Below are 144,179 nucleotides of genomic sequence, written 5' to 3'. Positions count from 1 at the left end.
CCAAAACAACTAGTACAGAGTGATGTACCCTACCAAGTCTGTCTCTGTGTGCAGCGCAAGTACACCGCGTGCTGCGCAGGAGCTTTGCATGCCGCGCAGAGGATTAAGCGCATTTTTTTCTAATTTGGGGGTGCACATGCACCCCCATGCCCCTAGCTGGCTCTGCCACTGAGTCACGGTACAATATGAGGTAAGCAAGCATTGATGTAGTTGTAAGTCAATATATATCTGTTCAGCAACTTATGTCATTAAGGTACTCTCGCAATCCAAGTGAATTTCATACTTCAAAAAGTTTCTGACTGGTTGATGCATAACCAAATGGTATGAATTCATTACAGCTATGGGATCGAACCAAGCATTGACCTTAAATGAAGCTATTGAACATCAAGAGAGGAGAGGCAGCAACACAAAGACCGACAGCATTTTACTTAAAATGACTAGCAAGCTTATTCAAAACACGGCACTAACATTAAAATTAACCAAAGACAGCTTTCACGAAGAGAAATCGAATGATTTATATGCCACAATACAGGCAGAATTAGCGCTCTTAAATGAAAATGTGCTGATCACCAAGCTCATCAAATACAAAAGTCTTTCAAATTAAGAGTCAGAACTTGTATGTTGCGTCTCAAAAATCAGCAGAACGAATTCTCTAAAATTTCTAGTATCTGTAATATAAGCGATCTGAGACTAGTAAAAGGAGGTAGTGTCATACAAATAAAGCCTACTACACTATGAACTTAATAGATGAGGGATATTATCCAGCATACCTCACGCATAGCACTTGGACGTATTTTCATTCTGGCCCTTTCAAAATCTTCAAAAGTTATATTCAACATATGTTCTTCTGTTGTGGAAGAGCCTCCATAACTGTTTGAAACAATTCTTTCCCCAGAGACAGGAAATGGTACAGAATTAGTTGAGACAGTCAAATCTGAAGTTTCTGAGCACGAAGAACCCTCATGATCCTCTGGAAACAATCCCCTACCATCTCTCCCATAAGAACAACCTCCTGTCATCCCCTTAGAGCCATCATGAGTAGAGCAATTAGAATATAAATCACTTATAGATTTCTGTGAATGAATACAACGCCTTAAGCAGACCATTGCTGCCTCATTTAAAAGGGCAACCAGATCAGCTCCGACAAATCCGTGTGTTACCACTGCAAGCTGCTGGATTTCAGCAAATGAAAGAGAATGCTCCATTTTACCAAGAAGAGTAGTCAATATATCAAGTCGTTGATCAGGAGATGGTACTCCTGCACATGTGAATCCATTTAATAATAAGCAACTCACAGGATAACAGCTTATACTGATATCATATCTCATAGTTTAGCATCATTATCTAGTACAATGAATAAAGAACTCCGCATGTTAAGCATTGGCAACGCACATCTCATCATGCCATATGAATTTCTTAATATTGTAGCATAAGAATAGAGGTTATGCATGCTGGTATATAACTTACCTATTTCAATTTCTCTATCCAGTCTTCCAGGGCGTCTGAGAGCAGGTTCAATACACTCGAGCCTGTTGGTAGCAGCAATTACGAGAACACCATTTGTTATGCTTATTCCATCCATCAAATTCAGTAAAGTTGCAACCATCCTTTGAGATAAGCCTTCACCACCTTCATTCCTTGCTGGTGCTATAGCATCCAGCTCATCAATGAAAACCTTTGCAAAGACAAGAGTTGGGAAACAGATCAGCTAACTTGAAAAGCTTTACAAACACTCAAACCTTTCTCTGCATATTAAAATCTCCATGAAAAAACAAAACAGTTGGGAAATAGATCTAACCACAGAGGGGGCAGCTTCGCTAGCTGACTTGAAGACATCATGGAGTGCCTGTTCACTTTCCCCATGATATTGACTGATAATTTCAGGCCCGTTCACTGTAAAGAGGTTAACCCCAGCATCATGAGCACAGAGTTGAGCCAAAGACGTCTTCCCAGTGCCTGATGGCCCATAAAGCAGCACTCCTTTTGTAGTTCGCAAACCCAGACTAAAATAGTTAAATGCTAATCAAGATACAAGATTTACTATTGAAAACGTGATCAAAATGAAGGTCTTATAGACTAGTGTAGACAAATATGACTAAATGAGGATGCAGCATCAAAGAACAAAATTTAAACAATATATTCATTATGATAACAGCTAAGGTTACAGGATGGTGATCACCAGTAAGTTGAGCATGTGCACGAGGAAAAGATGCATACAGTATACAGATCGAAAAATCATACTTTCATAATGTAGACCTATAAAAGATGATTTCATCAGCCAAAAGAAAATACACAACAAAAAATCAGCCGCCTTTTTTAAGTCCAGGTTTTTGAAGTAAAGCCATTCAGACTCAGTTCAATGTCACTAATTTTACATTATCTTTAGCCTCCAACATATTTCACAGACATGCCCCCAAACGCTTTCAAAATTCAAACTCTATCAATACTGATGACACTACTTTGGATCAAGTGCTCCCAAAACACAATTTGCTACAGAAAGATGAACTGTGTTAAAAACTGATGAGAGCAAAAGTTGTGAGTTTCACTATACGAAAATTAGTAACAGAAATTTACAAGACGGGTAATTGGGTACTGTCATCATAAGTAAAGTAAAAACAGAATTTCAGACTTAGAATTAACATCTAACCTTGACAAAGCATTCTTCACTGATGCAGAAATAATATCTCGCAGAAGTGTGTATTCCTTCCATAATCCTCCCAACTTTTCATCTGCCATGTTTACATTGGATTTCTTAGAGTCCATTTTCCCAGGAGTCGATATTCCTTTCTCTGAAGTATCTGGTGGTAAATCTGATGGCAAATAGATTTTTACTTTTGTTGCACGATCTATGATGAACACCTCATCATTACTATGAACTAAAGAAGTTTGGGTAGGATCCCTGTCAGTACTATCATATGACAAACTTTTCAGACCTACCACTTCAAAAAGACAGAGTCTGGAGAGAATAGGTACTGCCACAAGATTTCCACAAAGTAAAGCACGAGAATATAACCAGGAAACAGCAGTACGCTGCAGAAGAGTATTTGCACTTTTATCTCCCAAGATTTCTTGCATCTCTACAGTGTCAAAATAAGATCTCTTAATGCCATTCACATGAGAAAGTAAATCTTCAGATGCCAACGAACTCAACTTGCCAGGACTTGGAGAGCATGGCCTTGAGCGTCCCAAAGAGGGTGTTCTAGGAGAAGAAGTGCTGCCATTTTCATACAGGTTCAGGGTTTTGTCTGTACCATTTTTAGATGGGGAAGAAGCATCCATACTTAAGGCTGAAGCACTTCTAAAGGGTAGCAGTCTTATGTACAATTCCTTGCAGTAATCCACAGGAGAGCGATGAAGCTCCCCATTGCCAGGTACCAGCTTAGTCAATGATCCACCATAAATAGGCTGCACGAACACAACTCTACCAGAAGCAGGAAAACCCAATGAGTACAGCAGGTTAGAAGAGATTCTAACTTCGTTCTTTACAAGCTGCAAGGAACAACCAATCAAATCTATGAGCAAATTTAACCAGCTTGTGCCTAAGCGAAACAAAATTTTCCTACAGCATAAACATTGCACCTAAAAGTTTTCGTTTGTTTGCCTACACTTGATTGATGTCATTAAAAGCAATACTCTTTAATGCTCCTCCATCAATTAAAATCCAGAAAACTAAAAACTCAAAGAAGCAAATTTCTGGCGCAGACCTTACTAGAAGGCAATGCTGTTGCGAGGGCAAAATAGTTCCCTGCTTTTTCATCCACCTTCCCATCCCAATCAACTCCAAACTGTCCACTGCATTCTACGGTCAATGCGCTCAAAGGGAAAGCAATCGTCGAACTTTGATCTACCGGAACAAGTGATACCTGCCAAATGGAAGCCAAAACCTATGTATTATTAACACAAAACCTACACAGACATAAACAGTAATTACAATCAACCGCAAACTACATGAATTTAACAACACGTCCACACCTATCCACAACCCGCCCCCTCCACATACACACAAAAGGAGAACTACAATTGCCACAAGAAGCTTTCACAGCCATTAGATAAACACGCCTCATGTAATACATACAACACTAAATTTAAAAGATAATAGTAAAGGTATGCAAAAGTGCACAATAAATCGACACTAGATAATCAAAAACAAAAACCACAAGTAAGACATATCATACTCCCCTCCACACTCATTATAATGATGGCGACTGATGAGAGCAATATAGTGTCTCCCCTAAGTCCAAGCTTGGAATAAGAGAAATAAATTAGGGGACAAGAAGTATCAGCTAAGGGCTTAAAAAAGGGAGTGGTGGCTTTTAGAACTAAATGGAAGAACTTATCACCTCCATTCCGAAGTAAATCTTCACTCTAAGAGAGACAGAGGAACCTATTACCCCAATCAGAAGTCACCTATTACCCCCATTTGCTATATAAATAATAAATTTAACTCCAATATCAGACCCTACAGTAGATATTATCCCCTCTTCCCTCATTGATTGATCCAACCACTTAAGCATCTTCTATTTTTTAAGGAAAATCCATCCAAGACTCCCAATTTCTCCGCGTCCTTCCTCTAAAATAACTCACACCTTCTACACACATTTTCCTTCAAAACTTCAAGTCATACATCTCGTCTATGTGAGAATTTGGCCGGAGATAATAGTCGCATGTACTATGTTAAAATGTCCGACAAAAATTGTCACGTTTCCTAAAATTAAAATCGTCATCCCAAAAATCCTGACTTCAAATTGAATTACAAGAGTTTGTGAATATCCCAGCTAGTACTATGAAGAGTTCATGATAAAATTGTGTCATATCCTTCACAAAAATCAATTCATAGTGGAGTGATTAGAATATAGTACATACTTACGAAACATATAATATCACCAAAGCCAACGCGCACATGTACATGGCTAACAAGCCAAATTTACATGACTAATAAGCCAAATTTAAATGGCTAACAAGCCAAATGAACATATGGACATCTCCGTTGGTACATGTTCATCGGTATTGGTCTTTGTTTTCGTAATCTAGTCCTTCGTGTTCATTGTGTGTATGGTTTTCATCTTACTAACTTGTGTATGTGCTAATTTGGGCCAAAAAAACAAAGATGAATATCTAATGCAATTAACATGAAGAAAAAACTCTCCAAATAAACCAAACCCACAAAAATAAGAACAATAAATACCCAAAAAAAGTAGCAGCAATAAAATTACCGAAACAAGGGAGGCAGGAGAGATGGAAGAAGAGAGCATAGAAGACTCAGAAAGCCAAATTTTGCAACCCTTTTGCTGGGAAGAGGATTCGAACTCGGATATTTGAGCAATGAGAGCAGATTTGCTGATGAAAGTAGGGAACTTTCTGGAAGCTTCATCAAGGGTATTGTGGAGCTCAAGTTCTGAGAATTGGGAAGAAGAAGATTGAGAAGAAGGTGATGAAGGAGGGTTGTCTAGTTGTGGTGATTGAAGCTTTGATAATGGAGTTTTTGATGATTTTTTCTTTGATTTTGAAGACATGTTTTTTACTCTTCTATTTGTCTGCTACTTATTTCTGTGCTTGTTTGTGGAAGGGGAGGTTGCTTTTGCTACTGGGTTGGAGAAGAGCAAGGGACTCAAGAAGAGATTTCTGAGTTAAACCCTCCAAGGGTTTAGTATATAGACTACAGTCGTGTAGAGATGACAAATTGACAATACGTCGGCTTGGATCGGGTTCGTGACGATAAAATCCGATGTAATTATTTAACCTAATACATTAATATATTTTCATAGGTCGACTTAAAATTGATGTCGATAGGGATGTTAATTCAAGTTATATAATTTTAGTCTGACTTGATTTAAAGCATATAATCCGAGCTAAATTTCAAAATGAATTTTTTTTTGCTCCGAATACGATTCATAATATTTTGAGCAAAATGAAGACCGAAGGTGGATTAGTGGATCTCGCATAAAATTCGACGGACTCTGACGTCAACCAGATGCAATATCCCACTCTGACCCAGTAGCATATGCTATCCAACCCAATTGTACGTTTATGTTCTTTAGCTATGAGTACCTCATACATTTTCTTTTTGTTCTACCATTTTGACTTTTATCACTATCCACGTAGTCTATATTGACCATTTTGTACTATCTATACGTGAGAAGAAAAAAAAATCATGTGGGCGTCTTATTGAATTCATCTAGACACATATTTTTAAAGTTTTCTATAATTTTTACTTATACCTAATTAAATATATTAATGTTCAAAGTTGTGACGAACATATATGTAAAGTTATTACCTAATTTGGCCATTATGATCTTGGTAAATTACACCAAGTCCTTTGCTAGCAATATTGATTGGTAAATTACACCAAGTCCTTTGCTAGCAATATTGATTGGTAAATTACACCAAGTCCATGTAAGTAAAGAAGATTAATGCATTTACCCAATGTCCAAAAAAAAAAGTAAAGAAGATAAATGATGTGCTGATGTCTTAGGCATAATTTCTTTCTAAATTGAGGAGGATATTTTTGGAATAATACTCTCGTGTTGATTGACATAAATTTGCCAAAAGGGACCTTAGAATTTTTTATTTTTGCGAGAAGGGACCTTTAAAAAAAAAAGTTGGCATTTAAAGGCCAAACAACAAAAAATATTGTGACGAAGGACCTTACCACCGGTTTCCGACGTTGACCAATCTTTTCAGACATTGACTTGCCTCAATTTCTAAATGGCACTCCTATTCTAATTTTTCCCTCTTTTTTTGCCCTACTTTGACAAATTTTTCCCTCCTAATTTCCCTTACTTATATCTGCTTCTTTGTACCCCAAATACCATTTCTGCCTCATCTCCCATTTCTTATCTCAATTTTGGCTCTTTCAATCAAAGGTTAATTAGGATTTTGCAAGCTTTTGTTCAAACCCTTTTCATTTTTGGATTATTTTGTAGTTGGGAATCCTCCTTCTTGCTCTGCTACGCTGCTTTGCTCTGCTTTTCCCCATTTTCGAAAAGTTTTGTGTTAGTGCAATGAAGAGATTAAAGATGAAAACTTTAATAAAGGATAGTACAGTGAACTTACCTTTTTGCAATTAATCAGTTGGATGTCTTTCAATATTCAGCAGCACACCATCATTAATGGTGGTTTTCAAATTTTGGAGAGAGAAAGAGAGACGGAGAAATAAAGGAGTTCAAGTGACAGGGAGTTGGGTCTGTTTTTGGTATTTAGATGGAGTGCAGTTATAAAGTTAGGGAGTGTCATTTAGCAATTGAGGCAAGTCAATGCCTGAAAAGATTGGTCAACGTCGGAAACCGGTGGTAAGGTCCTTCGTCACAATATTTTTTGCTGTTTGGCCTTTAAATGCCAAGTTTTTTTTAAGGTCCCTTCTCGCAAAAACAAAAAATTCTAAGGTCCCTTTTGGCAAATTATCCCTATTATTTTTATTATTGATTAGAGAGGTTTTTTTCAAATTGAACTTGGAGAGACATTGGTTAAAAGTTGAAAATTAGTTTTTGTGTTTCAAGAGCACTTAAAACTAAGTGCTCCCTCTAACATTTTTTGCAAATTTTATATTTGATCATTAGTTTTGAATGGTATATGAGATAATTATGCAAAAAATTGTGCTTAGAAGCACATATATGAGTGCTTTCAAGAGCACCTGGAACTAAGTGTTCCCTCTAACATTTTTTGCACATTTTTATATTTGATAATCAGTTTTGAATAGTATATGAGATAATTATGCAAACAAATGTGCTTAGAAGCACATATACGAGTGCTTTCGAGAGCACCTGGAACTAAGTGCTCCCCCTAACATTTTTTGCACATTTTATATTTGATCATCAGTTTTGAATGGTATATGAGATAATTATGCAAACAATTGTGCTTAGAAGCACATATACGAGTGTTTTCGAGAGCACCTGGAACTAAGTGTTCCTCCTAACATTTTTTTGCACATTTTATATTTGATAATCAGTTTTGAATGGTATATGAGATAATTATGCAAAAAATTGTGCTTAGAAGCACATATGGGGTGGGTTTACCCTTTGCACCTTGAATACATTGGGAAGAACCTTTATATTTGATCATCAGTTTTGAATGGTATATGAGATGATTATGCAAAAAATTGTGCTTAGAAGCACATATGGGGTGGGTGGGTTTGCCGTTTGCACCTTGAATGCATTGGGGAGAACCTTTATATTTGATCATCAGTTTTGAATGGTATATGAGATGATTATGCAAAAAATTGTGCTTAGAAGCACATATGGGGTGGGTTTGCCGTTTGCACCTTGAATGCATTAGGAAGAACCTTTATATTTTCAGATTAGGGACATTTTTCAAGCACATCATCATCATTAACATGTTCTATAGAAAACTAACTGCTTACTCAGAACAGATAATCACAAAAACTGAATTAGAGATCTGATGACTACTATATATTGATTTATGAGTTACACACATTCATCAACATAAAGAAAAAATGAAACTAGATAAATTTCTAAGCTGTCATCAGCAATGACAAACTACAATTGGAAGATTCATAACCAAATCATCAACTACGTTGAAGCCAAAAGAGACTTGGGTGGTGAACACATAGCCACAGCACATTTTTCAGGCTTAGAGTATTTCTTGAAGACAGTCTGCAACCGATGTCCTGGGGCTACTGAGTGCATATTGACCAGCATCTTTGCACATTCTCTGTTCAAAAGAATCAACAACCCCAAAAAAGAATCAAGTCAGCTAAATAAAACAGACACAACAATGATATAATTAAAATGATGTCATTTTTGCACAAGACATTACATGAGTTGTGCTTCTGAAAACCCGGTATAGCTCTCCAGTGTCTCTGTCCAAACAGGTGTCTTGAACAAGGTGTGCCGAGCAACATAGACTGCCGAGGCAGCAACCATGGAAGGACAAAAGGTGATGCATCCATAATGCATTAGAGCAAGCTCAGCTAAAAAATACACCAAATGCTCCATCTGCCATATATAGCACAACAACTGTTATTATACTTCAGATTAAGCAAGTATATTGTACAAGAATATTAAGAAAAGTTGATCCTGGATACTCACTTCGTTATTAGGAACCGAAGCCTTGATGTAGCGCGACAGGAAAACATAAGGTGTAGGAACAGTTATATACCATTCAAGCTTGCCTAGTATGGCTTTCTCCATCTTCAGAATCTGATCATTGCTGTAAGCACTTTCTGATATGGCCACAAAGTCTTTGACCTGAAAATTTACAAGATCTAATGAATTCACAGGCTTTTAACTTTGCTGAAGTGTACTTAAAAAGTTATACTATATGATTTCACAGTACCTCAGGAGCCCAAATTTCCTCATACTTGCAGGCAATTAACATAGCACCAATTCCCACAAGTTGCAGCTCTCTCCTTGGGACAGCTTTCAGCGAAAGGAACCGATCAACCAAATTGATGGTGAGATAAAGGGTCTCAGGCATAAGATCAAATCGGTTGTGTACTTCAATCAACCAATCAACTAGGATAGCCCTCATTTTTTCGTTGATTTCGGGTTGCGATTCCATATAGTCATGAGGCCTACACTCATTCTAAAGGGAACAAAAGCATATTACATTGATCAGTCCCTTTTTATACTTGTCTTAAGAATCATGATCGAGGTTTATAGAAGATTTAATTTGATGATATACCTCTGCTAGCTTATAGAACATGTAGATATCTTCAACATATTCAACCACAGCCAACTCATCATCAACATCACAAGCATCAATGTCAACTGCTGCCTTCTTTGGCTTGTTAGATAGACCACAAGCAGCCTAACTCATCAAAAACACTTAAGGTCAGAATCCAGAATCACATTTACTACTAATCAGAGTATTAACTAATGTTACTCGAACTCATGAACATGGGTACATGTCCAAGTATTCGACTCCCTATTTATGAAAAATTTCCATGATTTTGGCCCAAATCAAGCGTCAAAATGTCCATACCCATGTCAGGGTGTCGAGGATAAATCACAGGTACTTAAAATATCCAAGTAACATTGATTACATATATGCATATACACTTAATACACCATCAACGTTGAAAGAAGATACGCCCAACTACCACCATTTATAACCAACTACCAAAGGGCCGTGAATATCAGAAAATATCAGAAAGACAGTCCATATTTACCTTGCTCCTAGCAGTGAGTAAAGCAGTCATAGTAGGAACCTTCTTCTTCTTCTTAGAACCAGCTGATTTTTCAATTTGGGGAACCAATTTCTCATGTTTCACCTCCTCTGTATCAGGACTTATCTCAATCACTTCCACAGGTTTCGGTTTCGAGAGGACCACCCTCTTCGCGGGTGGCTTTGGCACTGCCACCGCCTTTCCCACCGCCACCCCATGGACAGCCTGCATCTATATCAACATCAATATTGATAGAATATAAAATATATTAGGATTATATTTTGTATTTAGATATAGTTTATAGAATTAAACTTCCACGACAGTTATTCTTGGAATTTAAGTCTAGACGTTCGTCCTCCTCCCGCTATGACTGTGGGGTGCGATAGAATAGAAAATATATTAGGATTATATTTTGTATTTGGATATAGTTTATAGAATTAAACTTCTCGTCTTGTTAGGATTCCTAATATTGTTAGGACTTAGGATTACCTTTATCGTGTAACCTATATATCGAAATCAATGGCTTCACTCCAATCAAGGGAGTTTTACCAAAACTAACAAATACTACCCCACCAAAAAACCCACCAATAAAATTAACGATCAATCTATTGAAAATAACCCAAATCATCAAAAAAAATTGTTTTTAGAACCTTCTTGTTATCTCCTGGAGCTTGTGCATTAGCAAGTAATTTGGCACCAAAACTCCTGAAAACAAAGAACAACATTAAGCATTAAACAAACATCACAAAAATGAGATATTCAATATAAATCAGAAAACAATAAATTTTCAAGATTACAAAAAAAAAAAAAAAAGACCTTGTGATAGGTCGTTGCACTTTTGCTTCAACATCTCTAATTGTAACTAAATTGCCAATATCATTCAAAGCTTTCCTGTTTCTTCCTTGCCCTTCTGCTGCATTCTTTTGTTTAATTCCACCATTACCTTCAACTGCAAAATTACATATCAAATTATCACATTTCACATAGTTTAATTCCACTAAAATAAAAAGATTCTTGATTATCTCTTCAAAATACCCATTAAAGCACAGAAATCAAAGGGAAGAACTAGTATAAATTCAGAAACTAATTAACACCCAGTAAATATAATGGTCAAATTGATTGAACCCAAATAATCTTTTCAACGTAAAACAATTTTTCCAAATCAAATTTATGAAACCCAGATCCCCAAAAACAAAAATTATTACTTAGTAATCATTAAAGAATCAAACTTGAAATTAAGAAAGACAAGTTTTAAAATGAAATTGCATTAAATGAAATGGGAGGAGAGAGAAACCTCTATCATGTTGAGGGATGATTACTCTTGAAGCCATGGAATTCAATCGAACGAAAAAAAAAAGAGGATCAAACCCAGTAAAAGAGAGAATCGAAAGATTAGGGTTTTTCTCTCTCTTCTTCAGTTATCTGGTAATGAAAGTGCCGTATTTTGTAAGATAGAAGGAAGGGTTCTTCTTTCTAACGGTCTTATTTTTTTGAATAAGCAACCGTTGGAGGGAATCCTTGAGATGTCCAAACGAGGGCAGAAAAAAAAAGGGAAAATACAGTGAGTAAGTGACCAAATTAGGGCAATATCATATTCTACCTTGTAGAATGAATAGAGATTAATCAAATGCAAAATTACATCTACACTAGTAACAGGATTTTCTAATGTATAATTGTAGGCAAGCAATAACCATGGTGAATAATCTTATTTGATCGTTAATTCATTCTTCAAATGTCACATATACATATACATATCAATCTACACAAATTTCGTAATATTCTCGTTATAATTACCGAAATTGTAATTGGTAAATTTCATTTCTGATGAAGATAATTTAAGTAAAGCAATCAAAATTACAATTTTCGAAATCTAATTCATTTAGGTTAATTTCACGTTTTGTCGTCTTTTGAATTTTTTTTATTAAATTCACTTTTGGCATATGTCAACTAGCAATTTATGCATGCGAAGCGTAGCATGTCTTACTTTTTTAGAACACAATTTATACTTTTTGGGGCATAAGCAAAGGTAAAATTTGAACATTGGACATGTTTTTTGGGCTAGCTAATTTTATTGATTAAGCTTATATCACTTAACCAAACATGTCTTTTATATTTATTTTATTTATATTTTTTTTAAAAAAATTAAAATTAAAATTGATGAGCGATAAAAGAATGTTACGCAGATTTATTAAGGATTTCTTATATTTTTATCAACAAAGTATTTTGTCTTAATTAAATCATTTCACTTTGTTAATTGATTGTATTTACCTTTTTTATTTACTACTTGATTGTGTATTGATTGATCAAATATTTGATTTATATTATTTTCTTTGTTAATTTATTTATGCTATATTTAGGTTTGATTTTCTTTCATCTTTTTTTTGGTAGAGTAGTTGATTTACTAAGGAGTAATTAAGTAAATTAATTGGAGGACACCATAACTCCCCCTTCACTTATATAATAGAGATATTACATCAATATGGAAAGAAATATCAATAATTAATAATGGTAATGAATTGTATATAATTGGCACCTAAAATGATGTGATTTTAGGAGTAATTAGAGAAATGAAAATAAAAACTCAGTGTTCTTAGTCTACTTTATGATAGGTCATTGTAAACTGTTATTTTTTTTTATATATATCAACTAAACTTATTACAAGGAAACTTTATTCGCTCTCTCTTTTCTCTCTAAAACCCTACCTTCCTCTACTCCTTCTTCAACAGTTTAGGGGTTGTCATGGATGATTTCATCCATGGTAAGCCTCCTTTTCCCCCTTTATCTTCAGTTTTTAGTTCATTTTTTTGTTTTCTTGAATAAATTAGTATTCTTTATGAGATTTCTTCAAATCGTATTATGGGTTTTTTAGTCTCTATTGTGGAGATCTCTTTCTCGCGCACGAGAGTTGTGAGTAGGGTTTTTTATTTTTAGATATGAGAATTGTTCTCATTGGTTGAAAATTGAGACTCGATATGAAGGTATTGGAATCTCGGGTGCGGTTAACATGGCTCGATCAAGAATGCTCTTCCGAAATTATGCCAGAATGATAGCCTTACTCATCAATAGCTGATTGATTCAGCAAATACAAGGGGACTGCATTATATTACTCGATCTGGTTCATTGTATCTTGTTTTTCTTTAATATCTATTATAGATGTCGTTTGACATTTATTTAATAAATTTCTCTTTTAAAAAATAATATAATAGGTCATAGAAGATCATTACAACACTACCTCCTTACTTCTCTAAGGGTCCGTTTGGTTGGAAATATTTTAGGCTTGGAAACGGATTGAGGTAACACACTCCCTTATTTTATGTTTGGTTGGGTTATCCATTTTTTCCACTCCCTTACTAGCCCGATTTTGATTCCCCCATCTTGAAACCCTCCTCACACCACATGAAACAAAAAGTAAGGGAGTCATTAGGCCAATGATTCAATTCCTACATCAAAACAAACAAGTGTCTAAAGTAACACATTCCATTTCCATTCCATCTTTTCATCCCATTCCATTCCCTTTTCATTCCTTATTTTGAACCAAACGGCCCCTAAAACCTATTGATCAATATTGTGATGGCACCCAATGTCATCAAGTCCTCTGATAATTCAAGCATCCATTTGTCACATAATCTTCCTTTTCGTTTCTAATCATCCGGTGTAGTAATTACATGTCAGTTTCAACTTCCATAACCAGAATATTTCTAATTAGTTTTCACATTTTGCTTTGATATCAAAGGGAAGAAGAATTGTTCATTGTTGCTCTTCCCAAGATTCACACATGCTTACAAAGACAAATAATGTCCTCACCATCTATGCTCTTACTTGCTAGATGGCAAAGGGTTGGACTTGAACTGTATTATGCATAATCCGACTTTACAAGAACGGATTTTAGATCTGACTCCGAATCCGACATTTGACTCCGTAAATTCAAATCCGACTTAAAATCCGAACATCCGACTTTGAATCTGATACGATTTAAAATTCGAACATTCGACTTCGAATCCGATCTGACTTATTTATCTCCCCATTATTTATAATAGAATAGTCTTCTATAATACAATAATCTAATCATTACAATTATTCTAATAATCATATGGAGATCTTATATACTTCCTCCGTGTTGAATTACTTGCTACACTTTGAAAATTCCACTATTCATCAATGAGGTTTGACCATGCATTATTTACTATTAGATAAAATCAAATGTTATAATTTAATATATTGTTCGATTCGTACGTCTCAATGTATATTTTCAGAATATCAAATTTTTATACTTTACTCTAATACATAATTAAATATATTACTAGTCAAAGTAGTGCATCAGCAAGCGTGAAAGTCAAAGTGTAGCGAGTAATTTGAAATGGAGGAAGTAGTACAAATAATCTAAATATTACTATTATTTTTAACAATTATTTTTTCAATGGGAAAATCCTATATAATACAATTGGCCAAAAGTCGAAGTCAAGTTTACATAAATAATACATTAACATAATTAAGAAAAAAGGATTTATTGATTCAAAGTCAGAGTCGGATTATTTTATGAGATCCGACTCCGACCCTCATTCGACTCGAAGTCGGACTTTTTAAACGGAGTCGAATCGAACAGATTTTTTCCTTCGCATCGGAGCGGACTATGGTCGGATCTGAAATGGGTTGTACCCCTAGCTGCAAGGGTATTCATTTAATGTCTTGGAAGGAAATATTGTCAGTGAGCAAAACTGCAACCAAACCACTATATGAGTAGCGATTTACCTAACTAAACCACTAATTGGGACATCAATTTTGTCTACAAGAAATAAAAAATAATAATTTCTTACATACAATCCTACATGACGATAAGCAGGAAATTATTCCACACTTTGATGCAAATTGGAAAATATTTCTTGCTTTTGCAATATCGAGGCCCGATCCTGACCTTTTTGGGCCCTAGGCAAAATAGGAGATTGGGGCCCTTAAAAAATGCAATTTATAATAAAAGAAATTAAAAACATATGACGGTAGTTCTATTAAAATAAACCCGTTATTTAAGCGAATGCAATTTTATTACCAAAAAATTTGTTTAAGCAACTCATATACATCACTTATGGTAACTGTTCAGCAAATTTTCCCTTTTTTTTGCGCTTCCAGATAATTGTTGTTCAAGCAACACATTTGCACATAAGAAAACAAATTAAAACCTCAAGGGATATTCTATTTGGTACCATTGAATTTTTGGCTTTTCCATTTGGTACCACTTTAATTTAAAATTTCACATAATACCACTCTAATTTAATATTAATCTTTATCATACCATTTTTTAAGTAAAATGTTAGTTAATGGTTGAACAAGAATACGATTTTGTTTGGGTTTGCATGCTTCTATTTGCAGTTGCAAAAATTTAATAAATTAAGATTTTAGGGTATCGTTTTAACCCTTAAAGCTCTAATTTTCAATCAAAATTTTCATAACAATGGTCATAATATTCCATGTCTTTTTATTGTCAAATATGACCTCAACATTGACATTAACGACTAAAACATTACTAAAACCTTAACGCAAATTAAAACATGTAAATCGAAGTAAAACTCTAGCCCATTCTAACTTAAATTAACATTTTACTTAGTTGAATGCTACAATAGAGAATAAAATAAAATTATAGTGGTACCATGTAGAATATTTGAAAATTAATGATACCAAATAGAAAAGCCAAAAGTACAATGGTACCAAATGGAATATCCCAAACCTCAATCATATTACTAGAAAATTAGAGAATGAAATGATAACATGACCTCGTCCAAAGAAATCCGGCGGAGACACTGAGGCAGCAATAACGAACCACGAGTCCACGACCACCGTCGGAACGCCGGAGCAGGACCGAACCACCGTCATGAATCGTGAGGCAGAAATACCGGAACAGGATGTTGAGAAACATTGATTAACATTTCAGAGTTTCTCTCAATGCTCAGCCTTCATTTCATTCATTCTGTCTTAAACATTACAAGGGAAAATAAGCTCCTATATATCCTACAACCTCCCTGTAGGAAGTTTCCTAGGAAACAACAATAAAACGGCTAGAATGCCAGCTGTAACACACAGCTTTTTAGGAGCTAACAGACAAAATGTAGGACATCATTTCTACTGATCCCTAGGATGATTCTCCTAGTATTCTTTCTTGACTGCTGAGGGCACTCACTTAGTGCCAGAGTGACATCACAATGAGTGACATCATACTGATAAGGACCTTAGTCCTGAACACTCCCCCTCAAGATGAGAGTGAGGTAGGAGACAGAACTCCCATCTTGGACAACAACAACTGATGTTGATCAACATTAAGGACCTTGGTAAGAACATCTGCAACTTGATTGGAACTGGAAACATAGGTAGGACAAATAGACCCAGCAGTGACTTGTTCTCTAATGAAATGACAGTCGATTTCAACATGTTTAGTTTTTTCGTGATGAACTGGATTAGCTGCTATAGCCAGTGCAGCCTGATTATCACACATGATAGGAGTAGCTTCAAGTTGTTTGAGCCCTAGTTCTCTTAACAGTTGCTTCACCCATAGGACCTCACATACAGTCATAGCCATAGATCTGTATTCAGCCTCAGCTGTAGACCTAGCTACTACAGTTTGTTTTTTAGATTTCCAGGTAATTGGAGAGTTGCCAAGAAGTAGACAAAACCCAGTAGTTGATCTTCTGGTATTAGGGCACCCTGCCCAATCACTGTCACAGTAAGCCTGAAGCTTGGCTGCTGACTGTGATGCAAGGAGAATTCCTTGAGCTGGAGACCCAGCAAGATACCTGAGCACTCTTTTGGCTGCTTGGAAATGTACACAGGTAGGTGAGTGCATGAACTGACTCAGAACATGGACAGTATATGCAATGTCTGGTCTAGTGAGTGTGAGATAAATTAACTTTCCCACAAGTCTCTGATATATTTCTGGATGTGTAAGAGGCTCCCAGAGGTATTCAAGAGTTTTACATGAGAATCCATGGGAAGTCTCAAGGGTCTGCACTTCTTCATATCATATTGATGTAGCAAATCATTGGTGTATTTCTTTTGAGACAGAAATATTCCCTGTGAACTTCTATCCACCTCAATTCCAAGAAAGTACCTAAGTTCTCCTAGGTCTTTCATCTTGAATTCATGATTCAACATGAGTTTAGCAGCTTGTATAACTTGCATATTGTTGCCTGTGAGAATTAGGTCATCCACATATGCAAGTATTGCAATGAACCCTTCTTGACTGTCCTTGGTAAAGAGTGAATAATCAGCCTTTGATTGAGTGAATCCATGCTTCTTGAGAACAGTACTGAGTTTGGCAAACCATTGCCTTGGTGCCTGCTTGAGTCCATATAAGGACTTAAGTAGTTTACACACCTTGGTAGATGATGATGAATCTGCTATGTGCTCCCCCTCACCTATAGCCCTGAACCTGAAACCTTCTCTTAGATACCCTGGAGGCATCTTCATGTACACTGTTTCTTCAAGTTCTCCATGAAGGAATGCGTTTTTCACATCCATTTGATGTGTAAACCATCCTTGTATAGCTGCAACAGCTAGAAGGGCTCTTACAGATGTGAGTTTGGCTACTGGTGCAAATGTTTCACCATAGTCAATCCCTTCTTTTTGCTTATTTCCCAACACTACTAGCCTTGACTTGTATCTTGTGGTGTTTCTCTGAGGATCATACTTAGTAGTGTATAGCCATTTACAGCCTATTGTATGTTTTCCTGGTGGGAGCTCAGTTATAATCCAGGTTTTGTTTTCTTCAAGAGCAGTGAGCTCTTCATTCATTGCCTCCAGCCAGTGAGAATACCTTGCAGCTTCCTTAAATGACCTTGGGTCAGGTCTTGGATCAACAGTGCTCATGAAGCAAGTGAACTTGTGAGTTATTGGAGTAGTACTCACTCTTTGTACACAGTTAGCACTAATCTGATAATCAGAGTGCCAGGTGGGAGTTCTCATAGTTCTGGTAGATCTCCTTGGTTCTCTGTCACTGTGAGTAACATCTTCATTTTCTTGATTATTTATGTTACTCACTACTGTCCTGGCTTCATCTATCCACTGATGTGAGGTGATGATAGGCACATCTTGTTCAATATCTTCTTGAGATGTGACAGAGTGAAACAAATGTTGTGGATAAATCTCTTCATAGAATTTCACATGTCTGGAAACAAATGTTGTTCCATTCATGAGATTGTGTAATCTGTATCCCTTCTGACTTGTAGGATATCCAATAAAGATGCATGGAACACCTCTCGCTTGGAATTTGTCCCTCTTCCTCTCTGGGTTATATGCAAAAGCAAGGCACCCAAAGCACCTCAGATGATTATATTCAGGTGGCTTCTTATGCAATATCTCATAGGGTGACTTATTCTTTAAGATCACACTAGGTAATCTATTGGTGATGTGTGTTGCTGCTAACACACAGTCACCCCAGAATTGTAAAGGTAGACCAGCACTAAATCTTAGTGCTCTTGCCATTTCAAGCACATTCCTGTGCTTCCTCTCAGCTCTTTCATTTTGCTGAGGGGTGTCTGGGCATGAAGTCTGATGAAGAATGCCTAATTATTCAAAGAATGGCTTACACTTGCTGTCATCAAACTCAAGTGCATTATCAGATCTTATTACCTTCACATGCTTTCCAAACTGATTCTTAGCCATCTGAACAAATGTCTGTATAGCATCAAATGCATCAGACTTTAGTTTTAGTAAATGAACCCAGGTTACCCTAGAGTAATCATCTACTAAAGTAAGGAAATATTTAAATTTTCCTTTATAGCTTACCTTGTATGGCCCCCATGTGTCAATGTGAATTAGATCAAAGAGATCTTCAGCTCTGGCTTCACTTTGACTGAAAGGAAGCTTGGTGAACTTTGCTAAAGGACAGGTGAGACAGACATCATTCCCTTCATTTTTCACACTGAGTTCTTTAATCAGTGCTACCTTCTTCAGAGGGGCATGACCCAACCTGTGGTGCCATAGAGTTTCCTTGCTCATCTTCTTAACTCCCTTCACAGTGCTAGGAAATTGTTTGTAGCCATTTGCATTCATAGCTACTTTTCCTTTCATATACTCTTTCTTCTGAAGAGTTTCATTCTTGATATTCATCAAGATTTTTCCAATTTCTTCATTCATAAGGTAGTAGAGGCCATGTTCTCCTTTTGCTACACCTATAACTTCATTAGTATTGCAATCTTGAATGAGGCAATACTTGTCACAAAACACAGCTTTACAGTTTCTTTCTTGACATAATTTGTTTACAGACAATAAATTATGCTTGAATGAAGGAATACACAGAACATTTTTCAATTCCAGGTTGTTTTTAAGTAAGACATTTCCTGTGTGAGTGATTCTAGATGTCTCACCAGTAGGAAGGTTTATCAGAGAGTTACCTTTACTTGCACAAGTACTACTCAACAATTCAAGCCTTCCTGTCATGTGGTCTGATGCACCAGAATCCACAATCCATTCACCATTTTTCATTGAATCAGCATAATAACAGGAAACCATACCTGAGTAGTTCACATCCATTTCTTCATCAGTATCACACCCCTTGGAAGGTGTTGGAAGGAGACTCAGAAGTTGCTCCAACTGTTGAGCAGTTATAGTTGTTGCATTACTTCCAAAAGTTGAGTTGTCATTGTGAGCTTGATTTCCTTGAACATTTGCAGCTACTTGCACACCACCTCCTCCAGGTTTCCCTTTGTTCCATCTCTGATTCACATTACTCTTTCCTTTGCCCTTATATTGAGATGATGACCCAGCTTGGCTCTTGTACTTAGGATTCTTAGTTGGAAATCCTATTACAAACCAGCACTTGTCTTGTGTGTGACCACTTTTCCCACACACAGTACATTGAAGAGAAGTGTAATTACTCCCAGATTCTCCCCCTGTGCCCTTACTATACATAGCAAGAGTGTTGTGTTCTTCTTTTATCTTCCCAAGTATTTCTCTCTGAGCTTCCTCCTGGTCCAAGTAACTACATGCTACTTCAACACTTGGCAGTGGTGTCATCATAAGTATTTGGCTTCTTTGAGTAGCATATGACTCATCTAAGCCATTTAAAAACTGAAATAGCTTCTGTTCTTCCTGTTGAAGATTCAGAGCTTGAATAAATGCATTTATTTCAGTGGTCATACTGGTGAGAGGTGGGAGATTGTTCAAGGATTCAAGTTCTTCCCATGTACATCTCATGGATGTATAATACTCACTGATGCTTTTTTCTTGTTGTTTTATTTCATACAACTCTTTATTGAGTTTGTATTTTCTAGTGCCATTAGTGAGAGAGAAACGTTGCTCAAGCTGCTTCCAGATGACACTAGCATTGTTAACAAACATAATTGATTTCTTTATGGATTCAGACACAGAGCTTAGGATCCAGGATATTATCATGCTATTACATGTCTCCCATGCTTCTCCTTTTACTGCATCTGTGCTCTTTTTTTCTGATCCAGTAACAAATCCAAGCTTTCTCTTAGAAGCTAGGGCAATTTCCATGGATCTCTTCCAGGATCTGTAGTTTCCAGATCCCTGAAGTTTTTCAATGACCATGAAATTGTTTCCATCAGATGGATGCAAGTACAAGGGACTTGTTACCTCAATGGTAGTCATCTGTTTTTTCTTTCTAGCTATTTTGAGATTTTTCAGGAAGAAAGATTAAAATTTTTGGTTTTGAAAGAACACACAGTCACTCAGGACTGATCTCTACTAAACAGAAATTAATTTGTGGAGAAGAAATAGTGAGCAGAATGATGATTTACTAACCGTAGCTCTGATACCATGTTGAGAAACATTGATTAACATTTCAGAGTTTCTCTCAATGCTCAGCCTTCATTTCATTCATTCTGTCTTAAACATTACAAGGGAAAATAAGCTCCTATATATCCTACAACCTCCCTGTAGGAAGTTTCCTAGGAAACAACAATAAAACGGCTAGAATGCCAGCTGTACACACACAGCTTTTTAGGAGCTAACAGACAAAATGTAGGACATCATTTCTACTGATCCCTAGGATGATTTTCCTAGTATTCTTTCTTGACTGCTGAGGGCACTCACTTAGTGCCAGAGTGACATCACAATGAGTGACATCATACTGATAAGGACCTTAATCCTGAACACAGGACTCGACAGAACCCGACAATTTTTAATCGACAGTCGGCTAAAATTCCCAAAAACAATTCTAGAGATGAAATTCAACTAAAATGTTTGATTATCCATTGTAATGTGAGTGGGATTATTTTCATGGGATAAGAGATGTACTAACATAATCTATAGAAAAAGGATCAAATAACTGCTCTTTCATAGTATCAATTATCTACGATTGATGATTACACACTTTTATCAACATAGATTAAAAATGGAACTTGATAAACTGTACATAAAAACTATCAAATAATTGCTCTCATACCAAATAATAACCAAATTGAACCAGATATCTTATTATAAATCGATTTATGAGTTACACACTTTCATCAACATATATAAAAAATTGGAAGTTGTTAAAATTCTAAGTTGTCATCAGCAATGACAAACTACAATTAGAAAATTCATAGCCAATCAACAAACTACTATGTTGAAGCCAAGAGAGACTTGGGTGGTGAACACAAAGCCACAGCACACTTTTCAGGCTTAGAGTATTTCTTGTACACAGTCTGCAACTTATGTCCTGGAGCTACTGATTGCAGATTCACCAGCATCTTTGCACATTCTCTGTTCAAAAGAACCAACAAAAAAATGAAGTCAATTGATCAATCCAGACACAATTATATGTACAAGCAAAATGTTATGTTTGGTAAAGGAAATTACATGAGTTGTGACTCTGAGAACCCGGTATGACTCTCGAGTGTCTCGGTCCAAACAGGTGTCTTGAACAAAGTGTGGCGAGCAACGTAGACTGCCGAGGCAGCAACCATGGATGGACAAAAGGATATGCATCCATAATGCATTAGAGCAAGCTCAGCTAGAAAATTAACCAAGTTCTCCATCTGCCATAATTAGCACAACATTTTTGTTATAATTAGCAATTTAGCATAACATTTGTGCAAGAATTTTAAGCATTTGATCTTGTATACTCACTTCATTATCATGACCCGAAGCCTTGATGTAGCGCGAGAGGAAAACGCAAGGTGTAGGAACAGTTATATACCATTCAAGCTTGCCTAGGATGGCCTTCTCCATCTTCAGAACCTGATCATTGCTGTAAGCCTTATCTGATATGGCTACAAAGTCATTAACCTGGAAATTTTACAAAGATTTCAATTAATGAAGGGCTTTAAACTTTGCTATGAAGTACTACAAAACTAATACTATATGGTTTTGGTGTACCTCAGGAGCCCAGATTTCCTCATACTTGCAAGCAATTAACATTGCACCAAGGCCAACAAGCTGCAGTTCTCTCCTTGGGACGGCTTGCAGCGAAAGAAATCGATCAACCAAATTAATGGTTAGATAAAGGGTCTCTGGCATAAGATCAAATCTCTTGTGTACTTCAATCAACCAATCAACTAGGATAGCCCTCATTTTCTCATTAATTTCAGGTTGCGAGTTCATGTAGTCACGAGGCCTGCACTCATTCTACCACCCAGACGAAACAACATAGAGAATTGATCAGTCCATCTTACTTTCTCAAGAATTATGGTTAAGTAAAATTGGATTTAGTTTGAAGATATACCTCTGCTAGCTTATAGAACATGTAGATATCTTCAACATACTCAACCACAGCTAACTCGTTATTAACATCAGAAGCATCAATGTCAACTACTGCTTCCTTTGGCTTGTTAGACAGACCACAAGCAGCCTAACCCAAAAATCACATTCAATAGATTAATTCCACATCACGAAGAACCACATCTAATACAGTACACACTAATCAAAGTATTAGATCAATTGAATACTCAAAGGAGATGGGTACGTGTCCAAGTGTCCGGCTATATTATCATAATGACGAATGTCCAAAATTTGGCCCTAAATGAACTCTCAAAGGGTTCAGACTTAGTGTCGAGGATCCCACGTGGGTAATTGAGTTAAAATGAAGAGTCCGAGTAAGTATCAACCTTGATACATATATTCATTTAAAGTTCTACACATCACCAACATTGAAATAGGTAATCTTAATGACCATAAAGCAGTCTAGATTTACCTTGCTCCTAGCAGTGAGTAGAGCAGTCATAGTAGGAGCCTTCTTTTTATTCTTCTTAGAAGCACCTGATTTTTCATTCTGAGACACCACCTTCTCTTGTCTCTCCTGTTTCACCTCCTCAATCACTTCCACTGGTTTCGGTTTCGTTAGGACCGGCTTCTTTACCTGTGGCTTTGCCACTGCCACTGCCTTTCTCGCCACCCCTTGCGCCGCCTGCTATATTATACATCAATATCAATATCAATTTCAATTTCATCCCAATAATATAACAAATCAAATTATAAATTTATCAAAGAATTGTTTCTAGGACTAACCTTCTCCTGTGCATTTGCAAGTAATTTTGCACCAAAACTCCTGTAAACAAAGAACAAATTAAGTATCACAAAAAATGGGAAAAATCAACATAAATCAACAAAATAAAATGAAATTCCAAGATTACAAATAATAATAAGAAAAAAACCTTGTGATGGGTCGTTGCACCTTGCCTTCAACATCTGGAATTGTTACTAGATTCCCAATATCATTTAGAGCTTTCCTGTTTCTTCCCTTTCCTTCTGCTACATCTTTTTGTTTAATTCCACCTTTACCTTCAACTGCAAATTTACATGTCAATTTTTAGTACATTAAAGATTCTTGATTATCTCTAAATGAATCTAGAAGCTACTTGACACCCAACAATGACAGCAAAAAAAAGTATTAGTCCCAAGATGATCTGGGATCGGCTAACATGAATCGTCATAAGAAATCGTTTCGATGGCGAATTAAACAATAACTTCAATCAAAGTTAAAGAGCCATGAGATACTAACTACCCAACAAAAAAGAATAAACATACAAAAAAATGGGCAAATTAATGGAAACCCAGAAAACCTTTTCAAAGCAAAACTATTTGAAGATCAATAGAAGTTCCATCATAATCAGAAAAAAGGGGTGTGATTTGAATCATGAAATTGTGAAATCATGAAAGAATGAAACTTTAAGTTGTAACAAATGAAAGAATGAAAAATTGGGGGAGGAGAGAAAAACCTCTATGGTGTAATTGAGGGATAACTACTCTTGAAGCCATTGATTTCAATCGAAAGAGAAAGAAAAAGAGGGTTGAATCAGTAATTAGGGTTTATCTCTCTACTTCTGTTGTATGTTGTCACCAATTACCTGGTAATGACTAATGAGAGTGCTCTATTTTGTAAGATGGAAAGAAAGGAGCCTTTCTATCCAACGGTCTTATTTTTTGAATTTCTAACCGTTGGGTGCCTCCTTTTTATTTTTTTTATTTTTTATGTTGAGGTGATCAGGAATAAATTTTTAGAAAAAAATGTTTTTTGAGGGGTGCAATCATTTTCTACCTTCTTTGTACAAATATCATTATATGCAAATTGCACCTGAGCAAAATGTTACACATTTTTTTTTTGGGGAAATAGCAAGCTAGTATTAATTCGAGGACAAAGTGTCCATAAGTACATAGGGCACCACTTCCACTGGAGCATGATTTTCCCAAATTTGTTTAGTACCAAAAGGAACTAGCTTACCTAAGTGATGAGCTACGAAATTCCCGTCACGTAATACATGAGACCAAATGATAGAAGAAAAGGAAGTACATGAAGAAAGGATATTGTGAAGGATAGCATCCAAATCCGAGTTAGATTTAGATATAAATAAAAAAAAAAACACTATATTTTTGTTATGGGTATTAAACAATTTCATTTTTTTGTTTTTTTTTGGGAAAAATCCTATAAACTAGGAGTTATTATTCATGAGGCAAAATTCCGAAGCTATTACATCATCTACTATACTTGGACAATCACTTACCACACTCTTCTACTAAACTCAAGAGGAGTAATATGAGCCATAGCATGAGGCCATGAGCTACTACATTAGCCTTCCTAAAAATATAATTAAAAATAACTTCATCAAACCATCTAGAAATAGCTTGAATCTCATGAACCATCACTCTTCTTTCCATTTATCAACTTAACCACCTTAGATTATCACACTCAACCACTACACTTCTAGCATCACATTGAATCGCCATTTTTAATCCCCTAATCGTCATTCTTTGTTGTATATTTAATTATAGCGTCTGAGGTGAGATGGATCATTATTAAATGGAAGCATGACTACTCTCACCAGAGTTATGATAAATCAATAATAGATCATATTTTGTCTCTATTCTTTTCTTTTATATTTTTTCTTTTTAAGTGTGTGTTTTGCTTAGGTGGTACAAAGACGAATTAAAGCGATTTAACTAGGGTGTAGTTGCTAATTAGGGGTGTTAAGCATGCCAAGAGGTCTTCTTCTTTTTAACTCTTATGCATGCCCAACATACACTAGGGGAAAAAACATAAAGGACTGCGCAGGAAGGGCTGCGCTTTTTTAAAAAAGCGCAGCCCTACTAAGCAGAAGGGCTGCGCTTTTTAAAAAAGCGCAGCCCTACTAAGTGAAGGGCTGCGTTTTTTTAAAAAGCGCAGCCCTTCTGCTTAGTAGGGCTGCGCTTTTTTAAAAAAGCGCAGCCCTTCCTGAAAAAATTTGAAATTTCGGAATCGCGGGCTTTGAAATATTGAGCGGGGATTCGTCAAATATATTATCTCTCATTCTCTCTCCTCTCTCACGTCCCTCATTATTCCTTTCCTCCTTCTCTCTCATCCTCTCTTCTCTCTCATCCTCTCTTCTCTCTCAAAATCTCCCATAAACATTTGCGACAAAAAGCTTGAAATGATTTGCACTAAACATGGCGACGGAGTCCGATTGCCTATTGTGATACCTTTTCGGAAGCGGAACGAGCCAACGAGTCAAACACACCGCTACGCCGTGACGTTTAGGCTTTTTAAGCCATCCGAGTTCGTTTAAGCCTCCAAATAGCCATTTTTTTTTCCTTAAATTATGTATTTGGGTTTTGTTTTATGTATTTAAACATTATTAGGTTGTAGTTCTTGTATTTTCAGATCTATAATGTTCTTGTATACTTCTCTTTGTTTATATGTTTTGATTAATGTTCTTCTATATACTTCTCTTTGTTTATATGTTTTGATTAATGTTCTTGTATACTTCTCTTTGTTTATATGTTTGATTAATGTTCTTGTATACTTCTCTTTGTTTATTTTGATTAATGTTATTCTTGTATGCTTCTCTTTGTTTATTTTGATTAATGTTCTTGTATACTTCTCTTTCTATATAATTTCTTGTATTTTCATCTTTGTTTTGATTAATGTTCTTGTATACTTCTCTTTGTATATTAGTTTTTGTTCCTTTTTTTCATTTTCGTTTCATTCTTTTTATTGTTTTGGGTTTAGTATTTTCGTTTCGTTTCTCTTCTCTTCTGTTTAATTTCAGAAAATGTGAGATTATGAGTAAAAAAATGACAAAAAAATTTTTTTTTTTTATTTTTTTTTTGGTAGGAAGGGCTGCGCTAGTTAGGAAAAAGCGCAGCCCTTTAGCCCAGAAGGGCTGCGCTTTTTCTTAACTAGCGCAGCCCTTCTGGGCTAGAAGGGCTGCGCTTTTTCCTAACTAGCGCAGCCCTTCTAGCTTAAGGGCTGCGCTTTTCTAGCGCAGCCCTACTTAAAAAGTGAAGGGCTGCTACTGAAAGGGCTGCTGTCAAAAAGCGCAGCCCTACATGCCTTTTTTAGCGTAGCCCTTCTTCATTTTTCCACTAGTGATATGATCTTTCTCTCCTCTATTTTTATGTGGTAAGAAGAAAAATCTAACCAGCATCAATCTCATATTTTCTTAGTGTGATATTTGCAAGTCAGGTGCTTAAAAGTTAGGGAAAAAAGTACGAGGATCTCTATCCCAGATAATTACAAGAGTACAAACCAATGGCAAGCTGCAATAGCGTGGAAAAATGTAAACAATGATCCTAACGAGGAAGCAGCAACAAAGATCTTCGCTAACTCAGCGGAACAGGATAACAATTCTGAAACAGTTTGCTAACGAGGATAACTCAGCAGCAACAAAAATGTAAACAATTCTGAAAGCAATTTCTGATATGGAATGGAGAAGTGTTGGTCTTATAATAAAGATAGATAACACAGAGGTCATCTCAACATTAAAGAGCAACAAAGGCACTAATAAGAATCTTGACAATATAATAAGAGATATAAAGAGGCTAGCAAACAGTTTTATGTTCATTTCTTGTATTAAGGTAAGTAGAGAAGAGGTTATATTAGCACATAATCTTGCTACTAAAGCAAGGGAAAGCTAATCCCCTCTCTTTATCTTGTTTTGCCCTTTGTCAAAAAAAAAAAAAAAAATCCAAGACATCTTCGATCCAAGCTAAAAATTTGTCAAGTGAATCAAACCTTATCTAGTACATAAGATATTTCTCTTAATTTGAAATGTACTTCTTGCAGCAATCTTCATACGATGAAACTGCAACATATTGCAAATTTGCAATGTCTCAACTCTCAATACATATGAGAACTATGTGCTCGTTTTTACTTTTGCAAAAGGTACTAAATCTGCCTTCTTCTCTTTACTCCTTGTTATAACATTTTGGAAAACTGGTAGATATTTGGAGTTATAAGTATGAGTGTATGACACTGGCAAAATTAGAGGAAAATGTTGGTACCTTTTATACGTCATGATTACCAAATAAAAAATGTATCGAGTAAAAAAAGACGTTCATGTATGAAAAATGTAGCAAGTAAAAAAGACAAAGGGAGTATAATAAAAGGGTTCTCGTGTGAGATCCGAGTTGCCGCATGTTCTTACAACAAAGCTTATTTTACCATTAACTATTGATTATGGAATGAAGCCCATATGATCTATGAAAATTTTCCATGACAAGAAGAAAAAAGACTGATTCTCAGCCAATTGTGAAACAAATTGAATTCACGGTATACGCCACTTTGTGAAAAGCACATGATTATATCTATATCAACAAGAAAGGTTACAACCAAGAATTAGGCAAACAAAAATAACCAATGCCTAAGGAAGGATTGTAACTAAATTAGTGAACCAATACAAGCCATTATTCTATATATATCATCTAAAACCACACAAATATACAACCAAAATCAACACACCAAGAAAGCCATAACAAAAATAACAAAAAAAATCAAGGGAAACTCTTTTATCAAGGTTAATCTCGCATTCAATTCGATAGAGGCTCCAAAATTTGGTTAGGCTTGATATTAGCTTCCGTCGTCACTCGTTAGGTCCAATGAGTTCGACCTGTCGTAAATAAATTTCACCAAAAAAAAAGGATAAGAAAATGTCAAAGTTCTTTTGCTTACACACTTTCATGAACTCTCCTTAAAGGTCATTAGCTTTGTAAGTTATCCCTCATAAATAAACAAGTCAGGGTAGTTAATTGATTTATCAGATAAATGAAATACTTACATGGCAATCAAGAGCATATTTTCTTGCAATCATAATGGCCGCATTTCTGTCTCTTTCGGATTCGAATGTCAAAACATAGGAAAGTCCCTTCCTTACTTGCCAAAACAATGATTTCGAAGCAGCATTACCTCCTCCTCTTACACCACATAGCTGGATTATTGAAGAGAACAGGAAAGAATAAGTACATGTCACATACAGTATATATCAGAGAAATTTTTAGCAAGCATCTAAAAAACGGTTTTCCACTGATTTGTGCTAGTTGGAGATAAAAGACAGCACATTCCGACCTCTCTAGATCTATCTTTTTAGATGTAAGATTAATTGGTCGCATTAGCCTATGCACAGGGGTTCTATCTTTTATTCTTCTTTATGAGTCCATGGAATATGTAAGACAGTAAGAGTAACTAGTAAAATAGGTATTTTCCACACTAGAGGGTGTTTTGTTTTACTATGTGGACTCTAGAATCCGTACTGTGTTGGGCTAGACCTTTCTTTCCTTCCGGTGGCATCAATATTGAGTTGATGCAACCATGGGTATTTGGAGATGTCCGCCATACTCCAATTCTTGTAAGAGCATAAAAGCTTGTATACAACAAGGTTTAGTCACCCAAAATTATAGAAAAACAAACTTCTGTACAAAGTTGACTTTTATGTGGTGACTACACCCGATGTACTCAAAACCTTCTGTAAGATAGATTCTCTGGAATCTCCATATGATTTTTGCATGTCGGCTGGGCTGTGATACTATCATTCAAGAAGGATTTAGAGGAACTCCTATAAACTGGTTTATTATGCATGGCCATAAACAACTAAGAGTCCTGATTCTACCAAGTCGTAATAATACGTCAATGTGAAGTCATTACCAGCAAGCATTGTGGCTGTAAATAGCAAAGACCAGTGTGCATGGGGAATTATATACCTGCATTGATGTAGAATATGACTCCCTGGTTTTATTTATCCATCCTCTGCTGAGTTTTAGTCTTGATCTTCCCACATGAAATACATGGATAGAATGTGATGGATAATCATGTCCATTCATCTGTGATATTACAACCTGCATGAATGTGTAAAATGTCACCAAATAGTACAGTGATGAAGTTGCAACTTGCACATACCAGGAAAGATAGAGATATTAACACCATTATAGTCATGAATCCTGAGATGCCCATAATTTAAGGAATTAGAAACTATTTTTGTAGCAAAAATACTTCTATCAACTATGAACCAACTCTGTGTGACTCGGACTTGGGTACTCATGTCTGACTTGGCTATTTAATGCAAAGCTTCCATTTTTTTGGCCCAATATAAGTGTCAAAGTATTAATATAATACCCATGTCGGAGTGTTGAGGATCACGCGTATAGTTAAGATAATATGAAGAGTCCGAATAGCATCGCATCAAATAGGGGAAAGGAATAACATACATGGAATTCTGCATTGGACCTCCGCTGAAGTGATTGCACATAGCTTGTCAATCCAGGAGCTGTCACAAAAGTGATGAAAATCTTATCGATGGGAGACTAAGCGCTCATGTGTGTAGTTAAGTGTCTGTGCTATATATTGTGTGAGAGAGAGTCAGAAAGGGAGGGACAGAATACAAACCAGGGTCAATGGCTGCAACAGTTGTCACTGAAATCGTCTGAGTATCAGAAACAACATCAGCTCGTAAAATTTTGCCCACATCTAAGGGTTCTGGTGCATAAATAGGTTTGTTGGCACCTAGAAATGAGAGAAGTAGATAACTAAGCAAAGTGACCTACAAGATAGAGAGTTCAGATGAAGGCTGAATTGCCAAATTATGAGCAGCAGAAATTATGAGCAACAGTTGTCACAAACAGAATGGTGTCCTCTGTAAGTACACCATTAGTAAACAGGTGAGAACAAAAATCCTCTGATAAGATTGTTTGATAAATAGTAAACCAAAATGATATACGAGTGATATGTTACTCGGACTCTTAATTTACCTCACACACCCGTGTTGGATGCTCGACATTCTGCCAAAGATATGGATACTTCAACACTTCATTTTAGGCCAAAATTATGGAAACTTTCCATAATAGCTGAGTCGGACACTTGGGCACATACACATGTCCAATACAAGTACACGAGTCCGAGTAACATTTAGACAAGATAGATTAATAAAGTAGAAGGTATTCAGTTTGAACAAGCTGAAAAGGAATGACCTATAAACCCCAAAAACAAAAGCTTAGAACAAATTGATACAAACACAAGAAGGAATATGGTAAATAGTCACCTGATATAATTTCTTTAAGGTCACCCTCAGATGATACACGATACCACTGAATTGAGCATTTTGAAAGATCAGGAGCATTATTGGCACGAGGCCTGATTCTAAGACATGAACCTAAGGTTTGAACACCCTCTAACTGGTACACACATAATCTACTCTCTTCCGCTCTCTTGCTCATTGCCAGCTGAAAAGCATTGATAAGGACAAGTAAGCCATGCAAACCCAGTACTTCTATAATAGCACAAAGGAAACAATGTAGCAAAGAGATGCTTTAAGGGTGAAGTGTATGAGCAAAGAGACAATACGGAAAAGCTGAATGTCCACTCAGAGAATTTGAGAAAAGGAACAATATATACCTCTTTTTGAAGCTTAGCCGAGAATATAGACTTCTCTCGAAGCTGGAGTCTTAGAGCACGAAGTTCATGTTCCATGTCCATCACCTATGGAAGAAAAGCACACATTAGAATACGAATTCAGTCTCATAACAGAGGAGGGGGGGGGGGGGCTACCACAGCGTAAATGTCTTGTACTGGTCAATCAAGCTTGACAATGAGATTACATTTAATTAATCTTATCTCAAGAAACAAGTCCAATAGGACAGATTACAGAATGTGGCAGCATCTTAGTACCAAAACTATGGCAGTGTCTTGTTACATGATTATTACCACCACATCACTCCTATGAACTTAATATAACATCAAACATCCTGTAAAGAAGGCTGAACAAGAAAAAACGCATGAAAATATTGAAACTGAACAAGCAAACCGTGGTCCATACATGATATATACTTTAAGGTGCCATTAAGTACCGCAGGAAAAAAAATTCATGTATATTTACTTGATGACACTAATATAGTCAAGGAACACTAGATCTGAAGAATACAGAAAATCATATACAATAACTGCATGAGTTGCACCACAAACTGTTTACAAGAGCAGTGTCTTCATCGAAAAGATAGCACAAATTATAAAGACAATTTAAGGTATCGTAGCATTATTGCCATTATAGGAGGCAATTCTATATACGGTACAGGTGACATAAGCATAAATCACTGAAAGAACAGAATTGCATTTTGCACACCTTGCACGGCTGATGCATCATTTTGATTCGTCGAGCTTCCTGGACCTCCTCCACCAATGTCTCAACATCCTAACATTATTCAAGATCAGAAAGACATGTACACAAGTTAAACACTAAAGACTAAAGCCAATCGCACAATCTATTAAATGTCAAATATTATATTCCACCGTTTTGTGTGAATATCCGTATTCAGTATATTATAATTTCCATTTGCAGCCATCGTATAACAATTCAAGGTAGAAAGGCTAAATGATGTACTTTTTCACATTTAAATTAGACCACGATACAGAGATTAAGATAGGGTCTAATTAGAACATCAATTCCATTTGAGGTGTTAGCACCAAAAATAGTTCCATTCAGGAATATCAACGCTATATCTATGTGGATGACCCCCGTATAATATTTACTCATGCACCTGACCCCATCCTATTGCAAATAAGGTTTTAGCATTGTTTATCTCCACGAAGTCAGGAAAGTACTCTAATACATGCAACCTTTACAAACCTGCTTTCCGGATGTTTGAGCTAGTTTTTCTTCTTCTTCAAGAGCCTCCCCAAATCTCTGGACTACAGCTCTAGCACTCTCAATTTCTGCGCAAGCAAAGGATCTTTCCTGATTTACCAATCTTTTTGCATCTTCAGAAGCCTGGAAATGCAAGGAACAGTAAATAAGAGTCAATTCAACAAACCACAGACTGCATCCCTTCTGCTGAATGCCTGAGACCACTCTCTTCTTGAACAAAGCTGGAAAGAGAGATATACGTCTTGCAGGATGGTGTAAGACGTACAACTAATAACCAAGTACTTTGATTTCTCTCAATTTAAATAGAAGACTCTTACAGTTATACTTTTGCTTTCTAAAACTTATCCTATTGACCAACCAGGACAAAAGGAAAAACTATCCCTCGTTATCACATATTGGCAATACAATGCATTAAATATTGCATCCCACCAATAAAATGCACAACAATGTAACCCAGCATTAATCTTGTTAGAGGTCCATGGAGTTCCAGATAAGCGCAAATCTTACCCTTAATCAGACAAAGACACTCTAGGAAACTAAAATCGACAAATTTCATACCACAAGTAAAATGGATGTTTTAACAACTCTTGAGTGGGACAGATTGATGCATGAACATATCAGGAAACAGTGACGAAGTATTCCAAAATCATCAAAATTTGTAGAGGATGATCAAATCCAGTATATATACAGCTTTTAACAGTCCATCACCTGCTTAAGAAAGTTTGCCAGCTTCTTGACTTCGAACTTCTCTTGAATTAGCTCTCCTTCTTCCTGAGTCAGTTTAACTGCCAAAGCTTCCACCTGTAGAAATGAAGCGTAATCAGTGTAGGAAAATGGTGATCTTAATACAGCGATATGTTTGCTTAATGGATCATATGTGCAACTCGCAAGATTATAAAGATCTTCTCTAATATGTTTTCTTGATGGATTACTCCATCAGAATCAAGCACAAAACAAGAGCTATAGCTTCTTTACAGTCTTACAAAAGAGTGAGCGATTTAACCAAATGCAACATAAGCCACATTGTCGAAGTAGAAGTCTTCTAACACTATTCCCAAAGCACAAGGAGATGCACCCACTGTTCTTCTTATTACAAAAGCAAAAATCTCGAGATACATTACCACCATAAGTAGCCAGGTCAACACATGAAGTTTAACCGTTTCAAATTCGAAAATAAGGTCACTAATAAGTATCCTAATGATACCCCACAGCTACCATAGGATTTGGGGTGTCAAGTTCCCATATAATTGCTGATGGAAAAATTTATAGCAATAGCATTACGCAATTCCACTATTCTACCAAGTTGAAGAGTTCTTTAGTAGCTGTGGTCTGTGGAAACCAGAATCTTATAAAGCTCTCCAAAAGCTTATCCTCTATCGACGAATATGAAGCCAAAAATGGACTCCATTAACTTATGACATCCAAACTCTCAAGATGCAAAACCTACATTTAGTGAAGGGTCTAATATTGTATAATATTGCAGATTCAGAAAAGGGCAAACCAGCATATCAGACTCCATTTTTTCCTTGTTTCATAACTCACGCCCTTCCATTTACTGTAGCTAGATAATATCAATGAAGGTTACCTAATTCTCTAAACCATGCTGCAAACTGTGGTCTGTAAAAAGGGGAATTGGTACATGCAAGTGGTATGCTTTTGGGCTAATCAGATAGCCACATTGCATACCCTTTACCCATTCTTGTACCACAAAATGGCGAATTAGTAACACTGAGACAGGTAACAAGACAATAACAGCCCAGTTAGAGGTCAGGAAAGAACTACTGAAAACAAAGAAGGTACAAAAGACTAACCATGGAGATAGCTTTCTCTACATCCTCCTTATTTCTACCGGCCATGCAGCCTTTAAATAATTCCAGAGCATCTCTGAGTTTCTTCAAAAGAACATGTCCTTCCAATGAAGCCGTCTCCCTTATTTTAGCCTGAAAATCAAACAAGAGATATGTAAACATGCAATGCCTTAATTTCCCTCAAGGGAGCTGCACCCCATGAGGTACCAGACAAAATAACATAAGTCAGCTATAATGTAACCTGATCTGATAGCTTAGCAGCAGCAGACAAATTCTTATCAAATTTAGTGGCAAGATCTCTAACGGAGAGACGTTTGTTTTGCTCGGCTAGTTGCTTGGTTTCTTGTGTAACAACCTCCTTGAGGGGCGGGGAATCGGGATGAGGCTTAGGCTCTTCCACTATCTCATTATTGGGTCCAATTTTGTACTTTGGAAATCCATTAGAAGGAAAGCTAACATCAGCAGAAACTGATAGAACTGCATCACTATGCACCTCATAATCAAGCTCAGGACTCACCCTTGTCATTGTATATCAGGGTTCTGCACACAATTAAAGTTCATTAGACTAAGCATCTGCAAAATCATGACTTATTCACACAAAATCTACTTAATTATAGGTGTCATGATCTAAACCCTTGCTTGTTTCTATGCTAAATTACACATGAAAAAGGGTACCAGAATTGATTACTTGACATCTGAGTATGAACTAGTACACAAATTACTTTTGCAAAAAAAAAAAAAAAAAAAAAAAAAATCATAACAAGGTCCTATGAATATTTTGGTTCCTAAAATGTAGATTCACCAGTTTGAGTTCTTGACACTTTATTTAATTATTAAAATTCATTTGTGCATAAAGCATGACATCAAGTTATACAAGTGGATAAAATAAGTGCACTAACCACAGAAAAAGAGGAAATACAACAAACAAGACTTAAGATGTGAATGTGTCCAAATGTGTTTCTCATCCAAATCCAATGCTTACAAATTGCAAGATCATCATGGCAGAACTCCAACACAATTTGTAAGCTAAAACAGGATATTTTCCAGTTAGATTTTTCTAGAAACAATTAAAACCCACTTTCATAAAACTAAGCACTTTTATAAATAATAATAAAAACAAAAAAAAAAAAGTACTAAAGTTGGCTACTTGCAAGTGGAAAACTTGGTAACTTATTAAACCCCTTTTTTCTTTTGCCAAATTAGTCTGTTGATCTTAATGCAAAAGAAGATCATGTACCAAAATTGAAACTCCAGTCAATTAAAGCTGGATTATTTCCATAAAATAGAACTTGACAAATCATGGCATCCTCTCCACAAAAAGAAAAGATATAATTCATACATCAACATGCATACACATACAAATCATACATCCACATAAAAACAAATACCCAGAATAAGCAGAAGTAAAGAATATTAAGCATACAGCCAAACTCCCATAAATTTCAACAGAAAATCAACCACCCCACAATTATCTAATACAATAAGCAAGAAAAGCCATATCAGAAACCAACCCAAAAACATAAAAAGACTCAAACTTTGGATTGAAAAAAAAAAGGAAGAAATAGTATAAGAACACACACAAAAAAAAAAAAAAAAAAAAAAAAAAAAAAAAAAAAAAAAAACTTACAATATAAAACAATAATAAGCATGAATGATGAAACCCATATCATGATATCAGAAACTAACCCAAATACACAAAAAGACTCAAACTTTGGATTGAAAAAAAAAGGAAGCATATAATACAATAAGAACAATAAGAAATAGTATAAGAACACACACACACACACACACACACACAAAAAAAGCTTACAATATAACACAATAAGAAGCATGAAACCCATATCATGATATCAGAAACTAACCCAAAAACACAAAAAGACTCAAACTTTGGATTAAAAAATGGAAAAAATATTATATAAAAACCTTATAAAATCCCAAGAAAAACAAATATATACTTACTTGTAATTAGCTTAACTCCACAATGTAGGAAGATGATATTAATGCATGAAAGATTATGTCATAATATTATTTGGAAGAATGATGAATATTAAAAAGAAAATGAAGAGAGAGAAAGAAAAAAAAAAAAAGTGAAGAACTTAACAAAGAAGAAGAAGGAGAATGAGAATAAGAAGAGAATGGGTAATGTTTACTGTTATAATGTTGTTATGCTTTTTACAAAGAAAAGTGATGGTGGGAAAAAAAAGGAAAAGGTAAAAAATGTAAAAAAGTGTGAAATTGCAGGTTTTTGTGTAACGACTAAAACTATGAAAACAACATTTCTTTCACTTTCATTCCTTTGTTGGAGGATGAGGGACTGAAGAAAAAGAGAGGGCATTAAAGAGAACGAATTAATAATACAAAAGGCTGCTGTGTTTTCACGCGCTGTACTATTAAGTAGGACCCACTGTTTTTTGTGGGACCAGTGGCCTTCTCAGCAGCGTGACTGCCGTCAGCTGTTAAATAGGGGATTGTTTGGTAAAGTTTGAGGGAACTTCACTGACAAGAGCAAGATGGTTTGAGCGCCACATGTGATACATCAGATTTCGGATTCGAAACTTACTGTTATAGGCTGATAGCAATGTATTCATGTGGTAGTTGTTCCTTCCTTACCTTCTAGATTGACATGGTTACATGGATGTGGCCATGTGGGTTTCATTTATGTAGTTCAGGGTTTATTATTCACTAAGTGGATGGGTCCTCGTTACCAAAAGAAAGAAAAAAAATTTGAGGGGAAAAAAAGAATTTTGGGGGTGGGGGGGAGAAAAGATGTAATGAATGAAGGATAGTCCTTCCTTTCTACTAAGAGTTGCTATAGATATAGAAAAAAAGTTAAAAATATATATAAAAAAAAAGTTTAAGTAATATGTACATATGACTAGAAAAGCTTAATGGTTAGATAAAAATTATCCAAAAAAAGTTAATTGATTTGAACATGACATTTTACCTTACTAGATGGATACGGAGTATTTTTTTTTCATGTACAATAGTTTTAGAAAGGAAGTTGGAGTGAAAATTAAACTGATCAAAATATAATTACAAATGTAATTATTACATAAATGTCTAAGGTTCATATCTTGTTTCGTAAATATAGATAAAAAGTTAAAAAAAATATATAAAAAGTTTAAGTAATATGTACATATGACTAGAAAAACTTAATGGTTAAATAAAAATTATCCAAAAAAAGTTAATTGATTTGAACATGACATTTTACCTTACTAGATGGATACGGAGTATTTTTTTTCCATGTACAATGTAATTTAGTTGTTGCATTACTTCTACTAGCTAGCTAGTTTAATTTAGCTAGTGTCACATAAATGATTCATGTGCACTTTGGGAAAGGGGACGAATATTATTTATTTTTTTATCAATATTTTTCTTAGTAATTATTTATTTGTTTTTACATACAAAAAAGAAAGGGGGTATTCGAACCTATAACATATCGTTCACAGCACCTCAATTTAAACCATTAGGCCAAGATATCCTTAGAAGTAATCATTTATTTGTAATTGCAACAAACAAATTAAACTTAATTAATTAGTATTGTGTACACATCTAGGAACTAGTGTACAAGCTAACTAACTTTGGATACATATTACATATGAAAGCTATCTATGAAGTGACCTGTTGGCGGAAGATGAAGCTTCGTTCCCCTAGAATATGATTAGCGATGGATATTAGCATTCTCCATCCTGTAATCATTAAAATGTTCGTGACATGTAATTAGTCAGTTTTGAGTTAGCAGAATTTATAGGATAAAATAGTTGAGTAAGCACAAAGTATAATGATGCTAGCTAATTAGTTTAATATTAAAATCATTTTTCCTAGTATATATGTTTTCTCATCATTGACTAAGTTACAACTCAAACGAATGCTGGGAAGAAGAGATCATAAACAGTAGTCCTCCATCACATTCACATAGACAATGTGTAGATCCCATTTTAATAGCAGAGGTGATCATAGGTAGGATCTAGTCGGACTTTGACCCAAAAAAATTAGCCCGTTTTGGGCCAAAGTTGCGGGTTGGGCCGAGGTTTGTGCCAACAAATTCGCACCGAAACAGTTATTTCGGACCGGGCCGAAATTTGACTTGTTTTCCAAATCTAGGTTTCCCGTGGCCCGAATTTTGTGTCCGAAAAATCGGGACAGGTGCAATCGTGGGCCAAAAATTGTGCCCAAAGTCCACCCATTTTCGAGTCGGGCCGGACTCAACTTGATCACCTCTACATTTTAACTATAACCTTTATTCTAAAGATTGAGAAAATTGGGACGATATTATATGTCTAATGTTTAGTCAATAAAGCACTTGATCCTTAATTAAGGGTTATACTATATGCAGCCCTTAGGGTTGCATATAAGACATAAATGCACTACTTAAAATGGAAATAAGTTGTGAATTTATGGAAAGTTTTTGCATCAACCAATGTAATAAATGATCAATTAATGCAACTTATTTCCATTTTTAGCTTCATATATACAGCCCTTAGGACTACATATAGCTTTTTCCCTTAATTAAATAAGTGTGTTAGTTATTACTTAAAGCTAATAAAATTCTTTAACTTTTTAGCTATATAACAATTTACATGTTAGTTGAGCTCATTATATAATACACATTCAAAAAGATATTAACAACTTTTGTTGTCACGGGTCACATGGTTTTTTTTCTATTAAACGCTAATATAAGTGCTTACTTTGTTATGTGATCACAATCTTAGAATATAATACATACATACTTGATTAAGACTCTAAGTTAAGACAACGATTGATTTGGACTGATTATAATTTGATCATAGATTATAAAATTATATAATGTATTAGTAGTACTAAGATATATGGTTGAATTCTTATGATTATTAGCCAATGGGAAAAGCATTAGTTTGGCCAATGCCTTGTTATAGCTTCCTTTCTTATCTATTTATTTTCATTATCTTGGACGACTTTTATTGCGCGCCGTCTATGGCGTTAAAAGATCAAAGTTTTGGCTTCCTTTTCTTTGTTTTTTTGGTGGAAAAGATCATCCAAGTTGGACGAGAACAGCATGAAACTCACGGTCTTATAGCCTGTTAAACTTTGGTGACTCGCCCGTGAAATTATTAATGTTAGTAAATTAGGGTTAGGGCCTCCATCCCATATATGAGTGGGATGCCTACCATATATATAGGGGATAAAACTACCAATTGGGGTTGGCGTGAGTGGTTGAGGGTCTCTCGCTCTTTAATTAACGTCCGGGTTCGAGCCTTTGGTATATGGAAAAATTTTCAACTGGAAGGAATGTTGCCCTTTGAGATACCCATGCATGCAAACTCCTGTAAGAGATTAATCCACTTGCCAAGGGCGGTGGGAAACTCCTCGTAGTAGGACCAAAAAAATATATAGGGGATAACCTTAGTTTATTCCGTTGGTTTATCAACTGCTAATAAAATTTAATGTATGGTGAATTTTAACTCACGATGAACAATTATTTTTTTAATTGTCTAACAAAAAAGCGGGTAATCTATTCAAATGAGTAGATATAGTTATGTGTCGACGTGAATGTGTATCTTAATTCTTTAGCATGTGTTGATGATTAATTATGGGAATGATATTCTATACATTCCACATAACAATACGTTATAGATACTTACCTATATGCCAAGTAGTATTTAGTTTAGTGGTTTGATTTGTATCTCATAAAGTCATAACCTTGAAGTTGTGGGATCAAACCCCACTGTAGGCACTTTGGGAGTGGGGATTTCCTCTTACCATTTCACTTATTCCCAGTAGACCTTGCCTGCAAACCCGGGCCGGATTGACCTGCAAATCCGATTACGGCCCCTTCTCCTTGCCTTAAAAATAATATATATATATATATATATATATATATATATATAATATTATAATATAATATATATATATATATATATATATATATATATATATATTATATATATATATATATATATATATATAACCTATGTATTAAATTTAATTATTAATCTGTTTTGTGTTATGTGGTGACACTAGAATTACAAACAATAATTATAATAAGAAGTTTTACTTGTTTCATTATACAAATAGTAATCCATTGAGTAATTATATATCTAGAAACATAATGATGTGACATATACCTAACTTTTAAGTATGAATTTAGACTGAAAAGCTACTTCACAAAATTATCATTTGTATTAATATTTAATTATATTATAATGTTATGTTATAAATTACCCATTACATAAAATGATTTGATGATCAATCTTTTTGCCCCATGAAATAATAATATACAAAGTGAGTAAATGAGTATATCGAATCCTATTTATTTACAGGTTTCACCAATTAAATTAGTTAATATAGTAAAATAAAAATAATTAGCACTATTTGCAGAGACAAATATAAGTTTATAGTTATTAGAGTAACATTATATGTAAAGGATAGAATAGACTTTTACTAGTCACAGACCTGTATTGTAAATTCAATATATATTGAATGTCTGGGTTAACTTAATCGAATTAACACAATTATTCTACATTTTTGTACAATAGTAATTGGAAACTAGCCAACAAAAACGAAATTATAGCTAACACGTACAGTACAGTGCATGGATTCTGGAAAAAAGGGACAAAATACAAGTCACTGTTCATATCCCGACATGCACAATCCACGAGCGGCTATCACATGCAATGTTATGGTTAGGACTCAGGTGTTGACTGTTTTCATGCTCTTCATCATTTTCATACACACAAATAAAAAGAAAATAGAATATTATCAATTATAAAATAAATACTATAATCAAAGTTGTTGTTATATCATACATTGACGGGTCCATAATTTTGGCTGAGAGTTTCTATTACGACAAAGATGTATATGTGTAAGTGTGTATTGTATGTATCTTCGTACTATATTTGCCAAGCCACCAAAAGTCGAGCTAACTTAACTAACCATGAATTGATGGTTTACCTTAGATGCACTAACTTGTACGATCGAGTAACTTCTCCTGATCAATTATGTACATAACCTAGCTTCACAGTTCACAAATACATGTCATATGATGTTGGAAATTGATTCACTTTGGAGAAATCTCGACACTGTAACAATATAATGCAATAATAAACTGCTTGTCTATTAAGTCATGGGGATTTATTTTTTATATAAGTAGTCGCAATTGCACATATGAAGAGTAAAAACTTTTAAAAGTTGCGATTATAGAGATATATATACTTTTTTCGTTTCGTTTTAAATGTAATAAAGGAGTATTTTTTTTGTGAGTTATAAGATATTTCATTGTTGCATTTAAAATGAAACGGAGGAAGTACTTCTAATTAAGAGAATACGAGTTCTAAATTACTCCATATGACAATAATTGGAAATCAAAAACGAACTTTAATTTATCTATCTCTTTGTCCACCTCTTTCTTTGTGTATGTACTTATTAGGGTTGACAATGAGTTCACCTGAGTTGGGTTTCGATACATCAGTTTACTTTAACGGGTTAATTGAGATCCTTAACTCAACCCAACCTATTTAGTTAAATGGATTGAGATTTTTAACCCAACCCGACTTGATAATAAGTGGGTCGACCTGAAATCAACCAAGTAACCCATTAAATAGCATTTTCCACTTCTTCGTTAACAACGACATGATTAGTAATTAATTAAGTATCTCCTATTCTAAGAACTTCATATTACAAATAGTACATACATAGCAAGAAGACGAATCTAGATACAATACAACCCTTTTATTGTTCATTCAACATGAAAGATTGGTTTTTTGGATGGAAATATAAACGGGTTAGTGGGTCGATCCAATTCGAACCTAACCCATCTAAGAGAACAGGTTAGATGAGTTAAATTCAGTTGGAAATTTCAACCTGACCCAACACATTTAATTAAACAGTTTGGGTTGGGCCTACCCATTTAATGAAACGGGTTGTAAATTTTGACCTAACCCGCTATTACTGGGTTGAGTTTGGATTAGGTCGATTTTAGCCAGCTCTAGTGCATATGGGAGAATATGTTAGAGAAGCAACTCAACCATATGTTTAAGCTGATAGTTGAAGTCGTTGGAATAGTTTTTATGCTCTATCATGCCCACTCATGCAAGAGCCCTTTAAACTTAAAGTATTATACCGTCCACCATATATGTTAAATATAGGCAAAAGATAAAACAATGGTATAGTAGTATAATCTTTCATCTCTTTGCAGTTTCATCCTTGTATCCAAAAAAATTTAGGACGCATTTAAAAATTCACGCCATCATCATAAAGTGGCATAAGTGCTAAACTAACAAACAAGCAATCCATAAGTCTACGGAACAAAATTGACAATTTTACTATTAAGGTAAATTTACAAATCAAATGAGTTTGGTCCAATTCCATGTATATAAATTGGATTAAGTAAACACGAAAAGAGCTCGAGTAGCTAAGCTAGCACTAAGGTCATACATGGAAGTAATATATATATATATATATATATATATATATATATATATATATATATATATATATATATATATATATATATATATATATATATATATTATATATATATATATATATATATCTCTATTATATAAGCCAAGGGAGGAGGTGTGGTGTCCTCTTTTAAGTGACTAATATAATTATCTAATTGATGAAAAATTTACAAAAGCAAATCATTTAAAAATTCTCATTCCAACTTGCCATTTAAAACAAGTTTAAAAATGGTATATGCATCAAATACTTCAATAAAAAATTAAATGGACAAAATATTTATACTTTATAAAAAAAGATGGCATACATAACGTGCACATGAAAAGTCTGAACATTCACTACCTTTGATACTCTTTAATTCAGATAAACCAACTCATTATTTTTGTTCTTTCTGTTCAATATTCATTCACAAAAAATTAATGTTTAACAATCACTCACAACCTTTTTATTTTTTTACATTAACGAATTAATATATCTAAATTCATCTAATGGTTGAATTTTTCACATTTAAGTTTAATCATAAATAAAGTACGAATGAAGTATCTAATAGAATAACAAATTTTGAAATTAACGCACGCATCGCGTGCATATGAAGGCTAGTATATATATAAGCCAAGGCCCAAGGGAGGAGGTGTGGTGTCCTCTTTTGAAGAGACTAAAATACCCTTAATGATCTAATTAATGGAATGAAAAAAATTACAAAAGCAAATCATTTAAAAATTCTCATTCCAACTTGCCATTTAAAACAAGTTTAAAATGGTATATGCATCAAATACTTCAATCAAAAATTAAATGGACAAAATATTTATACCTTATAAAAAAAGATGGCGTACATAACGTGCACATGAAAAGTCTGAATATTAACTACCTTTGATACTCTTTAATTCAGTTAAACCAACTCTTTTATTTTTGTTCTTTCTGTTCAATATTCATTTACAAAAAATTAATGTTAACAATCACTCACAACCTTTTTATTTTTTTACATTAGCGAATTAATATACTACCTCCGTTTCTTTTTAATTGTTACACTTACACTTTTCACGCATGCCGATGCACTATTTTGAGCCTTTATATCTCTAATTTTGTATTTGTAAAAAATATAAAAACTACATATTAATAAAATACATACTAATACGAATCTAACAAGATCCCACATGACTATGTTTTTATTCACGTATAAATCACAAACGAGGGTCAAAATGCAATTTGTGAATAGTGTAAAATGTCAAAGTGTAACAATTAAAAAGAAACGGAGGTAGTATCTAAATTCATCTAACTGTTAAAATTTTCACATTTAAGTTTAATCATAAATAAAGTACGAATGGAGTATCTAATAGAATAACAAATTTTGAAATTAACGCACGCATCGCGTGCATATGAAGGCTAGTATATATATATACTTTAGGCTGCTCTTGCATAGTACGCCGACTCGGAGATTTTACATTGACCGTATATTTTACTAATACGTAAAAATAAAAATAATCCTATAAAATGTTGTTGGATTTGTTTCAATGAATGTTATCGCAATATCTAATTTTTTCAAATTCATAATTAGATATATAAACCGCAAATGACAAATGTAAAAGTCAAATTGTTAAACTTATAAAGAAACAGAAGAAGTATAATACATATAACTAACCACAATTATATCATATTAATGTTATATTTAAATTGGTTCATAATTATCAAAGATATATCGTAGAGTAACTTTATTTGATTAAGTACAAACTGCGTTTCATTTTTCTTTAATATCGTTTGCATTTGCCGTAAGTCTTCCAATTAATGAAATTTATCTTTCTCCTTAAAAAAAACTAATCACCCAAGGATTAATCGGGCAAATTGCATGTAAATTAAATTAGGAAATACTATATATAATTCGGTAAATTCCTATCTACACCAATGGTTTACTTTAATATAGGTATGCGTAAGATAAACTTTATACTTCTTTCGTTCCAAATAATTGTGAAACTTTAAAAATCATAGATTTTTAGACAATTTTTGGAGAGGAGAGATATAGAGAAAGAAAACAAAAGAGTCTCATGTGATAGGAGAGAGATCGAGAGAAGTTATTATCCAAAATGAAAATCTATTAACATCTAATTTAAAATTTCTAAAATATAAAGTATCACAACTAATTTGAAACGGAGTAAGTTTTTTTTTCTCAATTGATAGTAGATGAAGAGAAACCAAGCAGGACGCATGGAGCACTCGACTTAATCTGCACACTTCAATAGATTTGTTTTCCCATTAAAAAAAAAAACTTCAATAGTTTTGTTTATTGCTTCCTAGGTTGTACAGAGACGCATACAGATGCGAATTCGGGTACGATGACGGGAGATAGAGAAGATTTTTGAAATTTTAGTAATGGGTAGACGTACCCATACAGGATATGTATCGGGTACATGACCTAGAACAAATACCCATGCTACATAAATTGCTTCTTTATTATGGAGTTTCCTAGTTTTAGTTAAGTTAAACTAGTTATTAGGCCCGGGCTATACCCCGGGTAAGAAAAATTTTCATTTATCAATATAATACTTTATTATTATAACAGTAAATACAACTTAGCCTAGTGGTTAAGACTTTAGTATGTGTACTTGAGGTCTTGAGATCAAACCCTATACTATGCAATTTCTAAATTTTTTATTGACATGGATTACATAAACTAAAACTCTTCAGGGAGAGCGCCACGTGGCACATTTTCTTGTTTATGCACGTCTTTTAATATATTTGTATAGATTCTAAATATTGTATATAGTCTGATCAGCTTAAAATTGTATTAGGAAGTCATAAATTTAGTTTCCTATTCATCTTATCTCATATTCCATATCTTCTTAAGAGTTTATAACATTTGATTTGTCGAGAATGGATGTACTTTATAAATGAGGTGTTGGGTAATTGGATCTTACACATGAGGAGAGAATAGCTCTTACAAGTAACAAACAAAGATTAGCATTGAAACACAAGAAGAGATTACAAATAATATTCTTGCATGTTTAAATTAGAGTTCTTGAGGGCAATTGTAATTCACGAGATTTGTAAATATGGATTACTGATATTCGTTATTCGATTAGTGATAGTTTGGTGTGTAAGATTTTTTTTCACGTTAAATTGTGTCAATTATTGTCTCTTAGTATTTGCTCTTTAAGTTTGTTAATATCATTTTTCAATATAATTGTTTCTGCAATTCGTTATAAAGTTTTCTTTATAAACTTTATTTTACATACCTGTTTCTAGATACACCCGAATGGCGAATATATAACCTAGCTAATCTTCAACCTAATTCTTATTAGTGTGGTGCAATGGTTAGCCCCATTTAGTTGTAACGGCAAATTGAATGCTTTAAAATTTGTAGGACTTTTGGTTTAGTTAATTGATTGACTAGGGACATCTGGTAGGTGATGTTGGTGAGATTAATCATAGTAATTATCCATCATGATTAATCAACGACCCCCCACCCTCCCCACCCCTTAGTTTTGTGCTAATGATTAAAGTTATAGCCTAGTCCCGAATCTAATGCAATTTCCTATTTTTAATGTTACATTGTATACAATAAGACACCAAGTGTCAACTGTCGAGTGACCAAAGTCGGATGTTGTTACATCTATCCAGTGGGTAATCTACCCACTACTAATAAAAGTATTAAAATATTATTAATTATGTGAGTTGGATTTTGCTATTATCACTTATCGTTACTCTCTATTAGTAGTGGGTATATTACCTGGTGGGTAGACTAATTATTTTCCAGCAAAGTCTATTACCCTCAACTTTGTTCCAGAAGGAAAGTAACACTAAAAGGAAGGAGCTTAGTTAGGTCTAGTTATGTTATAGATTCCCCAAATTAAACTACTGGACTTCATATTGAAGTAGATGAACAACTTCACTCCTAATTTGATTTACAATTCAACTAGGTATTCATATAGTTATGGCTTATGATCAATGTGTTTATATTAATTAAGATTGATGTGCTTTGAAAACCCACAACAAATTATTGAGATTTCGTAAATAATCCACGTGTGAGCATAAATATTGATGAGATATTGAAATATTCAAGTATATGGTGTGTAGCTTTATAGTTGCTATGGTAACAAGATATGCAAGGTTGTATTTGTGTGGCAACTTGTGACATGGTGAGATAGCAACTTGAATTGTAGCATGAGTCTTCTGTAGTGGAAGACATTCACAAAGATGTGGAAATTAGTTTTCCTTCTTTGATTAGGTGATTATTTTGGTAAAATTTTCAAAAAATTATCTTTTATAATCATTTCTTTTCAAAAAACTACCTTATATAACATATTTCTTTCAATATACTACCATGTTATGTTTATATTAAATATTAATCAATAAATGACAATCGCCTTAAGTGTTGCTACCGATGGAGTAGCAAGAAAAGAAGAGAGAAACGATAGGGGAGGAAAGAATAGTAATTTACAGTAACTCAATTATTAGTGATTAAACCCCATTTACGATAAAAATATTAGTATATATTGAAACAAATTTGTTATATAAGGTAATTTTCTGAAAGAAAATTTTTAAAAGTTAATTTTTTTGAAAAAAAATTGATTATAAAAGGTTGTTTTATAAAATTTTCCCATTATATTATTAAAAAATACGATATTTAATGGAGATACGTTAATAACGTCAAATTTTTACTAATAACCCAAGCCTTACTTGATAATACTAGTAGTACATACTACATAGAAAATCTACCATATATTATCCATACAATGGAAAAGTGCCTGAAGAGAAGGTCAAATTAATCAAAGATAGGTTGGCTAGAAGGATCATCATGCTCAATAAAAGATGGTCTATGAGTTAGCTTGATGAATCAATTGCAACAATTATTAGCGAAAAGGGGAAAGATACGAACAAATGCTAAAAGGACAAATTGTCTATCTGTAAAGTATCTGTTTTCCGTAGATTATATTAGAGATAGATCTACTCATCAAAGTTGAGAACAGAAGTAAGTTAGCATTGTACCTACAACTTTAAGTTCTTCAATTGTTGGACATTGAACTCAATCAACGGAAAAGAATCTAACTGTTTGGGCTTATTTCCTGGGTTAGGCCTACTAGGGATAATTAAGCTCAATAGGGCCTTAAACCTCCAGAGGACCCCACCTGTGATGGTGCATCCCAGCTGTCAGTGCCCCCCAGCTGGCCTACAGTTGGGATATCCCAAGCACTATAAATACTCAACCCCTCATTAATGAGAAGGTATTGAATTCTTACCTAACAAACCAGAGCATCTCTCTCTAGACTTTATCTCTCTAAGCTTGATTACTGACTTGAGCGTCGGAGAGGCGATCCCGGAACAACCCCCGGGGCAGTCTAACCATTACTTTTGCAGGATTCCGGCGTACGGACTTTGGACTCAGGACATTCGAATCTGACCCGGTATTCCCTAAGCAAAGGAATCAGAACCCTTAATTTCTAGACAGAAACAGTTTGGCGCCGTCTGTGGGGATAGTACAAAAAGTTACTTCGCCACCACTCACTCAGATTTACTCACTCAGCTACTCAGCTCAGAACGCCAATTGACAATGGCACCAACAAAGAACACTCGCGCTAAGCAAGCCTTTGACCAGATCGGTCGGCCAGAAAGAGGCCACTCCCCCGCGCACAATAGGGATCCCCCGAACCCTCGACCGGAGCGAGGTCACTCACCTGCGCATAACCGGGAGGCCGAGCGGACCCCTCACCGGCTCTGAGGTCACCTACCGTCCAAACTCTGGACCCTCGGTCGGTGTCCCAGCATATTCAGCATGTGGAGCCTCAGCCGCTCTTTGCGTCTGACCTGGCCCTTATCACGGCTCAGCTCCAGGAAACTTTCCAAAAGGGTATGATGGCCATGCTCCAGCAGAGGCAGCCGCAACAAGTCGTCCCGCTCAATCAGCATGAGCCCAGGGAGCGCACGGTCGTCCGCTCCCAGAGGGACAACTCTCGTTCTAATCGAGATCTGCAGCCTAGCCGGCCACGGTCCGATGCGAGAGACCCGAGCCACCGGGAAAGAGAGAAGTCGGCACGACAGGGGCGGCCCGTCAGCTAGCATGCAGAAACCCATATATCTAAATCCCCAAGGGCGGGTGCGGGTCGGAAACCCCAAGATGCCCTAGAATTCCTTAACAACAAGAAGCGCCTCAGCCAAGGCTACGACGCCCGGGAGTTCCTCGGGAAGAAGGCCAATGACCGAGAGGGCCAAGGGGACTCGGCTCATTCTCAGCCTCCTAGGCTAACCGGAGGAGGGCTCAAGTTCCTGATCCCCTTCAGCCAAGAAATCCTAGGGACCCAACCCCCAGGGAAAATCAAAACCCCCCTGATCGAGCCATTTGCGGGCCTAACCGACCCAATGATCATATGGCTAGTTACAAGGCTCAAATGAGCGTGCAGACAAGTTGCGAGGCCACTTGGTGCGCTTCTTCCCTACCACCCTCAAAGGTCTGGCTCTCAATTGGTTCCAAGAATACCAGCGGGGGTCATCACTGACTTCGTATACTGGAACACCTTTCATCCACCAGTTCGTTGCTGGAAAGAGGCAAAGAAAAACCAGCCTTCATCTCATGGGGGTGAAGCAAGACAAGAATGAATCCTTGTCGGACTACATAAAGAGGTTCAAGAGGAATCCTCAAAATAACGACCTACAGGACGTTGTAGCTTTCGCCGCCCTTATGTCCGGGCTCCAACCGGGTCGGCTCAGATGGTCATTGGCCGAGAATGAAGTAAAAACTTACTCGGAAGCCATGGCTCGGGCCCAAAGGTTCATCCAGGCCACAGACATCTGCCGTTACTCGGATAGAGGTGGCAAGAAAGAAGGATGAAGGAGGTCACTGGGTCAGCCTAAACATCAAAGAACGGAGGCCGAGGGGATCGGCTCACCGATAATGGCAACGACCCCCGATTCAATAAAAACCGGAAGGAAATCTACTTTGACATCCGGAACAAAAATTGGCTTCCCAGGCCACGCCCATCCGGACATCATCGTCTCGGAGGGATAAGAGTTTATGGTGTGACTACCACAAGGAATGTGGACACACCACCAACGACTGTCGGGAGCTCAAGAAATCCTTGAACGGTTTGGCCGACCAGGGCAACTCAACCACTACCTAAAGCGTTCGAGCGAAGAAAAGGGAAGCAAAAGGTGGGTCAGTCGAACAGTGGGGACACGAAGGATTCATTGGTGTCATCGCTGGGGATTCGCGTCGGGAGGCCTAACCGGCCGAGCGCGCAAGGCTCACCTCCAAACCTTAAACATCAGGTGCTTGATGTCAGCTCCCCCGAGCTAGTGCCCCGTCATGACTTGGGGAACCCAGTCGGACGTTGCACGTTCCGCACGACGACCCCCTAGTCATCGAGCTCAAAGTAGCAATACAAAGGTGAAGAGGGTATTGGTGGATAGTGGGTCATCCGCTGATATAATCACCCTCGACTGCCTCAAAAAGTTGAAGTACACCGAGCGGGATGTTACCCCCATGGCTCAGCCGCTCATAGGCTTCGGGGCAACTCTGTCCACCCGGTCGGATCAATAAAATTACCCACTCGGATGGGTGAAAAGGGTAAGGGGAGAAGCCTACCGATCGACTTCTTGGTGGTAGACATCCCTTTGCCTTACAACATAATAATGGGGAGGCCCATGCTAAACAAGCCAAGGCCGCCATCTCCACCTACCAGCTCCTCTTGCAGTTTGAGACTGATGACGGGAAGGTAGGAAAAATTCAAGGCGACCAACAGGCCGCAAGAGAGTGCTATGTGAATAGCCTCAAAAATACGACGTCCAAAAGGACTCGGACAACGACGTCCAAAAGGACTCGAAAAAAAGAAAATAGAAGGGGGTCAGCCCTCAACAGCCTCGGGGTTACATAACTGAAAACCCCAAGCAATACGACGTCCTCAGCCAGCCGAGGATGACGAAGAAGTCGCGATCGGCCAGGACCCCGGTCGGACTGTCAGGGTAGGCAAGGCCATGGACTCCCAAACAAGGCAAGATATCATCCAAGTGCTCACGGAGTACCAAGATGTCTTGCCTATGAGGCCACAGAAATGCCGGGGCTCGACCCGAAAATCATGTGCCATGAGCTTAACATCAAAGAGGGGTTCAGACCATCAAGCAAAGCTCAGGCACCAAGGTCCCGAAAGAAATGCCGCGGCAGCAGCAGAAGTCAAGAAGCTGCTCGAAGCGGGTTTCATAGAAGATGTCAATACTCGGAATGGCTGGCCAACGTGGTCTTTGGTCAAAAAGCCGAGTGGGGCATGGCGAATGTGTGTCGACTTCACCGACTTAAACAAAGCCTGCCCAAAAGACAATCACCCTCTGCCAAAGATCGATAGGCTGGTCGATTCAACGGCAGGGCACGCCCTTCTCAGCTTCATGGATGCAAATGCCGGCTATCATCAAATTCCCATGGCCGAGAAGGATAGGGTTCATACAGCACTTCATCACTCCTCAGGGTGTCTACTGCTACAAAATGATGCCGTTCGGCCTCAAAAATGCCGGGGCGACATATCAGCGAACCGTCAACAAAATCTTCAGCGACCAATTGGGTCGGAACATTGAGGTATACGTTGACGATATGATAGTCAAAAGCAAGGCCCAGTCGGATCACCCTGCAGATCTGAAAGAAACGCTGAGCACCCTAAGGAAATACCGAATGATGCTCAACCCAAAAAATGCGTCTTCGGGTTAAAGGGGGAAAGTGCCTCGGATTTCTAGTAGATGAGAGAGGTATAGAGGCCAACCCGGACAAAATCAAAGCGGTCTTAGAAATGAAATCGCCTCGGAATGTTCGGGAAGTACAGCGCCTAACCGGCTGCTTAGCGGCACTCGGTCGGTTCCTCTCCCGGTCGGCCGATAAAGCTTGTTGTTCTTCAAGGCCCTGAAGCGAAAAGAGTTCGCATGGGATGACGAAGCCGAGCAAGCCTTCGCTGACCTCAAGAATCACTTGGCATCTTTGCCCAAACTGATCTCCCCCTTGCCGGGGGAACCCCTGTTTATCTACTTGGCTGTCTCGGACTACGCTCTTAGCGCCGTCCTGATAGCCGAGCGAGAAGGAAAGCAACATCCTGTTACTTCATCAGCCACGCCTATAGGGGGGCCGAGGCGAAGTACAGCGATGTTGAGAAAATGGTCTTTGCCTTGGTGATGGCAGCCGGAAGCTCAAGCCCTATTTTCAAGCACATCCCATCAAAGTCCTAACCGGACAACCGCTCCGGAAGCTTATTGAGAATAGAAATCACTCGAGTCGGATGATTGGGATGGCAGACCAGTTAGCAGATTTTGGGCTCGAGTTCGAGCCCCGAAGAGCCATCAAGGCCCAAGCACTCGCTGACTTCATCACTGAATGCGCAACTCGACCCCCGGTCGGTTCGCAAGAGGAGTGGGATTGCTTGTTGATGGTCATCCACAAAGAGTGGTTGTGGAGCCGGTTGGTCATCAAACCCCGGTCGGAGAAAAAATTGAATATGCTGTTAAGTTCGAATTTCTCGGATCTAACAATGAAGCCGAGTATGAGGCCTCATCCTCGGAATACAGCTATGCATCCTAGCTGGGGGCAACTCAATCATAGCCAAGTCCGACTCACAACTCATAGTGGGTCAGATTTCCGGAGACTATGAGGCCAAGGAGGACAACATGAGGATGTACTTGGCCAAAGCCCGAGCTGTCATTGCAAGGTTGTCCGGATTCCGGATTACCACATTCCTCGCTCGGAAAATCAGCAAGCTGATGCACTGGCTCGGATGGCTAGTTCTGCTGAGGGTCGCGCCCCAGAACCATAACTTGGGAAGTTGTGAAGGAGCCTAGCATAAATGCCAAAGAGCAGCTCGTACTCAATCGATCCTCAAACTGGATGGGTGAAATTGTGGAGTACTTGCGAGACGGGACCTTACCCAGTGATCCTAAAGAAGCCGACCGGATTAAGCATAAGTCAGGTTGGTTCCTTTGGCATGAAAGGCAGCTCTATAAAAAGTCTTTCACTCATCCCCTCCTCAAATGTATAACTCCCGAGGAAGGAAATTATGTCCTCGCGGAAATACACCAAGGAGCCTGCGGAAGCCATCAAGGGGGCGAACTATAGCCGGAAAGGCGCTAAGAGCGGTACTATTGGCCTACTCTGAAAGCTGACGCCTCGGACTTAGTCCGACGGTGTCCCTCCTGCCAGATTCACTCGGACATACCGAGGGCGCCGGCCACTCCCCTCACCACCATTCAAGCAGTCCTGCCCTTCGACAAGTGGGGCATGGACCTGCTCGGACCTTTTCCCCCGGCTTCTGGGCAAAGGAAGTTCCTAATTGTGGCTATTGATTACTTCACCAAGTGGACCGAAGCCGAGCCACTGGCGTCAATTACTGACAAACAGGTTCAGTTGTTCATATGGAGGAATATCATTACCCGGTTCGGAATTCCAAGAGCCTTGGTATCAGACAATGGCCGACAGTTCAACAGCGGCCGACTCGAGATATTGTGCCCGGTTCGGCATTCAAACAAGGTTCTTCGGCGTCTCCCGCCCTCAGACCAACGGGCAAGCCGAGTCGGCAATAAAATTGTCCTAAAGGGTATCAAAAATCCCTTGATGCAGCTAAAGGGGCATGGGTAGACGACCTACCCGAGTACTCTGGTCGGCTCGAACAACGGTGAAAGAAGCCACGGGGCACTCCCTTTCGGCTTGGTCTATGGAAGCGAGGCTGTCCTTCCGTCGAGGTGGGAATCCCCTCCTCGGATGACATTCTATGAGTTCGACCAAAATGAAGAAGAAAACCGCCTCAACTTAGACCTTTGCCAGAAACCCGAGGCAATGCTTTGCTACAAGCCATCCGGTACAAGCAAAGAATCACAAGGCACTTTAACGGCGAGTAAAGCCTCGGCCAATCAGTCTAGGCGACTGGGTCGTCCGAAAGGTCGAAGCCACCGGACTTTCCCATCTCAAAGGGAAGTTGGGGGCAAATTGGGACGGCCCTTACAAGGTTACAGAAATCATCAAGCCAGGGACATTCCGACTCGAATCTCCCGAAGGGGTCCCCTGGCTCGACCTTGGAACTTAGACAATCTCAAAAGATTCTATGTTTAAATTCTTTTCGTTACTTGCACTAGGGGCAGTTGTAAGGCCAGCACTACCTGGTCGGTTTAGAACAAATCCAATTGTAACTCGGACTTAACCAGTCCATGTACCAAGTCGGGTTTCTACCCCAGAAATAAAAAGACTTAGCCAGTCTCATTATTTTGATCAAAAAGCAAAACTTAACCAGTTTATTGCCTATTAAATGCTGTAATATTGCAAGTAACGAAAAAGTGCGACACAAGGCAAGTTGCAAAATAGTAGTTGTATTCCAATTGATGAAAAGTTGCAAAATACAACCAAGATTTTACAAAAAATACATGGTCGAAAGCGATGCAAAAGCTAAAACAAAAAGCCAACATGGCAAAAACATAGATAAAATCCTAAAGCAGCTAAGAAGAAGGACCAGCGGCAGGTTGCTCGGTAGGAGGTGGCTCGGTGCTAGCAGCACCTTCTTCTTCGTCATCATCAGACTCATCATCCGAGCTCATCTCCTCAGCCATCTTGGCTTTAATCTCGGCTGCCTCGGCGTCAGCCAACTCCTGATAGCGAGACCAGACTGAATTCCAGTCAGCTTCAGGGCAGGAGTCGGCCAAGGCTTCTCTTAGCTTGGAGAGCGCCTCGTCCTCGCCCATCTTATGGGAGGATTGGCCCACCTCAGCGCAGAAGTCAGTACAGTCGTCCGACTTCTGCCAGGCTTTGAACCACTCCTCCTGAGAGCGAGAAGCGGCCGCTTGAGCTTCCTTTAGTTGGGCCTCGGCCGCAGAGAGTTTGAGCCGGACCTCCTCCAATTCCTTCTCGGCCTGAGCTTGCTTGGTTTCGGCCATGACCTTGGCAGACTCGGCATTTTCTTTGGCAAGAGAAAGGTTGGCCTTTTCCACTTTCCAGTCTTCCCTCTCCTGCTTCCAGGTTGCCTCACCCTTGTCAATTTTATTGTTGGCCTCCTCCAAGCGAAGCTCGGCCAGACGCTGGGCCTCCTTGGCCTGATAAACTTCGTCGAAGTGCTTCCGAGCCGCCTCTTTCAAGCTCTGGACCTCTTGCACCAGCGCCAGCCGGTCCTCGGCTACTTTAGTCATCCGGATGGAAAACTGCAAAACAAAGGCCAGTTAAAAAGTAGCAATGAAGAAGTAAAAAGAGGAGTAAGGCAAAGGTACTTACGTCCATCCAGGAGCGAAAGAGTTCGCTCGATTCGTTCCTCCCCTTTACCGCGTTGATATGATCTCGGTCGGTTTGGGTAACCAGTATCTCCAAGGCACTGGCAATCCGTTGTCTTTTGTCCGTCTTGGACATTTCAGTAAAGGGGACCGGCGCCTCGGATAAGGTCTGCTCGGTATGCGAGGTCCCCTGTACATGGCTCGGGCTACGCACCGGCTCGAAATCCTCTGGATGAAGGGAAATTGTGTATTTTCATCCCCAGAGGCCGGGCGGAGGCTGTTCACTTCCACAGAAGGCTCTTGCCTTGCCTTCTTGGCCGAAGCCTCCTTTTCGGTCCGAGCCTTCGCCAAGGCTTTCTCGGTCATCTCCACCCTTTCCTCGGTTCTTTCCTTGCGCTTCCTCGACTTAGGGTTGGAAGGATCCTGCAAAACATATAAAGAGTTGGTGAGAATAAGGAAAGACTAAGGATTAAACCGGGTCGGATAAAGAAGGATCTTACCTTTGGCTTGGAAGGCTTGTTAATCTTATTCGCCTTCATCTCGGCCCTGATCCGAGCGGCCTTGAGAGCAGCGGAAGTCAGTCGTTCGGCCATTTCTTGGTCGGTTTCCTTAAGGAAGGCAAGAGAAGCTTCTGCAAAAGGAAATAAGAGTTAAAAACTATGTCAAATAAAACATAATAACAAGTCAACCGGACCCCCTCTTGCCGAATTACCCTTAGGAAAGGCCGGACTCAAGCCGAAGGCCGCCAAGAAATGCTCGTTTTTGAAAAGTTTGCAGCTCGGGAGCCAGTTCCCTGCTACAAAGACCTCGCCACCATCGACTATCTTGGCCTCCAGCTGCATATAAATAGCGGCCACGGCTTCCTCGTCGGATAGCTCAGGCACCTTGAAATTCAAGCAGTGGTTTGGCTCGGCCAACGGAGGCACAGTGGGGATGCCCCATTCCCCACCATGGTATACAAAAGCGAACCCTCGGCGGAACCCCTTCTGAGAAGTGGGCAGATCAAGGACTGTTCGGTAGCCCCGCCGAGCCTGGAAGCACCACCAGCCCGGACCGTGATCCCCGGCTGGCATTTCGAACAACTTATACATATGCCGCCAGAGGGTTAGGGTCGGCTTGACACCAATGACGTCGCAGATTACCTGGACGGCCAAGATTCCACCCCACGAATTCGGAGAGAGCTGACCCAGGCATAAATTGTAGGCGTTCAGAATGTCCTTCTCGAACTGGGTCAGCGGGAACCTCAGGCCCAGCTCCATCGGCCTTGTAATAGAAGGCAGTGCATCCGGGAGGTGGGGTCAGAATGGTATGGCTGGCATCGGGTCGGACCAGCAAGTAAGGGTCCTTTATCTGAAACTTGGCCGCTTGGCCTCGGGCGTCTTCTAGCAGAGCCTTTATTAATGACGGAAGTGGGAACTTCGCTCCCGGTCCGCCTTTAGGATCAAGCTCCGGATACACGAGCCGCCCGGACGTGGAAGCTTCGCCTTCTTCTCCCGGCATAGCTATCCAAACTACACCATCAGACACATATTTGTCTAAGTAACTCCTCGAAGAAGGATAGGCCAGGGACACCTCCCAGGGTAGGGGGATGGTACCCTCGGCCTCCTCCTCCTCGGCTTGCGAAGGAGTACTCGGGAGGGAAAGCGCCTCAGGCACAGCCGAGGGATCCGGGCAACTTATTAAAGTTGACACCAATACCATTCCCATACCTCTCCTCCTCGGCTAAATTATAAGGAGGTGAGGGAGGGGGTGTCACTGACTCGGACGAACTCCCCATTATTTATCAACAAGGGGGTCGGCCGATTTTATTAAAAGAAAGAGAAGAAAAACTTAGTGAAAAAGAAAACAAGTGCGTACCTGGTCGGACGAAGAAGATGGAACCCGGACTTAGAGAGAGAAGGAACTCTAAAAGTAGAGAGAGAAAGAGCAGAAAACTCAGATTTAGAGAGAGAGAGAGAGAATTGTAAAAGTGACAAAATATCTCCCCTCTCTCCCTACTTATAGGCAAAATCCTCGGTCTCCGTGTCCCGCGTCACATCTTGGACCGGGCCCCGTGCTTTCAACACCTTAATGGGCCTCCCAAATGCCCAAAACTGTTCAAAAGGCACAGCTCCCAGGAATGTCAATCGTCACAAAAGTCATAAATGACCAGAAGTTGAATCGCCACCATGTTTTCAAGTACCCCAATAATCCACCGTTGCCACGTGGCATTTGGGTTTGCAAGAAGCTATTAAGTTCACCAGCTCAAGATTGCTAGTTCATCAGCTCAAGGTTGCCAGCTCGGTCACTTCAGCCAGTGGTCCAAAATCTTAGGCACCGGCTCGGACAAGCATGGGGCTCATCGGCCCCTCATCCGAGCCGCGTCCAACCAGCTCAGCCCTAGGAGGCACTCCTCCTTGGTTGAGTAAGTCTCCTAAGTCCCAGATAGACTTAGCGAGAGCAGGCACCGGCTCGGACAAGCATGGGGCTCATTGGCCCCTCATCCGAGCCGCGTCCAACCAGCTCAGCCCTAGGAGGCACTCCTCCTTGGTTGAGTAAGTCTCCTAAGTCCCAGATAGACTTAGCGAGAGCAGGCACCGGCTCGGACAAGCATGGGGCTCATTGGCCCCTCATCCGAGCCGCGTCCAACCAGCTCGGCCCAAGGAGGCTCTCCTCCTTGGTTGAGTGAGTTTCCTAAGTCCCAGATTGACTTAGCGAATGTGGGTACCGGCTCGGACAAGCATGGGGCTCATTGGTCCCTAGTCCGAGCCGTAGACAAGCCATACCCTTCCACTTCTTTACGAGACCGGGTCGGCACTCAAGCTCCCCCTCTCTCCATGAGACCGGGTCGGCACTCAAGCTCCCCCTCTCTCCTATGGGACCGGGTCGGCACTCAAGCTCCCCCTCTCTCCATGAGACCGGGTCGGCACTCAAGCTCCCCCTCTCTCCTACGGGACCGGGTCGGCACTCAAGCTCCCCCTCTCTCCTATGAGACCGGGTCGGCACTGAAGCTCCCCCTCTCTCCTATGGGACAAGGTCGGCACATGCCACCCTTCTCTCCAAGGAGACCGGGTCGGCACATACCGCCCCTCTCCTTGGGGAGACCGGGTCGGCACTAGCCACCCCTCTCCTTGGGGAGACCGGGTCGGCACTGGCCATCCCTCTCCTTGAGGAGACCGGGTCGGCGCACGCCGCCCTTCTCTCCAAGGAGACCGGGTCGGCACTGGCCCCTCCTCCTTGAGGAGACTGGGTCGGCACGTGCCCCCTTTTTTCCCTAAAAGATCAGGTCAGCCTGGGTTCAGGACTGTCTAGGTTCCGCCACGAACGGGAGACGCTTCAGCAAGGCCTCGATGTTTCCCATTCCTGGCGTGGGGCTAATTGTTTGGGCTTATTTCCTGGGTTAGGCCTACCAGGGATAATTAAGCCCAATAGGGCCTTAAACCTCTAGAGGGCCCCACCTGTGATGGTGCATCCCAGCTGTCAGTGCCCCCCAGCTGGCCTACAGTTGGGATATCCCAAGCACTAATAATACTCAACCCCCTCATCAATGAGAAGGTATTGAATTCTTACCTAACAAACCAGAGCATCTCTCTCTAGACTTTATCTCTCTAAGCTTGATTACTGACTTGAGCGTCGGAGAGGCGATCCCGGAACAACCCCCAGGGCAGTCTAACCATTACTTTTGCAGGATTCCGGCGTACGGACTTTGGACTCAAGACATTCGAATCTGACCCGGTATTCCCTAAGCAAAGGAATCAGAACCCTTAATTTCTAGACAGAAACACTAACAAATAATTAAATTAAGGGATTACTCCCAAATAAATTGAAGATAAGTGTCTTTGCCATCACAACACTCTTATAGACCACTACTTGATTTGAGCTTGATCACATTTACTTTATAAGTGAAAGATTTTTCCAAAAAAAAAAGCCGAAATATTTGTAGATAATTGTTACACCACACAATAATACAACTCTCTAATATTCACATTAATTATGCTATTAAAGTAAGACATCATAGTACCAAGTAAGTGTTAGCCCAGTGGTGATGGAGATTGGCTTTGGTAAGACGGACCGGTGTTCGAATTCCCGCAACACCCTTGGGAGAGGAATGGAACCTAACCACCCCGAACTTGGCCTCGATCCGGATGTAGTCCGAAGAGTGAATCGGATGCAAACACCAAAAAAAAAACAAAAAAAAAAGTAAGACATCATATTAAATTAGTAATTGAATAAAAAATTTACTATTATTTAATTGCTTAATAGGTAATTGATTATGTTAAGTAGAATATAAAAGCAACACTTGAGCCTCCTTGAACAATTAAGGATACTTGACATTTCATCACAGTGTAGTTGTGTAATGTGTTTGACAAATAACAAAAATAAACTGATGGCATGCATTTTTCCACCAACAAATAAGTGTGGTTGGGACTTTAGATATTTGTTAAGATGCAGATTAAGTTTATTTGAATATATGTACATTGTATTGGATAATATTATCCAATACATTGTTCCCTTATAGTTCGAACAGAACTAGTTCTAAATGTTGTGTATCGAACATATATTTATTATACTTTATATACTCTATGAACAGATATTCTTATTTCGTTGGCCTTAGAAATGCGTGCATAAATTTTTTTTTAAAAAAACATATTGTACATCTAAAAAAGAAGGTAGTATCTAAATAAAAGTAAAATGTATTTATCTACAATTAGTGATATCTCTGTCTATTTACATGCTTCTAAATTCTAATCAAGGTCTAAAAATTATATCAGTGAAACTAATACTCTTTACTTGTTTTAATATAAGTATTAATTATCGGTTTTTTCACCACGTACCCCGAGGTTTCTTAATATTCACCTGATACCCTCGCGTTTTCCAAAATTCACCAGGTACTCCTGTGGTTTGGAAAATACCTGAGGTGACCTTACCTTCAACTCTCTGTTGATTATAACCCTAAAAGAACTTAATTAACCTTAACTTGTAACCACACCCTAACCCCTAACTCTAATCCTCCCACCACTGCAGCCCCTCCCATACCCACACCCCTCGCACAGCGCCTCCCTCACCCCCGGTCGAATTTCACGCTCCCCTCCCCCAACCCCCGCCGAATTTCGCGCTCTGATCCCCCCTTTGCTCCCGTCGAAAATCGACTCAGTGAGTATTCAAAATGTCAAAATCGACTCATGGGAGGCGTTGCGCGGAATTCGACGGGGGTAGGGAGGAGGGGAGTGCGAAATTCGACGGAGGGGGTGGGGGTGGAGGGGAGCGCGAAATTCGATGAAGGAGGGGTAGGGAGGCGCTGCGCGATGGATGGATGTGGGGGGAGGAGCTGCACGAGGGGAGGAGCAGGGGTGCTGGGAAGGTTAAGGGTGGTGTGAGGAGTGGTAGGAGGGTTAAGGGTGGTGGGAGGAGTGGTAGGAAGGTTAAGGGTGGTGAGGATATTAGGGTGAGGTGGGGTCAGGTGGTGGGGTTAGGGAAAGAGATAGGTTAATTAGGGTTTAAAAGTATTAACTAGGTTCAATTACAGTTAATTAGGATTAATAAGGTTAGTTAGGGGTTAATTTCGTTGATTTAGCCTTAATGACTAACGCAGTTGACAACCATTAGTCATTAAGGTAATCTGATGATTTTTCCAAATCACAGGGGTACTGGTGAATTTTGAAAAACGTGAGGGTACTAGGTAAATATTAAGAAACCTCAAGGCACTAGTAGAATAAATGTTATTTGCTGCGGTGATATTGTTGCGGTTTTACCTATACGCAGCAATATTACATGCAAAAAGAAAAAAAAATTAGAAAATAACAATATTGTTGCGGTTCCCGCCCAAAACCGCAGCAATATTGTTCAACGGATACATTTTGAAAAAAATGTGGGTCCTGAAAAGACTAATATTGCTGCGATTTTGGGCGAAAAACCGCAGCAATATAATAAAAAATTATTCATATCTATTTATTGAGAATAAAAAAAGGTTATGAGAAAATGAAGAGATCTATTAAGACATGATTTATTGTTCAAATTATAGTAAACAAACAATTTGGAAATACTTTATTTATAAAAGTACAATACTGTAAATAGGTGAAACTAAATAACATAAACCAAAGTTTCAAAGTCAATTACAAATGCTACTCTTCTCCCCACTTTTCTATCTTTCTCAAACCCTCATCTCCATTCATTAGTGGAAAAAATACAAATACTTCATTCAAAATAGTCCTAAAGGATGCATTTTGGCACGCAGCCTTTGTCGTAGCAGCCATTCAGCAAAAATGAAGGGATGCAGTTTTTGACCACAACCCTTCACAAAGAAGGGTTGCAGTTTAGACTCAAAACCGCAACCCTTTAACAATTAAGGGCTGCAGCTTTAACCATTAACTACATCCCTTAAGTGATAAAGGGTTGCGGTTAATAGTCAAAACCGCAACCCTTCAGGACCCTTTTTTTCGTTTTTTAGTCTAAAATATAACTAAAAAACAGTTACTTATGTATATAATGTTTTTGATTTGAGCATATCAAACGGAACTAGAAATTTCGAACATTTACTCCAAACATACAAGAGTAGATGAAAATTCCACAAAATCAATAACATACAATATAGTACAATCCCTCCAAACAAAATATCAAATTAATTCTACAAAATAATATTAAAAAAACCTAAAATACGAAAAAATAAATGACAAAAAATCGAGTGAATCTCGAACCCTAGATCTCAAATTAATTCCATAAAATTTTAAAAAACCTAAAATTTACAAAAAAAAAACAATCACAATCCCAAAAATACAAAAAAAAAAAAATTAAAAATGACAAAAATATCCTAGATCTGGTCGAAGGCGACACCAAGAGGAGAGTTGTTGTGCGCGACGAGAGGCGATACAAGAGGGGGTGTGAGCGCAGATGCTGACAAGGGGGTGTGGTGGTGTGAGCAAAGGAGATCCGAGAGCATGATAAAATCCGGCGAGAGAAACGAGAGACGAGCGACGTTACCGCACCAAAGGAGGAGAGACGAGAGATGAAGGGGAAAAATCTGGCGAGAGAAACAACTAACCCGCTGTTTTTGTAGTCGGTGTTTCGCATCCGGCGAAGTCTGATCGGAGCCCTAGATGATTTGTGGAATCCGATGAAGTCGGTATTCTGCGTCCGGAAATACGGCGAAGTCAGATGGAAAAATCTCCGATGAAAGATTTGTGAGAGAGAACTGAAGATTTGTGAAGATTTGAGAAATTGATGAGAGTGTGAAGATTTGTGAGAGAAAGATGAGACGAATGTGAGAGAGGGAGAGGTTAGTGAGGAGAGAGAAAGATGAGAGAAACGACGCTCATTTAATTATGCTAGGTTTCATTTGTGCTCAATATTATCCCATCAGCTCGAGAATTAATTATAAAGGGTTGTGGGTTTGCCCAAAACCGCAGGCCTTTAGTAATTAAGGACTGCGATTTTCGGCTCAGGGTTGCGGTTGTTGCATTGACTACGAAGGGCTGCGGTTAGCACCGCGACTCTTCACTATTAAAGGCTGCATTTTTTTCACTAGTGATTAGTAATTTTAGAGGGAAGTTTATCGGTTTTTTTACGTATAGCAGGCCCTAGTTTTTTGTGTTATATCTTTTGTTTTAATTATTTTCATTGTTTATTAGGTTTATAGTGATGCTTTCACCTTTTGTGAACAACTTTTCTTGCTAGAAAGATAGAGTTTTATTTAGCTTCTCTATGAGAGAGACTTTGCTTACTTGTTTCCTTAATATCCAAGACTGTTAGAGATACGAGATATAATCAGTATCGGAAAATATATGTATGATATATTTTCCATATTGATATTATTAAGAGAATGATATATTTAGGTTTAATTATGTTAAAATATTATTTAGTGAATAATTTATGGTTATGATAATATATTTCTTAGGAAGATTGTTTGCTATCATATGTTAACTTAGGTTTTGTATAAATACTCTACCTATTAATGAATAATATTGAAAAGCATATTATTAACCCTTTACCCCAAATTTGTGAAAGACCGCAGTATTATGGATTAGCGCAAAATAGATTCGTTGATAAATTAAAGAATTATGGGGGATCACAGTAGCGGCCACTAAAACATGGGCAAAGAGTCACTTTAGAATTTGGATTTTGTATGAAGTTACATTAAGTGTTTTCTAACGACTTAATTGATTGCATGCAGCCATTTTTAGCGTGACTAATTCGTAAAGCAAAACAAACTTAAGTTTAACAAAAGTTTGGCACAGAAACTATATATGAATGCTCCAACTTCAGTGATCAGTAGTAGCTCTAAGCTTCATTCGATGCTTAAATTAGACGCCTCTTATCCGAATATGATTCTATAATTACATGTATTAAGTAGAATCTTTCATGCCTTGTCGATGGAGATACTAAATGTTTGTCTGCAAAGAAATAATTGTTGTTGTTGAGCCCCAATATGTTTGTACCAACTGTCAACTCTTTATGTCTCTATATATTATGCATGGTCCCTTTTTAGTTTTTATTTTTTTTCCATATAATGATAGATCTTGCATAAAATTCAAGTGATTTTATGAGTGTTGAGAAAAAAAAAGATCTACAAGTAGCCTCCATCCACATTAATGTAATAATGTGTGGTCTTTTGATAGTTATATCTCTTTCAATATGTACCATGATAGTTATATAAATATAATATTATGAAACATAAGTAATAATTGGAATATTTTAGAGTAGCAAATTTATATATATTAAAAATTGTGTTCAATAGTGTGCTAATATATCTCAAATTAAGAAGTTTATTTATTATTATTTATTTATATTTAAGGTGAAGTCTTATATCCATATTGTCGATTTTTAGGAGGAAATAATATTAGCAAAAAATATTAAAAGAAACGGTCTAATTTTAATATAAAAGTAGATCTAGTAACTAAATGGATTAAACTAGTCAATGAAAGAAATTAATCTAGTCATTATTGGGCTAATTTTCTTTTTAATATTGGACTTACCATTGCCTGATTAATTTAAAAGTAGACGGTCTCTTACAAGACAAAGGGCCTGTTCTCCCCAGCTTATTTTCAGTTCAGTTCAGTTCAATTCAGTTCAGTTCAGTTCAATTCAGTTCAGTTCAATTCAGTTCAGTTCAGTTCAGCTCTTGACAATACTTTTACTCTCGCATATCACTATTCATTTCAGTTCAGTTCAATTCAGTTCAGTTCAGTTCAGATCAGTTCAGTTCAATTCAGTTCAGTTCAATTCAGTTCAGTTCAATTCAGTTCAGTTCAGTTCAGCTGTTTTATGCCGAAGAGAACAGGCCCAAACTCTACATCGATTCCTAAAATTGTAGAAATATCACTTGTCATTTAGGCATTAATTAATGAATTATACTAGTCATTTTTATATTCCGATAAGATAAATAACACATTCTTTAATTTGTAATTATGTGTGAAGTATAAACTAATTAACTGAAATACAAATAATACTTATTAAGACTCGAGTTTCGAAATAATGACCTCTTATAATTTTCTAATTGTATGTTCATTCATAACTAGTAAATGTTTAATCAATAACACTGTATACTGATTATAATACCATGTTTATTTTAATGAAATTGATGTTTTTTTGTTTCATCTCTTCTTAATGTCGCACGCACGTTTTATTATATTTTACCTACGTTTTGATTGGTACACATGATAGTTCATACCATCCTATGATCGTGTATCGTATGGAGAAATGATAAACCTCTTTTTGTTAGATGTTTACAAACATCTAACAGGGGTAAAATTGTTAATGTATATGGAAAAAAGTTGTCAGTCAAACAAAAAAGTGATCTTGAAAATTGGACACTGTCAGTTAAACAAAAAAGTGATCTCGAAAATTCCGATGCTAATATATAGTGTTCATGCTACTACAACTAGTGTTCGTGTAACTATAACTAGTGTTTATGCAACTAAAGATAGTGTTTGTGTATAAACAGATAGTGTTCGTATTTTTTTTTTTTTACATATCTAAATAAGAGATAGAGAAGAGTAAATAATATATGAATATTCGTATTTTTTATTTTTTAAAAAAATATATTTTTTGAGATATACAAGTTTAAAAATTTGCAAAAAGTAATTTGTTTTGGACAAACAATATCGTGAAATGTGTGCTACTTATATGCTGCCACATTGATGTTGAATGTTTGACAAATATATCTAGCAAAAAGAGGTTTATCATCTCTCGTATAGGATGTGTGCAAGAATGTGATAGAGGTTGATTACTTTGCAAGTTTTACAGCAATGTGCTTTTGCAATCTTTACCCATATGCCCCAAAGGCACTAATTATGTTATAACAAGTCAAAGATTCAAGAAACTAAGCTTGACCAAATTTACCTGCTAAAGGCACAAGTATATGGTAACAGCATATTGTCTGGGAGTGTCCAAAACCTGAAGCACAGCCACATGGGTAGGACCAAGGTCGCAAGGATCATGCATTATTACTATTATAGTAGGACTGTAGCATGTAGGAGTATGTGTTTTCTTTCCATTATTATCTCTATTATACTTAGAGTTGCCAATTTAATCGGGTTTATTAGCGAATCAGTACTGAATATGTCAAATTTCTCCATCAAAGCTTAACCCGTACAATAAGTTAAAGTGGGAAACTCAATTACTCTAACTCGATCGACTTATTTAATTATTAAATAGGTTACTCGTATAACTCGTTCATTTATGATCATTATTTCACTCAATTATAACGATAAAAATTTCGAAAAAATTTCAATACGGACTAGAAATATCAAAGTTTAATTAATCGCTTTTATTAATCAAGTGTGTCAATCCACTATTATATGTCTTGACAGTTTCATGAATGCTATCCTGTTTAGTTTGTCTTAGTTTGAGGTTGTGTTATCAGATTAGATCAAATTTTGTTTAACCCTAATTCGTATATGCCTATAACAGAAGTAAAGAGGGAAAATGAGGAGTGAGGAAGGGATGCCAATGATTATGCATGCAAATTATAGAGTGAGATTATATAGATAATTGTATTTTGGTAAACATTTTTTTAGTTGCTTCACATCCTGTTTTTACTGTATCCATATTATTTTCATCAATAATATCTTTAATTATGCATAACAAATAAAAAAGTTGACATTGTGAAAAATATTTGTTAAGATGAAGCAAATAAGACTTCACTTGACTATGTTATTTCTTATATTTACATAAGGAAAACAAATAACCTAAAATGGTGAATAGTAGCTACTATGCGTGTATACCAAGGACCCTTGGGTTCAATAGTATAACTTCCTATCTCCCATATAGAAGACCAAGGTTCAAATCTTGGTGGGGGGAGGGTTTTGGGACTTGTTAGGCCTCTGGGTGACTGGCTCTGTGCGAGACAGTCTAGAGAAAATTCATCTTACCACGAAATTTTAAGATTCTCGAAAGTAGAAATTTGTAGTGATGGGGGGCCAGATTCCACACACATAGTCAAGTGTAGAACGTTGAAGCAGCTGGCAAGCCCCAGTCTTTCTGCATGGAAAAGGGCCAACCCAACTCATAAAACTCGTTAATTACGGGGCATCACTTTGAAGCTTTTGCAACATCAATGAATGTTTCCCTTTATTTATCTTGCTAAGAGTAAGAGTAAGAGGTTTTTTTTTTCTTTCGGTCATCATTACTTTTTGGTGAATGAATGTAAAAGAAGCTATTAATTGCCTAAAGTTGTATTGTACATATTTGTCACTCTCACAAGAAAACGGAAAATTGTGGCTGAGAAATATTGTCATGTTACTTATAGATCGAGATGTATTGACTAATTTCACTTTAGATATGGTTTATAGAATGAGATGGGTTGACTATTTCTTCCCTATTTCAAAACAAAAAGCTATATTCATTATTTGATAATAATTCCTTGGAGAAATGTTATATTATTTGTAGAGTGACAAATTTTCAAAATCATTTTTCGTTTGATTTATAAAATTTGTAAACAACTCGTGTATTCTGGACACCATCTTAATTATTTTTTTTTGGTAAACAAAGCTTTTCATTTCTTCATCTGAATTATATGTAAATAAATTTTTTGTTTTAAGTTGCAAAATAGTTGATTGATTATAGGTCTAAAATAGTGATTATTTTGGATTGCTACAATCTACATCTATTAGTTGCAAGCTTCATTTATCAATAGATCTATAATTATAACTAGTATTACTATAGTACTAGGTTTTTTTAATTAGCAGTATGCTTTGATACATATACTCATGTTTGGTTGCTAAAGGCCCATTATGCAGTTTGAACCTTCGAATGTGTTGCCATTAAGGATCAAATTAGGCCGAAGGTTTGCTCTAGCAACACAACTCAGGCTATGTTTTGTTCAACTTATTTTAACTTATTTCATAAAAGATAAGATAAAATCAGATAAGATAAAAATAAGTTCAGATAAGATAAGATGTTTTTTGTTCAACTTATCTTCACTCATTTCAGAAAAAAAATAATATAATAAGATAAGTTCAGATAAGATAAGACAAAATAAGTTGAATCAAACATACCCTCAATATCTTCATAAAGTATTGTTGGTTCGCAGATAATATAGGTGGACTCGGACCAGAGATAATGCCGACCATGTGTTAGGCCAGCAGGCCACATGCCACATTTGGTTGGATCAAGAATGATCCCAGGGAAATTGTAGGCTCACAGGCTAGACCCGACCTAGGTATCGTGTCAGCCGACCTTAAAATTTCACATTTTACCTTTTTTGGCTGAAAGGACGGGTGATTGCCAAGCCAACTGGTCGTGCTTAAAATTACTAATTATATTATGATCGTTCCATAATACTCCTATTAATTCACAATCAATTGTTGTATTATTTAATGACTTCTTACTATCACATTGTATACAATTATACAATTGAACTATTTCTCAATAAAGAAATCATATTAAATATTTTTACAACTCGTACGTATAACACGATCCACAACTCTAATACAGTACGAACAGTTGATCATACATATATTACTATATTAGTGTACTTCATACCCCTAAAGGCTAAAACAAATCTTCTTAGGCAGATTATTAGTAGGAAACTTTTATGTAACCAAAGTGCTTAGGATTACCAGATTGCGTCAAAGTCTTGAGATCATGAACAATCCAACATCTTAACCTCTCCTCATCATAAAAATAACCCACACACTTGCAATCTTTGCTACACTTAATCTTACATTTCCTTGGCTTCATAGGCCCCTCACCTTCAGTGTACATGCTACTGAAATGCTCAACACCTCTAACCTTGTAGTACTTGGCCTTAATCATCCCACCATTGCACCGTCCCACCAACTTCGGTGGCGCACACTTTTCACTCCAACCCAATCGCCCTCTAGGGGAAGGGCAAGCCACACATTGGCTCTTGTAACAAACTCCGAATTCGCCGCACTTTTCAGGCATTTGACACTCAGTTGCTCCCTTTTGATCACCCACCAATGACTCTCCTACAAAAAGAGTGTACTCCACTTTCCATATACCTCCTACCCTATTCAAAGGATCAAGACTATATGTACGTAGTTTCGACTAATTGCTGATTTGAACTTGACATCCAATCTGTGGTTATGTATTGAATGGCTTGGAAAGTAAAATGACTAACAAAGTTAGTCACTCCAACATAATATTTGAATTCTTTGGAAGGTGTTGAACCATATCTTTGCTCAATTCTATAATAAGGAAGTGGTGTTGGATTTTTGTGACTCTTGTAGTAAAGGGACACATTCTCCAGGCTCATCTCTAGGGTGTAGTTCCCCTCGAAATCGCTCGTAGGCGATGCACGACTTACGAGCTTATTAGTTAGCCCGACCTTAAGAGATTGGCCTGCTAATAATGTATCCGAGGGGTAATCAAAACTTTGCCATATAAAGTTGTTCTTAGCATCGTATAATACTAAGTTGCCATTATCAAGCATTTTTAATCCCACCACACCTTTGTTGGCCGTATTGGTTTGCCAAACAACGCTGCCATCAACATCGGCTAGTACAAGATTGCCATCTTTTCCTAGGAGAAGACTAGCCCCCTCGCGAACCGGATTGTTTCGGTTCGCAGCCCAAACCCATTTATATGGCCAGTTCATGCCTATACCAAGGGTGAAAGAATCATGGGTATTGGTATAAAAGCATAACGAGAACTTTGGACTATGTATTCCTACAGGTCTAAAGTAGGAGTCAAATTCACCACTGTTATCATCAAAGTCACCTTGATTGATAAAATGGAATAGTGAAGGTGGGTAAGAAGGGACTGGAGCAGGGGAAGGAGATGAGTAGTAGTCTTGTGAAATCGACGGCGAAATCAAGAAACAGAGAGATATGGTTAATGGGAGGTAATACATGAAGGAAGACATAGCATGTTCATAAGCATATGTGTACGTTCATTTGGATTAGTGCTAATATGTAGTCACATTTATACAATTCTCCAACGAATTAAAGAAATTAAAAGGCTTGAATTAGCTTAAGTAGCACTTGAATTCATAGTAAGTAATATATTATTCCAAGTTGATAATTTCTGTGTATGTTTTAGATTGAGATTACACTTGTATAGTACTATGAAAAGTCAAGAATCAATATGTTATACATACATTTTCACTCCATCTATACTCAACTAGCAAAACTAAGAACTACTTTATTAAGAAGAAATCAATGCAAATTGAAGTAATTAATATTTTTATCTACATTGAGTTTATCTAGATGAGTAGATCCCAAATAAGCATGTTATGAATTGAAGTGCTAATGCCGTAAAGGACTTGAAGCACATGTGTTGGGCCCTCGATTTTCTGGAATAGGCGGGCTTCCCTAAGCATTTCGAATTTCTAATTTATGTCGCAGTTTGGCAAAGGAAGTGGGGAGACTAAGTCAAGCGACGTTACTTGGCGTCATTCTGGGCGGTTGAGATATATGCGGGATTGCGTTGACGGAACCCTTAAATTGTGGAACAACTCTAAAGCAGCTAGGGAGATATTTTCTTAGTAGTATATATACATAATTTGTAACCTAGTTTTGACTTATGTTCTTTATTTTCACTCTCATCGTCTCTCTCTAAAAAGACCTACCTGTTATTCTTCTCTCTAAATACTTTGAGTTCCATCATCATTGTAATCAGCTACTATTGTAACATCTACTTCAAGCGTCATATTAGTGGATTGGTGATCAAGAGCATCACCCGCGGTTTTTCCCTTTTGGGTTTTCCGCGTCAACAATTTCTTGCTTCTTTCATTATTTTACTCTTTACGCAATTCATTTTATTTATCATGTCATTTAATATCAGTATGATGATTTTGTTGTTGGCACCTAAACCTTTTTAGTACTTGGTACAAAATCGGCATAAACAATTTGGCGCCCACCGTGGGGCCACAGCAAGATCTTCATACGTTTATTGACAATCGCATCTTTTTGTTTTATTTTTCCATACTCTTCCATCTTTTCGTATTTGCTATGGCAGGACAATGGGTTACCACCCAGGAAGTCATTGACGAACTCAATCGCGTCAAAGCGGAGATGGCGACGTTAAAGGAAAGCTACGTCGCGTCATGCATGGAGATCCAGAGCTTGAAATCCGCCAAGAAGACGTCCAAGGGGCCCAAGCCTCGCAATGTCCGTGGCGTCTCCAGGATGCAAAATCTGGACGGCGAAGGGTTCGAGACCCCAGGAAATCGTGCTGATCTCGGAGATGCTGATGATTCAGAAAAGGAAGACGCCGATGACGGCGAGAATGACGGTGCTGACCCTTCGAAAGAGTTCGCCCAAGGCCGTCTTGATGATCCTATCCAGCAGCGTCTCCAGCAATTAGAAGACATGATCGCCCGTATCCCTGGTGTCCCCAGGCCTATGGAAAAAGCTACTCCTAACAGTTATGCTGATTCTCCTTTTGCAGATCCCATAGCATTGATCGAGGTGCCCAAGAGGTTCTCCTCCCGTCCATGAACTGTACGACGGCACCACAGATCCCAACGACCATGTCGCTCAGTACAAGCAAAGAATGATTACCATCTCAATCCCGAAGAATATGCGGGAAGCATGCATGTGCAAGGGATTTGGCTCTACGCTGACTGGGCCAGCTTTGCAGTGGTTCATTAATCTTAATAACGGGACCATCTCTTCTTTTGCTCAATTGGTTAATGCTTTTAATATGCAATTTGCTAGTAGTCGCAAAATGGAAAAACAAGCTAGCGACTTACATAGGATTGTGCAAAAATCTACGAGTCTCTTAAAGAATTTGTGAACAGGTTTAACAGGGAAAAAGTGTCATCCCGAATTGCGACGCTAGGACGGCCATCGAGGCGTTCAGACGTGGTCTGGATGAGGAATCAGACCTCTACAAGGAGCTGACCAAATATCCATGTCCGACGTTCGAGATGCTCAAGCCAAAGCTTGGCCCAGATCAGGCTGGAAGAAGACATGCAGTCCAGAAAGGCTTATCCCATGCTGACAGCCGGAAAGGCAACGTCCAACAAGCAAGCTCTTGGCGTCAAAAGCCTTATGAGCGCCCGCAGCAGGTCCATAGCGTCCGTCATGATGGGCCAGTCAATGATTGGAAAGAATGATCCCGGTCTTCCCCCCAAGCTAAGCGAATATGGTTTCAACGTCACTATGGGAGGTATTATAATACTTTACATTCTTTAGGTTCTGCTGTTAAATGGCCTTTCAGGAATGAAAATCGACGGCCCATCGCGACAAATCCAAATGGTGCGAATTCCATGGAGACCATGGGCATCACACTGACGAATGGTCGCTCTAGGCGAGAAGTATCCCACCTGCTGAAGCAAGGATACCTAAAAGACTTGCTGACGGAGAAAGGTAAGCAGACGGTGTCGAAAGATGACGACCGACGTCAACCGCCGTCATCCCCACCGCACGTCAAGGTAATAATGTCATTAGTGGTGGTTCAGATATCTGTGGACTAACATATTCTGCAGCTAAGCGGCATGCACGGGACGGTCTGAATCAAGACGCCGTCCCTAAAGAACTCCGTCACCCCGTGACATCGAGCTGAAGCCATGCCAATCACCTTCGATGACGCCGATCTCGGTGACGACAGGGACATACACCATGACGGCCTGGTAATATCTCTAACTGTCAGTAATTGCTTGCTAAAACGTGTGTTAGTGGACAATGGCAGTTCAGCAAACATCCTGATGAGAGGCGCTTTAGAGGACATGGGGATCGATGAACTTGACGTTATCCGCAAATCTACCGTCCTTGTCGGATTCAGCGGAGAATCCAAGCACACCATGGAGAAGTGACCCTGCCCACCTTCGCCAAGGGAGTTAACATGCCAACTAAATTTTATGTCATTGACTGCCCTTCTTCTTAAATGTGATTTTAGGCAGGCCATGGATCCATAGCATGAAGGCTGTCCCCTCGTCATTCATCAATCTTGAATTCCCTACCAAGTGGGGAGTGCAGGAAATCAAAGGGGACAGACGGATCGCGAAGGAATGCTACAAGACGTCCTTGAAGCCGAGAAAATCAGAAGCATAGCAATTACAGAAGGGACGTTGGGGGAACAAGACTTCGACGAGCAGCAAGTAGATGAGGTCATCTTGGACCCCAACAGGCCGGATCAAACAGTCAAAATAGGGGCCGCCTTATCTCCCGACGTCCGTCAACAGGTAATCGATTTTCTAAAAGCTAACGCTGACTGTTTTGCATGGTCCCATGAGGACGTTACAGGGATAGATCCCGACGTGATCACACACAAGCTCAACGTTGATCCAAACCACAAACCGATCAAACAGAAGAGACGCAAGTTCGCCCCAGAGCGAAACCAATTATCAACGACGAAGTACAAAAGCTGATTGACACCGGTAAGGTAAGGGAAGTAAAATATCCTGATTGGTTAGCTAACGTCGTTGTTGTAGGAAAGAAAAAAGGGAAGTGGAGGGTCTGCATAGACTTCACTGACCTCAACAAGGCATGTCCCAAAGACTCGTTCCCCCTGCCGCACATTGACGCTCTGGTAGACGCCACAGCCGGACATGAGTTGCTGTCATTCATGGACGCCTTCTCAGGGTACAATCAAATACTCATGCATCCTGAAGATCAAGAGAAGACGTCATTCGTCACCGATCGCGGCATTTATTGCTACAAGGTCATGCCGTTCGGGCTGAAGAACGCTGGCGCAACCTATCAACGGCTGGTCAACGCCATGTTCAAAGACCAGCTAGGGGACACCATGGAGGTGTACATAGATGACATGTTGGTCAAATCTAAAAATTCCCACGACCATGTGTCACATTTACAACAATCATTCGACGTCATTCGAAGGTATGGCATGAAACTTAATCCCACTAAGTGTTCTTTTGGAGTGTCTGCAGGTAAATTTTTAGGGTACATTGTCACGAAACGGCGCATAGAGGCTAGCCCAGATCAAATCAAGGCTATCCTCAACATTCAATCGCCGCGAAGGTAAAGGAAGTGCAGAAGTTAACAGGACGTTCGCTGCGTTGAATCGTTTCATCTCTAAGTCCTCGACAAATGTCGACTGTTCTACGAGTCCTAAAGAAAAACAAAGGATTTAATTGGACGCCAGAACACGAGCAGGCCCTCCAAGACCTCAAGCAATACCTCATGACGCCACCATTGCTGTCAAAGCCAGTAGCCGACGAGCCATTACAGCTGTATGTCGCCGTCAGCGAATCATCGGTGAGTGCCGTCCTAGCCAGAGAAGGACAAGACGGGCAATTGCCAGTGTACTATGTAAGTAAGTCCTTGGTCGACGCCGAAACCAGGTATTCTTCTCTTGAAAAACTTGTCTTGGCAATCGTAACGGCGTCTAAAAAATTAAAACATTATTTTGAAGCACATTCTATCTATGTCAAAACTAACTATCCCGTCAAGTCTATTCTAAGACACCCAGAACTAACGGGCAGAATGAGCAAGTGGGCAATAACGCTGAGCAGCTACGACATCACTTATCAACCTCGGACAGCAATAAAGTCGCAAGCATTAGCGGATTTTGTGGCGGACTTTAGCCCTACACTAGAAGCAATAGCCCAAACAGAGGTAAGTATGCTTGAGGTTAATACGACTAACAGTAAATGGATCTTGCATGTAGATGGATCTTCCAACTTTCGAGGTGCCGGTTTAGGCGTATTGCTAAAGTCGCCACAAGGGGACATCATAGCCCGAGCTGTCAGTTGCGACTTCAAGGCTACCAACAACGAGGCAGAGTACGAGGCATTATTAGCAGGATTAACACTGGCTAAAGACTTAAAAGCTACCGAAGTTGAAGCATATAGTGATTCATTGCTCATCGTCAGCCAAATAAAAGGGGAATTTGCCGCCAAAGATTCCAAAATGACGGCATACTTGGACGCCGTCCAGTCAAAGGTAAAATTGTTTGACAAATTTGACATCTTTCAGATTCCCAGGGACCAAACACACAAGCAGATGCATTGGCACACACTGAGAAAGTCAGGGTTCAAAAGCATACCTACCTGTCAGCACCAGCGGTCCACAAAGCAACCACAGCTGATAAAGCCAACGACGTCGAGACGGACGTTAACGACATTGACGTCAGTAATACTGCTACTGCGTCAACAAGCTGGCAGACCCCGCTTATCCAATATCTTAAGGATGGCACCCTCCCCGAAGACAACTGCAAGCCAGAAAGGTACGATTCAGGGCTTCTATGTATGTTTTACTTGACGGTATACTTTTTCGGAAGTCCATTGCAGGACCATACCTAAGATGTCTCGACGGCGACGAATGCCGGCAAGTGTTACAAGAGATGCACGACGGATGTTGCGGCAATCATTCGGGAGGACGCAGCCTGTCAAACAGGACCCTACGCATGGGATATTATTGGCCGACGTTGCGCCGAGACGCTGTCGAGTACGCTAAGAAGTGCGACGCCTGCCAGCGACATGCCGCCATGTCACACAAACCTGCGGAATGGCTACACCCTACTATCACCCCTTGGCCCTTCATGAGATGGGGAATGGACATCGTCGGAAAACTCCCTCAAGCACCGGGGCAAAAGGTGTTCATGTTAGCTCTGACGGATTACTTTTCCAAATGGATCGAAGCTGATTCCTTTACCCAGGTACGCGACAAAGAGGTTATTACTTTTATATGGCGTAACATCATATGCAGGTTCGGCGTTCCTTCCGAAATCATCTGTGACAACGGTTCTCAATTCATAAGCACGCCCACAAGGAATTTCTTGGCTAAGTGGAACATACAACTTAGCACCGCGACGCCTAGGTATCCTCAGACCAATGGTCAAGCTGAGTCTAGTAACAAGTCAGTCCTCAAAGTCGTCAAGAGGCGTCTCAAAGCAGCCAAAGGTAAGTGGGCAGAGGAGCTTCCGTCAATTCTGTGGGCGAACAGAACCACCCCCAGGACGGCGACGGGGCAGACCCCTTTTTCCCTAGTCTATGGGTGCGAAGCTGTCCTTCCCCCTGAGGTACGTATCCCGACATCGCGTTATGGATTACTGACGCCAGACAGGAACGATGAAGAATTAAGTCATGACATCGTGACAAGTGAAGAATTGAGGGAAGCGGCCCTTGTTCGAATGGCGTCACAACAACAGATAGTGGCTAGAAGCTTTAATAAAAATGTCAAGGCTAAAACATTCAACGTCGGAGATTGGGTCTTGAGGGAAGTCTTTCAAAATACTAAGGAAATCAATGCAGGAAAGTTAGCACCTGCATGGGAAGGCCCATACAAGATCCAGAAAGTAGTAGGCAACGGCGCCTATCGTCTCTGCACCAAGGATGGCAAACTCATACCAAGAAGCTGGAACGCCGTTCACCTTAAGCGCTACCATTTTTAACTGATAATGTCGACACGTACTAGATAATTAGAGTAGGTAATATTACACTTAACATGTCATGACATTGTTTCATTTAGTTTCCAGTATGTCTTGTATCATTTTCTTGGCTAACATTTGCATGTGAGTTATGTTGGCAGTATTACAGGCTCATTCATTGCACAAATAAAGAGTATGACATCAGACATCGACGTCGTCGGGGTCTAACGTCTTACAGTTACGATTACGAACGGACAGGGGCAATCCCCACATGGTCAGATAGACGTTCTCCCCCGTCCGATTTCTACGACATTTACATCTATGACATCCGCAAAGCCAGTGTGTTTGGTTGGAAGTGGCGATTATCCCTTCATTGCAACCAAAACATCACTTGGTTCACACTACCAAGGTACCTTACAACGTTGTACATACATACATACATGTATACTTGTGTTCATGAATTAAACAAAGACGACATTCATTGCAAACAAACACACCACGACGTAACATCAACACAATTCTTGAACCCAACATAACATCGTTTCGAAAACATACAAAGCAAAATTACTAAAGTGTAGCAAAAGAAACATCACAGAATATAAAGTTTCGGTGACATATCACCTTGAAGCAACTACTGCAAAAACTAATTAACGATTATCGGTGACGCAGCACCTTGCAGGAACTAGTGAGAATCAAGCGGTGCCGTCAGTTTCAGCATTGACGCCCGAATCCGCCGTCGCCATGACGTCGGCGTTACTCTCGCCTTCAGGGATCAGATCTTCCGGCGTCCCAAAAACTTCCAGGAATTGCTGAATGTCTGCTTCAGGCGTCCACTTCGACGTCTGCCCTTCCAGGAACTGCTTCATCAACCTTGCCTTAGTCTTCCAGGTGTATCGGCTAGCGGCGTCCATCAGTTCTTCACGGAGGCTGGCGATTGTGGCGTCCGTCTCCTCCTTCATCGACGCCAGGCTGATCACGTGGCTAGCATTCTGGCCTTTCTCCTTAGCCAACTCCTCGGACAGCTCTGCCACCTTCTTTTCTGCTGCTGTCAACGACGCCGAAGACCGGTCCAACTTCTCGCGGAGTGTCTTGCACTCCTTCTCTAGAGTGAGGGAGCAGAACGTAGGGCCAGAGAATGTTGTGACGCCTATACAAATGGTTGACGTCAGTGAAGTACATAACGAAACATTTAAATGACATAACATGTGTTAGTTGGCTTACATGTATTTGCAGGGCCAATCCTTCGTTCGCCACTGTGAGCAAGGGCAGGCTGGCTAGGCGACGCTGAGGTGCGGGAAACGCCAGCTTCTCCGCCGACGGGAAGATTGTCGGGGCGGTGATTTCACAGAAGTTCTTGGGAAGGGAGATAGTAAAAGTTTCTCCTTCTCCAAGAGGCGTCTTCACAGGTTTGGGGGTCTCTGTTGGAGGCGCCGTCCTAGCAATCTTGGGAGCGCCCATGGATGACGGCGTCACAGCAGAAGCACTTGCGGCCTGTTTTCTCTTCCTGGCCCGTTCTAGCATTTCCGCTTCAGAGAGGCCGACGGTAGGGGTCTTTGATCTAGTAGACATGGTGTTCTCTGGAAGACGTCTGGCGATGTCAGTTTCTCAAAAAAAAAAAAAAAAAAAAAAAAAAAAAAGAAGAAAAAATGACGAGACAAGTATGCAAGATACATTACCTGACGCCATAGAGGGACTGGTGTTGGTTGTGTGTTCCTCTGTAGATTGGGGCAAGACGTCTCCTTCTGACGACGTCAGTTCAAACTTGTTGCGGAATGTTCTTTCCTTGGGGGAGTATTTCTGGAAAAGTTGGTTGATTTTGGCTCTGTTAAGAGACGAATCTTCGACGGGCAGAGGTAGGATTTCTGCAATCACGGGGAAATTAGACGACGTCAACAGCATAAACAAGAGAATGTATTCGATGAGGAGAAAATTACCTTCGGAATTCCATCCGTCATGTAAGTATTCAAAGCTCTTCCCCAAAGAATTCTTCTCTACAAAAAAGTATCTTTTCTTCCATCCCCTGTCATTAGCCCCAGAATTTTCTACCAAAGATGGTTTTCCTGGTTTTAAGAAAAAAGTGTACCTAGACACCTCTACTCTTTTAATGTCTTACATGTATAGAAGGTCTTCTAGGGTGAAGTCCACATTCGAGTCTTGGGCCAATTTGTCAATTACATGAACTACACGCCAAACAAGTGGCATGATTTGGCCTGGACTGACTTGCATGACAGTTAAGAGTTGAGTCATGAGAGAGTTAAAGGGGAGGGAGTACCCAATCTTGAAGGGATATTCATACAAAACTACCCACCCACTGGGGCAGTCGTCGGGTCGTTGTTCTTCATCGGGAATCCTTGTCATACATTTTTCGGGCACTATACGTTTTTCTATTAAAGTAATTACATCATCTTCAGTGAATTCGCTGGCGATACTCTTTCCCCCAATTACCCCAGTTTCTAAAATAACTACTTCGTCTGAACTTTCTGCCATTTTTGAAGTTCTTTTTGATTTTCTAATCTTGGGAAGATTTTCTTTGGGGGCCATTTAAAGAAACAAAATTCGGAGGAATTTAGGAAGAAGGAGTTACCTGGTTCTTGGGTCTTCAAGAGGTTGAAGAAATCACCTGAGGAAGTAGCCGTTTGGAGAGGAAACAAAATTCGGAGGAATTTAATGAAGAGAGAGAAGTGAGTTGGTGAAAAAGGGGGATGTGAAAGGACAAAGTGGATGATGGGACTCTCTTAAATAGGGAAGCGTGTGGAAGTGGAGAAAGTGGGCGGTTTTTCCCAACGTGATGATTGACGGTTTTCTTACAACTGGGTTTCGGACACGCGTCAATCAGGGGCAATTGTTGGGCCCTCGATTTTCTGGAATAGGCGGACTTCCCTAAGCATTTCGAATTTCTAATTTATGTTGCAGTTTGGCAAAGGAAGTGGGGAGACTAAGTCAAGCGACGTTACTTGGCGTCATTCTGGGCGGTTGAGATATATGCGGGATTGCGTTGACGGAACCCTTAAATTGTGGAACAACTCTAAAGCAGCTGGGGAGATATTTTCTTAGTAGTATATATACATAATTTGTAACCTAGTTTTGACTTATGTTCTTTATTTTCACTCTCATCGTCTCTCTCTAAAAAGACCTACCTGTTATTCTTCTCTCTAAATACTTTGAGTTCCATCATCATTGTAATCAGCTACTATTGTAACATCTACTTCAAGCGTCATATTAATGGATTGGTGATCAAGAGCATCACCCGCGATTTTTCCCTTTTGGGTTTTCCGCGTCAACAATTTCTTGCTTCTTTCATTATTTTACTCTTTACGCAATTCATTTTATTTATCATGTCATTTAATATCAGTATGATGATTTTGTTGTTGGCACCTAAACCTTTTTAGTACTTGGTACAAAATCGGCATAAACAACATGCATGGTATATTCATGCTAAGTTGCCTGCCGAGAAATGAGCATACTTACTGTTGATGTATGCCTTGAATTATCTGGCGATAGGATTAACCAAGTACGGAGTCTCTGCATACTATGCATAATAGCCTTCTTCTTACCGCCAGATCATTTATACTCGTTATAATCACTAATCACTCTCACTAACCGCAATTCAGCATCAGTGGCAGAAGATCATCATATGCATACTCCACAAGGAATTTGTTGTAATGCACCCAAATTCTGTTCAAGAAAATAGGTGCGGATTAATGATTATGCAATTGAAGTAATGTTAATGCAGGAATTGGTGAGGAAGCGAAAGCGATCTAGCCGATATCTTCATGTTTATCATTTTGTTCAATGTTGGTCTGTAACCATAATCCTAATATATGTAGTTGGCAATTAGCAATATGTGATAAAGTTAATACAGACTACAGAGAGGTTTATATCATGCTTACTGAGTTCCTTTGAATTTTTTGTTGTATGCGACAATGTATGTCTTGTTTTCACTTTATATATTGTATTAGTTCAAAATCTAGCCACATAGTTCTGTTCAATGTTGGTCTGTAAACCATAGTCCTGCATTTCTGGTAGCTATTGAAAAGACATTTTGTGTAAATTATGCAATTCCTTAAAATATGCTTACATTTGCCCAGTAACATTAGACTCATACAGTTTATACATGTTGTACCAACTTAGGTCGTGGGTTCTTGTGGATACTGGATAAGCCCATTCGAAAATCCTACGACTAATATTCATCAAAACTATGCAACAGCAATTAATAGTGGCTCCAACTTCATTAGGCCCAAGCTGCCATTGTTGGAATTTTAGAGGTCCATAGATCACCTAAATAAAGCAACTCAACTTCCACAGTTAGGTTATCCACCAGCTTTTTGAAATAAACTAGTTGTTGGGTCGAACAATGCATCAGATCATTTTATTTACTAATGTGTATGTGAGATTAGATTATGTACCATTATGATGTGATCTTGAAACATCACATTCTGAGATAATTTTAATAAATTAACTTTAACCAATTAACTATCTTCTATTACTAAGAAAAAAATTATACTAATTTTACGAGACAATCACCAAACTAAAATCTTTATTTTCCCATTTTTGGTTAAAGCCAAACTAAAACCTTTCAACAACAAAGAATTGACAATAAGTCAATTTGATATACACTTATAGAATTGTAGTTAAAGAGCACCTCTAATTAGACTGTACCCATTTTTTGTTTCTGATCTAGCAAAGACAGTCAAATTTCAATTAAACATGACGATGGTTAAACATAGGATTGATAGTCATTTTAAAAGAACAATATTTATGCAAGAGATTAGAGGAGTCATCATTCTTTCAAAAAAAAAAAAAAGATTCATCATAAATTTATTTTATTCAAATTATTTTGTTTTGTATTTTAAGATATAAATTTGTCAAATTGAGATAATGAGATGTAATTTTGAATTTTTTTTATTTGTTTATCAGTTATAGAATTCTATAATTATGGAGTGTATGTTATATTGTCTTTAAATATATTTTTTCCCAAAAAGATCAATATGAGATTGTAGATTAATTGGTTAATGTCTTTGCATTTCAAATGAAATGCTATGGGTTCGAGTCTTTCCATAAATATTTTTATTCTTAACTATGTATAATAATAAAGATTGATGACCCGAAGTAATAGTAATATCAATTATTGCTACTTCTTCTTTTTTCTGTGTTTGGAATGGTCTTATCAATTTTATATTATTATCTTTAATATAAAATTTCTCTTTCTATGATCATATCTTCCTTAGAATATATTAATACTTTATCTTCTCTCTATATGACTCACATACCTATTTCTCTTACAACTCTTTGCACAAAGGAGCGGGTAAACTAATAAAACCGAAGGGAGTACTTATTAGTTATTAGGAATCAACCAGGGGATGATCTTAGGCCCTAAAATTTTGGACTGGATTAATTGAAATTTAGCTTATTACACTTAAAACAAATTCACTTCAGTTCATCTAGTTTTCTGTCATAGTTTCAGTTTTGTTTAATTCAGACCAAAACAATAGAGACTTAGTTAGGATCGATAAAAGCTTGACCCGTAATAGATTTCTTTTTGGCATATTTCTGAAGTATCCGGACAAAGGGAAGGCGATAAATCATGGTCCTCAAGCTTCATGGTGCCTGCTGCCTGTAGGCTGTAGTTGCATACTTGAATCAAGAGCATTAGTCACAACAAATTCAATGTTCAATGCTTAATTATCATATTTCTCTTGCAAAAGTGTTATTACGTTTATATCATTACAATTCAAATTATATACATCATTTGTACAACCCCTTAATTTAAAAAAAATAAAAAAATAAGGTAAAATGAAGTTCCTTACAAGCAAAGAAAAATTGTGGATCGTTACTTGTATGAGGTGAGACTCGATCCCAAGATCACTGGACTTTAAACTACCCCATAGGCCATAACCGTGATGGATTAGAACCTTAACAATTGGCAATTTCATTATCATGTCAGAACAAAAAAAACTCAATATACTTGTCAACCGTCATGGACTACATTAACTCCGAAAGCTAGAGATCACATGCTTTAGTATAATTAACATATAATCACAATTGTATGAACGAAAGATTTTTAAGAGAATGATGAAATATGATCACCTCTAAATTAAAAGAGATCTCTCCAAATTCCAAACCGACATCAGTCCAGCAATTTAACCTAAAGTGAAAAGGAAAATGACAAGATTATCAGCGGAATTTTGAAATTGAATGCAACAAAAGCGTCTGAATTCAATTGATAACAAAGATAAGCAGGTACCCGCAGTATTTGCTCCCACATCATTGATCTCTGTCCACATTGCTGGAAACTGAAGTAGCAGAAATCTGACTATTGCCTTCGTTTCCCATATCATCTTCCTCATTTACTGTATTTTGAGACATAGTTAACAGTCCACGACGTTCCAACATAACCAAATAAAGTAGCTTCATCCTAGCTTCATACACAGGATTCGGATTGATCAAGCGTCCCCTTTCATAAGCATCTCTCAGGAAAACTGTTTCCCTCTTTCCTTTGGTGGATAAATAAAATATCCCAGGGTGGTCCAGAAAAAGATCCCTGATATTCAAATCAATCGCAAAACACTTCCTGAAATGGCTGATCTTCTCCACCTCCACCATCTTCTCAACAGTCAAACTCATGAATTCATGAACAATTGCAACAGCTCGTTTCTCCAACCCCTTTACGCCACTCTTTGTTCTCTTCTTCACTCCTACCTCCTCATATGGCCCAATATATGGCAATCTCTGCCATTCCTTAACCTTTGCCTTGAAAGTCTTCCTCAACTTCATTCCTGGAGGAAACCCTTGCTTAAAACTACATTGAATCTCCGTCCTATCAACCTTTGAATCCTCCTTACAACACTCCAACACCCGCCAATCCTCAATTATGGCAGTAAAATGACCACTAGGATAACTAGTAACAAGTTTCAAGACATGAGTATTAGGCTCATTCCCATCACAAAGCAAAAACAGCTGCGGATTCCGAGCTATAACAGACTCCTCAAAATCATCAGGAAGACCCAACTCCCTCCATACTTTAAAAATCGCTCTTAAAGGCAATGACTTATCTATTGACATCGAAAGAACCCTAACTAATCGTTCTACAACCAACGACAACGACTCATTAATAGCTGCCGCCTCCATTCGAGAAATTTCAAGCACTTTGTCTGTTAATTTACAAAAGGGCATGGACTTTGTGGGATCATAGAAAATCTCAAAAATGTGAGGGTAGCGACGAAGAAACGATGGGGCACCACGATTAAGGTGAAGCCTTTGGGAGAGCCTAGACAAGAAATCAAGTGAAACAGAGGGAGGATTTTTATTAGGGTTTGCAAGAATAAGGTCTGAAATTGCAATTACTTTAACAAGCTTCTTATAATGGTCCATATATTTCTCAAATGTTGGGTCTCTAGCCCTTGATGCAACATACTGTGCTGATGAAATTGTTCTTGTTATTGATTTTGAACCTAAAAAATATATATTTGAGGTATTGAACATGGATTTCATTAATTCAATTCGCATTATAACGAAAAGCAGGCCCGAGCAGAGGGCAAGAGGGGCAGCCGCCCAGAGCCCAAAACTGATGATTTAATCAAGTGAACAATGGCATGAAAATATGCCCATCTTCAAATTGTATCATAAATTTAGTTACCATTTAGTTCCATGAAACAAACAAACATGAATTAACAAGTTATACCCAGAAATTCGGATCATGAAAACATGAAATAACCAAGTATCTGAGATAAAGAAAAAAAGGTTGAATTCATGAAACAACGACTCCACGACGGTCACCTTTCACCGGCGAGCAACAGCAAGATTCGCGGCAACACCGACTCCGAACAACCACATATCGACGGAACAGAGAGAGATTCGAGGGAGGAGAGAGAAAGCTCGAACACGCAGCACCGACGAGCGAATAACAATCTCCGACGAGAGAGAGAGGGGTTATTGGGGTTTTGCGTTTTGGGGTTTTACGGGGTGAGAGTGATTTGGAGGGGGTTTGAGTTTGGATGGTCCTAACTAAACCGACAAGGGTATAGTAGGGTCGGGACCCGAAAGAATGGGACCTGACCCTAATCGATAAAACGCAACAGTTCGATTTTTTTGATTTTGAGTAATCTACTCGGTAAATTCTTTAGATAACTATAACTCGAAATGCATAATAATGAACGATAAATATTTGGTGACCAATAAATAATGTTTTATATCAACATAATTTGAATGAATGATGGTAATGTTTGTGATAACTAATCTTTAAACAGCAAATACTATAAACACTTTTGGACTATAGTGTTTGAGTATCGGGGCACCTTATTGTGGAATAAGCTATTTTAATAATCACTAATGGTATTAGCTCAAAATGATGAGAAATGAGTGTGAGTTATGACTTGCACGCAGGGAAGGAGGGACGCGAGTTGCGACCACCATCGCGGGTCGTGACGCCGAAAAGGTCGCGACTCGTGACCCTCCTTCCCTGCGTGCAAGTCATAACTCACACTCATTTCTCATCATTTTGAGCTAATACCATAAGTGATTATTAAAATAGCTTATTCCACAATAAGGTACCCCGATACTCAAACACTATAGTCCAATAGTGTTTATAGTATTTGTTGTTTAAAGATTAGTTATCACAAACAGACCACCATCGCGGGTCGTGACGCCGGAAAGGTCGCGAGGGGCGACGGGAGGACTTTTTTGTGCTTCGTGCAATGAGAATGAATTTTACGCGCTATAACTCTTATGAATAAATGGTGTAACTCTAATGAAAAAGTGATGTAACTCCAAAAAAAAAAATTTAAAAAAAATCCAAAAAACAAAATTGGTTTTGGCTCAAAATTATTTAGGGAGGTATAACTCTAATAAACAAGTGTTATAACTCCAACACAACCGTGTGGTTGAGATTCATTCTCATTTCTCATATAAGGAACATTCTTATGTGATCTTGTCCTTATATATATAATATTTCTCTTCAAAGTTCAATTCAGTTCAGTACAGTTCAGCTATTTTATGTCAAAGAGAACATGCCCTTAGAAAGCTTTCACATAAAAGAGATAAGTGTTTGTATTGATAACCTCACAATCAATTCAAAGAACTTGGTGTTGAATTATAGATATTAGGTTGTTAGAGATTGTTAGTAACTCTCTTAATTTAAAAAAGTTTGTTAAATGTTATAATTAGTATAAATAGGTTGATATTGTAATTGTTCATTAACAACTTTCATTCTAATACAATGTAGTCTTAGATTAATTACTTTGGTTCTCTATCTGCTTCTCTCCACTTTTCTCTCTTCTCTATCTTCTCCATTCACATCATTGTTTCCTCTCTTAAGCTCCATCAATGGAGTCCAATACTCAAATTATAACATGGTATCAGAGTGGGATTAAAATATATCCTGACTCAATTTCGCAAAATTCTTTTTGTTCAAGTAACCCTAATTTTCTATTTTTTTCCCAACTTTTTCTGTTCGAAAATTTCTCAATTCATGCTCGAGATTGAGCAACTAGTGGTTCACACTTACCTTCTAATTTCACTCACAAATTATTTTTCGAACCTTAAATCAAACAATTGTTTGTTCTTGAACTTTTCACCAAATTCTAGGGTTTCACAGATTTATAGCAAATCATTGTAGCAATTGGGCTAAAGTTTCCCGGTGATTTCATGGGTATTTCTTGATGTTTTCGAGCAAATTCTGGGTTTGCGCTACAACTCCCAAGTTTGGGGTTTGAGAATTTAGAACTTCATCATCTTTCTTCCGATTACTCTCTCTAGTGCGAAAATCTCGATGTGCTGCTATTTTGGTAACACATTTCTAGTTTCTTGTGCGTTTCTTTAACTTCTTGGCGTTGCTACACTGATATGGGCTTAATAGTTTTCTACCGCAAACATTTAACTCTCTCAAATGGATATGGAAGCAAAAAAAAAAATCTTGTCTAAGTTGTTGTGCGGGTAGTTGAATTTCTGCTTCTTGGATTTATTGATGGATCTTCGTGACTTGTGGTTGTTAGCTGGGTTTGAAATGTATGTGTTTGGGCTGAACTAACAGAGGTTTCTCCAAATAAATGACATTGTTGAGTTCTTGTGAGAGGTACATATGGAAGCTTTATTCTTTCATTTTTTTTCCCATTGGATTGGAGTGTGGGTTTATTGTTGTGAAATTTGGTGTATACTTGCAGTAATCTCGGTGTTTTTCTTATGATGATGTATGATGTTGTTGGTGTGAATTTGGTGGTTAGTTAATTTGGTAGTTGGTGGTTAGTTTCATTGGTGATGCTTGTTATGTGATTTTATTATGTCTCCTCTATTTGACATCCATTCTTTATTCCTTTTCTAATCTCATAAATCCCTCCATTTTTTTTTTCTCTATATCTCTCAGTTTACCTTGTTAGTTCCTAAAACTTGATGTTGTTTTCAATCAAACTTCTATCCACATCTCTATTTTTTTGTGATAAGACCCATAGTTGGTCCTTTGTTATGCCCATTAGAGGATTTCTTGTGTCCATTAGAGGCTTTCTTATGACCCATTAGAGGTCTTTTTACTGCGATCCTTAGTGATTTTTGATAGTCTTATGGCTTGTGATTTTTGTTGTGCCCATAGAGGCCTTGTTATGCCCATTAGCGGCTTTGTTGTGACCCAATAGATGGTCTTTTCTATGATCATTGTGATAATTTTTGATGAGACTTGATGAGACTCTCACCCTTCCATATTCACTCTTCCTTCTTTTCCTATCATTGTCATTTTCATAACTTCCATTTTAATCTCTTCTTCTTTCCTTTTCTTGGTTCTACACATGAATTGTGTTATAGTACTTCACTTGGCCTTTGGCACAGATGGTATTAGTACACCTTAGTGACTTGGTTTTCTTTTCAAGCTTGGAAGGTTATGCAACCTTTCCAAGCTTGAGGGGAACATGTTTTACATCTTACGTTGGAGTTATGATGTTATGGTATAGTTTGGTGGTTGATTCCAATGGTGTTGTGGTATAGCTTAGTGGTTGGTTTCAATGATGTAGTTCTTCTAGTATGGCAGCAGTAGCTTAGCATTACACAAAGCTCGAGTTCATTGAAGTTCATTTTGGTTGGTCGAATTATATGAGAATTTGTTCAAGTTTGATCCATAGTGATTGTATTCTCTTGTTGTGATCAAGAGATCATTTTTTTTAGTACGAATTGTTCAAACTAAACATGTTTTTCAAACATGTCCAGTTTGCAGGGGAGGTTGAAGTATATATATTAGGTTGTTAGAGATTGTTAGTAACTCTCTTAATTCAAGAAAAGTTTGTTAAGTGTTGTAATTAGTATAAGAAGGTTGATATTGTAATTGTTTATTAACAACTTTCATTCTAATACAATGTAGTCTTAGATTTACTTTGGTTCTCTCTGCTTCTCTCCACTTTTCTCTCTTCTTTCTTCTCCATTCACATCACTGTTTCCTCTGTTAAGCTCCATCAACGGAGTCCAATACTCAAATTATAACACTTGGAGAAAAAGAAAATATTGTTACTATGTAAATACTCTTAAAATATATTCAAGAGAAAACAAAATCATATTTATGTATGTCACAAATTGATTTGGATATGTTATTGAAGAAACGTAATAAGGTAATATCAATCACAACGATGATGATTATGTACCCTGAAAAAGTTATGTTTTCATCAACCAATATTTTTTTCTATCTTTATTCTTAGTTGGCTAAACAAAGTAGCGATTGACTATAACCAGAATTTATGTACCACTAACGCATGTTTTATATTAGTTTCAATTCTAGAAAAAACAAACGGATAGTACTAATTATTACAGATAAAGGAATAATTCAAAATCGTGCAACATACGGGTTCTACCAAAATTAAATGATTTACAAATAAAAATTATTCTCAATACAACATCATAAAATTGTAAATCATTTACTTAACTACTGATTTCATTTAGACAATAACTCCCTTAAATCGTAGAATCTACCAAAATTATCTATATTGATAATGGATGCCAAAATTTTCATTGCATGTAATGCTGACCTGTTAAGCGTGAGCGTGATTGCCAAAAAAAGGGAGCGGAAGAGGAAGCGGGTCTGCCAAAGGGAGCGGAAGAGGAAGCAGGCGCATGGGTGAATGGCAATCATGGTGTGAATTGTGATTATATGTGAGCGTCTAAGGGAAGCAATATGCAGAGTAAAAACCTTTTCAATCAACTTTGTTTTAAGAAAAATGGTGGGTCACATGATCTACAATGACATTGACCCCAAGAGCCACTAAACATACATGTCATAAGCCAGTTTTAAAACAATCAAATTAGATCAGAAAAAATAAGTTCAGATCAGATCATATCAGATAAGTTCAGATCAGAAATTTTCAAGTGCATTAAACATAGCCTGAATGGTAAATAATACTTGCATCAAGATCAAGAAGACAAGTTTTCTTCACCTGAATTCTTGGGAATATTAAGAATGTTCCTTTCTCTTGAATTTTTTAGAAAATTAATTTGTCTTAACTGATTTCATCTAAATTAATTAAAACTTATCGAAGTTTATTTTATAAGATATTATAATTTATAACTTATTCAAATTTATCTAAACTTCACTTTTTTTTTTTTTTGAAAGAGAAATTTCATTAATTGAAGGCCAAACGGCATCTACAATAAATATTAAAGAAAAATAAGATATAATCAAACAAGGTTAAATCAAATTTGTCTTCGAAAAAAACTACAATGAACCAGATCGAGCAATACAGCGCAGCCCCCTTGTATTTGCTGAATCAAACAGCTATTGATGAGGAAGTCTATCATTCTGACATAGTTTGGGAAAAACATTCTTGATCGAGCTATGTTTACCGCATCCGAGATTCCAATATCTTCATGTTGAGTCTCGAACTTCAACCAATGAGAACAATTTCTCATACCCAAAAACAACAAAACCCTACTCACGACTCCCATAAGGGAGAAGGAGATCTCCAAAATAGAGACTAAAAAAATCCCATAAAGAGATACTAATTTATTGAATAAAACTAAAAACTGAAAATAAAAGGGGAAAAGGGGCTTACCATGGATGAAAACATCCATGGCAGCCCCTAACTGATGAAAAAAAGGGTAAAGGAGGCTAGGTTTAGAGAGAAAAAAACAAGAGAGGGGGAGAAGGGGGGCGGCTTAAACTTCACTTAATTTATTTAAACCTAATTGAACTAATTATCTAAACTTATGAGAGCTTTTAACTTTTTTTTCAAAAATAAAAGGAACGCACTCAAGTGTAAATATTACTTTTGAAATGACAAAAAATATATAATTAATTTCTTTTTTCCATTGGCTGAAAGACAAGCACTAATGCAAAATTAAAAAAAAAGTACTAAGAAACCGTCATAGTAGCTAGGCACTGTTCGGCAATGTTATTCGCTTGTTGCACATTCGTACGAGCCACTTTGATAATATAATACCAATTGAAAGATTTGGCTACCTGTTTTATCCTATTAATTTGTCCATAACAAGTGGACATTAGGAGTAGAATTGCTCTACAAAAGGAGAACCAACCTAGTAGAATCTCTATTATATAAGAGAAGAAGAGGAGAACACCAAAAATGGTAAATCCTTTTATACCCTTATTATGTAATAAATACAAATTTACCATTTTTTACCATTATACTCTCGATTAACAAAATATTTACATCATCCTTGATTTATTGCTCTTCAAAAACCATAAAACAAATATACAATGAACTTTATGAATAATTTTTTATATATAATATTACGCAATTGACCTGTTGTTTGTTTTCGCGTGCATCACGTGCAAACAATACTAGTTAGTAAGAAAGAAACACTATTGGTGAGATGTAGATGATGTGCCAGCAGGCCCAGCACATTGATTGTAGACAGCCATTGGCTTCAGCTTGTAGAGCAGAGGTGGCACTCCCATAAGTACCACCTCCTTATAATGGGCGATCTTGCAGTGTTTTGAGTGTGATTTATACAGCATCCCATACCCATAGTTTTGAACTTTGAATAAGCAACATCAAAGCTGAAATCAAGAATAATGGAGGTAAAATTGATGTATGGTTAGGTTATTAGTATTAGAAAGGCTGAAAATTGTGTCATGCCTATGGATCTATAGACTCCATTGGGAAACGATGAAGCAAAGCATTTTTTTGCTTAGGTTACCATCCTCGCTGTAAAAGAGCGGGATATGTGTAATGGTCTCAATCAGTCTGAAAGGAAGGATTATATAAGGTTGAGGGAAGTAAAAGAATTGTCTAGCTCTAGAAATTCGACGTTGTAGGACAATCGTTAACTATATAATTACTTGATGATAAAATATTGCTTAGATTTTAGAATTAATCCCCACACCCCCTTTTTTTTTTTCTTTCCAACTAGTGGAGGACTTTTTGCAATCAGGTTATCATAAAACACATCAATCTCGTTGCAACGTATTAGATCATGATCTAGTGATCTTGGTGGGAATGGGATGGCCTACTTGTACTACCCACCATATTCTTTTGTTGAATTTCATCTATGTGTGGGCCTCTCAATAGTTAAAAGACTGTGAAAATTTTATTGTACTCCCGGAAGCACAATGAGAACTGTACTCCCACAATACAAAATAGAACATTCACGAATACGAAAACGAACATTTACGAATACGAAAACGAACATTATACTGTTGAAGTGGAACATTACAAAATTCATCTATGAAAACGAACATTTTATTGTTGAAATGGAACATTACAAGAATTCGTTTATGAAAAAGAACATTTTATTGTTGAAGTGGAACATTACCAGAATCCAAATACGAAAATGAACATTTTTGGTTGAAGTGGAACATTACTAGAATTCAATTACTCAAATAGAACATATGCTTATCAAATATAGAACATATTTTTAGTGAAAACAGAACATATTTTTGTAAATGAATTTTGTAATGTTCCATTTCAACAGTAAAATGTTCGTTTTCGTATTCGTAAATGTTCGTTTTCGTATTCGTAAATGTTCTATTTGTATTGTGGGAGCACAGTTCTCATTGTGCTCCCGGGAGCACAATGCACGCATTAAAAAGACTGCATGTCGAGTTTGGGTCCTCCTATATGAACTTAGAATTGGTTGGTCGATTTATATAGCATGGCTTGGCTGTCCTTAAAATATTATTGAGGTGATTCCTATTGCCTATTAGTATTTTTTGTACGCTATACTTGTGTGTCATATTAATGATTGTTACAAAAAATTTGATTCAAATAAATATTTATAATTTTCTAAATTTTTTTTTTTTTTGATAAGGAGAGAAAACTAGGAGAGACACCCCCTAAAGCACCCCTAAGGGTGGTTACAGTAAGCATCAAGTACAAAAATAACAAAGAAAACAGGAGCACTAAGGAACATGAGTAAATGCTCCGCCGCGGCATCACGCCATCTCCCCAGGCCCAAATCGACGTTGAACCCTTCACGGCGGGCAAGACAAGCACCACCGAAAATGAATAAGCTCTCAATCTTCACAAGAGACGCACAATTACTTGAGCCACAAGATCAACCAAAAACTAACCAACTAAAAAAAACAAGAACTAAATAAAACAAAAAAAAACATAAGAAACATAAACAAAAATAAAGCCCAAAAACCAACTAAAATGCGAACACCATCGTGAACGAAATTCCGTCACCGCGAGCAACCCCACTCCACGAACAACCCCACACTGCGAGTAACCGAACACTCACGATCCACCGCGAGCAACCCCACTCCGCAAACAACCCCACACTGCGAGCAACCGAACACTCACGATCCACCGCGAGCAACCCCACACCGCGAGCACCATTCCAAATTGACTGATTTTAGAAACGAAAAAAACTAATCTAGAGGCTAGAAAAAACAAGAGTCCGATTGAGGACAGGATAAAATTGGACTAGTAGACAAAAGTAAGCCATAACAATGGCTAGATCTAGGAGGAAGAGAAGAGGGAGGGGGCTAGGGTTTCAATTTCTAAAGAAATTGATTTGGGGGCTGGGGTTTTTAGGGTTTGCTATTAGGGGAGCTAGGGGGTTTTCTAGAGAGAAGGCAAAGCCTCTCTCTCTAAAAATCCCTCTTTACTTTTTTTCTATGCGTTTCTTTAATTTGATTATAAATTTTTAAATATATTTTTATTAAATTAATATTTCGTTTTTTTTACTTATTTATTTATCATTATCCAAATATAGTATTAAGAGAAGGACATATAAAGCAAAAGAAAGTTTGTGCTGAATTAAAGTGGAAGAATTTGTATATCAGGTTCAATCGTTGAATATTAATAAAATGGAAGAATTTGATTTGTGTAGGAATTACTGAAAGATAATCAACATTTAGATTTTAAAATATGATTAGTAGAACTATTAATACGAAATTCAAGTTTTTATTTTTCTTCACATTGTGTCAATCAAATTATATTGTCAATTTAATTTTTAATCAGAGACTTTCACACATATGTAAGAGTAGAAAATCTTCTCCTTAATTTGATATTTAATTGATATTTCATTCTTAACTTGTTCAATATATATAGCAAGTAGGATGAAAAAAATATTATTTAATACATATGACAATTTAAATTTATTAAGAGTATATATAAAACTTTTTGTATGGTGACACCATCTTACTCCCCTCTTCACTTATCTCTATTATATAAATCAAGGGAGGAGGTGTAGTTTCCCCCTTTAAAATTACTAGAATACCCTCTAATAAATTAAAACGTTTTCTTTTTATAAAAAAATTAGAAAATGAGAATCAATGCAACTTACCATATAAGTAAGTCAAACATGGAATATGCAATCACCATTAGTAACTTGACAAAATAGATTGACACAACCAGTTCACGAAATCAATTAGAATCTTCAATAGAAAAATTAACGATACATCGTGACAACATAATATTTCGTATCTACAAAGTTCAAACAATATGGTTTATTAACATATATAATCGTTAAAAAATATGTTAAAGTCGCCGATAAGGAATTATTAATAAGTCATCGATCAAATTTTTCAGTGAAGATATTAAACAGTTAAAAATCGAGTACCTTCAATTTAAAAAGAGAATAACATCTATAAAATAACCTCAATAATTTACATCATTAACAAAATACTTTTGGATAAAAAAAATGTCAATTCGTATATATATAGTTACATAAAATTGTTAACGCATGCATCGCGTGCATATGCAACTAGTATAATAGAGATTATTAGGCCTTGTTCACCTTAGGTTTTAATTGGAAAATAACATCAAGTAGATATCATATTTTTATCGTTTATAAATTAAATTTCAATCATTAAGAAGCAATCAAATTAGTATAAATAATTTCAAAATCACACTTCAAAATGTTCACATGTTCATTATAAACATCTAAATACGAACACAAGTTTAAACTGTTTTTATTGGTGCGCAGGAATAAGAGGTCACACATTGAGGTGCACCAAGGTGCAGACCTCCATCCTACTATTTTCTCGCTTGCAAGCTTTTATAGGACATGTCCTTATACACATTACACATAATCCTCTTCGCTACGCAAAATGGATTCAAATTAACTAATAACATACACACTTTACTAAAACAGGTCGGAAATATTCCGTTTCAAATCTTAAGTTGTAAAACCTTTCTAAAATTTTGGTAAGGATGGTTTGGTGGACTTAGGACAATAGCTATATGATTTATGAGATGCAAACTAAGCTTAGGAATCCCACAAATAATGTAACTCAAACAATCAGAAGAAAATTTGGATTCACTTGTGTAAAAAGGAGGTTTCGGATTTTGTAAAGAGGATTTCTTTTTTAACAAAGTTTTTATCCTTAAATGAACTTTGAATAAGGTGAGTAGGTTCATCTCCAACCTACTGTAAATTTCAAATTATTGAAAAGATTCTCCCCTTGAAAACATTTTAGGAAACCGAGCGTAATTCGTTCTTAAAAACACGTTTTAAAATAGTTTTCCCCGCATCTAATGTAATATGAATTGAGGTAACAACTTCTATCAATATACACTATTGAAATGCAGTATTTGATTATCAAGATTTCATTGCAAAAATTTCCAAACAATCTTCCTGCAATTTAAAGAGTCTTCCTTGTAGAAATCACATAGTAAAAAGGCTTCTAACACCTTCTTTAGTGTAAGAATTCCACCACTATCACAAGAGATTTTTCTTAACCATCAACATACATACATGTAACATCTTAATAATCATCTAACCTACTGGCTACTGCCCAATCATACCAATACCAGCCAAAATAAAAGTAAACATAAATCTTTACGAAAAACTGGTTCCACACACACTTAACCGTTTCTAGTGCAATAAAGGAACCCAAATTCATTTGCTTTTCAACATGTAAAGGTTTATTTTTAATTAACATCCATATATAGTAGCTAATAGTCATCCAAACCAATAATTCATCCTCAAATTCGTTCTCAAAAATACTTCTAATAGTTCTTACAATATTTGTTCTCCAAAAAGGGATTGAATTTGCATACCTTAATTTGTAATTGGTGCAATTCGACTTATCCTTCTCCTTAGGATGAGGTTCTTACTTATTTGGAATCCTTAAACACCTATTTACATCGGCAAGAAAAATCATAAGAAAATATCCAAAGAAAGTATATCAATTTACCCAAAATATTCAACATACTTACTGTTTTCCTAGTTGAAGAAGATGACTCTATTTCTTGAACTTCTTGGCCTCGAAGTGGTGATTTCTTTCCTGCCCAATATGCTCATATATGTAGTGAATGATAATCAAGCTTTGCATGCAGAGATTAAGAGGCAAAAATTCAAAGAAAACAAGTTGTGATGAGTTCTGGCAGTACCGCCAGAACTGGGGAGTGGACGGAGGAAGGGGAAGAGAGTTTTGGGCATGTCAATTTTGTCTGATTTTGGTGATGAAGATTATGTAGGATGGGAAGGTATATATGAGGAAGGTATGGGTGCATTACCCCAGCCTTGGTCGACTAATTTGGGTTCATTAAGATGGCTCCCTTCCACTTGGTGCATTCCAATTTTCAACTCTTTCGTAGCTTTTGTTTTAACATGACTCCAAATTTAGTAATATACCATATGTTAGTGGTCTAAGACCCCACAATTGTTATTATTCTACTCTAAACATCCTGAACATAGATTTCCTTGATTTACCTAAACCCCATTCATTAAAAGAAATTACAAAGTCCATTCTATTAAGCGTACCCATTAACGTGCCTAATAGTCGTTTCTTAATTTCCTAATTTGCAACAATTCCCAAATTAAACTCCCACAATTTCAAATCCTTACATAATAATATGTCGATCCTAGTACCCCGATAACATTATTCATATTATCATTTAACTAATGATACAATTATTATTATATTTTTTATATTTCTTCTAGGCAACAATTACACATAAGCACAATTTATCCACAATTTATTTTCACACACAACTTATCATACGTATTATTTACGTATGATCACATTTGAATTCCGTGCAGTTACACAAATAATAGTAAATATATTAAAAGTCGTTCCTAGAATAAGAATTGCATAGTGTAGGTTTTGATCACATGACTTCAAGTTCATATATCAAAGTTTTGATCACTAAACCAAATTGTATTTAATGTTATCATTTTAAAGTACAATATTAATTAGAGGTGATCATGGGCCGGGTTCGGGACGGGCCGCAGCCAAAAAATTTTGCCCATTGGTCGAGCCGGGCCTAAATTCGGGCTGATTTTTTGTGTCCAAAACCCGCTATTTCGGGCCTAAATTAGCGGGCTTTTGCGGGCCAAAACGGGGCGGGCCAAAAAATAGACTAAAAAGTCGTTTTTGGCTTGTCCAAAGCCAAAAAAATACGGCCGGGCCGAAAAATTCAGCCCAAAACCCGGCCCAAAAACGGGCCGGGCCAAAATGATCACCTCTAATATTAATAAATGAAATTTTTTCCTACTCGAGGCATAGCCCGAGCCTAATAATTAACTAGTAATATATATTATAAGATGTTCCTGTCGATGCCACATGGCACTCTTATCTATCTTATAATACACATGTTTATAATCTCAATTTAAAATATTAACAATAATGTGTAGTTACTAGGATTCGAACACATGACTATTGTAATGAAATCTGAAAGTTTAACCACCAATCTACTATAATATCAATGCTTAATATTTCAAAGTAAAATATAATAAAGTCTTATAATTATATTTAATTATAAAGACATAGACAAATTTATTAATCTCTAATACTTTAATTAGCAATAACATTCTCTTATTCCCGTTTCATTTCATTGTTATTTTTATCCTTAAATCCTTATAAGTTTTTTTAAAACAACCTATGAGGCTATGACGCCATTTTCCAATTTGCACTAGACATAATAATATTACAAAAGGCTAATAATCAATCATGAAATTTATGTATAATAATATATTTAATAATTGTAACTTATTCGAGGCATCGCTTGAGTCAAAATACTAGTTTGAATATTAAATTAGGTGCTTATACTTATTTTATTCTTAGAACTAGCTATAGCACTAATAATAATTTGTCCAATGAATATGAGCAACTCATAAACCAATTTCTGGTTGTACAGTCAGTATTAAGCTATGCAACATTATGGATAGGATATCAATTATCACAAATGACAGGTAAAGAACAGATCCTTTCTAACTTATACTTTGATAAACTTAATCAAAATCATTAGACCCCTTTTATCTGATTATTAAAATTAGAGAGTATTGATTACTATACTACCATATTAGGTAAGAAAGAGACAGAGGAAGGATGCTTAAATTGGAGCATAAGCAAATGTCACCATCTCACAGTCTCATATTTTTATTTAGATATCCAGATCTTGCTACTAACTGGTTAACTAATTCCCAAGGTTAAATCTTAACCAGTGTTAAAGGATGTGGTATGTACTAGTATACTACAAAAATAAGCAACAGTAATAAATTTGGAATACTTCTAAAATGGTGTAATTTAAGAGATGGACAGGATGATACAAGTCAGTTGCCAGTAGTAGTAAGGAAAATTTGCAGCAGGGGGCATGTGCAATCAACAAACATGCATGTGTACAGCCCTTGAATCTTGATCTCATGTGGCTGCAATTGCTACACTTCTTGCATGTTGGAATTTTGTCATTCATCTCCCAACCAAACCAATCGCTTGATAGGGAGCTAAGGGATGGGCTACCATGAGCTTTTAAAAAAAAAATGTGTATTAGGAAAATAAACTTCTCGTCAGAACTAGTAGTGGAATTCGAACTTGAGACCTGGCTTTCAAGTGATCACCAAGCACTTGCGGATGCATGTTTATGGGAGTGGGGTCACTTGATCTCACTTGGGGAAATAATATGGAGAAAAAACCTAATTTTTATTGTATAAATGCAGATAGAAGTATTAATTAAAAGTAGAAGAGACCCCACTTAACACTAAAAAAAAGGATCTCGGCTTACATTAACATTACTGTTTTGGATTTTTATGACTAGTGACCCGTTGCATAAAATTTCTAGATTTATCACTGTCACCAAGTGAAATCTGAACTTAGGACTTTCAAGTGATCAAGTGGAATTCTCATTTAATTTTCTAAGAAAAGACCAAACATGGCTTGATTCTATCCATGAGTTCCATCAAACCATATCATTATGTATTTTTATTCCTTCTTGTTATATGTAAATATGTAATAGTGATAGTAATAACAATAGTAATGACAATCATAGATTAACATACTTACTACGTTGTTAGGATGTGTTACATGTGGTGTTTTGAATAATTTATTAGTACGAGTATCTTGTTGCTCTTAACATAGTCTTTCCCTGTTTTCAAAATTTAGAACCCTTCAAGAACAATAAATTTCCCCACCTTCTACTAGGGGATGCTAGTGATCAAGTGAACTTCTGCGAGTTCTAACTTGCATAAGTTATAAACATAAATTTCTTTTTAATCATAACATCATAGAGTTTCGCAAATTTTTGATATACAACTTAATTACTAATACTTTTCAATTATCTATATATAAGCAAACAATCATATAAAGTTGATATATATTAATCTTTTTTTAAAATTTAATTATTCTATTTTGACTTTTGGCATTATTCATATATTTTAATTTAAATATATTATTTATTCAATATATATAAACAAATGTTTCATGTAACATGTTATAAGAACTCGTCTTAATTTATGGTCTCAAAAAGTCTAAATTTTACATTTTTAAGCAACATAAAATTAAGAGATATGACAAATTTTTTGACAAGATCCTCTCACAATATATAGACAAACCCCCCCCCCCCAAAAAAAAAAAAAAACTCAATTTATAAGATGTACTCGCGCGTACTTAAAGTTAGATACACCCTGAGTTAATTTTCTATTATTTCAAAACCACATTTACTCAATTAAAAATTATTTGCTCATTTCAAAATTAGTTTTGCTTATTTAAATTTTGCATTTGCTCATCTCCAAATCGTTTTTACCCATTTCAAAGTCATTTTTGCTTATTTCCAACATTTTTAAAATATATTTTTACTTATTTTAAAATTATTTTTGCTCATTTAAGCTTATATATTCACAGATATACTATCTTTGTTCCTTTTTAATAGTTATACTTACATTTTTCACGTATGTCGATGCATTATTTTGAGCCTTTATATTCTAATTTTATGACTTTATTTTTTTTAACCATAAATCACAATGATAGTGAAAGAGAAATTTGTGCATAGTGTCAAAAGTGAAAGCGTAGCTATTATTTAGGAATGGAGGTAGTATAAACCTATGTATAAGCTATAGGACTATAGAACAAACTTCATCATACACTCAGTTGTACCATACTCATTTTGAAGGCTAATTTTTTTACCCATTTGCTCATTTGAATCTCCTCACTATTGCTCATTTAAATATTCTAAACGAGCTTAAAGTAGATTTGATATATCATACACATTATATACCTGAGTATATAATAAATGCAATCGGACTATTAAGACTCGTTCTCTTCGAAATAAAACAGTTGAACTGAACTGAACTGAATTAAATTGAATTAAACTGAATTGAATTAAATTGAATGTAATAAATATATATATAAATAATATTTAAACTATAATAATATGAATATTAAATAATAATTATAATGATAGGTAATAATAATGAATAATTAATAATGAATAATAATAATAATAGTATTTTGGATATTTTTAAATGATAGTAGTTATGAATAAATAATATTAATAATCATAAATTAATAATAATAATAATTAATGATAATAATGATAATTAATAATAATTACTTTTATATATTATATATTAATACTCGATGATGGTTATATAATAACAATAATATCTAAGAAGTAAATCAATATTACTATTTTAATAATTAGATTTAATAATATAATAATATTTAGTAATAAAAATAATGATTAGGTTGGACCGCACAAAATTGCATCATAAACCGTTTTGACGCGATTTGATTGGTTTATTATGGGCTAAAAAACGTGGATTTATTTGTGCTTTTGACCTAAACCATGTTCCTCCTAATAATAATTGTAATAATAATGAGTAAAACTATAATAAACAAAATAATATATAGAAATAATAATAATACTTAATAATAATGATATAATAATAAATAATAATAGCTACTCAGAGTAATTAGTAAAATAAATTAGAGCAACATAATAATAATATTTAACAAAATAGTTATAGAAGAATGAAGCTGAATTTAACTGAACTGAATAGAGCTGAAATAGACTGAACTGAAAATAAGCGGGGGAGAATAGACCCTAAGTGCTGGAAAAACAATAAGCCCCTCGAAGGCATAACTCTACTTATAAAAAGACAAATATACCCTCTCTTTCTCCAAACCTAACTTTATTATATAAGGCAACACATGGGGGACCAAGTAATAACAAAAGGAATAAAAGAAAAAAAAAGGGATAACTAACTGATCCATTTAAATGGAAAAGGGGGAGGGGGAGGAAGGAGTAGGACATTTAAACTGAATATCATTTTTTTGAGAAAACAAAATATAAAGACAAATTAATTTTATTTTCTACTTCAAATATTATGACACTCACATTAAGACTAGTCTAAAAATTACCACCACTCCTCAAAGGGTATATCTGTCCCTCCAAAAACAAAATCAATCATTTTGAATTCTACTTCTACCCCAAAAAAAATTTGAAAATCAAACTGAAAATTCACCAGCAACTTAATGCACAATCTCAACCGTCCATTTAATACATCAGACGGCATCTAAACAGTATGTAATTTAATAGGAGGGAAATAATTCCAACCGTACGATCTTATCCTCCTTTATATTTATAAACCGTCACATGTGAGTTGATAATTTTCTCACCCATTTCACTCACTCTTCACTCTCTCTCCTCTCTCTCACTTCCAACTCTTCAGTTTACCTTCATCTACAGGTATTCATCTATACATTTTTCTCTACTTTGTTTTTCTTCGTAAATCTGCATTGAGTTTTTTTGTTTTTGTTTTTTTGTTTTTGATCGTTGAATTTGCTTTAAATTTCGTTAGACTTTTGTTTTTTTTGATTTTGAATTTGAATTTGATTTGTTGTACACTCTTGATCGGTGAATTTGATCGTGAATTTCGGAGAATTTTGGTGTTTTTTTTTTGTGATTTGAAGTGTCTAAGTTTAGTTTAAGTAGTGATTTGAAGTTGAAGTATGTGATTGACTGATTTTGAGTTGAATTTGATTTTTAATTGTTGATGAAGGATTTCTAGTGATGTTTTAGTGTAGATCTGGTAGATTTGTAGTGTATGATTTGAGATTATAGGAAAATTAGCATGTATTTTGAATTAGATCTGAGTATTTTGTGTAGGAATAGTGTTTTTCACTAGCTCTTGTTCTAGAATTTGTATATTTGAATCAAAGTTTATATTCGTGAAGTGAAGTAATGTAGTTTGGTAGATTTGAGGAGTTTGGACTTCGAACTAGTAACCGACATTAAAATGTTTAAATTAGAGCCTTTTTTTATTTTATAAATTGATTGCAATCGAAGTTATATGATCTCGAATATATGAATTTATCTACTAGGCTTGATAAATTTGTTTTTGCGACGAAGATAATGCTCCGAAATGTATGCTTATTTAGTTATATGAATGAACTGAGTTTGTTTGTTTGCACTTAGATCTAGAAAATGTGAGTAGCAATCATCATTTTATAATGTATTGTTAGTGTTGGTGTTGTCGTCAATATGTTTTTTTAAGCATATTGAATGAGTCATGAGCTTCGATTCGTGGATATATATAATGTTGTTTGTTGTGATCTGCTTTACAAACTGCTTATTGACGGGACTCGCTTTTGTCGGTGCTACTAGTGGTCTACTGTACTGGGAGAACAAATAAGATAGCTGTATACTGGATTAACCACCTTGATTTAATTTAATGAGTTCATTGTTATTATAACCTGTTACTATTGTGATTAGTATGGGCTTACATGAGTTTGGTTTCAGGATGGTCGGAAGTTTAACTAATCCAAGTTTTAATGATCCAAGTTTTCATTTAGGAAAAATGAGAGAAATCCTTCATATTCAGGGGGGTCAGTGTGGAAACCAGATTGGGTCTAAATTTTGGGAGGTTGTGTGTGATGAGCATGGCATTGACCCCACCGGAAGGTATGTTGGTACATCAGACTTGCAATTGGAGCGTGTGAATGTCTACTACAATGAGGCTTCATGTGGAAGATTTGTTCCTCGTGCTGTGCTGATGGATCTTGAGCCGGGTACCATGGATGCTGTCAGGACCGGCCCGTATGGTCAGATCTTCCGTCCCGACAACTTTGTCTTTGGACAATCTGGTGCTGGTAACAACTGGGCTAAGGGTCATTACACTGAGGGTGCTGAGCTTATTGACTCAGTTCTTGATGTTGTGAGGAAGGAAGCTGAGAATTGTGACTGCCTTCAAGGTATTCGTCTCTTATTTAATACTTTATTCAATTGTCATGTGTGAAGTTTTTGCTTTTCTGTTTTATTGTAACTTGTAAGTACTGACATTTCTAGGATATAACTTTTACTCACTGTAAATATATTTGTTATATTTGTTATCTTAAAGATGCGTTCCTCAGCCGTAGATAGATAGATAGATAAAACACACTTTTGTATAGTAAGTACTACCTAATTAGTTGTCCATTTATTTTGTGTTCATAGGGTATGATTTGGCTTTTTGACCTTCGTCTTTTATTAAATGCAGGATTCCAGGTGTGCCATTCTTTGGGTGGAGGAACGGGTTCTGGTATGGGTACCTTGTTGATCTCAAAGATTAGGGAGGAGTACCCTGATAGGATGATGCTCACCTTCTCTGTTTTCCCATCACCAAAGGTCTCAGACACAGTGGTTGAGCCATACAATGCCACCCTCTCTGTTCACCAACTTGTTGAAAATGCAGACGAGTGTATGGTGTTGGACAATGAAGCACTATATGATATTTGCTTCAGGACTCTTAAGCTTACTACACCAAGCTGTGAGTATTTTTTTTATGTTGCTACGTTGATCTCAAGCATGTTTCCATGTGTTTTCTTTTTTGCTTCAATATGGAAATTGTTGGTGTTTGTGTTTGATTGGTGATAGGGTTTAGCTATTCCGCATTCAGCATGCATGCATGCATGGTGTAAATGTTCCATCTATCATTATTGATGCTAAGCTGTGCAATGGCCATGAATGTTCCCCATTCTGACTACAATAGGTGTGTTTGATTGGCTGACGATCATAGGACAATGCTGAAATTTTGCTACTTCACAGTGTTCACACTAACCCACTTCGTGTTTGTTACATCATCAACTTAGTTCGAGACTTTACAGTGTTCTAATATTTGCTTGATTTGTTAAGATAAACCGAAGAAAAAATGTTTTGTGCCTACTTCTGCATAATGACACATGCCTTTAAAGTATTGTTGCTTGAATATGGTGACCCTCTAACCTATTCATGGTATTTGGATGCAGTTGGCGATCTTAACCATTTGATCTCTGCTACCATGAGTGGTGTCACTTGTTGCCTCCGGTTCCCTGGTCAACTCAACTCTGACCTACGCAAGCTTGCCGTAAACTTGATCCCCTTCCCCCGTCTCCACTTTTTCATGGTTGGGTTTGCCCCCTTGACCTCACGTGGCTCCCAGCAGTACCGTGCCCTTACTGTCCCTGAGCTCACCCAACAAATGTGGGACGCCAAGAACATGATGTGTGCTGCTGACCCCAGGCACGGGCGGTACCTCACCGCCTCAGCCATGTTCCGGGGAAAGATGTCCACTAAGGAGGTCGATGAGCAAATGATTAACGTCCAGAACAAGAACTCATCCTACTTTGTTGAGTGGATCCCAAACAATGTGAAGTCAAGTGTCTGTGACATCCCACCTCGTGGTTTGAGCATGGCCTCGACTTTCATCGGGAACTCTACTTCAATCCAGGAGATGTTCAGGAGGGTGAGTGAGCAGTTCACAGCTATGTTCAGGAGAAAGGCTTTCTTGCATTGGTACACTGGGGAAGGTATGGATGAGATGGAGTTCACCGAGGCTGAGAGCAACATGAACGATCTTGTCTCTGAATACCAGCAGTACCAGGATGCTACTGCTGATGAGGAAGAGTACGAGGACGAGGAAGAGGATTTGGATCACGCTTGAGGAAGAAGAGGTTGGATGAATTCTTATATTTGTTGATGTGTTTTGCAGTAGATGGTTTGTATGTATAATGAGGGGGGAGAGTGATAGAGAGATTGGGTGGTTGAGGTGGAAAGTATTTGGTCATGTTATATCTGCTAGCTTTGAGAATTCTGGTATGTTTGATATTATCATGGTTTGATGTTGCTATGTCCAACTTACTTTCTGGGATTCTATTTGTTCTACAGCCAATTCATTGTCAATTGTCATATGCGGTTGTGCATTTTTCTATCTTTTTCCGTTTCGCATTAGGTTTTGTTTGAATGTTGGTAGTATTTTGCTTGAAATTGAGGTATATGATGATATGATCTACGCTGTTGCTGAATTGTGAATGCTGAGCTCCATCTTTAGTGCTGTGTTGCTTATGCTTGGAATGCCTGAGTATTATTAATCCATGATTAGGTTTGCTGTTTGTGCAATGAAATTCATCTATTTTTCAATTGTAAAAGGACATTGAAAGTTTGCCTTAAAGAAAGGAACTTTTCAATTGTAATATTTGTGGCATTCATTTCTCATGTTACACATCTTTCTTATTTGAAGTGATATATAACACAATTTGAATTTGACTAATTAGTCAAATCAAGTATATTAGCCAAATCCATTCTCGCTTGATTAATAAAAATTATGCTTTTCAAGAATTGAAAAAAAATGTGTTGCTAGTGATAAACTGGTCATACTAACCTTGTACTGAAATGAGTTGTCTGACAAGTGACAACGCATGCAAACCAAAAGAACTATAGCATGAGATATTCATAGCTGATCAACAAAATGGGCTCAGTGGACAAGTATCACACAAGCTTATAGTTCGTCGGAAGAGATTGTGTTTAGTAGCTATGCTATTGTGCCGAAGTTTCCAAACAAATAACTTCCATTTAGGATTGATTTGCGAACTAAAAAGGATGCGAAAAAACCGGATATCATTTGAAGTGTTCATGCTGCAAATAGTTTTGTTGTTTTTGGACTAGAAAGTAGTACCCCGCTGGACTTGGATAGAGGCCATACTGAGAATCCTGCAAAAAAAGATTAGTATGCAGTTCCATACTCTTAATAACACGAGCACTGAAGAGCTCAAAGAGTTTGTTGATGCGTTGAATATGCCATCCTTTGTTATGGGGGAGGACGAGATGCGTCACCTTGAGCTGGGAGGGTTCCATAATGGAAATGGAATCTTGGAAAATCGAAATTTGTCCTTGAGCCCATTTTGTTGTTGAGGCATTGAGCTTTTTACCATTACCAACTTTCCAGCTACAATTTTCATCCAATAAAGTAGTAGTCATGTTTAATCCTTTGCGGCCCCACTAGATGTAACGAGTTGTAGGAGGGTGAGTATGAGGCAGTGATCTAGTAGCTCGAAAAATTTCCGAGAGCAACAATTGTGGATTTTGTTAAATTCGCCATGCTTTCTTTATTAAGAGAGCTGTGTAAAAAATTCCAATGTTGCGGATGCCCAACCCTCCCATACCTTTGGGTTGATGAATAATATCTCGTTTGACCGAGTGAATGTCTGGAGATTCAAAATTTCTCCAAAAAACCTTGCCAACATACTATCACTTTTGTTGACGATAGTGACATGGATTCGGAAAACAACTAAGTAATGCATGATAGAAGCTATTAGGATGGAGTTAATAACAATAAGTTTTGTAGGTTGAGAAATATATAGCAATAGGACTCCACTGTGAGATAATGTTTGACACTTTGTCTAGCACTGGGGTGAAGTGACGCACTTTATGATCTTGGATATCAATAGGGTTCCAAAGATATGTGCCAAGTGACTCATGCGCATCCATTCGAAGAATAGAGAGGTATTTGTTGTTGTTGGTCCGCATCAAGATTAGGGCTAAACTTGATATAAGATTTTTGAAGGCTAATGACTTGGTCCGGAACTGCAGAACCTGGTGATGACGATATGAATGGCAGTACAAGATTCCTTCAAGGCTCTGAAGAAGAATAAAGCATCATACACAAAGAAAAGGTGAGAAATGGTACGTAGGATCGTACTTTTCAATTTTGATGCCATGAAATTGTCGGATGCCCATGGCCAAGGAGGTCATGCTAGATAAAATATCCATACAGGCTAGGAACAAGTATGGCGATGACGGGTCACCCTGACGTAGGCCACACTTTTGTTTAAAGACAGGAGTAGCTCCGGCATTGATATTACCACATTCATAAACAAGCAATAAACCTTACATTTCTTTTATAACTCACATAACAAAATGAAAAGAAATTTGCATTTCTAAGAAATAAAGCAATGACTTTTATGGCTAACAAAAAAACGAGAAAAAAAAACTAATAATAATAACAACAATGATGTTAGTTACCATAAAATTAGCATCCAAATGGTGACTAGTACCTACTTACCACCTGATTGCATGTAAATGGTGAATATTCTAAGAGAAGATTAATAAGTAATAACACCTAATAAATATTTTTCACCCATATCACGATCATCACTTAAGCCTGTTAAAACCTGACTCGGCTTAAACCCAACCTAAAACAAGCGGATGTGAGGTTAAGATTTTTGACCATTTAAGTTTATGGGTCAGACTAAGAACCTAAAATTAAACTGTTAGATTAAGTTTAATTATAAATTATCAAAAAAAGAGATTAAGGTTAATTATTTCAATCCAAAATAACTTAGTTAGACCCCAAGTCCATGCAACCTGATTATTCAAAATAAATAAATAAAAACTTTCTTTATATCTTTAAAAATTTAGTAAAAACAAGTGCTCGTTTAGTATACCTGGGAAGGTAACAATATAATGAGTTTCTGCATAATATAGTGGGTTTCCATGTGAAATAGTGGATTGTTTAGTAACGATACGTTCTTTTGGCTTGATGCACATTAATGTTATGTAAACCGGATCCACATAAATCAGCTTGCTACATAAATTCATGTCAACTAAACTATCATGAAGTTTGGGAAGGTTGTAGGAAATTATCCCAAACTTTTAACCGTATAGTGACAATTTTGGGCCAAGCCCAAATGCGAAGTAAACCCTAAAAACCTACAACAACTCAATCGCCACTTTTCGAACTCTATATCTTTCTCTCATTTCGCACTCTTTTATTATCTTCAGCAACAGGTATAAATTTACATTATTCTTTACTTCATTTGTTTATAAATCTGCATTTAATTTGTGATTTTTATCTTTCCATCTGCATTAAAATCTTCATATCCTTGTTTCTCCATTTCGATTTTGCGTCGTTTTTTTTTTGTGATTTGAAGCTTATCTTTAGTTTTAGCTAGTAATTAAAATTTGTATTATGTGATTTTAAGTTGAATTTCATTGACAAATTTAACAACGTTGATTTTATGAGTTTATTGTTGTTAATAGACGTTGTTACTTTAGTTTAGTGAATCAATAGTTAAGAATCGCATCGTAATTTACAATCTAGGGTTTCAATCATGTTTTAATTGTAAGTATTTATTTAATTTTTAAGATTTTCGCGTATATAGTTTTGTGTTTCGATTTGAAATGGATAAATGATGTGATATAAACTGCGTTATCTATCTGCAAATTTCTCTCGAGGAATTGAAGAAAATATTTAGTACACTGATATCCAAGAATTTATCTTATTTTTGCAAAAAAATTGATTTAGAAATGTGTTTTACGATGTTTTTTTTTGTTGTTGTTTTGATATATTGGGGCATCAATGATGAGTAAATTTCTTGTTATCCTTGCACATTGACTGCTAGTGATGAAAATCAATGGGGAAATTTTAGTCTGAGCTGCCCGCTATTGAATTTTTGGTTTCTTCGTTTTCGTTTAGTTCGTTGTGGGTGTTAAATGTTGAAAACTATATATTGTGCAAGCCTGATCTTGATTTTTTGTTATGTGGGTTATATATGACCTAATTTAGGTGTTTACAATTAGGCTTGATAAAGTTGGTATTTCCCACAAACATAATGCTCTGAAATGTTTGTTCGTGGTTGCGATTTGATCTGGAAAATATTAGTTTTGTCGTCAATTTGATTTGTTTTATACTGAGTGAGATGTGAGCTTAGTTCTTGGATATACTTCTTTGCAAGCTTGATCTTGATTTTGTTATGTGGGTTATATATGACCTAATGTAGGTGTTTACAATCAGGCTTGATAAAATTGGTATTTCCCACAAACATAATGCTCTGAAATGTTTGTTCGTGGTTTGCGATTTGATCTAGAAAATGTTAGTGTTGTCGTCAATTTGATTTGTTGTATACTGAGTGAGATGTGAGCTTAGTTCTTGGATATACTTCCTCCGTAGCAACAATAAACGTAAGAAATGAATATTATATACCTCACAAATAATACCCATTTGGTGCATTTATCATGTTATGGAGGAAGTATATATTTTGTGAGTGGATGTGATCGTTTTTCAAGTACATATGGAACTTTTTAATTGTCGTATCTGATTTTCCTGAGTGGCTGAGTAGTGAGTATAAGCTTCTCTTGGTGCTACTATTGGGAGGTTATGTGTTATAGCTGTATAGTGGATCAACAACCTTGATTTATGAGTTTATTGTTGCTACACGCCTTTTTACTTTTGGAATTCAAAATTGAAGAGCCTTGTATTCGACCATCTAGGGTTTTGATCTAGGGTTTTGAGGTTCGTTAAATTGGTGCTCATCCACTGCACTCTCTGTCATTTTTTTCGTCTACCTTTTCATGTTAAGACTTTTCAATCATATTTTGAATGTATTTTCCAATTTCTCTTTAACAGTTGTTTGAGTTTTGCTTTGGAATGGATAAATGATGTGATATAAACTGCGTTATCTACCTGCAAATTCCTCTCGAGGAATTGAAGAAAATTTATAGTACTCTGATATCCATGTTTCTCTTCTGCAAATATACTCATTGGGAGATTTCTTTTTTCACATCTTTGTTGTTTTATCATCTTGGGAATGGGGCATCCATGATGAGTAAATTTCTTGTTATCCTTGCACATTGACTGCTAGTGATGAAAATTAGTGGGGAAATTTTTATCATAGTTGTCCGCTATCAATTTTGGTTTATACATTTATGCTTACTTCATTGTGGGTCTTAAATATTAATATACCATATACTGAGCAACTCAGAGCAAGCTTGACTTGATTTCGACAAGTTGGTTAAATCTTGATCACTGAACTTGTCGTTGAGGCCAAATGTAGGTGTTTCCAATTAGGTTTTCACATCTTTTTTTCCCTTAACAAAATGGTTTTACCTACATGTTTTTAAGTTTATTCCCCCCTCTCCACTTTTTCTTTATTTATTTTAACCCTGCAGTATCCTGCCCTTATTGTCCCTGAACTCACCAGCAAATTGGAGGACACTATGAAAATGATGTGTGTCTCTGAGGGCGATGACCCCAGGCATGAGCAGTACCATCACCACCTCAGAGATGTTCTTGGGTAAGCTTGTCCACTAAGGAGGTGGATGAGCAGATCAACGTCCAGAATAATTTGTCCTAGTTTCTTGAGTGGAGTCTGTACAATGCGAAGTCGAGTGTGTTACATGATCTGTCCTCGTGGTTTGAGCTTGGCCTCAACGTTCATTGGGAATCCTACTTCATTCCAGAAGTTAGGTGTTCAGGACTCAGGAGGGTGAGTATGCAGTTCACAGCTAATGTTCAGGAGAAATGCTTTCTTGCTTTGGTACACTGGGAGAGGTATGGATGAGATGGAGTTTGCTGAGAGCGTAACATGGATGATCTTGTGTTTGATGACCAGCACTATCGTTGTATCAGGATGCTATGCTGATGAGGAAGAAGACCTGGAAGAGCATGGATGAATTTGCGTATGTTGATGATGTTTTCACCAGTTGATGTTTGTATGAACGAGGGGCGAGATTGTGTGAGTGAGGTGGAAAGTATTTGGTCTTTCTTATATCTTATAGTCTTGAGATTTTAGTAATGGTTGATATTATCATGTTTTGAGGGATGTTGCTATGTACAATCTTTTTTGTTTTGTTTTGAGGGATGTTGCTATGTGCATCTTATTTTCTGGGATCTTAATTGTTCTACAGCCAATTGGTTGTTAACTGCCATATGCGATGATATACTTCTTCTGTTCCATAATAAGTGAAACATAGGAGGAGAGAGAAAAGCAAACCACACAAGTTTGTGATGGTCACTCTTGTTATTTTGTTACTTTTTTTTATCCATTTAAGGTATGGTTTACTTATTTTGAAACGTTCTAAAATAGTAAGTGTTTCACTTGTTATGAAACGGAAGAAATATATCTTTCTTCAATTTCGCATTTTTGTTTATGTTGATGGGATTTGCTTGAAATTGAGTTTCGATTTGCATCGTTGCTGAATGGTTATCGCTGGGAGATTGATATGTCTATCTGCTATTTATCAATATGTATTTATATTGGGTGGATTATCCACTGGGTATATAGTTTTTCCTGATTGCTGAGGACCAAGTTTAGTGTTGCTTAAACTTGGAAAGCCTGATTATGGATAATTGGATTTCAACAATGAAATTTATGCGTTAACTGAAATGCATTTTCATAAGTCCTGCGTAATTTATTTTTGTTTACTCGTAGACTCCATTAAATCTCATTTTTGAGGCCCATTAGGAAGTACATGTTCTCAACTCTTGAATGGCCCAAAGTAGTTGTTGGATACCAAAATTGTATTTGTGCCATTCCTTCTATTGGTGCACAACAATAACTATAAGGGGGTGTTTGGTTCACTAATTTTAGGTATGAGGTATGGGTTGGAATGAACAAAATCCCTACCTAGTGTTTGTTTAATTTATTTCTAAATTTTAAACTCATACATCAAACCCATAAGGTATGGGGTTTAGAAACCCATGGGGAGAGATGAGTATGGCTCATACCTTATTCTAGGTATTAAATAAAAGAAGATTTTTCATTCCTAAATGAAACCAAACACAAGGTATTAAGTATCAAGTTTCAAACCTATACCACTTTGATTTCATTCCTGATTCCAAACTCATACCATTATATGAACCAAACGCTCCTAATTAGAATTCAACATCAATTTGGGTAATTGATTAGCATTCAAATTATATCTACTTGTATTGGTCTTTGCTTTTCATACTTTTATGTCATAACATCCCTTCATTTTCTACCAATAAGTGGAAAAAAAACCTATTTCATTAGAATTAAAATTCATGCCTGCATACCTTAGGAACTAGGGTACTCTTTTAAATCCCTAAACCATGTCTTATGGTTATGGCATCTTCATAAAGCGTAACAAATGTTAGGATGTTATTTATCTTATGTTCTAAAATAATAACAATAGATAATGTAATCGACGATGTTTTATGTTTCTAGCTTATAACATTTTATACGTCTTGTAAGATATATCCTATTTTTTGTTAAAAATTAGGCACGATTTAAGCCCAATATTAAAAAGAGAGCGGAACATTGTTTAGTTCATTTAGCAACTTATTCAATCCATTTAGTGACTATTTAACTCATTTAGTAGACTAACAAGTTTCTTTTTTCAAAAAAAAAATTATTTGTTGTAGTTTGAGATTCAAAGGGAAACAAAGGAAGGAGAAGATAAGATATGACTAGGTTGGTGCGACATATTTAGGGATAATATTGGATTAAAGTGAAATGCAATGAGCTTGAGCACCTCCAATGGGTAAAAATACCCTCCCCATATGGAGTCTCTCTCCTTAAATGGGCCTCCACATGAGTGGGGTTGGTTCCCCATTTAATGAGCATGCTCAAGTTTTAGGGGAGGTGCCCAAATGAAGAAGAAATTAGAAGCTTACACGTGGCGGGGAAAGTAGGAGAGAGAAAAGGTGGTGGGGTATAGGAAATAAGAGAGAAGATAAATGGGGAGGTAGATGAGTGGAGGTATGTGTTTCAAATTTGAGTAAGGTAAAATGGGGAGGTGGTGGAAAATGAGGTGGACAAATAAGGTGAGGAGAGAGAAAAAATGAGGTGCCCCATGAATGGAGATGTTTTTAGGAAAATACAGACTTGGATTTGCCTAGTTTTATGTTAAAACTAGATTGCCTATTTTAAAAGTTTGTGTATAACATTTCCATAATGTATGTGAAATGTTGTCATTGATAAGTTTTTTTTTTCCGTTCTTTTGACATTAGATTGATCAATTTCATTGTCTATAAAATAGAAAAACTTTCCACGTATGGTTGCACACAAATGATAGAAAAAGGATTGTTTTTCATGATATTTTTGTTTTAATGAGGATTAACTGATCATCTTGGTTAGTTCTACCAACCAATCAACCAAACTTCTTAGTTAGTGGTTACAAGTTTGCTCCACAACAATTAAATCTCTTCGGGTCCCCTTGTAGTTAATCTCATATCTTTTTGCTTTTATTAATTGGTCCCTTATAGTTATGATGTGTATAATCCATATGCCTTTTGCACATTGTTATATTATCATAAAATCCGTCGTCAAATATAAAATTTTCATAAAATAAGGTATATCTAGGCAGAAAGAGTATTCGAACCACTTACAAGTCTAAATATAGTTTATTTCAGAATTAATTGATAATGAGAGTAGTTCCTCAAATTTATAAGGTAATTATTAACCCCCTTTTGTCTATTATGGAATAGCTTATATGTGCACACGATAAACAAGAGGTTCAAAACACATTTACCTCATACGCTCACACGTTACATGTATCATAACGCAAACGCACAAATTGATCAATAAAATGTACAATCTAACACATACGATGTAGCACATGTAGTGTATTCACATATGAATGTATAATATAATACTCTATACACCTGACTACCTGAGTGCATAATATTATATGTGAATTATCTAAACCAATTAAGCATAATACGAACAATATTTTATTTTGTCTTAACATATCTTCCATAACTTTAAAGACTACGTACTCATAAAGACTTTATAAGAAATTAGTGTTTGGAATCATTCAATGATTTTTGTAGTACTATATCCACAAATTTAAACTTTATAAATGGGAGAAAAAATTAATAAAAAGGAAAAATAAGAAGGGAAGAAGAAAATGGTACATCAACTATGCCGACCAAGCCAAATAATGTATGGGCTTTGTCACAACAAACCATCCTCAAACATGACATTGTATTATGTTAGGAAACGTTGTTGTAGTGTTCTATTATTTATCTTTTTTTTTGAGGGGAAAGAGAAGTGCATTAATCAAAGGGACAAAGTGTCCATAAGTACATAGGGTGTTACAGAACTAGGACAGTGATGCTCCCAACATTGTTCAACACCAAAAGGCACAACTCTAGCAAGGTTATGGGCAACAGTATTCCCATCCCTTTTAACATGAGAAAAGAAACAGAAGAAAATGCATTACACATAGAAAGAATGTCCCCAAGTATTGCATCCAAATCTGAGAAGAAAATTGCAGCTTTCGTTAACCTCTTCGTTGCTACCAGAGAGTCGGATTCAAAAATCACATCCCATACCCATGAGCTTGGCCAACGGTTGCCATGTAAATGGCCTTGCATTCAGCTACCTCGGGAGGCCAGTAGGCACGCACACGTCTGTTGCAGCAAAGCACACCTTACCTTCCGAGTCGCGGGCTATCACTCCAAGTCCCACCCATCCTTCCTCAGCCAAACTTGCATCTGTGTTCAATTTAATAGCGCCAACTGGGGGGCATACCATCGGCTTGGGCTCAGAGCCGCGGAGGAACGCATTCCTCCATAAATCTCACAGCATAGTTGTTAAAATCTTCAACTTGTCTCATAATTCTCTGGCCCACCAACAGTAGCAGGCTGACTTGTATGCTCAAAGACTCTCCTGTTCTTTCAACCCAAACGTTCCAAGGATATAACAACCCTTTTGAACCACCTTTGCATCCATCTGACTCCATCTGACGAGGGTATCACACATAGCTTCATCTTCACCCTGGCAATAATATATAACTACCCAGCTCTTCCCACAACTAGAGCGACATCGGGCATCGGTAAAATAAATGAAATTGCGTTTCATCCTCTCTAGCACAACAGGGGCACCCTGCTTTGTCGATGAGGTGGCGTCTTTGAAGCACTTTCCTTACTGGGAGGAACTTGTGCCGCACGCCACAGGAAATGACGTACCTTTGGGACACATTTAACTCCATAAAATATTCCACACTCTATGAAAATCATCCAGGTTCCCCCTTTTCCCAACATATAAGCAGTTTTCACCGAATAAGTGCCGTCCTTAGAATATGCCCAAGTTAATCATCCTGTAGACATCTAGTGCTTAAAGGAATGGCCAGTATACATTGTTGATCCGTTCATTGAAATGACGCTCAATAAGTCCACATTCCACTCCTTCCTTTCAACATCCATTAAGTCCCACCACTTCTAGTCCCTCCACTCGAGCACTCTTGATGAATCTACCTTCTTCATCCCCTACCCATGGTGCACTCCATATGTCAATTTTCGTACCATCTCCAACCCTCCAAATCAACCCTCCAAAACCAAACTCTTCGCGCCCCAAATACTCGCCACGAGTAGCTATGCGAGTATCCTACCGTGCGTTAACGACATCACCATGTGGATAATATTGGCACTCATTACCCTGCTCAAAAGGGACTCTTATTATGTAACAATCGCCAAACTTGTTTACCCAATAAAGCATCATTGAAAACCGCAAGATCCTTAAATCCCATCCCCCATACACTTGGGTTTGCACATTTTCTCCCAACTTAGCCAATGCATTTTCCGTTCATCCCCTTTCCCTCCCCACCAAATCTAGCCATAGCAGAGTGATTTCTTGTATGACAGCAACAGGAAGCTTATAAACTCCCATCAGATAGTTAGGCAAGGCTTGGATAACAGCCTTGATAAGAACCTCTTTCCCAGCACGCGACAATAACTTTTCTTTCCACCCCTTAACTTCTTCCACATTCTATCTAAGAGTTCCCGAAAAAGCACTTTCTTAGACCTCCCACAAAGAGCTGGAATACCAAGATACTTCTGGTGTCTATCAACTTGCCTCATATGGAGAAGAGTAATCAATTCTTCTTTTTTCTCACAGCTTACACCTCACTAAAGGAACTTCCGACTTTTCATAATTAATTTTCTGCCCGGATGCTGCTTCTATTTGTTGAGATATCAACTATTGTCAAGCACTCCTGTCGGGTAGCCCTGGTAAAGAGAAGACTGTCATCTGCAAAAAGAAGGTGAGAATTTCTGGACCATTCCGGCTTGCTTTCGCACCATGAATTTCTTTCGAAACCACCTTTTGTTTAACCATCTGGAAAAAGCATCAGCAACCAAGATAAATAGGAACGGAGATAAAGGATCACCCTGGCGTAATCCTCTGGAGGGAGTCACAGAACCACATACTCGTCCATTAATAATGAAGGAATATGAAACAGTAGCAACACAACTCATAACCAAATTTACCCATCGTCCATCAAACCCATTGTCAATAGTAGCTTCCGGAGAAAACCCCACTCCACTCTGTCATAGGCTTTACTCATGTCAAGTTTCATCGCCATCAATCCTTTCCTGCTATTATTCCTCTTCTTCATAGTATGAAAGATCTCCAGAGCAATAAGAGAATTATCTGAAATCAGTCTTCCAGGGACAAACGCACTTTGATTCTCCGTTGCAATACAGGAAGGAATCGTTTAAGCCGCAAAACAATAGCTTTAGAAGCTATTTTGTACAATACATTGCATAAACTATAGGCCTAAACTCAGAAACAACAGTAGGGGATTTAACTTTGGGAATAAGAGCAATATTAGTACAATTGACATTCCCTGGGCAAGAATAGTTATGTAAAATGCTGCTTACAAAATTAAACACCTCATCACCAATTATATGCCAGAATCTCTGATAAAAATAGCATGCATACCATCACCCGGGCTTTGCAAGGGTGCATATCACTCAAAGCTGCAAAAATCTCCTCTTTTGAGTAGGGCTTCAAAAGAATGTCTTATACTCCTGTGTCACAGACCTCTTCACATGCTGCAATACCTCCTGAAAATCATTAGAAGAAGGCTCGGAAGACGTGAATATCTCCTGAAAATAGCGTTCCACCACACACTCAATCTCCTCACCTTCCGTTTGCCACCTCCCACCACCATCAAAAATCCATGAATAAGGTTCCGTTTTTTCCTTTGAGAAGCTTTATGGTGAAAATATGAAGTATTTCTATCCCCATCCTTCACTTCCGCCACTCGCGATCTCAAGTACCAGTAAGCCTCGTTCTTAGCATGTAATTCATCCAACTCCCTCTCCAAACCCACACACCTCTCCCAGCTGTCATCGAAGTAGCTTCACCCTGGGCTGCATGTAACTTTTTCTCCACTGCTTCAATTTTCTTTCGAAGAGACCCAAAAGTCTTTTTACTCCATCCCTGCAACTCCCTCGCAACAGCCCCTAATTTTTCACAAATTCTACCACCCTCTGCTGCATTCCATGCCCCCCGCACCACCTCCTCACAAGTATCATCAAGTAGCCAAAAGGTCTCGAACCGAAACCCACCAGCCCTTCTTCGCGGCATCCCCTCATTACCCAAACAACGTAATACAATAGCAGCATGATCCGAACAGTAACGCACCTGATGATCAATAAAAGCCTCTGGAAATAAATGCAACCAAGACGCGAGACAATAAACCGATCTAAACGTTCCCTAATTCGAGATTCCGGACTCCTCCCTCTCTCCCAGGTGTGCCACTGACCCAAAACCGCAAATCTCCAGGCTACAGTCATCTATCACATTACGGAACCCCACATAGCTCTCCGCTCCCTCGATGCACCCCTTCCTTCTCGTCATAACTCAAAATTTCATTAAAATCACCCCCAAAGACTATAGGGCCCCTCTATTCATCACACAACCCTTTTATCAAAGCCCAAGTTTTGTGTTTATTCTCCTCCTCCGGCCATCCATAAATGCCCACAAACCTCCAGCGCACATCCCCATTACTCCCCACATCACCACAAATATGATTTTGGGAGAAGGACACCATCCTAAAAGAGATCGTCTCTTCCTTCCAAAACATACATAAACCTCCAGCTCTCCCTACACACGACACACCAAAGGCCCCGGAAAATCCGAGGCTCTCCTTTTTCTGCTCAACAATATTTTTAGTAACCTTTGTTTCCGACATAAAAAGAATGTCGGGGGTATTAGAAGCCATAAGCCTTCTCAACTGACGAACTGTCCAAGGGTTACCCATACCCTGACAGTTCCAACACAAGATTTTCATAATGCCTGGCGGGGTTGGTTACAACCAACCTCCGCCTCAACAATATCAACATTATTGTCATTTTCCGAAAAATCATTTAGTTTATGTTTCTTGGAACTCAAGTTATCAGAATCATTAATATCATCCACAATCATATTATCAACCATCTTTCTTTTATCCCCTGCCTTACCACCAGACTCAATATGGCATGGACTCACATTATTAATATCAATAAAAGCCTCCCCAGCAACTTTAGTCAAACGAGATTTTTGTTTAAGTTTTTTAAACTTTGTGGCAACCTTCCCCTCCCCAGCTACAAAAGAAAACATATTATTATTTTGGTTGTTAAAGTCACCTGAAAAGGATTTATCAACATCCAAAGAGGACACCATGATAGACGGAATCGACACCAAACCCACGCCACCAATAGGTTCCGGGACAGCAGCATGAACCGCAACCGCATGGGGTTCCTCAAACTCGGCAGCAGCGAGTTTAGCTCCAGCAATGGATTCCATCGCCCCCGAAACGTGAGCCTCCATTGGTTTCGTAGGTGGACAATCATGCTCCACATTCCTCAGATCATTATGCATATTCCTACTCGTAGGTTCCTTTTCTATCCTCACAAACTCTAATGCACGAGCACCCTTCAAGAAACATTTCTCCTCCTCTTCCATCTTCTGCCTACCTCTTCTAGGGGATGCTCGAAGCCACGCACCCCATTGGCTTTCACCCTCTTTATCCTCCTCGAAAACTTCCACGCAATCACGGCCTATGTGGCCTATCACACCACACAGAAAACAAAATGTAGGGAGACGCTCGTACTTGATCTCCACCAATGCCGAAACACCGTTTTTCAAAGCAAAACGCTGCACTCTCCGAAGTGGTTTTGTAATATCAATAAGCACACGGATACGCGCCGACTTACCCATAATATTTCATGCGTATCAACTTCAAGAACATCCCCAATACACCCTCCTATCATTCGAATGTGTTGTTCCGACCGACATCGCATTGGCAAATTGTAAACTCGGACCCAGAACGGAGAATGCGTCAGGCGTACGTTTGAGGGTTGAACATCAGCATCGATTTCTTGCAATAACACCAGGCTTTGATCAAAAGACCATGGCCTTCCTGCCATAACCTTCTCTTTGTCACGCTTACAAGCAAACTGGACCACAAACAAGTCATTTTCTATGATTCGAAAAATAGCCCCCTTCGAAATCGACCATATCTGATTGAGAGTACGTTTAAGAGCATCAAAGTTGAAAGATCGAACTGTTACGACTTTGCCAATCAGAGATAGGGTAAAATCTTGATTGTTCGCGGTATCGGAAATATCATCAAAAGCTAAGGTTTTGTCCTCCTCCGCCGTCAATTTCATTGCAGAAACTTTGAGAATAATCTCGTCAGCCATGATGACTGACACCAATCCCAAGATGGGATCACACAGATCGAAAATTCGAGTAAAATTAATGGAAACCCAGGACTGGAACTCAAACCCTAGACGAACGCCAGAGAGAGACTTTTTTGTTCTATTATTTATCTTTTTTATTGCTTTTCTCGTTATTATTATTTCATTGATTTATTCTGCATTAATCAAACACTACAACACCTTATCCTAACATATACGTTGATAGATCCAATTGAAATGGTCCTTCTTGACAGGGCCTGCTTTGTTTAAGAATCCATGTCGAATCAATATTCCTCGTGGTACTTACTATCTCCAATCTTTATTAGTTTACCCGTATTCTTTTTTGGGATGTCCCTTATTAGTTTACCCATTTTTTTTGTTTCATTATTTGGAATAGGACTACTAATGTTCCATCACACATACATTCAACTTTTATATAAAATAATAGTTTTCCTTTCCTTCTATGTTCGGCAATATTATTTCTCCTAAAATTTTGTGGAAAAAAAGGGGTACACGGGAGTATATTGTAACGTGAAGGAAAATCATGTCATCTACGTTCTTTTCTCTGTCTGTGATTTCCTGACCACATATATGTTTCTTTTTCCTTCCAATTTCTCCAGTCCATACATATTTTTTCACTGCAGATATTGACATGGACCGTTGTTAGGAATCAATTATTGGACCGATGTCATGTCACAAAGCTTATTCGTAAATTGTAATGCAATGATTTTCATTTACCAAATGGATAGAGTATTAATAGAGAAAAAATAGTTGATATAATCATATAATGGAGAAAATTATACTTTATCCAGTAGCCTCATTTTTATTTTTATTTCTTTCCAATATAATAGAATACTTTACGGGCATTGTCCGAATAGAAGTAGAAGTCTCCCTTAGTGTGTAAATACATCCACCACCTATGAAACTTGCTTAAAATTAGCTACAATGAGTAAATTTTATTTGCAACACTTAGGAGAAATTTCATGCTAAATCAATTGGCAATGAGATAAGTACTACACGATAATCAATTTTTCTTCTTTTCTCTAATGTGGGACGTTTCATATGTGCGCTACAAGGCCTATCAGAGTCATGATTTAAGAACATGAATATCTTCCGCCGAGATCCAAAACCAATCATCGATGCAATTGTAGCATCAAAGTTGAAAAGAATCAGAGACTCAAAGTTCTTTTTAATCTGGAAATCAATATCCAGTTTTCTTTGATTGAAAAAACTCTTACGGAATGGAGGTTTTCTCCCCTTACAAAGCTCCGCTGCCAAGAGAGCCTAGTGCCTCTTTTATAGGAATACATTAGCTAACCTAGAAGGACAGAATGAGCTGTAGATAAAGACAAGAAACAAAAAAGACAAGAAAAAACGGCTAGAATCCACCTAGGGATCAGCACGCATACTAGGAACAAAATACTAGAAAGGAAGATATTTTTTGGGAAAATATTTCCTTGTTTCCTATATGTACATATCTTCAATATTCCCCCCTCAAGTTGGACTGGTGGTAATCAGGCCTAACTTGAAACTGAGATGCTTGTGTTGCTGTTCACTGAGACATTTAGTCATAATATCTGCCAGTTGAAGAAAAGATTTCACATGAAGCACATTTAGAAACCCAGTAGTGAGATGCTCGCGTACATAATGGCAATCCACTTTGAGATGCTTGGTTCTTTCATGAAAAATAGGGTTGTGAGCAAGATAGATAGCGGACTTATTATCACAGAAAAGATCAATGGGTGTAGGTATGTTAATACCCAGATCACTAAGAACACCTTCTAACCAAACCAATTCACTTGTAGTCTGAGACATGCATCTGTACTCAGCTTCTGTAGATGACTTGGAAACAATTTTTCGCTTCTTGGTTTTCCAGGATATGAGAGAATTGCCAAGAAAGACACAATATCCTGTCAATGATCTAGCACTGAAAGCACAATTACCCCAATCTGAGTCACAGAAACCTGTGAGAGTAAGCTGAGAATCAGCTGAGTAAAATAGGCCTTGATTAATTGTGCCTGATAAGTATTTGATAACATGAATGGCAGCCTGAAGATGAGGTTTCCTAGGAAGTGTCATGAATTGACTGAGCTGCTGAACTGAATAAGAAATATCAGGCCTTGTAAGATTCAAGTAGATAGTTTGCCTATAATGCTTCGATAGAGCTCAGGGTCTTCAAGGAGCTCTCCTTCATCAGTTGAGAGTTTGATGCCCTTAGGAAAAGGACACTTGACAGGCTTACAAGTTTGAGTTCCTGTGCTTTTGAGGATATCCAAGATGAATTTTCTTTGATGTAACATGAGACCCTTCTCATTTCTTGCCACTTCTATGCCTAAAAAATACTTCATTGTGCCCAAATCTTTGATAGTGAAAGTAGTATCTAGAGCCTCTTTGATGGCTTGAATTTCATGAGAAGCATTTCCTGTGATCAAGAGATCATCAACATATACAAGTATAAATGCTCTAGTGCCTTGAACATCTTTAGAGAACAAAGAATAATCTCTCTTGGATTGAGTATATCCATGTTCCAGTAGGAATTTGGTGAGCTCAAAGTTCCATTGTCTGGAAGCTTGCTTTAAACCATACAAGCTCTTCTTAAGTCTGCATACTTGCCCTTCTTTAGCCTGATCATAACCTTTAGGAGGCTTCATATAAACTTCTTCTTCTAGATATCCATGCAGGAATGCATTATTGATATCTAGATGATGTAAATTCCAGCCTTGAATGGTAGCTAGAGCAATCAAGGTCCTAACAGAGGTGAAATTTATAGCAACAGGAGAGAAGGTGTGCTTATAATCCTTCCCTTCAATTTGTTTATCACCTCTAGCCATAAGTCTAGCCTTGAGTCTATCAATTTCACCATTTGGAGTAAACTTGATCTTGTATACCCACTTGCTATCAATAGCATTCTTTCCTGCAGGAAGTTGAGTGAGTTCCCAAGTATCATTAGCATCAAGGGCTTGAAGTTCCTCCTGCATAGCTTTAGTCCACCCTTCATCTCTTGCTGCTTCTATGTAATGTAATGGCTCTCTGATTCTGAGAACATTATTCATGTAGCTCAAATAGTCTTCAGCAAACTCTTTTGTTTGTCTCATCTGGTCTACTACAGCACAACAGGAAGCCTCATTAGGAGGTGTATGATGTTTTCCTGGAATATCATAAATGTAGTCCTTGTATCTGTTGGGAACTTCAACTTGTCTGGAAGACTTCCTTGTTACAGTAGTTGGAAGAGAGTCCTCTGAAGGAATTGGTTGATTTTCATTAACCAACTCCTGCTCCAGCTGTTCCAGACCTGCAAAATCATCATCATTGGTTCCTTCATCATCAACTGGATGAAGGATGTTAGTGAAATCATCATAGTCAAAGATATCCTGGTCAGAAGGTTGATCTGTATTGCCAGTGAAACTAGGATTAAGAGTTTTGTTGTGAAGAAAAGGAAAAAATTTTCTTTAAACACAACATCTCTACTTACAAAAATTTGTTTTGTAGCTAAATTCATTACCTTATAACCCTTTTGACAGTAGGGATATCCCAACATAACACACCTGATTCCTCTTGGAGCAAATTTGTCACTAGGCTTTTGGTGTGGGCTTGCATAGCAAAGACATCCAATTATCTTCAGATGTTCATAATTGGGTTCCTGCTTTGTTAGTCTCTTGTAAGGTGTATCCCAGTTGATAACAGCACTAGGTAACAAATTGATTAAGTGTGTTGCTGCAAGTATACATTCTCCCCATAAATAATTTGGCATACCTCCATGCAATTTCAAAGCTCTTGTTGTTTCAAGCAAGAACCTATGCTTCCTCTCTACCCTGGCATTTTGTTGAGGAACCCCTGCAACACTCCTTTGATGAGTGATTCCTCTCTCACAAAACATTTGTCTGCACTCAGTTTGGAAGATTTCTGTTCCATTGTCACTTCTAAGAGTCTGGACTCTAGTTTCAAAATGATTCTCAACATGTATAAGAAAATTCAACAAAGTGCTTTTAACCTGTTCTTTGTTAGATAACAGTTGAGTCCAAGTGACTCTACTGTAATCATCTACAATGGTAAGGAAATAGCTAGCCCCTGTCAAAGCCTTTGTCCTATAAGGACCCCATAAATCCACATGTATAAGATCAAAGATATGAGAAGCAATAGATTTACTAGGAGAAAAAGGCAACTTGTGATGTTTAGCAATGGAACAAGTGTCACAGAAATAGTCTTTAAGACCCTTACATTTGCAAATGTCTAAGTGTTGCATTTTTGACAAAGAAACATGCCCTAGTCTAGCATGGTATAAGATCTAGATTAGCTACATTATTACAGTGCATCACTGTATCATCAACAGCAGTTTTCAAACAGATTCCATCATGCTTCTCTTCATCATCTCTCTGAAGCTTATAGAGGTCACTTTCCTTCTTTCCAAGAAAAATATTTCTTCTAATGGAAAGGTCCTGTAGTATGCATCCATAATTATTAAAGATCATCTGAAAATTTTTGTCCTCAACAATTTAGCAACAGATAGTAAGTTATGATTAAAATCATGGATATACAGAACATTTTTAAGTGTAATATTATCACCTAAAACAACATCTCCCATTTCAGTCACAATTTTCATACTTCCATCTGGAAGTCCCACCTTTATCTTACCTTTTATGATTTTTTTATTCAAGAGAAGCTCTCTATTACCTGTCATATGGTCACTGGCTCCAGAATCTATGAGCCATGTTCCACATTTTGCATTAACCTTATTGACAACAGCATTAGAATTACTAAGTTTACCTGCAAAATTTGCTTGGCTGCTGCTTGCTTCTCCTTGCTTTTCTGTCATTACTTTGATAACTTCTTGCACCAGGTTGTTGATGAACTTGTTGTCCTGTTTCATTCCACTTCCTTCTGCATTCTGAGTTGAGAAGTCCAGAGGGTTGTCTTGAGTTGCTATGTCAGTATCTTTCATCACATTTGCAGCACTTCTGAATTGTTCATTCCCTTTTTTATACCATTCTGGATATCCTACAATCTTGAAGCATTCTTCCTTGCTGTGACCTTTCTTCCCACAATGATCACAAAATCTTCCCATCTTTTCTATCTTGAATTGCTTAAAATAATCCTTCTTCTGAAAATTCTTCAATGGCCCCAAACTCCTGCTTTGAACTTGTCTGTTCACAGCCAAAGCACTGGCTTCCAAGGCTGCTGTCATCTCTCCTGTAATCTGTTTCTGCCTTTCAATTTGCAGAACCAAATTATAGGCTTTGTTCACTGTCACTAATGGATCAGTGCTTAAAAGATTTGACTTCATCTGGTCATACCCAGTGTTAAGACCCATCACAAATTTTATCAGCTTTTCAGTGGCTTGTAATTCCATCAGTTTTTTTGTAAGTTCACATGAACATTTAGACATTGCTCCACATGTACACTCTGGGATTCCTTCCAAATCTGCAATCTGATCCCAAACATTTTTCAGTTTGCAGTAGTATTCACTAACACTCAGGTTGTTTTGTTGAAGTTCCCAAAGATCCTTTTTTAGAGAAAAAAGTTGTGGAGCATTTGTCTGAGCATACCTCTCAACTATCTCTTCCCAAAGCTGCTTGGTTGATTGCATATTCACCAAGCTAGCTGCCACATCTGACTTCATGGTAGCCAGCATCCATGACCTAACCATGTAGTCACATCTCTCCCACTTCTGCATTTCTTCTTCACCAGAAATAGGCTTAGGATGTTTCCCTCCAAGAAAACCTAGTTTATTCTTGGCTCCCAAAGCTATTCTGATGCTTTTGCTCCAGTTCATAAAATTTGATCCATCAAAGATTATGCTTCCTAATGGTGTAGAACCATTATCATTCACAGCTATAAACAAAGGATCCTTATAAGGGTTTATACTGGAGTTTTCATTTCCAGTTTGCTCTCCTTTATCTTTTCCCATATTTCAGAAAAACAAAACTTTGAGCCTCTGAGACTTTTAGAGTAATGATCTTGATAGCCTTGGCTCTGATACCATGAAAAGAATCAGAGACTCAAAATTCTTTTTAATCTGGAAATCAATATCCAGTTTTCTTTGATTGAAAAAACTCTTAAGGAATGGAGGTTTTCTCCCCTTACAAAGCTCCGCTGCCAAGAGAGCCTAGTGCCTCTTTTATAGGAATACATTAGCTAACCTAGAAGGACAGAATGAGCTGTAGATAAAGACAAGAAACAAAAAAGACAAGAAAAACGGCTAGAATCCACCTAGGGATCAGCACGCATACTAGGAACAAAATACTAGAAAGGAAGATATTTTTTGGGAAAATATTTCCTTGTTTCCTATATGTACATATCTTCAATAAAAGTATATCTCTTTATTTGAATAAAAATGTTCACCAATCCCATGACTGAATATGGGTATATAAACATATAAATTATAATAGTATTTCACAAAATATTAAAATTTCAAAACAACATGATCCATCATCAATGATCGTAATGTTTATTGTCTCTAACTTTTAGGGCTAATAAGAATAGTATTTCTGAACAAAAGTTGTAGTTGTATGGGGGCTAATTAAGTTCCATGCGGGTTCTAATCAACCGCTAAGGACCATCCTGATCAATGTATTTGTTGTACGACCGTTGACCACGTCATGCCAGTTTTATCAGGATACCCTGACGGTACTCCTAGCCCTGACTGTTCTCGTATGGGCCCAGGCCTGATCCAGTTACTATCTAATGTGCCTATGGGCCTAAAGATAAGTATTGAAAGAGGATAGAATTGTATCCAACCAATAGGCGGAGTGTCCTATCTTAGCAAGGATATTGCCGGCTACTATAAATACCCGATTGATCTGAGTCATAAGGTATGTTCACATATATAATTATACTCTTACTTGAGATATACAGGTTACTATCCATTACTGACCTAGGCATCCGAGGAGCGTTCATCAGATCAACCCCCGAAATTAGTTTACGTATTCTGTTTTGCAGGACTCCAAACCGGCTTATACATTCATAGGATACCGGTTCACTCCCCAACACTTATTCCATACCGGAACAGTACTTATATCTTTGTCGTGGTATACTTGTGGCCTGTGGGCATAGTTAGGCCTCTAGTCTTTTTAGTCTACTAACTTTTGGAAATTGAGGTGTGAAAGTTGTGTTCTTTTTCCTTCAGGTTGTTAGCCTCTTTTTTGACGTTTGACTGTTAAGGTGATGCTAATACATCATTCTTTCAGTGACTACCAAACTTATTAGGAGTAACTGTTTGCATTTATGCAACAACTTTGCACTAGAATCAGTTATAGTCAAAAGGTCAAAAATGCAAAACAGTCTTCAAAAATCTAAACCGAGAAGAAAGAAGAGAGAATGCTATAACAGACAGATCAATAGTTGGTGTATCAACAATACTCATCTTATCCCAAAAAAAAAAAAAAAAAGATTATACTTCCTCTATTACAAAATTTATGCAATACTTGCGTATTTAAGCTTAGGCTTTTTAATCTTTTACCATAAATGTTCACCATATATAATAAAACAATTGGAATTTTTTTCCATGGATAATGTTAAAGGGAATATTAATTTCTTCTATGCGCTGAACTTGAAATTAATTCCATGAATATCATCCACGTAAGATATCATAGAGGTGAGCAGAAATTCCGGGTGCCCAGACCCAGACCTGTTATGGACCCGCGGACCCGAACGGGTCTGGGTCCAAAAGGGGACCCGGTTGCATCTAGTTCCAATTTTGGGTAGAATTTTGGTGGACATGGTACCCGGTGGGTACCCGGTTTGACCGGTTCCGGGTCTGGGGTACCCCGGTGGGAGCTAATCTGGGTCTGGGTACCCGATACTTAGAATTGGGTTTTTTTCATATCTGAACAGTGAGGTGCTGAATTGGGAGAATGGAGATGAATGATATTTGATAGCATAAGAATATACTTGTAATAGGATAATAGTTGTTAAGTAAAAAGTTAGTACTTAGTTGGCTTTTAGGCCCATTTAATTTTTTATTTTTATTTTATAGCTCAATTGGCCCATCTTACTATGTTGTAAAACTTACAACTGGGACACTGGGTATCCAGTTCTGGACTTGGTACCCAGCGGTTCCGGGTCTGGGTCCAAAAATTTAGGACCCGGTTGGACCAGTTCCAATTTCATATTTTTAATACCCACTGGGTCCGGGTCCGGGTCTATGAAATTCTACCAGATACCCAGTTGTGCTCACCCCTAGGATATCATTTTTGATAAAACTGCTACTCCGAGTAAGAACGCGGAACGCACTGACTACATGGCGCACTATTTCATCTTTTCTCTTGCATTAGTATTTGGTTCTGATTTACGGTGTAAATCGCTACTCTGAATAGCGGTTTTACCTCGTAAACCGCTATCCACAATAGCGACTTAACGTAAAGAGTAGTGGTTTGCTTTGCCGAAAATAAAATTCCAGCTTGGTGTTTAAGGAAAAAACATTACAACTTCAAGGTTAGAGGTTCGATCCTCAACTAGGGAACTTTGGGGAGAGGGTTTTCCTTACTATTCCCCTCACTCTCAAAGTGTCTACCGCAAACCCAACTCAAGTTAACCTACGAGAAGTTCCGTTTTGACAGGGTCCTTTATCTTACCATAAATTCCTCAGTAAAAGGCCTAAAAAAATATCAATATTAATATATCGCGTATTATTGGGGTTCGGAATAATTTTTTGTTTTACATCACATATGTTTTAGGTTAAATAAAATGCACAATTCAGAACTTTGTGATCAAGGATAGGGAGTAAAGAATGATGGAAAGGTGGCTAAAAAAAGGCGTTATCGCTATATGTATTAATATCTTGTTTTAATATGGGATTGTTGATGGATATAAAGTGAAAAAATGAGCAAAAGTTGAATGGTTCATCATCATCCTTTTAGGTATATTTATGTCGGCATTCTGTTTTTGTCGCCCTCCCCACCAGGCCACCACCATACACCCAACAAACTTTACTCATAAAAGCATAAAAAAACACACCAATTCGAGACGTCACCAATTCTATCTACAGCAGAAGTTGTACATTGAATGATCCAATTATATATTGTAGTATTTCACTTTCTTCCAGTACACAATACAATTAGGGTGAAACTTCCGTGTGCGGTTTGGATTATAGCATAATCCAATTCAATCCGAATACATTTTGGATTTCAACTTTTCAATCTAAACCAATTAGGGCTTGAATCCGATCCAATCCAATCCGAAATTTCATACTCTTGATTGGATCCGATCCGAAATCCGATTTTTTTAAAACTCTAGTTTTTCGATGAAATAAATTAAGCACAACAGCAGTCTAGTAGATTTAGAAAATGCGGAATTAAGTGCATTTAGTGTTTTAGGGGAAGGATTGAAGTACTATGTGTATTATGGATTAGGTTTTTTTATAATAAAAAATCAGTTAAGCACTTAAGTCCAATCCAGATACATAATACAAGGCATATTACTATTCGGTTATATTGGATTTTTGGATCCAATTACCCTCAATCCAATCCAATCCGATCCGAAAATCCAATTTTTTCAAAAAATCTCAATCCGAATCTAATCAGAACACAGTTCGAATCCGATCCAAATTACTAATTCAGATTGGATTTTGGATTTTATCCGATTAACTTTCACCCCTAAATACAATTGTATGATGATATTGATACGAATATCATATATTCTCTTCGTTACTCCTTCCATCCTCCAAGACTTCCCCTATTGTATCACAAGCACTATATGCACGTGATGCATGTGGCAATAAATTAAGCAGAGTGCCACGGGACACCGTTCCTTTAATATAAACGCCTTTCAATATATTTGTATAGATATCTTTAATTACATATTAGTAAAAATCATAAAATTTGATTTTCGTTATCTACATACTCAATTAGACAAATCAAGTAAGATCTACATTACTATTATTGGATATAATTTATAGCATAATCGATCTTTGCAGACATCTCACTTTAGATAGAATTAGTGGGTAAATATATCATTTGCTACCGTTTAACTTGTAATAGTTTTGAGTTTCCACCACCTTCTATGTACTTCAATGTTTGGAAATAATTGCATCATTTCATATTTTTACGCTTGTCGATTCATGTTTTCAAACAATATGTTTAATTATGAATAAATAAAAAATTGATATTAAAAAAATATACATTGAAACGAATCTAATAGAATCTCACATGATTACTTTTTCCTTGAATATAAATCACCAAAAACATATACTTCCTCCGTTCTAAATAAATTAAATGAAAGACTTGTCATTTTAAGCCGTTTCAAAGTAAATGTAACTTTACTTTATTTGGTATTTACTTCTTTCTATCTTTCTCCCCTCATCACACGAGTATCTCTTTTTCTTTCTCCCTCTCCTCTCCTAAATCCCCATGTCAATCCCCTATGTTTTATTTAAAACCAGAACGGATGAAGTAGTATATATAATGGCCTTCTTTGGCAATTAGCGGATACTAGTGTTAGCTTATTGTATTAGCTAATTTGACTACCTTATTGTATTTGTTGTTTGTATAAAGGTATTAAGTAAGTAACTGATTGCTACATTATTGTGTAAAATAACCAAAAAGGACATGTGCCTGATCTATTGTACGTTGTACCTTTTATTAATTATTAATGTAGTTTTTAACAACTTTAGAACATAAATGTAATTATTCCACTCATCCCCAAACCTCTTATGTTAAAAAGCTCCTTCCCTAATTTTTCAAAACGAGCTTTTTGGACTAAATAAGCTAATTGAATTTTTTTTTTTACCAAACACTCAAATTAAAGAGTTGACTAATCAAATTCTCTAATATACACGAGCTTAAACCTCTAATTTACTCCAAATCTCTCATTTCCACACAAAACCTATGTAAATGATCATGCAACTTTTCGGAACGTAGCAAGTACTCCCTCCGTCCCAATTTATTTGCTACAAGCACTTTTTCACAAAGACCAAGGAGGGAGTGGGGACCATTGACATAAATGGAATTAACAAAAAAGTAAATAGGTAAATTGTGGGACCTATGTATTATATATGGAAACATTTACAAAATCAAGAAGGGAGTGATGGCAAATTTGTAAATAAAGTGTGGGACCTATGTACTATATATGGAAATATTTGCAAATGTAGCAAATAAATTGAGACACCCCTAAATGGCAAAATGTAGCAAATAAATTGGGACGGAGGGAGTAATCTCTAAAACTTAATCTCATTTCACAATGTTACAACTTTAAAAGATGTGGTAGGAAAGGAATCAATAACTCAGAATCAGAGAAAAAGAATGACAGCGAATCAGTGATTGCACAAAGAAGGTTTCTATAAAAATCATGTCATGAAACTATGAAAGTGGCATATTCAATACTCAATAGGACGAATTTCTCTCACTTCCTCAATCTGCACGTGCGCAATTATCAGCTGACAATCTAGGTGATCCAATTGTTATTTAAATTTTATTTATTTTGTACTCGTGGAATAATCCATATATATATATATATGTATTTCCCATATATATATATATATATATATATTATATATATATATATATATATATATATATATATATATATATATATATATATATCTTTTTATTTGTTAATATATATATGTCTTTTTTATTTGTTAAATTTGCTTATTAAAAAATTATGACCCCGCATAAAAGTACTAGAAAAATATTTGAGTAACCCTTAGGGTTGCCAACCCTTTTAGACACAATTATAATAAAATATTGATATGTATGTAATAAATGAGTGAGGGAAGAAGTGATATAAAAATAATTTTAAAAAAAGTGATATAAAAATAATATTTTAAGGTATCTCTAACCAATTAAAATTCAATAATAAAAAGGTTGGCAACCCTTAAGATTATTTAATCAATATATATACTTCAGGGTTACCCCAATTTCTTAGATGTTTTTTTTAACAACTTATCATGTCATAATGTTCATTTTTCAATTTTGATACTATATACTACCTCTGTTTTTATTTAGTTGCAACAATTTCTACTTTTAGGTGTTTTTTATTAGTTGCAACATTTTCCTTTTCAGGAAAGCTTTTGAAATAATTTGACTATATTATCCTTACTTCACCTACTTTCCCTATTTAATTACAGTACTAGTAGCAGGGGCAAGTGGGTCAATTATACTCTATTTTCTCATTTCTTAAGATTTGTGTAAAAAGGTGAATGTTGCAACTAAATAAAAACAGAGGTAGTAGTATATTACGAAAAGCTAATAAAATCAATTATGAAATTTAATTTATGAATAATAACAATATATTTGGTAATTGTAATTGACTTGGAACATCGTCCGGCCAAAATACTAGTTCTATACCTAAAGCATTGATATTCTATTACCCCAAAAGAAGAAAAAATATGGTAATTATTTTTTTTCGTTTGATAGAAACAAAGTTTTGAGAATATTTGAGCATAAGAACATATTAATATTCCGAGCTAGTAGCACTCGATATAATGCATATATCCTAGATTTGGCAAAGTTGATATGGTGAAATCCGTGAAAATGAAAACCAATGCAAAAGATTCCTTTTCTTATCATGCAAGAAGCTAAAGCTGATAATGATGAGAAAGAATTTTTCTAAGAGTACACATCAAGTTCTATAACTGTATTTTTTTTTTTTTTTAACACATAGGTTCTTGCATTATCGACAAGTTTTGCTGAGCCAAGATGTCAATTATCCTCAAAGATAAGAGGATTAGCGATAGAAATTTCATTGCAAAATAAAATATAGTAGAGTATATATATGAATTATCAAAAAAAATATATATATATAGTAGAGTATAGTAGCCTAGTATGACATTTGATATCTTCCAACATAATTAGGAGAGATGAGGAATAAAATTGAACAGTTTATTAATTTCAACTAGTACTTTTATTTCGGATGATGCCTCGAGTAGTTACAATAATCAAAATATATTATTATTTATAAATTTTATACACTAGGGAAAAAGAAAGGAAGGGCTGCGCTTTTGATAAAAGCGCAGCCCTACATAACAGAAGGGCTGCGCTTTTGTAGAAAAGCGCAGCCCTTCACTTGGTAGGGCTGCGCTTTTAGAAAAAGCGCAGCCCTTCTGACTAAGTAGGGTTGCGCTTTTGAAGAAAAGCGCAGCCCTTCTTAAAAAAATTTGAAATAAAAAATCGCGGGCTTTAAAATATTGAGCGGGCTTCAGATATTATTATCCCTCATTCTCTCTCCTCCCTCACGTCCCTCATCCATTTTCCTCCTTCTCTCTCCTCTCTCATGACCCTCCTCCCTTTCCTCCTTCTCTCTCAAAAACTCCCAGAAAATGCGACAAAAAGCCTGAAATGATTTGCACGAATCATGCCGACGGAGTCCGATTGCCTATTGTGATACCTTTTCGAAAGCGGAACGACCCAACGAGTCAAACACACCGCTACGCCGTGACGTTTAGGCTTTTTAAGCCATCCGAGTTCGTTTAAGCCTCCAAATAGGCATTTTAAGTATTTCCGAATTTTTTTTCCTTAATTATGTATTAGGGTTTTGTTTTATGTATTTAAACATTATTAGGTTAATGTTTGGAGGTAGTTCTTGTACTTTCAAATCTATAATGTTCTTGTATACTTCTCTTTGTTTTGATTAATGTTCTTGTATACTTCTCTTTGTTTTGATTAATGTTCTTGCATACTTCTTTTTGTTTTGATTTAATGTTCTTGTATACTTCTCTTTGTTTTGATTAATGTTCTTGTATTTTCATATTCGTTTTGATTAATGTTCTGATTTTCAGATCTATAATTTCTTATCTTCTGTATATTAGTTTTTGTCCTTTTTTTCATTTTCGTTTCGATCTTTTTTTTGTTTTGGGTTTATTTTCGTTTCTCTTCTCTTCTGTATAATTTCAGAAAATGTGAGATTATGAGTAAAAAATGTCAAAAAAAAAAATTTTTTTTTTTTGGTAGGAAGGGCTGCGCTGGGCTGCGCTTTTACCTAAAAAGCGCAGCCCTTCACAGTGAAGGGCTGCGCTTTTCTAGCGCAGCCCTACTAAAAATGTGAAGGGCTGCTGTCAAAAAGCGCAGCCCTATAGGCCTTTTTCAGCGCAGCCCTTTTTCGTTTTCCACTAGTGATAATTGATTTTATTATTTTTTCCTAATCTTAGTGCGAAATTGAAATATAGGCATTATGACATGATAAATTGTTTTAAATTTTTTTCCAAGAAATTGAGGATAAAAATAACAATGTCAATGGAATTGGGATAAGAGAATGTTATTACCTTAATACAAGTATTAGATATCAAAAGGCTTTGTCGATGTCTTAATAGTTACATATAATTATAAGATTTTATTATGTTTTACTTTGAAATATTAAACATTGAAATTGTAGTGGATTGGTGGGTAAACTCTTACATTTTATTTGAAAGGTCATGTGTTGGAATCCTAGTAACTTCACATTGTTAATATGTTTTAATGAGATTATAAACATGTATTAGAAGTTTGAGTACGTAGAGTGTCACGTGGCACCGTTACTTTGATAGGAACGTCTTTTAATATATTTGTATAGATAGGGTTGAAATTTAATGTCTTTTTAACACTAAATTTACACCACTATAAATAATAACAACAATTTTCATCACTCACTAAATATAAAATGAACCCTGTGTGCTAGGAGAGATAAAGAGATAATATATTCCTAAAAAAAAAATCATGCAAGTAATAGAGAAAATGGTACCAGTAACAAAAAAGGATGACGTATAAACAAGTCACTAAGTAATTTAAGTCTTAATAGAGCAAGTCTTATATCAAATGGTTTGACCAAAACTATTTTGATCATATCACTTAACTTTTGGATATATATTATTTGTTTAACTTTTAAATAGATGCTACTATTTAACTTATTGTGTATTTTATTAAAAAAATTACTACTATTTACTTAATTAATTGATGATTTGACCAGTCTTTTTTAAAACTTTGTATTTTTTTTTTATAAAGACACAAAATATATAATAATCTACATTTTAGAAAAAAAGAATATAGTTCTTCCTAAAAGTTGACCGAGTTGGTCAAAGCAAATATTCCCGCGTCTATTGGGAGTTTTGGGACTCTCACGCTACTTCATTTTAGTCAATGGAGACATCATAATTCATACATGCATGGAGTAGCACTTGGTATTTCTTTCTAGCATTACAGCTTTATATATATTCTATATCTTCCATGCAAATTCATTGCATTTTCACAAGAAGACCTTCACTAATAAAGTAATAATTTATGAATTTATGATTAGTTGATCTTATTATTGCTTATTGCATTCTAGTCTCTTTTGATATATCTCATCTCATATAGATGTTATGATCTGACCTTAACTTTTTTTTCTAATTTAATAAGTTATGATCTAAACTTATTTTGTTCAAATTTGATGTGACTCGCACTTATTTATTTGGTCTAATTTACTTTCGAGTTACTTTTTATAATCTAACCTAGTAATTTAAGTCAAATTCACTTGTATAGTCAAATTAATATTAGTCCCGTTTGACCTTTGTATTATTGTCAAAAGTAATTCATACATCCAATTATCCAAAACATAAAGTAAGAGAATCATGTGGGAGCCCAATGGTTAGAGCTCCCATCTCCCAGTCTCATGGTCGGAAGTTCGAGTTTCATCAACCTCATATTTGGGGTGTTTGTGTAGATATATGTTTCTGGGTATAAATCCCTAGTTTATAGTCTTTGAAAGTTTCCTTATGGGTTGAGATCCTCTTCTTACCCCCTAGATCACGAAGGTTAAGTCTGTTTGGACCAGTAAATTAACGAATAAAATAAAATAAGATAAATAAAAAATATTTTAATATTATTATTTATTGTTGTGAATTGTGAAGGGAAAAAAAGAGGAAGATGGGTGTGGTATAGAAAGGTTGGTTGGAACAAAAGAGTCCCCACACAGGACCTAGGCACCCACCAAGTGATGGAAAGAAAACATTAAGAAGTGGCATCCACAAATTATAGATTTGTAGTAGTAGAGAATATGCTTAAGCAGTTAGTTTGTGAGTAGGTGTCTAAATTATAGCTAAAGTCTACCAACAACGCTACTATTAATGGTGATAAATGATGCTTTGCTTTGCATTTTGTTTATCCAATTAATATGCTTCTTTTTTAAGTTGTCTGTTGCCTCTTCCAAAGATTAGCTCCCAATTGTTGCCTTCTTTTTCTTTTCTTGCTCTATCTACATTTGCAGCTAGCTTAATTGATTTAAGATCTCGGATTGGTATTTTATAAGATTTGAAATCGAATTTCGTTTATAGCATGGTTATATGCGGCACTCTGTACACCTAAAAGACAATTGTAACTTATAAACAAATTCATATTCAATTTTTGGTTTAATATTTCTTAACTAAACGTATATTTTCAAGGACCATCTTATGTTTAGGAAATTTGACGTTTGTAAACATGATCAGGTTGGTGCTAATTTTATAAATTCATCCTACGTCACAATCTTTTGTGCTTCTTTATAACAAAAATAAATAAAATTAGTTTGTAAAAAACCAAAATGGTAATCTTTTACATATTATTTTCTAATGCTAAAATCTATGAGAGTTTTTCGATTCTTTTGATATATTTCCTTTTAAGAAAAAACTGAAGTGCTCTTTTATTAATTTTAGCACCGCATATTTGTATCCAAAAAAAAAAAATCTTAACATCCAAACTTATTAATAAAAGAAATTCTTAACCTACCCCTTGTGTTATAGGTTAGAAAATTCCATAAAAGAAACTTACATCAATTGGACGAAATCGCATACTTCAAATATATTTTTACATACAGGTTGACATCGCCAAAATTACCGTTTTCATTCTCATTTAAGGAAGCAAATAGAAAGGATAATTTTTTGCTTACTCAGTCTACGCAAAATATTAAATTATCTAATTCATATAAAAATACCTAATTGGTGACCATTAAAATCTAGAGTTATTTAAGTGGCACTTACATATCTTTTTATTTACTAATTTATTACTATGATTAGACAATTTTTTTATTTACTTTGAAAAAAATTCAAATTAAGTTGTTGATAAATACTGATACTTATGAGTTATAGTGTTTTTTTTCCTATAATTCTTAGAGCCACATTCAAAAGTATGAGAGTGAAACTGAAAAGGTAGAAAGAAAAATGAAAAGTGATAGAAAGAACAAAAGAGTGGGTTAAAATATTAAAAAGTAAATGACATGAGTGGAAAAGAAGGAGAAAGTAGATGTGATATATTATTATATTACCAAAAATAGAAAAAACAACAATGTATAAATTAAAAAAGAAACAAACTAAAAAATTGTGCAGATCAAAAAGAAATGGAGGGAGTATAAGTTAATGAAATTTCCTTATCCATTTCCTTATCCTATGGTTCTATGTACAAACTATTTACTTCTTCCGTTTTATAATACTCACTACACTTTTCGGTGTGGGAAGTTTCACGTTACTTGCTACACTTCCTTTTTGGGAAATAAACTCTCTCTATCTCTCTTTTCTCACATGGGTCTCTTTTTTTTCTACTCTCTACCTCGGTAATATGAAACGGAGGAAGTATAACTTATACTCCCACGTCCCACCCCACTGCCTAACAAGAACTGAAACGCGGACACTTGGGGAGATGATATGAAATCATTTCTACCGACCAATGTAGGAGTAAGACCAATAAAACAGTGCTAATTGTTTAGGTCCCCCCTACCCCATGTTGGCTGTTGCATTGAGCCATAGCATACATAGGTAAACATCAATAATATAACTAATGCAAACTACTAATCTACTAGTATTATCTTTGTTCTTGCTTCCTATAATTGCTGCCATACTTAATAACTACCCATGTTACTATATCAGCAGAACTGCAAGAAACATAAATTCTGTTACACATCTGTAAATTGTATCTTTGTCTAAATCTTATTACACTGAAAATTTACTGAACCCCTCAATTTGATTACCAGGAAGGTTACTTTTTAAGGATAATCACCAAAAATACCCCTAAATATACAAGAACTCACTAAGCACATATAAATCTTGTGAAGTAAGTAACATATGTACTTTTATTATTTTTGTGTTACATGTCAAAGTGAGACTATGAAAATGCACATTATTTTTCTGTGCAGAGTTTCATGTATAATCCAGGCTAAGGAACAAAAGGAACTGTGGCAAACAGTCATTGAAACATAGGGAGTAAGTTTAAATCACAACTCTTGCTTGATACTTAGGTGCTCAAATGACTGCTAAATCAACTGCTCAAGAAAGAATGTTCCCAAACAATCGAAGAATTGAAGCTTCCAGCCTTGTTAGCATGAAGCTCAAACTTCTGCCGAAAAACTTATGACTAACTCTCGAATCGAAAGCATGTCAGCCACCTTATGTCTCATGTTAAGGAGCCCGAATGAATCTCTCTCAGACAAAATTATCTCCTTCCATTCGCCCATTGCCGGTTGTTGTTGCCAAATTTACCAAATGCATTTGGTTTAGAAAGCCCTTGTTTCGGAAGATCATGTATCTCCATTACTTGTATGGTCCTCTGCCTCTTTGCTGTTTAACAACAGGGAAAATAATGAGACTGACATTCAGAAGTGAGCTTTGGTATAAATCTTCAGTTAAAAGGAGATAAAAGATCTATTTGTTAAATCAAGATAAGCCAGAAAAAGTAATTTGCTTGATTAGTATGAATTTGACTTATAAGTTCATGATCATATGACTTTTAAAATCTTAAAACCGGAAACCGACAGTGATGCTAAACCTAGTATCAGCGGAAAATATACAACCAGAGTAAATGAGTCGCAATGTCGCATCACATCTTATGATAGAAATTTCAAGGGGGTCCGAATATACCATTCTCAGCTTGTTGGTATAAGTTCATGATCATATGACTTCGAAAATTTTTAAACCGGCGGTGATGCTAAACTTAGTATTAGCAGAAAATATACAACGAAAGTAAATGAGTCCCATCATATCTTATGAAAGATATTTCAAGGGGAGTCCGAACATACCATTCTCAGCTTGTTGGTAACGCTCCTGGAGTTTCCTTTTTGTGGCTTCTAGTTTCTCTTGGACTGCATTGTCACTCGAAGATCTCATCTTCTGATACAACAAGCAACAGAAACAAGATGAAGCTCTGAACTTCCAAGAAAATTTAACCTGAGACGTTATGGTATAAAATCTAGGAACTTAATGATACCTCAGGTTGAGGAGGTGGCCTTCTGTGGACCATAGGTTTTTGCTGAAGTTTAGAATCTTTGCCGGTTCTCAGCTCACCATTAGGTTTTACAGGTCTACCAGGGCCAGATTGGATGATAGCGGGCTTGTTTGGCTTTGGATGGGGCTCCACTCTTCTCACTTGTTGCACCTTGTTATCCTTAATTGGTGGAGTCATCTGTTTAGGAGGTTCTACTCTCCTATTTGGAGGGCCTTGCTTAGTCACAGAGGGCTTTCTTACAGCTTCCCGAACTTCCAGGTTCTTGTCGAATTCCCCACAGTTTCGAGGATCTGAAACAGCATTCCCCCGATCATCATCATCATCATGATTTTTACAAGTGGGGAATTCAGAAAAAGAACCCAATACCAAAAGCTATATAAAATAAGCTTAAAGGAGAGGAAGTTTCACTCACTTCCATCATCATCCATGCCATCAAAGAACTTCATGTTTGAAACGCAATGACCCCAAACGAACAAGAAGATAGTTAGTCTCAAAAAAATCAACACTTAATATAATCAATACCACAGCTGTCAAAAGATTTACAATACTTTAGATGGCATAGATAAACACTTGCAGTAATGTACCTGCGTAAAATCCATAGTTTGCGTGGAGAAGAACACTCCTTCATCCATTGGAGGAGAAGGAAGCCCTTCTTCTTCATCAACTGTGGATGGGTTAACAGAATCCGGGGTACCTCCTTCTACAATAAAAAGAAAAAAAGATGAGTCATGTCGTAAAAGGAAAGATATGATACTGGTAAACGAATAACAACACTGCAACGAGCAGAATCAAACCTGCAAGTTCTTGGGTGGCTTTTACCCACTCATCAACGATAATTTTCCATCCACTGTCAACACAAAATGATGAATGATAACACTATCAGCAAAGGTTATAATGGAAAGAAAACGTTGTACTCAAACCATCAAGAGCTAAGTGCAAACATCACAATAGGCAACAAATTCCGTGTTCATATTTGCAAATTAGAACAGTAACAAACTCAAACAGCTTTACTCAAAATTACTGTCCCTAAATGTTTCAGAAATGACTGGAGGTCTTCAAAAATCGATGGCATCATATAGCACTTTTGCGCACTGAATTCGTGCCACCTCCATTCTTCCCACCATTGAATAGATAAAGATGGGTCTACATATGCATTATGGAGAGACTTTTAACTAACAAGCCATACTCTTTGATAAAAGCAACACCACTTGTCCATCATATTGATTAGTGGCAACACTATTAACCAACAAGTAAATCTCTTGCAAAATATCAGAACTGCTCATTGTTCATCCACGGTAGCAAGAACTCATAAACACTAAATGTGCAATGACAACTAATTTTTTTGTTAAAAGTAATAGGATCATACTCTATCAACGCCCGAGCAAGATGACGAATCTCCTTTGAATTATGTCTTCTAATGCGATTAACAGCCTTCCCAATCTCCGTTGTCTGAAATCAACATAATTTCAATCAGAACACACACACCAAACAAGACTAAACTAAGCAACCTAATCCTAACATTAAACTCAACAAACTAAGCAATTGATCAACATCATCAATAACAAAGAAATTAAGCTCAAACCTTCAAGATATCAACATTCAAAGCCATCAATTGCAACCTCCTCAACGACTCGAACAACACCGAATCAGACTGTCAAAACACAGTTACAACAACAACCACATATCATTAGAAAACTCAATTACTAATAAAAAAACAACAGCAATTACCCTAAATCAAAGATTATATTTCAAAACCAACCTCATCTTGACTATTAAGGATTATATCTTTAATCCTCAAAACCTCTTCAACAACTTCTCTAGCCTCTTCAATCTCATCAGTCAAAGCCTCAGCATCATCATAGCTAAAATTACTCTCATGATTATTCATCATCATATTCACATTCATCTCCATCTGACCAACATCACCAAGATCATAATCATCCCCATCTCTAGTTGTACTATTTACTTTACTCCCTTTACTCCCACCATCCACATCCCCATCACCATCACCATGACATCCATGAACATGATCATCCACATTAAACTGATCAACCCCTTTAATCTTCATCCCCTTAACTTCATACCCATCATCATAATCAACAACCTCGGAAACTGCTAACTCAACTCGTTCACAACCCAAACACCTAGTCAATCTACATGTGAACAGAAGTTCAGCTATTTTCTCTCTCCTAACTTTGAACTCTTTAGGGCAATCTGAAGCTGCCACCATTATTGCGTGCTCGATTATTTCAAATATATCAGAATTTGCTCTCCTAAAATAATCCCTCCAATTTTCAAGCACACCTCCATTGACGCTACTATTATTATTATTATGACCACCTGATTTTGACCCCATTTTTGATCGAATTCTCACTCACCCAGATCCTAAAAACTTCTTCTGATCAACACCCACTTCTTAAAATCCCCAAATTCGATTGCCCAGATGATTAATTTGCAGAAAGATTGAAAGAAAAAAGTTGGGTAAAAAATGCCTAATTCTGGGTGAAATTATTCGATCAAGATATTACGATCAAAAAAATAGAAAGAGAATCAGAATAGAATAAACTCGATTGGGTTTTTGATTTAGGATTGAAATCTCAAATCAAAACACCTTTTTTTTTCTTCTGAACTTTCTACGCGTCAATATTAAAAAAAAAAGAAAAAAAAATTAAAAAAAAGATATTCTCTGTATCTTCTTCTTCTGTGTGAAGATGAAGAATAAGAAGATTGAAGTGAGTTTTAAGAAAAAGATTAAAAAAAAAAATAAGGGGCAGGTGAACAACAAATGCAAGCAATAAACCACCCAGAAGATTAAAAATAAAAATAATAAAAATCTGGAAAAGTTGTAATAAAAAGAGAAGATAATGTGAATGAGAATATTTATTAGTTGATATAGTAGTAATTACTATGTTTTTTTTTTAATACTATGGTATATTATATATATTGTAGCAAGTTTCAGAAAACCTCTGTAAGATGGTAAGATAGAGAGAGAAGAAGAAGAGGAAGAAGGAGCAAAAGTTTGATGATTTTTAATTTTAATTTTTTTGACCGTATTTTTTCTTGGGTTGAATATGAAAATGTGATTAAAATAAAAAGGTGGGGAGAATTTGACAAAGAGGAGGAAAGTGATAGGAAGAGAGAGAAAGTGAGGATAACAATAACACTAATTATATTTTTTTATTAATAAAAATAAATTGATCCGAAAACCAACTTCTGTTAGGATACTAGCCAGTATAATACTGGTAAGAATAATAAATAAAAATATTATAATAATAAATAAATGGGAATTGAAAATATGGAAAATGGCCCTCAAATTTGACTTGATCTTTCTTTATCTCTATAATAAATTTGCCTCCTTTTTTTTTTCTCCCACCTTTTTAAAAAGAGAAAAAAAAAATTAGGAGTAAATGAAAGAAAGGATTGTAAAATGGGATTTAAAGATATAGTTGAAATGAGGAGAAAAGGAGAGGAGAGAGAGAAGATCTAGAGAGAAAGATATGGGGAAAGAGCATCAACAGTTCTAAAATACGCACAAGCGTGATAAGAGGAGGTAAAATGTAAGGTAAGGGTAAGATTTAAGAAGAGACAAATTTGTAGTATACTATAATTATTTCTATGGGGGGAGAAAGAGTTGAGAGTTGGGACCGCGTGGGGAAATTTTTATTGTATTCAAATGTTAGTACTATCTAGGTTCAAGTATGTATACTTTCATGGAAGTTTAACTTCCGGTTTTAGTATTTCACGATAACTTTAATACTGTGTTGTGTAAAAGTAGTATAGATGGAAGTGTTTGTATTTAGGTCACGGGTTGTGTTTTGCATTGGTGAGATGAACAAGTTATGATGAGACTTCCAGTTTTAGTGTTTCATGATAACATTAACACTGTGTTGTGTAAAAGTAGTATAGATGGGAGTGTTTGTGTTTAGATGACGGGCTGTATTTTGCATTGGTGAGATGAACAAGTTATGATGAGACTTCCGGTTTTAGTGTTTCACGATAAATTTAACACTGTGTTGTGAAAAAGTAGTATAGATGGGAGTGTTTGTGTTTAGATGACGGGTTGTGTTTTGCATTGGTGAGAGAACAAGTTATGATGAGGATGTCAAGAACTAGAGATCTTGAGTGCCTTTTTTTTTTTTGTTTGTTTGTTTGAGAATTAGTGGATAGAAAAGGAGATTATATGGGGTGTTTGGTTATGAAGTGTTGAAGATCTTTTTCAGTTAAGTAATGTGAGATTGTTTGATGTTGCCGATTTAGCATGGATTGAGTTTTGTGTTTGAATGGCGGGTTGTGTTTTGGCGGGATGAAGAAGTTATAATGAGGGTGTCATGAACTCGAGATGTTGAGTGTTGTCGTTATTCTGTTTGAGAATTTCGATCTGCATGCATGTTGGATAGAAAAGGAGATTCACTCGATAGTTTGGTTATGATCTAAAGTGTTGGAAGATATTTTCAGTAAAGTAATTAATGTGGGATTGTATGATGTTTCGATTCAACAAGACTTAATATTAATGAGGAATGTTTCTAAATATAATGATAATGAAGTAGTAATTAAGAAGGAAATATACCTATTTGTCGCTTATTTAAGTTGAAGATGATCTATAAACTTAAGTGATATTAAGATTGTGCAATCAATATAAAGAATGCCGATGGGGTGGTATAAGGAGGGTGGTTAGGGTTAGGATTAGGGTTAGGTTAGTGGTTAATTAGGGTTGAAAACAACAAAATAAGGGTTAACGACAAACGTCGTTAGTCATTAAGGGCATCTGGGTGTATTGTTATGAAACAGAGAGATACCACGTGTATTTTCAAAAGTGTGAGGATACTCGGTAAATTTCGTGAAAACTCGGGGAGTATTTGGTGAAAAAAATGTAGTATTAATTAACCGATAGATTCTTATCTCAAACTAGCGAGTGCAAATGTTAGTACTTCTCTTGTTTATCATTGATGGAGTTGCTAAAATTTAGTTTTATATACTCTCTTTTGGCATATAATTCCAAATTTTCAATGTAATTAATTACTTTTGATGGAAGTAATCACAATTTTGGCATATAATTCCAAATTTTCAATGTAATTAATTACTTTTGATGGAAGTAATCACAACAATCACTATAAGAATAAGGATAAAGGAGATCATAAAATTTTATGTGAGGCGGATTTACAATAATATATAGTAAGAATTGAATAACTTTTCTGTTATAAGGAGTAAGTTCTTACTATTCATCGAGATAATTTTTTGACATTTTATTACAAGGATGGTAAATCCGCTTCACCTAATGCTTGATCTTGATCTTTATTTGTCCAAAAAAGAGCTTATTCTTTAGTTAGGGTCTAATCATATCATTGTCGCTTAATTGCTTAAGAAAAAGATACCAAAGGAGATCAATTTTAATTAGACAAATGTTTTAGGGGAGTAAGTCGTGATGAAGTCATTGTAGATTTGTAGTCCATACTCCACATAATGCTTTTGGTTGGAGACGACCAAATTATATTTCATTCTTGGAAGAGTGGGGCTATTTTGCATGGCTTAATTACATTGTGTGAGATACTGAGGTTCACACCTTCATTTTTCTTGTTTATAACACTCTTCTCAAACTTTTTTTTTTTTTTTTGGATAATTCACTCTTCTCAAACTTTTAATACACATATTTATAATCTTATTTATTAATATTAATAATGTGTAGTTACTAACATTCGAATACATGACCTTTGAGATTAAATGTAAGAGTTCAATTACTAATCCACTACAATTTAAATGCTTAATATTTCAAAATATAAGACAATAAAGGCTCATAATTATATGTAATCATAAAGACATATAATAACATTATCTTACACTAATTCCATTGAAAAACCTTAGAAGTTTTTAAAAACAAATTATCATGTCAAACCGTTCATTTTTCAATTTTACACTAGACAAAATATTACAAAAAGCTAAAAAAATCAATTATGAAATTTATAAATAATAATACAGTTGATAATTGTAATTAATTTGAGGCATCGTCAAGACCAAAATACTAATTTAGCTAATTAAAACTTGGTCAACTATTAGTTTCTCAATAGAATTATATTAGCACACCACTCAATTTGTTAATCATATTCCTTTTCTGAGTTTTATCCAATTGAAACACATTTTTAGATTTGCCGATTGCTGAAGTATATGTAAGAATTTTTATTTAATAAACATATGTAAGAATCTACCCCAGACAAATAAAAAATACGTTAAAAATTGCTATTGTGCTGGAAATTGATATGAATATAAGATCGCACTTGATTTATTACTATATTATTTGATGATTCTTTTTGGATATGAAGATCTCACTTGATTTTATAATATCTGTTTATATAGTAAAATCGAAAATTAGCACGCCATTTTACACGAAGTGAATTAATAAAATGTGTTGTTGTTGGCTGCTTCATTTTTTTTGTTTGAGTGATAGCAATATTCCCCAATTGGTGTCATGGCTTCTGAGCATGAGTTTTAATTCAGATTCTTTTTAATTCAACAAAATGTTGACCTACCTAGACTTTCTAAAACATATTTCAACAAATCTCTAATCTACAGTTATTGAATTAAATAAATCACAACTTGTATAAACTTATCCAAACTTAATATTTTAGATCTCAATAAGCTAAATTAGACTGAACAAGCTACTATAAATGGTCCAATAAACCGCAGTAAATATACCAATATATTCTTTTAAGGTGTATGGAAAGCCACGAAGAGTATAATCAATATAGATGAGATTCAGTTAAAAAAGTATATGCTCACCCGAGTCGAGTCGAGTTGTGAGAGATTTCGACTCGATGGGGCCATTCATCTTACATATCAAAAAAATAGTTTTAAAAGTACTAACTACATTATCGATAATATGACATACAAATAATATTGTCTTTCTCGGTGCGAATAAATACGATTATCTAACCATATTTTATAAAATACGTTAGTGATTTGTTTGTGTTCACACGATTATCTTAAAATCTTTCCTATTTAAACTCCAAATTTTGATACATGCAAATAAGAAAGTTGCCAGTCAATTGTGTGCGCGAGTGCATACAAAATCCTAAAATTCTCACACTGTCACACACAAAAAAGAAAAGCATCCTTTTTGCAAACTCTTATACTAAACTTAGTTTGCATAGGAATGGAAAACTCCAACAATATGATGAAAGACTAAAGGCAAATCGATTAACCACTTATTAGTTATTAGTATACAGAAAATATTTTTGAAAAACAAATAAGCATGAAAACGATGGAATAAGTTGTTTTCCTTGGGGTGCTTGTAAAAAATAGTATATGTACGATATTAAATAAATTTGTTCCCTAATCATTTAAATTTTAATACTTCTTATAATTTTGT

The 144,179-nt window shown here is 36.7% G+C and overlaps 9 protein-coding genes, 1 long non-coding RNA gene and 4 other non-coding genes across 23 annotated transcripts in view; 6 read left to right on the top strand and 8 right to left on the bottom strand.

Moving 5' to 3' along the window:
• The window catches only part of LOC104889528 (calmodulin-interacting protein 111), a 10,914-nt gene extending 5,265 nt beyond the window's left edge, over positions 1–5,649 (bottom strand). Inside the window, exons 1-6 of one of the 2 annotated variants that reach the window (XM_010674772.4) lie at positions 5,214–5,649; positions 3,705–3,863; positions 2,648–3,489; positions 1,799–2,003; positions 1,468–1,675; positions 771–1,258 (exon numbers count right to left, since the gene is read on the bottom strand). In XM_010674772.4, coding sequence (XP_010673074.2) covers positions 771–1,258; positions 1,468–1,675; positions 1,799–2,003; positions 2,648–3,489; positions 3,705–3,863; positions 5,214–5,513 — 2,202 coding nt within the window. In that variant the 5' untranslated portion in view covers positions 5,514–5,649. The remainder of the gene's footprint in view (positions 1–770; positions 1,259–1,467; positions 1,676–1,798; positions 2,004–2,647; positions 3,490–3,704; positions 3,864–5,213) is intronic. The other variant, XM_019248259.3, reaches the window with a different exon arrangement.
• Positions 5,650–8,379: 2,730 nt separating this feature from the next.
• LOC104889527 (G2/mitotic-specific cyclin S13-7) lies at positions 8,380–11,588 on the bottom strand. Of its 2 annotated transcripts, none has more exons than XM_010674770.4 (9): positions 11,418–11,588; positions 10,940–11,072; positions 10,774–10,828; positions 10,127–10,354; positions 9,640–9,765; positions 9,292–9,540; positions 9,045–9,203; positions 8,773–8,951; positions 8,380–8,667 (listed from the first exon to the last, which is right to left on the bottom strand). In XM_010674770.4, the coding sequence occupies exons 1-9, from the start codon at positions 11,452–11,454 to the stop codon at positions 8,526–8,528; spliced, it is 1,308 nt and encodes a 435-aa protein (XP_010673072.2). In that variant the 5' UTR covers positions 11,455–11,588; the 3' UTR covers positions 8,380–8,525. The 2 variants fall into 2 exon arrangements, with proteins under 2 accessions (XP_010673072.2, XP_010673073.2); XM_010674771.4 differs by having other exon boundaries at positions 10,127–10,348.
• A 9,931-nt stretch (positions 11,589–21,519) lies between these two features.
• On the bottom strand, positions 21,520–24,448 carry LOC104889526 (G2/mitotic-specific cyclin S13-7). 2 transcript variants are annotated; one of them, XM_010674768.4, is made up of 9 exons: positions 24,271–24,448; positions 23,707–23,839; positions 23,561–23,600; positions 23,247–23,462; positions 22,779–22,904; positions 22,433–22,681; positions 22,184–22,342; positions 21,914–22,092; positions 21,520–21,817 (listed from the first exon to the last, which is right to left on the bottom strand). In XM_010674768.4, exons 1-9 carry the CDS (start codon positions 24,308–24,310, stop codon positions 21,676–21,678), a joined length of 1,284 nt encoding a protein of 427 aa, XP_010673070.2. In that variant the 5' UTR covers positions 24,311–24,448; the 3' UTR covers positions 21,520–21,675. The 2 variants fall into 2 exon arrangements, with proteins under 2 accessions (XP_010673070.2, XP_010673071.2); XM_010674769.4 differs by having other exon boundaries at positions 23,247–23,459; positions 24,271–24,447.
• A 3,605-nt stretch (positions 24,449–28,053) lies between these two features.
• On the bottom strand, positions 28,054–36,536 carry LOC104889525 (hypothetical protein). The gene is made up of 13 exons (XM_010674766.4): positions 36,201–36,536; positions 34,483–34,781; positions 34,245–34,373; positions 33,142–33,234; positions 32,416–32,556; positions 31,912–31,980; positions 31,188–31,271; positions 30,835–31,015; positions 30,183–30,299; positions 30,005–30,063; positions 29,501–29,635; positions 28,582–28,731; positions 28,054–28,413 (listed from the first exon to the last, which is right to left on the bottom strand). The coding sequence occupies exons 2-13, from the start codon at positions 34,765–34,767 to the stop codon at positions 28,387–28,389; spliced, it is 1,470 nt and encodes a 489-aa protein (XP_010673068.2). The 5' UTR covers positions 34,768–34,781; positions 36,201–36,536; the 3' UTR covers positions 28,054–28,386.
• Positions 36,537–67,626: 31,090 nt separating this feature from the next.
• LOC104889524 (EP1-like glycoprotein 3) lies at positions 67,627–70,739 on the bottom strand. The gene is given in 2 exon segments (XM_010674765.3): positions 67,627–68,367; positions 68,369–70,739. Coding segments are annotated over 2 exon segments (1,308 nt in total). The 5' UTR covers positions 69,184–70,739; the 3' UTR covers positions 67,627–67,874.
• Positions 70,740–76,097: 5,358 nt separating this feature from the next.
• On the bottom strand, positions 76,098–83,596 carry LOC104889523 (protein ROOT PRIMORDIUM DEFECTIVE 1). 5 transcript variants are annotated; one of them, XR_007272060.2, is made up of 6 exons: positions 81,838–83,596; positions 81,681–81,738; positions 77,528–79,268; positions 77,270–77,455; positions 76,815–77,170; positions 76,098–76,740 (listed from the first exon to the last, which is right to left on the bottom strand). XR_007272060.2 is itself a non-coding variant. In XM_010674764.4 (2 exons), the coding sequence occupies exon 1, from the start codon at positions 83,097–83,099 to the stop codon at positions 81,858–81,860; it is 1,242 nt and encodes a 413-aa protein (XP_010673066.2). In that variant the 5' UTR covers positions 83,100–83,596; the 3' UTR covers positions 81,499–81,738; positions 81,838–81,857. The 5 variants fall into 5 exon arrangements, 1 of the variants encoding a protein (XP_010673066.2); XR_007272062.2 differs by lacking the exons at positions 76,098–76,740; positions 76,815–77,170; positions 77,270–77,455; positions 77,528–79,268 and adding an exon at positions 80,898–81,227; XR_007272063.2 differs by lacking the exons at positions 76,098–76,740; positions 76,815–77,170; positions 77,270–77,455; positions 77,528–79,268 and adding an exon at positions 80,899–81,214.
• A 16,192-nt stretch (positions 83,597–99,788) lies between these two features.
• Positions 99,789–103,409, top strand: LOC104889522 (tubulin beta-6 chain). Of its 3 annotated transcripts, none has more exons than XM_010674762.3 (4): positions 99,789–99,931; positions 101,027–101,436; positions 101,721–101,990; positions 102,469–103,409. In XM_010674762.3, the coding sequence occupies exons 2-4, from the start codon at positions 101,043–101,045 to the stop codon at positions 103,140–103,142; spliced, it is 1,338 nt and encodes a 445-aa protein (XP_010673064.1). In that variant the 5' UTR covers positions 99,789–99,931; positions 101,027–101,042; the 3' UTR covers positions 103,143–103,409. The 3 variants fall into 3 exon arrangements, with proteins under 3 accessions (XP_010673064.1, XP_010673065.1, XP_010673063.1); XM_010674763.4 differs by having other exon boundaries at positions 99,838–99,931; positions 101,038–101,436; XM_010674761.4 differs by having other exon boundaries at positions 99,860–99,931; positions 100,985–101,436.
• A 2,551-nt stretch (positions 103,410–105,960) lies between these two features.
• LOC130590662 (uncharacterized) lies at positions 105,961–109,364 on the top strand. Its single transcript, XR_008968517.1, has 2 exons — positions 105,961–106,264; positions 108,425–109,364. It is a non-coding gene; the product is annotated as an uncharacterized LOC130590662 (long non-coding RNA).
• Positions 106,657–106,747, top strand: LOC125496199 (small nucleolar RNA snoR27). Its single transcript, XR_007272899.1, has one exon. It is a non-coding gene; the product is annotated as a small nucleolar RNA snoR27 (small nucleolar RNA).
• On the top strand, positions 106,827–106,917 carry LOC125496196 (small nucleolar RNA snoR26). Its single transcript, XR_007272896.1, has one exon. It is a non-coding gene; the product is annotated as a small nucleolar RNA snoR26 (small nucleolar RNA).
• On the top strand, positions 107,903–107,993 carry LOC125496200 (small nucleolar RNA snoR27). The gene has a single exon (XR_007272900.1). It is a non-coding gene; the product is annotated as a small nucleolar RNA snoR27 (small nucleolar RNA).
• On the top strand, positions 108,066–108,156 carry LOC125496198 (small nucleolar RNA snoR26). The gene has a single exon (XR_007272898.1). It is a non-coding gene; the product is annotated as a small nucleolar RNA snoR26 (small nucleolar RNA).
• A 12,593-nt stretch (positions 109,365–121,957) lies between the features above and the next one.
• LOC130590852 (uncharacterized) lies at positions 121,958–123,594 on the bottom strand. Its single transcript, XM_057393435.1, has 2 exons — positions 122,230–123,594; positions 121,958–122,125 (listed from the first exon to the last, which is right to left on the bottom strand). Exons 1-2 carry the CDS (start codon positions 123,592–123,594, stop codon positions 121,958–121,960), a joined length of 1,533 nt encoding a protein of 510 aa, XP_057249418.1.
• An 11,880-nt stretch (positions 123,595–135,474) lies between these two features.
• LOC104889521 (probable mediator of RNA polymerase II transcription subunit 26b) lies at positions 135,475–140,016 on the bottom strand. The gene is made up of 9 exons (XM_010674760.4): positions 138,579–140,016; positions 138,402–138,470; positions 138,186–138,268; positions 137,614–137,666; positions 137,404–137,519; positions 137,232–137,259; positions 136,802–137,109; positions 136,614–136,704; positions 135,475–136,155 (listed from the first exon to the last, which is right to left on the bottom strand). The coding sequence occupies exons 1-9, from the start codon at positions 139,173–139,175 to the stop codon at positions 136,031–136,033; spliced, it is 1,470 nt and encodes a 489-aa protein (XP_010673062.1). The 5' UTR covers positions 139,176–140,016; the 3' UTR covers positions 135,475–136,030.
• Positions 140,017–144,179: the final 4,163 nt, after the last annotated feature.

This window comes from Beta vulgaris, chromosome 3 (genome assembly GCF_026745355.1).
Source record: "Beta vulgaris subsp. vulgaris cultivar EL10 chromosome 3, EL10.2, whole genome shotgun sequence".
Lineage (NCBI taxonomy): Eukaryota > Viridiplantae > Streptophyta > Magnoliopsida > Caryophyllales > Amaranthaceae > Beta > Beta vulgaris.
Note: the sequence above shows the minus strand (reverse complement) of the source record. Positions and strands in the feature narration are given on the sequence as shown.

Excerpts from the sequence above, each read along its gene's own strand:
- LOC104889527 (XM_010674770.4), bottom strand. The coding sequence starts at position 11,454 with ATGGCTTCAAGAGTAATCATCCCTCAACATGATAGAG. Across the intron at positions 9,766-10,126 it reads TACTCACTGCTAGGAGCAAG|GCTGCTTGTGGTCTATCTAA; the intron begins GTAAATATGGAC and ends TTGATGAGTTAG. Across the intron at positions 8,952-9,044 it reads CTTCGGTTCCTAATAACGAA|ATGGAGCATTTGGTGTATTT; the intron begins GTGAGTATCCAG and ends TATATATGGCAG.
- LOC104889523 (XM_010674764.4), bottom strand. The coding sequence starts at position 83,099 with ATGCGAATTGAATTAATGAAATCCATGTTCAATACCTCAAATATATAT.
- LOC104889526 (XM_010674768.4), bottom strand. The coding sequence starts at position 24,310 with ATGGCTTCAAGAGTAGTTATCCCTCAATTACACCATAGAG. Across the intron at positions 23,601-23,706 it reads GTGCAACGACCCATCACAAG|GAGTTTTGGTGCAAAATTAC; the intron begins GTTTTTTTCTTA and ends CTTTGTTTACAG. Across the intron at positions 23,463-23,560 it reads TTGCAAATGCACAGGAGAAG|CAGGCGGCGCAAGGGGTGGC; the intron begins GTTAGTCCTAGA and ends TGTATAATATAG.
- LOC104889525 (XM_010674766.4), bottom strand. The coding sequence starts at position 34,767 with ATGACAAGGGTGAGTCCTGAGCTTGATTATGAGGTGCATAGTGATGCA. Across the intron at positions 31,981-32,415 it reads CTCAAACATCCGGAAAGCAG|GATGTTGAGACATTGGTGGA; the intron begins GTTTGTAAAGGT and ends GAATAATGTTAG. Across the intron at positions 31,272-31,911 it reads TGATGCATCAGCCGTGCAAG|GTGATGGACATGGAACATGA; the intron begins GTGTGCAAAATG and ends TTTCTTCCATAG.
- LOC104889522 (XM_010674761.4), top strand. The coding sequence starts at position 100,986 with ATGGTCGGAAGTTTAACTAATCCAAGTTTTAATGATCCAAGTTTTCAT. Across the intron at positions 101,437-101,720 it reads GAATTGTGACTGCCTTCAAG|GATTCCAGGTGTGCCATTCT; the intron begins GTATTCGTCTCT and ends TATTAAATGCAG. Across the intron at positions 101,991-102,468 it reads TAAGCTTACTACACCAAGCT|TTGGCGATCTTAACCATTTG; the intron begins GTGAGTATTTTT and ends ATTTGGATGCAG.
- LOC104889521 (XM_010674760.4), bottom strand. The coding sequence starts at position 139,175 with ATGGGGTCAAAATCAGGTGGTCATAATAATAATAATAGTAGCGTCAAT. Across the intron at positions 136,705-136,801 it reads GGCCACCTCCTCAACCTGAG|AAGATGAGATCTTCGAGTGA; the intron begins GTATCATTAAGT and ends TTGTTGTATCAG. Across the intron at positions 136,156-136,613 it reads TTACCAACAAGCTGAGAATG|CAAAGAGGCAGAGGACCATA; the intron begins GTATGTTCGGAC and ends GTTGTTAAACAG.
- LOC130590852 (XM_057393435.1), bottom strand. The coding sequence starts at position 123,594 with ATGGGAAAAGATAAAGGAGAGCAAACTGGAAATGAAAACTCCAGTATA. Across the intron at positions 122,126-122,229 it reads ATAATATTACACTTAAAAAT|GACCTTTCCATTAGAAGAAA; the intron begins GTTCTGTATATC and ends TGCATACTACAG.